The sequence below is a fragment of the Atractosteus spatula genome, chromosome 13 (assembly GCF_055471065.1).
Source record: "Atractosteus spatula isolate fAtrSpa1 chromosome 13, fAtrSpa1.hap1, whole genome shotgun sequence".
Classification (NCBI taxonomy): Eukaryota; Metazoa; Chordata; class Actinopteri; order Semionotiformes; family Lepisosteidae; genus Atractosteus; species Atractosteus spatula.
Window position 1 is genome coordinate 8,420,846 of NC_142718.1, and position 121,571 is coordinate 8,542,416.

Below are 121,571 nucleotides of genomic sequence, written 5' to 3' on the forward strand. Positions count from 1 at the left end.
ACTTATTTCCACCACAAGGTGGCAATATTTGTTTGTTGATTTGCATCCATCCATTTTCCAGCTGCTTTATACAACTCAGGGTCGCGGGGGAGCCAGAGCCTATCCCAGCAGGCAATAGGCGCATGGCAGGATACACCCTGGATGGGACACAAGTCTGTCACAGAGCACACAGACACAAACACACACATTCACACACCAAGGCCGGTTTTCCGAGAAATCAATGAAACTACCAGTATGTCTTTGGACTATGGGAGAAAACCAGAGCACTTGGTAAAAACCCATGCTAACAATACAAACTCTGTATTATCCCAATGCTTGTCATGCATTTGATCTTAAATGCACAAATGGGCAAGTCAGACACGATGAATATGAATATTCAAATACGAAAAGAAGTTTAGAGATTATTCCATTAAACATACCAACAACTTTGACTTAAATTAGACTTTTGACTTCAGCAAATTAATCAATTTGGCAGAGATCTCCTCAAGTGTTAAGCTGGACAGATGTCCTATGACATGCTAAAAGCTTTGGTTGTTAGAGGTATAAGCTTGTAGTGCTTTCACTGAGACGCTGTCCTATTCTAATATACTCTGTTTTAGACTGTGGGCTTTACAGCTTTAAAAGATTGGTTCTCATTTTTCTGGCACTTGGTGAGGCTTCGAGCATTGACCGAAGTTGATTTTCATTTCCAATGTAAAAAGATGTAGCACTGCCATTTTTTGAAGGACAATAAGCAACCAGGATCATGGAAGAAACTACCTAAGTTCATCTAAAGGAATACTGCCAATTCACTGAGTGCAGAATGCAGGTATAATAATAATAATTGCTTACACTTATATAGCGCTTTTCTGGACACTCCACTCAAAGCGCTTTACAGGTAATGGGGACTCCCCTCCACCACCACCAATGTGCAGCCCCACCTGGATGATGCGACGGCAGCCATAGTGCACCAGAACACTCACCACACATCAGCTATCAGTGGGGAGGAGAACAGAGTGATGAAGCCAATTCATAGATGGGGATTATTAGGAGGCCATGACTGGTAAGGGCCAATGGGAAATTTGGCCAGGACACCGGGGTTACACCCCTACTCTTTTCGAGAAACACCCTGGGATTTTTAATGACCAGGGAGAGTCAGGACCTCGGTTTTACGTCTCATCCGAAGGACGGCACCTGTTTACAGTATAGTGTCCCATCACTATACTGGGGCATTAGGACCCACATGGACCACAGGGTGAGCACCCCCTGCTGGTTCCCAGGAGGTCTCCCATCCAGGTACTGACCAGGCTCACACCTGCTGAGCTTTCAGTGGGCTGCCAGTGGTGAGTTGCAGGGTGATATGGCTGCTGGTATACTGTAGAGGAGCCAATGTGTTCAGACAGAAAGCCTACTTCTGTATACAGCCTTACTGTACTGTTTGGACTAATTGAGGGTGATTCACTGGATTAAAAAAAAAGATCAATATGTCTAGATCAATAAGCTTCAAGCAAACAGATAAGAAAACAGGACTCAATGTTCTCCTCTGCTCTTTCTTACATTCTGAACAGTTTTTTTGTAGTTTTGAGTTAAACCTTATGCAAAGGATTGCCACATGCACTTATACATATAAGACATAGTAACACTGCATTACGTTTCCCTCCCCTTACATCAAAACAGAAAACAGTTATGCAAAAAACAAAGCATTCAATTAACATAATGATTAAAGGGGTTAATAACAAACCTGGTTACACAACCCAGAGGCAAAGGTTAAAAGGACGCCTCAGAAGCTGGTAGCTCTTTCTCTCTTCAAGATTGCCGATCAGTGACTAGAACTTTAAAAGGCTTCGATGTCAGGGGCGTAAATGTCAGAATCCAGCAGGGCCAGAGGAAAGCAGTGGAAAGATGGCTATTTGTAGTTTCGGTCCCGTTTTCGTGACAGACAAAGAGAAGACACAGGTGGAATCGCGGACGTCTGGCTTCAGGGTAGACCAGAGACCTCCCTGGTTCCTCAACATCTGCCTGGCTGTGCAGGTAAATAAAATTACAATGCGATAAGCTTGCATACCATAAAAATCATAGCACCAATCAGCTTTCTTTTTCGGGTGTTTTCAAATGAGGTAATCAGTGTGAAAGACTGTTATGTTTGCGGTTTGGAAAGAACTTTGTTTTGGCTATGTGACTCGGTTCCCTGGAAGAAGCTTTTGATTTGTATCCTCTTAGCAGATGAGGTTATATGAAGGCAATAAAGGCTACAAATGAGAGAAAGCTATTCTGCACATCTAAGAGCCAGATTAAAAAAAAACATGTAGAGAGCAGCCCATGACTGTATAAAGAACAGTATTCCGTTTTTGTCCTCAAACGCAAGTAAACTCGATTTCTACTTGATCTGCTGGGTCCATGTGCCATTATTTGATTTTAACAACATCCCACACAAGAGATATGTTTGTTTTTGGTGTTGCACTATAATGGAGACCCATTGTACAGTAGATAGACAGGTCTAGCTACTTTTATTGCATAAGACCAGTGGAAAGGCAGAGCCTTGATCATGTCTGTTAAACAAGCCCTGCCATTAGATTAAATTGTGCTGTACTTGCATTTAGGATTAACGAATAATTCACATTTCTTATGCTGTACTATCTATCTATATCACTATGCAATGTTTGTTCTGATTGGTGGATCGCTATCTTTGCCTTAAGGCATGTGTGAATGGATTTAGCTTTAATTAGCTTTACTGTAGCTACTCTTTAGAAAATTAATGCACAAGACAACAACAAAAACATAGTCGCCACAGGAACAGTCCTGTGTACTACTTTTCAATATCTGTGGATAAATTATATGTAGTGGATTTTCGTCCTTTTGAGTATTTGTTTTGCTAGTCTTGTCATTTTTATTGATAAGGAAATGAAAGTGTCGTCCCCCACACACTCCAGCTAGCCCTAGAGACAACCAGAGACATTTTACAGACCTTTTTAGAACTTTGATTCACTCCGGGCAATACCAATGAGTCCAGACATACTAAGAACACTGCTGTGTGCAGAATGCAAACTTAACACAAAAAAATAAATAGCCGTTTTGACGTAGTCTGTTTGCGTTAGAATGTTTAAAACATAATCCTCAGGCATGGAGTATCGCTTTGTTCTGGAACTCCTGTTGACCTCCATTTCATCATAAGCTCCTCCGGTCACTTGGAAGAAAAACAGACTAAGTCACATCTTGGAAATCATTCACTAGCAATATACAGTATGTAATTCTGAACTCGTGCACGAGTGAAAATGGAAAATTAGTGATCTTTCGACAAGGTAATGAATAACGGGAAATACCCCCAATTATTTTCACACTTAAACTTTTTACAATCAAATTGAATTTATTAAGGAGGCACAGGGTCACATTTCTGCTTGGAACCTTGGATGTATTTCCTGGGGAACTACAGTGTCTGCAGCACGTGGGGTTTGCACAGTATGTTCTCTCTGCGTTTGTGTGGGTTTCCTTCCACAGTCCAAAGCATACCGGTAGGTTAACTGGCCCTGGTGTGAGTGTGTGCGTGTCTGCGTGTGTCCTGCGATGGATGTATCCTGCCTTGAGCCCCTTGCTTACTAGGATAGGCTCCGGCTCCCCAACCACCCCTCCATTTTGGATAAAACAGTTAGAAAATGAATAGATGAAAAGGAGTGTGGATTTTATTTTAGTTGAAATCTGAAATGCTGTTACGCGAGACAGCTATGGTGAAATATCGATGTGAATCCTGTTATCTTGGCTTTGCCTTTGTGGGAGTATAGGTGTGACATTGGCTCATTATTAAAAGACTTTCTTACATAAAATCTTTTCATTTTTTTTTTGGGGGGGGAAGGTGATTCTTCAGCCCTAACTTTGCGGGCGATGATATTTTAATCTCCTCGTTGTTTTTTTTTTCATTTTATTGTCATAAGGACCAACAGAAACGAGTAGGAGCCATTCTGTCTGTCTAGCCCATTTGTTTCTTAGTAGCTAATCGATCCAGTTGCTTCTTGAATGAAGCCAGATTCCAAAAGATGTCTCAGGAGTCTTGCCCTTCCATGCAATCTGCACTTGTGTCTCCTGGTTTACGAAGTGATGGGGTTCACAACAACAGCAGCCAAGTTCAAGCTCATCTCAGCTGCTCTAATATGTAATCACTCCAGATATCATTACCTAAATTAAAATAAAATACTATAATTGCCTTAGGGAAGCCTCTTCTCCTTATGACCATCTTTCTCATCCTTCCTCCAACCCGTCTCCACCTCTGCAGGCCCCCCTTAGTTCATTGCTCATTCTGCAAGGGGGGTCTCAGCCTCCTGATCCTCCTCATCCAGGTGACTGGCCTTCAGCCAGGCAGGTAGAGCAAATCAAATGTGACTAAGTGCCCGCAGAACAAGTTTCAAGACATTTCATTCTTAGATGCAATAGGTGTACGTTTTTAAGATTGTCTTCATTTGGCAACACAGCTGGCAGCCCACTGAAGCTCAGCAGTGTGAGCCTGGTCAGTACCTGGATGGGAGACCTCCTGGGAAAAACTAAGGTTGCTGTTGGAAGAGGTGTTGTTGGAACCAGTAGGCAGTCAGTCAGTGGTCTGTGTGGGTCCTAATACTCCAGTATAGTGATGGGGACTTATACTGTAAAAAGGCGCCGTCCTTTGGATGAGGAGTAAAACCCCAGGTCCTGACTCTCTGTGGTCATTAAAAATCCCAGGGCATTTCCTGAAAAGAGTAGGGGTGTTGGCCAGAATTCCCATTGGCCTTTACCAATCATGGCCTCCTAATAATCCCCATCTATTAACTGGCTTCATCACTCTGTTCTCCTCCCCACTGATAGCTGGTGTGTGGTGAGAGTACTGGTGCACTGTGGCTGCCGTCACATCATCCAGGTGGGGGCTGCACATTGGTGGTGGTGGAGGGGAGTCCCCATTACCTGTAAAGTGCTTTGAGTGGAGTTTTCCAGAAGAGCGCTACATGTTTAAGGAATTATTATGATGATTAATTTACCTAGCTTTCTTCTGCAGTGCAAGAAATGTCAGCTAATTCGCTCATTTATTTGACTGATATTTTATTTTAGATATTATTTTCTTATATTGCACCCATCTATATCAGCTGGATATGCTAATGGAACTAGTCAAGGCTTAAAGGTACTATAGAAATGTCTCACCAGGGGTATGAAAACACAACCTTCCAGTTACAAGTTACAGAAGCATAACTACTGGTTCCCTATGGCCAGATGGAAACCTCCTGACATTTCTAGCATCTTTCCTGGACTTCATGGGTCATTTTGTTCAGTTAGTTCTCTTTTGTTTGACAAGACACCTCTTTTAAGATAAGATCACTTTATTGGCCATATACAATTTCTTGCATTAGGAATCTGTCTTTTCACATACCCCAGCTTGCTCTCCATGAGACACACAGGCACACAGACAGAGAGAGAAGCTTGGGTTCAGAGCGCAGGGTCAGCCATTTACACGGTGCCCCTGGAGCAGTTGGGGTTAAGGGCCTTGCTCAGGGGCCCAACGGAGTAGGATTCCTCTGATGACCATGGGATATGAACCAGCAACCTTACTGCCACAGGCGCAGATCCTTAGCCACAGAGCCACCACACCGCCCCATGCTTTTGCTTGATCTGATAAATTGAAATTGGAAAAGGCTCTTTTCACAGGCATGTTCAGATCAGAACATCAGTGTCCTGTACAGTACAGTATGTATATGAGCTAAAGAATAATCATACCATATTAAAGTGATCTGTTAATTCCATGCCACTACTTTGCTTGGACATCATCATAGGCTATAATGTATGCAAATATGCTTTCATGCCAGTTGGAGATTTATATATCCGAATTAGTTCAACATAATTGTACGGCACATTGTTAAAGGGGGTTTGGCATTCCCCACCTTCTTCACATTATACAGTACATTTGAAAAATGTATACAGTATGTACAATGTTTCCACCTGCACTGTTCTCCGAGCATACAGTACATAGGTAGGGAGGTTAGGTCCCCTTTTCAGGCCATTAAGGCCCATGGGGGAATGGGCCACCATTTTTCTCAACCATCTAATACTGGGGGTGGAGGCGATGTGGTCAGCATCACTCTCCAGCCGGCCTATTACCCCCAGAAGAATTAACCCCCGGTACTCATTTGGAAAGCAGGCTGAGTGGACCTGGGAGCCATCTGGAAGGAATTAGAGCAAACTACATCGCTTGCCCCTACCTGGGATTGAACCCAGGACCTTCCAGTCAGGAGCTAGACACCCTTCCCGTCTGAGCTACCACGGCTCCGCATACAGTATATTGCGAAGAATTTCCATTTAATTGAGAAGAAGTATTAGATAAGATCACTTCATTAGCCATATAAGCCAGCAGCCATATCACCCTGCAACTCACAACTGGCAGCCCACTGAAGCTCAGCAGGTGTGAGCCTGGCCAGTACCTGGATGGGAGACCTCCTGGGAAAAACTAAGGTTGCTGCTGGAAGAGGTGTTAGTGAGGCCGGCAGGGGGTGCTCACCCTGTGGTCCAGGTGGGTCCTAATGCCCCAGTATAGTGACGGGGACACTATACTGTAAATAAGTGCCGCCCTTCGGATGAGACGTAAAACCGAGGTCCTGACTCTCTGTGGTCATTAAAAATCCCAGGGTGTTTCTCGAAAAGAGTAGGGGTGTAACCCCGGCGTCCTGGCCAAATTTCCCATGCCTCCTAATAATCCCCCTCTATGAATTGGCTACATTACTTTGTTCTCCCCCCCCCCCCCTTTGATGGTAGGCGGAGCGACGTGCCAGTTGGAGTATCTCTCGGTTGCAGTTAATGGCAACGTCAGCTCAAAGATTTGGTTCAAACCACCAAATGGAGACTGGTGTGCCGACAAGCGGACCCTGCTGATGCGGGATTAACGCTGGGAAAGAGAGAGAGACTTTATTAGCCATATACAATTTCTTGAATTAGGAATTTGTCTTTTTGCATACTCCAACTTGCTCTCCATGAGACACACAGACACATTATTGATTGAGTATTGATAGTTGGTTCCACAGTATATGAGCCTGGGTGATCTTTTATAAGTATAGGTAAAAGTTGTAAATATTAGCTTGCCAGCTATAATGTTAATGGACAAAATGTGTTCTTCCTAATTTGCTGTATCTTGTTGCGGATGCCCATATTCATTTTAACTGTCTGGATTGTCTTTCAAATCTCTAGCTCGATCAATTTAATTACTTTTAATAATACTCAACAATGTATAGTGCTTTATACAGAGGATATATTTAATATGTAGACATTTCTTAATCCCTACCACATTTGTAAGTATGTTTGATACTGTTGATGCTCTATGAGGCTTTACAAATAATTGGTTCAAGTCTGTATTACTGATATTAAACTCTGTAATGGAGAAAGACTTTGGAATTCACTTGGTATTGAGATTTACTAGAGTGTCTATGTACCATAGAATTCATTGGTCGTTGAACAAAATATTGATTGCTGCACTACTTGACACATACATATTTTTACTGACAAAGCACAAAATAAAAAATTACCATTCTTGGTGCTGTACTTCTATTTCTTGTAAGTATATTGAAGGCTGTGATTCTGTTATAGTTGTAATTTCGAGTTCATAACGGCCTACACCTGCCTCTTCTAAGCCAGATCTTGTTTCTCTTTCTGCAGCATGTATTGATCCAGTCTTCCTTGCTGGTCCTTGTCCACAGCCTACTCCAGCAGCACCTCTTGGAGGAGAAAAGAGCCCGGATCCAATCTATCTACCACCTAATGGCAACAAGCCTGTTCAGCTCTGGCATCTCGACTCTCCTTCAGACCACACTGGGCACCAGGTAGACTGAACAGTCTAGCATTTATAAACATGAATTACTTACAATCACTTTCCAGTGAATATGAACACTCAGCAACCCTAGCAAATTTCAATGTCATTTCGACATGTAGTGAAATCCAGCTTTTTCAGGGACAGCCAGTCAATCAATCATTGAACCAACTAATCAATAATAATAATAATTGCTTACACTTATATAGCGCTTTTCTGGACACTCCACTCAAAGCACTTTACAGGTAATGGGGACTCCCCTCCACCACCACCAATGTGCAGCCCCACCTGGATGATGCGACAGCAGCCATAGTGCACCAGTACACTCACCACACACCAGCTATCAGTGGGGAGGAGAACAGAGTAATGAAGCCAATTCATAGATGGGGATTATTAGGAGGCCATCATTGGTAAAGGCCAGGGGGAAATTTGGCCAGGATGCCAGGGCTACACCCTTACTCTTCTCAAGAAGCACCCTGGGATTTTTAATGACCACAGAGAGTCAGGACCTCGGTTTTACGTCTCATCCGAAGGACAGCGCCTGTTTACAGTATAGTGTCCCTGTCACCATACTGGGGCATTAGGACCCACATGGACTGCAGGGTGAGCGCCCCCTGCTGGCCCCACTAACACCTCTTCCAGCAGCAACCTTAGTATTTCCCAGGAGGTCTCTCATCCAGTTACTGACCAGGCTCACACCTGCTTAGCTTCAGGGGGCTGCCAGTTGTGAGTTGCAGGGTGATATGGCTGCTGGCCTATCAGTCAATCAATCGATCAATCAACTAAGCCAACAAAGAAAGAACCAGACAATCAATCAATTATGTTCTTATATAGCACCTTTCAATCCAGAGCACTCTCAAGGAATTCTACATACCTGTAATTTACACACATAAAAATTGTACAGTAGACTAAAAATAAGGGATAATAACATGAAAAAAAGATTTATAAAAATGAAATTGAAAGAAAATAAAATTAGATTAAGGCTTGAAAGCCATGGAAAATACATATGTTTTGAGACAAGATTTAAAAACATTAGCAGGGGGTGCATTTTCAATATGGTCAGGAAGTGTGTACAAAAAGACAAGGGGCTCCAGCTGAAAAGGCTCAGTTCCCCTAACATACAGTATGAAATGAAGTCCTTGGTACGTTGAAGAGTCTAAAACCAGCACAACAAACTGGGATATGTGGGGATAGTAACTCTTGAAGTTACCCAGGAAAAATCCCTGTGGCACCTGATTGATCAATAAGACTGCATTTTGTAGACTTGGTTAGCAGTATAGCAGCAAACTTTTAGATGAGAACCATTAACAACAACTTTCCCCATCTTACAGGATGATCCCTCTACTGGTACCCTTTTTTCTGACCGCCCCATCATCATATCACCGACCACCTAATCTGTATAACCTTCTTGTTCCCAGCTCCCTTGACCGCCCTCAGCAATCATCCACACCAGGCACCTTCCCCTGCATCACCTGCAAATACTGTACATATCCAACACCACACTCATTCAAAGCCCCTCAGGACAGTTCCAGATCACCCAGATGGCATCTTGTACCTCCAGCAACCTTATTTACTGTATCTCTTGTAGTAAATGCCCAGCTATCTGCATTGGGGAAACAGGAAGGAGACTGGGAGACCGCTTCAGAGAACATGTCAGGGCTGTAAGGATCAAAGATCTCTCCAAGCCCAGAGTTTCTCATTTCACCTCTGATGGCCATGATCACACTGATCTCTCTGTCTCCATTCTCAAAGAAGGGTTTCTTAACTCCTATAGCAGAAAGACCTTCACACCTCTCGACTTCGCACCACCTGCGTGCCCACTCTGCCTCCCCCCTGCTCCAGCCTCCTCTACACTCCCGGCTTTTGTCCTCCTATGCTATATAATCTCCACCGACTTCCCTGTCCTTCTCACAAGCAAAGAAGGCTCCACAGCCGAAACGTTGTGTTTCCTTTCTTCTCTTTTCAGCCTGGAATAAATCTTTACTCGCACTTTTGAATGATGCAGTTTGAAAAGCATACAGTAGGCGCAGTCTAAAATGCACTGGCTAATTTCTTGGCGTGAATAAGAGAAAGAATTGGTCTTAAATGAGAAATTTTAATTGAATGGAAGAAGGATGTGCTGCAGACTTTGCTTACGTGCCATTAGAAGGATAGGGAACGTTTAACATAACCCCCTAAGTGTTTTAACGCAATTTAAGGGACAACTTCTGTATCACCACAAGTGAGTTTTAGACAGTCTCATTTTGAGACTTGATGGAGAGAAGCAATTAAAATCATACGTCAATCCATTCCTAATCGCTAATCCTGGTAGGCTTAGACTCACCCACAACCCTGAATTGCAAGAAGCAGTGAGAAATTGAATGGATGGGTTTCGGGGATGTCAGAGCCCATCTCAGCATGCAGCAGGTGAAGGCAGGATACACACCCTGCTCGGGACACCAGTCCGTTGCAAGGCACTCACAAACAGACACCCACTCACACCCAGGGCCAATTTTCCCTGAAGCCAATTAGGAATCCCACCAGATATGGGGAGAACATACAAAATCCATGAAGATGGCACCCCAGAAATTGCATCCAGTTGCCCAGCACAATGAGCCGGTTTAAAGACATCTTGGTTTTATTCTCGTTCAGTTGGAGATACTGTACTTTTGAGCCATCCACCACTATATGTCTTCAAGGCATTTGATTAGTGTTGAATGAACAGTTTGAGAATTTGGTGATATAGGCACACAGATCTGAGTATTGTCCGCAAAACAGTGGGAGAAAAACCATATACACATACAGTACCAAAACTAGGTGGCTCATAGTTTATGCTGTAGTAAGGCTTTATATACCACTTTCATAGGTTTTTTTATTACTCTGATTTTCTTCACAACACCATTTTGTCCACTAGCAACTCACAAAAGCCAACTGGCAACCTCTAAGGCAAGATAGATATCTTTTGATATCTGTGCAATGATAGTGCGTGTATACTGCTGTCCAGGTGACCTGGGCTCCCTTTTCCACACAGGACCTACTGTAAACCAGTACCTTGACCACCAACTGGCTTGTAAATGGGGTCTGAAAAACCAAACTGAATTTCAGTAGAGAGGTAACCCGAATACAGACAGACCACGGTGTGCAGCTCAAACAGGATTGGAAGTTTTACATATGATTTTGAATGAGGAAGAACGTAATGAAAGGGCCACTTGTATTGGCGCCTTGGTTGTTCAAGTTTATTGTCATTACACTCATATACATGGTATATGGTATAACGAAATGCTATTTAGCTAGCTCTCGGACATAAGTAGTACAAAGAGAAAAAACAACAACAACAACAACAACAATACAATTGTGTAACAAAAGAAAGACAGAGACAACAGGCAGTGTGCAAAAAACAACAACAGGCGATGTGCAAAAAAGGTAACAGGTTATGTGCAAAAATATGCATCAACAGAATAAAATAAAGGGATAGAAATTATGGGGAGTGAGCTTTTGACATGTATGGTAGAGGTAGATTTTCAATGTGTGTTTGGGTTTTTGGTAAGAAAGAAGGCACTGTGAGGTTCAGATCATAGGTGAGAGTGAGAGAGGCTGGGAGTTTAACAGTTTGATAGTGCGGGGGTAAAAACTGTCTCTGAGTCTGGTAGTCCGGGCCCGAATGCTCCGGTACCATTTTCCAGATGGTAGCAGATCATAAAGTCTGTAGCTGGGGTGTGTGGGGTCTTTGATGATGCTTAGAGCTTTCCTCAAGCACCGTCTGTCATAAATGTCCACCTGGATAGATGGGAAGGCAACCCCAGTGATGGACTGGGCAGTTTTCACCACCCGCTGAAGGTGGTGTCATTGAGTCTTTAGAAAATGAAGTCCGCAAGGTGATGGTTCAGTGTGAATTTGGAAATCAAATGCATCTTATATTCCAGGAGCGCTCTGTCCAGCTAACGCGAAAATAGCTTGTTTTTCTTGTTCACTCTGCTTTCTCCATCCACCCCGAGCTAGACGTATCTACTGTACCTAAGCGTGTGTGTTTTTGTAGCGTGTGCTACACTTTTTGTTACTAAAAACAATATTTTAAGTCATTTCTCAAAATATGGTCTCCAAACACGACTGTTAAGTTTGTTTTCACTGCAGCTGCACCACGGTTGAATTAGATATATATTTACCAGCAAAAACAAAACACATCACATACAATACATCACAAAACACAAGACAACTGCGCCTTTCAGAACTATGTTATACTGCACATCAGTATAAAGCAAATGAACATTGTGTTCATAGGTTCATCTCGCATTGTATTTGAGAGAAGCAGGAAATACAGGATAATTTATCGTTTCTCCAACAAAAGCAAAAATTCGCTAAAATACATAAAGAACATTTTACCTTACCTTGAGGAAGTGCGTTCATTTTACGATTTTACTATGACAATTCAGGAGTTTGTGAAAACAAAACATTCTGCAACAAAGATTGCTGCTGAAGCTGCCTATACAGTACGTTCAAATCAACCGGCTCTAGAACAAAAGCTCATTTGATAGGTTAAAATAGCGGTCATTTAGCGAATTCTGACCATTCAGAGGCTTAAACCTTCCTCTCTATAGCATGCAGGTGTAGTTTTTTTTTATTTTACTAAACCTGTTTATGAGTACTCTGTAAACCAGGTATTTCTGTATAATAAAAGTGCAGAAAGTGCAAAATAATTTAAAAAGTGTTTTTAAACACTTTTAAAAAAATGTAAACATTATAAAAAGCCTCTCTAGGGCTAGCAGTATTGCAATACTATAGTAAAAATGTGTTCTTTTCATTTTTTTATTATTTTATTTTACATTTCTTTAATCACTTTCAAACTTTTTTTCGTGGTAGTAGACATTTTAAAGAAGAACAAGAAAAATAAATTTACATCATAAGTGTCCCGCAACCTGAGAAATTGACTTTTGAAGAAAGACATTAAAATGCGTCTGTGCTTTTTAGCTGGTTTTGTTCTAATGAAATGATGTTTCATTAGAACATGTTTCTAATGTAATGATATTTCTTTGGAATACACACTTCACGTCTTTTTAAGAGAAAGACATATAAAAATCAAAAAAGGTTCAGACAAAATGTCCAAGGGGTTATCTTTAATTCAATTTATTAAATAATAGCCTGTTCACATTTTTAATGATTAAAAATAAACTGTGGGCAGGTGCTAATGATACTAATCACAATAGCGTTATAGATAATTTGAATTTCTTCTATTATTTATCTGGTACCTTAAACAGTCTGAAATAGTGCTACATCTTACCAAATAACAATAATATGAAGCAATCAACACTTAACTGGTGGATATTATACAAATGCATCAAAAAGATTCAGATGTGTTCATGTGTCCGTAATTATTTCTGACAAGTTAATACAGCTGTACAAAAATATGTCCATTTTAATCCTGATTTCCAGATGGAGAAACAATTGCTGATGATTCATGGAAGTCTGTCTTGCAACATGAACTGTAAATGCAAAATGTGTATTCATTTTAAAATACCATGACTACAGTATGTGCACTTTCATGAAGAAAATGTTTTCGAACATCTACAGTATGTCGATGGAAAACCAGGAAAAAATGCAACAGTATTACAGTGCTTTCACAGAATGTCCAACTTACAACTTTTACAATTGTGATAGAGTTGATCGAGTTACTTATTTGTTTTGTATCCAAGCATAATGCATTATGCAATCACTCCAATACTGTATTAGCCATAATACTGATATTTCTTCACAGAGTATATACTGTATTGAGCGCCAACATGTTAAATGCCATTAAAACTACATAAGCAAAAAATATTTACATCGCATAATTTTATTTCCACTCAGGTTGCCTCTAATTCAGGCTCCGTCTATGGAATTCCTTATACCTGCTATTATTCTCACGTCCCAGGAAGAAGGACATCATCATGGAAATGGTAAGTTTCATCTCCAGTAGGAAAAACTTAGAAGAGTGTTACTGCAGTTTATGGAGGATAGAACACTCCTTTTCTAACTGGCACTATCACAAGGACATAGTTTACAGTGTGAGGAGCCTATTTGTCTTTCCTTGTTTGTTTGGTTGCTAGTAGCAATTACAGTCACACTTCTTTTAGGGTAAGTTCCTACCAACTTTGGACACACTAGTTGGCACAATTATTTATAACCTTATAACCCGTTATTCTTTAAGATTTTCTTAATCTCTCTCATGTTGCTTAGGAGTCGCTTATGTACAGCAGTTTTCAAGTTTTTCCTCAGATTCTTCGTGGGATTCAAGTCCGGACTTTGACCAGGCCAGTCAAGTACACTTTCCTATTCTTAAACCACTCTAGTGTAACTTTGGCCTTGTGCTTTAGGTCATTCTCTTGGTGATTTTTTGTCCTAGTCTAAAGTCTGAAGCAGATTTTTTCTTTGCTTCGTATACAGTATGTTCCCATCAATCTTGACAAGCCCCCTCTGATGGGAAGCAGAACTAAAACATAATCTTTCCACCACCTTGCTTGACAGTAGAAATGGTGTTAACTGTGTGATGCAGTATGTTGTCTTTGCATCAATTGCAATGGTTCTCATTTAGACCAACCACAGAACGTTTTGCCACATGTTTACAGTATCACTTACTGCATATATACTGATGTTCCCATCTGCGTGGAACAGGCTGAAGAGTGACTCATCCAGAGTGACCTGATGCCACTACTGACGAGTCCATCGCAGCCTCTGTCTGGCCCAGGCCAGTCAGATGTGACGTCTAGGAGGTGTGAGCAGAGGGCCTCTGACAGGTCACCTTGCTCTAAGGCCAGCAGCATGGAGCCTCACTGTCCTGTCACTGATGCGGGCATTGTGTCTGCAGGCAGTTTCAGCAGCAGTATGGGTGGCAGATCTGAAACGATCTCTCAGATGGACCAGTCTGATGTGTCGGTCCTGCTCTGGTGTGGTCACTCGAGGGCGACCGGATCTTGGACATCTGTCCTGCCGGTCTGCTGAAACCTTCTCTGCAGTCAGGACACAGAGGGGCGGCTTACTCCATAGTGTCTGGCAACGCTGGCACATGACATGCCTGCCTGCAGCATGCCAATGGCCCTCTCCCTTGCTTCTGGTGACATTCGAGGTGTTATGGAATCCACAGAAAACTGGCCTGGAAGTGTGGCCTTTTCCTTGCAGTGGCCTAAGCTTTGAATGAAGGCCTTTTTAAAGGTGACCTGATCAGGCATTGTTCCACCCGGACCTTGTTGGGTAAAAGTACACCTAACGAGCTCTCATGTGATTGACAGTTCCTCACTGCACAAGCTGTATTGCCGGTCAGAGGGCTTAAAACAATTCGACAACTTTTTTGAAAGTACATAAGCTATAACTTTATTATTCTCATTCCAGAAAATGTGGCGTTTTTTTTTTCCATCAGTATACCTTGTTGCAAAGTTTATATGGGATTTGGACAGGATTTCCACTCTTCCATTCAGGCCAACATTGTGGAGTGACTGGGGTATTGTGTCGTGCATGTTTTTTTGCCAGCTCAGCTGTCACAGATGTCGGAAAGAAAGAACGGTGGAATGGCAGGAGAGCGAAAATAGACCCTGTGCGTAGTGGCGAGACGGGGGTTAGCCCAGGCTCAGCTGTTCAGGAAATGCCGTATAGAAACCTATGCCCTCAGGCCGTGGACAGGAGTGACCTGGTGCTAGACTAGATTCAGGACATCTGAACCTCAATGCTGAGTGAGGAGCAGAGCAGAAGCAGGAAGTAAATAGGCTACACAACAAGACACACCAGAAAGACAAGAATAATCGCAGGGAACTAGGAACAGGAGAGAAGTAGAGCGCCCTCTAGGTGTACTGGGGGTGACATCAGCCTTTGAACTCTGTAGCTCTTTCAAAGTCACCATTGGCCTCACAGTTCCATCACTGAGAAGCCCCCCCTTTTCTATCTGTTCAGTCAGGAAGGATCTAGGAAGTGTCTGGATGTAATGATCCATATTCTGCTTCTTAATGATTGACATCACAGTACTCAAAGGGCTGTTCCATGCTTTTGAAGTTTTTGAATAGATTCCAGTGTATCTATTCTTTACTCTGCATTTCTTAATGTTTATGCTTTACAGTCATGTGTTTCAACTGGCCATATACGTGTTTATCATAATTTTATCAATTTGTGTATTCACGTTTCCATATAGTTGACAGCTTAGTCAGTACTGATTTTCCCTGTAATCTGAACAAAACCACAACAGGCAGATCTCTCAGTGAGGAGGCAGATATCTTTACATAGACTTCTAACCACTCTGAAACAGATTGTTAAAACCTACCCCGTGTTAGAGCACAATTCCTAATGCGCTTGATCAATGAGATGATCAAAAATAAAGACAGCACATCTGGGCTGTGTAGGAATGGTGAGGCAGAGCCTTTTTATTTTTCTTTCTCAAAGTGAAAAAAGAAGGCTTTTTCTCGGCTTGTTTGTCTCCCAAAAAGAAACTCACTCAGTCCTCCATTTCTACCTTTCCCTCGAGCTTCTTTCAGCAGTTTGGGCTCTCTTGCAGAGCTCAGGTATACAGCTTTACCTGGTGAGAAGTCACAGGCCACTAAATACTGAGGAGCTCAGCTGTCAGATAGCAGCAGATCAACAGCTCTTAATTAATAATAATAATTGCTTACACTTATATAGCGTTTCTCTGGACACTCCACTCAAAGCGCTTTACAGGTAATGGGGACTCCCCTCCACCACCACCAATGTACAGCATCCACCTGGATGATCTGACGACAGCCATAGTGCACCAGAACGCTCACCACACACCAGCTATCAGTGTGGAGGAGAGCAGAGTAATGAAGCCAGTTCAGAGATGGAGATTATTAGGAGGCCATGATTGGTAAGGTCCAATGGGAAATTTGGCCAGGACGCCGGGGTTACACCCCTACTCTTTACAAGAAACACCCTGGGATTTTTAATGACCACAGAGAGTCAGGACCTCGGTTTTACATCTCATCCGAAGGACGGCACCTGTTTACAGTATAGTGTCCCCATCACTATACTGGGGTTTTAGGACCCACATGGACCACAAGGTGAGCGCCCCCTGCTGGCCCCACTAACACCTCTTCCAGCAGCAGCCTTAGTTTTTCCCAGGAGGTCTCCCATCCAGGTACTGACCAGGCTCACACCTGCTGAGCTTCAGTAGGTTGCCAGTTGTGAGTTGCAGCGTGATATGGCCATATCTCTTAGGCAGTGTCACACCAGGTTTACTAAGCACATGGGAAATGCAGTAGTACTGTATATTATATATTAAAAAGAAAGCAAGCATTTAGCCTTTAGCTTTTATTAAAGAGATCCAGTGAAATTGTAATGTTGCATTATCTAACCCTTTGTAGGGTATTCAATTTTTTAAAAACTTCCAATGATGCAGATGTGGCCAGGATCAAAGGTGTCTTAGTTCCTTGAAATATACTAGAAATATAATCCTTATAAAAGAAATGTTAATTCATTGATTTACCGCGAATATTGTACATAAGCCCCTGAAAGTCTTAACTTTGTAAGCAAGAGTTCAGACAACTGTTCAGGCAATTCAAAATCAAAATGATCTATCTCAGCATTATACTGTTATAAACTAGCTGGGGTCAGCACAAAACCTGAGCATTAGGTAAAATGTGAAGCATGTGAGTTCTTTTGATTCTCCAGCAAGGTGACAAAGCAATCAATCAAAGTCAAGCTTGACAAAACTAGAAAAGCTAGAAAAGGCTAGAAGAGCTCATTTTCATTCCAAGAAAGAAACGAATGACATCTTTTCCATATTCTGGAACGCGTTTGTCATCAAGTAACCGCTTAAACAGTGCTTTCTTTAGGCACAGAAAACGGCATTGTTTTCTTGGAATGGAACTACTGACAGTATAGTCAGCTCTGGGTCATGTTGACTTTGCCTGGTAAAACATTAATTCAGAGTGCTTTATTTCAGGAAGTGAGGTCTCATGCAGTGGTCCATGGTGTGGAACTAAAGAAGACACCATTACCTGGAATAAGCCAATCAGAGAGGTAATGCCTTCACCGATAACTAATAAATGGATATGCGTTTCTTTATGGATTACATGATGCAAGATACTGTATGTCCACTGAAAAATGCAGTATATACAGTACAGTATGCACTATATATGAAACCCTCCATAAGCTTCAATTCCCTCTGGCCCAACTATAAGTAATTACCAATTGTAAATACACTTAGCTTCTATTTCAGAAAAGGGAAAGATGTTAATATAGGATGAAAGCCAGCAAAACTGTATGACGTACCACAGTTCAGGAGCATGTCAGGCATACATGTTACAGGCATAAAACAATCACAGACAAGAGGAAGATTGAGAACATGTTTCATGGATCAATGGCTAAATTAATAAAATTCATCTAAATTAAGTTAAATTAATCTAAAGTTTTGTCTAGATGTTTCTTAAAGGACCCAGCAAGTGAGCTTAAATCCCTGGCTATCCCAATTTGAACTTCCTTTTAGTTTTACTTGTCAAACTGTGTCATTGTTATGCTACTAAATCTAAAGTAGTCTGATGGGTTGAACCTATACAGTATACATTATGTACAGGACCACATATTAAACTGTTTTTTTAAACTGAGCATCAGAAGAAACCAAACATAGAATTTTAAACTGAGCATCAAACGAAACCAAACTTATCATTGATGATAAGAACATAACTGTACATATCTTTATACACATTATTAGTGAGAGAGTTAATTACAGTAGGAGTATTGGATGAGTTGAAACCTAACTGTAACTTCTACCAGTTAAAAATCAAGAAAAACACAGAAAGGAGCCATTATGCACACTTATCAATATAATCACACCTTAGTTATAGTATGTAGGAATACATGATGTAGTTTCACTTAGTAAGTGTTGTATTCTATCTCTGGTGCTTGCAGTCAGCAATTTGTAACCTGGTAAGACCTGGGCAGACATGAGGCCAAATGCAGTACACGAATGACAGTCCACAATCATGACACCTGACCAGGGAAGTCAAATGAAATGTTCTGCAAAGGAGTGTATAATCATGTGGGGCGATATGGATCCAGTCCTGGGTTAGTGCTTCCCTTACCATGGACTGATGTGACAGTACAAAACAGGGTAGCCCACACCCTCACGATGCTCACATAACAACAGCTTTCTTGCGACATGAGAATGTCACATTTTTGCAACAGACTCACATACCATTGAACATGTAATGGACGAGCTGGGTTGAAGCCTGATAGAGAACCGTGAACAGGCACAAGCTTGGCAAGCACTTGCAGACGTTTTATAGAGGTTTACTGGAGAAGGCCACGTCACAAGTGCTTCTCTAGTAAAGTCTTGATGAATCTAAATCACAGATAAGTGTTTAAACCCAAGAAAAAATCTTGATTTATTATTGGCAATCTACTGTATTTGCCGTAAACTCCTTTAATAAGCAACTCCTTTTGAAAAGTAAAGATAATAAATGCAGCTCCCCAGATTAAAATGATAACGCTCGCTATAAAATTACAGCGCAGAAAGAGGACCAATCTGTATAACACTCAATAACAACTCAATCTGTCTCTTTCCTCTGCAGCTCCAAGGAGCTGTTGTAGTGGCAGGACTAGTTCAGGTGCTCCTGGGAATCTCGGGGCTGAGTGGTCTAATCCTGTGGCACTGTGGCCCGTTGGTGATTGCACCCATGCTCTGTATCATTGGGTTTTCCATCTACAAAGAAGCTGCCCTGCTCTGCTCATCACACTGGGGTATTGCCACACTGTGAGTTATGAATGTGCTCGTCGTGGAAGTTCTCCTGAAAAGTTGTCTTTTTGCAGTTGGCTTCGGAAAAAAAACTGCTTATTATACAGTAGGTAGAACTAAAGTGTCTCTTTTTTTTCCAATGGGAGTTCCTTTCGGCGAGGAAAGGAGAAACAAAATGAACCAGTTTGTTTGGTTTATTCTACTGAAACCTGGTCATCGGACTACCAGTAAAAAAGAAGACAGAAATAGCCATTATATGATGAAGGATAAAAATGGATTAAAACCTCTAGTGCATTATGAAAGAAAATAAGATTAATCCTTATATTGTTAGCGATCTTATGGACATTTGTGAGTTGTGCTATTTCACTAGAATCCTGGCAATTCTACAGCTCAGATAAGCTCAGAGAAGTTGGTGTAATGTTTTTTTTTTAATTCTTTCTGCAGCATAGTACTCCTCATTGTCATCTTGTCTCAACACCTGCATGACTGCTTTTTCCCAGCCTGGGGAACGTGCGTACCAGAAGACTCTCCCAAGCCTTCTTACTACCCAGCCTGTAGGATGCTCTCAGTAAGACATGCTATAGATTCTATATGTCTTTTGTACGAGGTTGGCCTATGTTTCCATTGGAAAAAGTTTTGATAAACAGCAAAGCAGGGATTGAGAACATCTTAATGACCAGCTTTTCATGCTGAGAACCATCTTAAAATACATCAGATCACCTTATAGAAGAGCATAGTAAATCTGCATTAAAAAATCAAATACAGTAATGAATGACCCAGAAATCCAGTCTACTGTGCAATTGTGATTTTGTTTCTCTACAACATTGGCGGCAACAAAAAATGGTTAAGAAAGGGACATGAGACAGCATTTTGGCCTTTTCCTTGCCTGAGATACAAATTATTTTATTGTATTGCACATTGAAGCAAACTCACATTTTAATATAATGTATGAATTCTGAGAAGTCACATTCTGGTGTCAGTCCCAGCTACTGTAGTGGGCTAGAATATTATATTGTAATCAAACTTCAAACAGCAAACAAATGGCAATACAATTAAAGGAACACTGTCATTTTCATTTCAAATGTGTAGAATTTAATTGTTGTTTTTTAGTAAAAAATATGCATTTCTTAGGGAGCAAAGTTCAGAGAATGGATCTTACCCAAAATTCCTAGTAATAGTAGGACTAGGCCAAGTACATCTGTAATAGTCTCCTTTCTGTTAATTACTATCAAGGAAATAAGGATCTGGAATCCCATTTCAGTCAGATTCACGAATATATCTAGATATATTCTGTAATCACAAGAATTATTTTTAATTACATTTAAAATAACTTTCTTGCAGTTTCTTGCAGTTCACGTATGTACATCTGAAATTAAAAATACTGTAGCTGTAAAATAGAGGAGGCCATTGGCCCATCAAGCAAACTTGACAGTAGCTAAATGATCGCCTTTTTTTATCTTGTGCCAGATTATCTGTATACATACCAGAAGTTATACCTGCTATACGTGTAATACAGTATACGCTGTACATTCTGGTGGGAATTCTAAAATATGAAGTTTTAAACAAATGTTTGATGTAATCCATCATGTCTGCACAGATGCACTTGTGCAGACAGGTACAGTCTTTGCTATAGAAAGGTTTCAGATGACCAAAATAGCTGAAGCCACACGTGTCCTCCTTTCCTTTATCATGTATGCTGTTACAGATTATAGCCTTTCAACCTTTGCTTGGTGCAGAATCCCAGAAAAGACCGCATTTTAGTTTTCAATTCATTTACAAGGTGCCAAGGTTCACTAATCATAAATGATTTCCTGGCTGACCCTGCACTCTGACCCCAAGCTTCTCTCCATGTCTGTGCTTCTCATGGAGAGCAAGTTGGGGGATGCGAAAAAAGACAAATTCCTAACACAAGAAATTGTATATGGCCAATAAAGTGATCTTAAGATTTATCTCTGAGTAGTGACTGTAGGATGCAGGCCTCTGGAGAGTCATTGCACAGTGATTCACTTCCAGTGTTTCTCCTGCCTTTGTAGGTGCTACTTCCTCTTCTGTGTGTTTGGATCATCTGTGTCCCTCTGGAAATCACAGGTGTCTATCCTCTGAAACACCCAAAGGAACTCAGCCAGCTGTCAAGACCAATAAACCTCACCTACCAAGTTCCCTGGCTGAGACTGCCTATTCCAGGTATTGTAGTCCTGGTACAGTGAATATTGAACTCATTGTCTCTGAACATAATCATAGTGTTGTGAACTAAAGCTCACATTGTTGTTCTATGAATATTATGATATTTTGCTGGATGAACAGCACAGTGCACTGCTACTGCCTCTTGTAGTAAAAATACAGGAGAGCTTGCAGGTCTGCCCTTTACTTATTCAGATGAGAGTAGAGTTAAATCTCTACAGTCTAAAGGTATTTCCACGATCCGTGATTTTAATTGGCCGGGACGATGTTCAAGGGTGTCAGGAGCTGCCCACAGGGTCCACTTCCTTGGTTCTCTGGCTGTTTAGGTGGTCTTTTATATAATTTGGCTGCCTAGGCAGCCCTTATAGTTAACTTCCAGAATGATGATGATTACGAACAACTGTGTCAAATTGATTTCCATTTCATGAGACTGAAAAATGAAATTATGGTATTTTTTCATTCATTTTTTATTATAATTTTAATGCATTTTTTAAAAAGTGCTCTGTTTTTTTTTTATTTCATCAATCCAGAAAAACTTATATTTGAATCTCCAGTTCAATTTTGGAATGCATTTTAAGTTAGAATGATTGGCTGGGAAGAATGCTTCAGAAAAAACAACTGAATATAATCAATTTATATACAGTATATATTCTTTTCCCCTTGTCCAGCCCCAGAAAACACTAAACATCTGAAAGAAACATATACTCCCTCCACTTTTTAACTGCTTTATCCAATTCAGGGTTGAAAGCTCAATTGGATTTAAACATGAATAATAACTTGGTCATTTATATTTTTTTCTCCGGATGATCAACTCTCTTGCTTTTGTTTTTGGGTCTGTGTCATGCTGCATGATGAAGCACCACTGAAATTGATGATTTCTTTCCCAATACTTTTGCTCCTTCAAAATAAAAAGGTTTGACAGTATCAATTTGTTTAATTGCCCTAAGAGTTTGAACTAAGTTAGAACTGGTCTGACTATAAAAAACAAAACACTAAGTTGTACTAATCCATCATGTTGTTTGCATAATAGAGTTCCTAGTGATAATTAATTGAGACTTTACTGTCTGAATACTTTTAAAGGGCAACTGTTGTGAATAATTAGAGCTGTCAATACAGTAAGCGTTCAAGACAGAAGACTGGCTCTTCATTAGCCTGAATATTCGATTTTATTGATATGTCTTGCTCACCTATTTCAAGACATTTTGCTTCTCATTCCCAACTCGTTGCTGCAGTCATGCTCTCAGAATACTTGCTGTTCTCTTTATTGAATTTTTTTGCCTGCTTCCTGCTTCAATCAACTTTTCGAAATGTAAATATTAAAATATCGATAAATATCTAGAAATATCATTTCGGATCATGACCACGACAAGCTGCTGTACCAGGGAATTAAGCAGCTTTTGATCTTCGGATCCCCTCCGAACCCGTCAGTTGAGACCCCAGACTCTCACCTTCCCTGACCCCTCGGTCATAATCTCCCCCCCTACCCCTGTGGCTACTGGACCTCCTGCACCTGGCTGTAATCTCGCACCGCAATATTCTCACTGTTTTCACTAAAGCCAGAGTAATGCCGCCCATTCATGGAGAATGGCAAAGCAACAGGAGGTTTCCCTTTCAGAAAATATGGGGGAAAGCTAAACTACCCACCAAGTACCAGCACAGATTGATATCACCACAAACACCAGAGATATACAGTATAGGAATAATTCTGCTGTACCATTTCAGCCACTTACTTTTCAGCTATTACTCTTTAACACTCTCCACAATTATGATCTTTTTTTCCGTCTTCTATTCTGCTGTTTCCCCCGTGATGGTTTAAGCACGTTAGTGTCCTCACGTTTAATCTTGCTTCCGAGTTATCACAGAAAAAAATGCAGCCCACGAATATCGGTCTAGCCCAAATTCTCTAACACAAAAATATTTTAAAAAAAAGAGTAAGTGAAATTGTGGAAAGTCAATGGTGTTTCTCAAGCTAAATGTGCGTAATGTTCAAATATTCCACTAGCTGTGATTGTACTTGAATTAGCCTGAGAAAATGGTTGAAAAGGCCTGGTTGCCTCCACTGTTCTTGTTGCTGACGGCGGCCGGTGGATACAAGAGCTCTCTCTGTTTTACAGGAGGGGGAGACCTGCCGCTACTTACCCCCCGCTGCATCACTGCGGGCATCGCGGCTGCCCTTTCCGCGGCCATCAGCTCACAGGGCTGCTACATGGTGACCGCCCGGCTCCTCGAGGCCCCCCCTCCTCCCCCTGGGGCCTGTAACCGCGGTCTGGCTTCAGAAGGCCTGGGCAGCATCATTGCTGGCATGCTGGGCAGCGTGGGAGGTACCAGCACTAGCGTTCCTAATGCCTGTGCACTGGGGCTCAACCAGGTATTAATGCCTCGAATTTCTAGGCAATGATACGCTATTTTGCTGCTTTGCTAATATTACGTACTCTAAGATAACACCTGTGCTGCCCTGGGCTTGTATCTTTTTGGCCCAGGCCTCACCTCACTGGTGTCACGATCGTCACCCCTCCTCTTAAGGACACTCCGACCTTTTCGTATTTTAGTTCATTACGTGCACCTGCCCCCTGTTTAGTCTGCCAATATTTAAGCCTGGCGCTCCCACTAATCCTGGCTCAGCATTGAGAGGTGGATGCCCGGAAGCCCGCCTACCTGTGGGTCCAGGAGAGACCCAACGGCTTAGGCTTCATCACAGCATCCTGACAGTCTGAGTCTGGGGCTCGGAGCGCCTGGCCTCATTACCCTGGCTTTTATTCCCTGTTCCTGTTCCGGATCCCATTCCGGTTTTTAACCTTGTTTGTCTCGGATGGATCCCCCGGTTCCTGGACTCTGGACTGCGCCCCGGATTCCCCCTTTTGGATTTGTTTGCCTGCTCCACGCCCCCCGAGCATGGGATCCCTGCTGTCACGCCCCCCTGCCTGTCAACCCATCCTGATCCTCTACGTCTTTTCCCTGTTGTCCTTCTCTGGATTATACCGTCTGCATAGGGTCCTGAACTACGCTTCAACTGGGGGACCTCACCTCAGCCGAGGGCGCGTGGTCCTCCTCTTGAACCCTTTGGCTGTGTTTCTCGACTTGAGTCGAATTTGGAACTTTTACCATAGACCGTGTTTCTCTAATAAAAAGTTCACAGCTGTGAGAAAACATCCCCCTTTCACTGCCGAATCTACTATTCCTTAGGGGTTTCAAAATGCCCGCCTTAATCCTCCCAGGCTTTTCTCTGCAAAGTAATGGGTATCATACATATACAATTATGTAATCACGATGTTTTTTTATTTGTAAAATGCACTCTATGAATGAAAAAAAATTCGGAGGGCCTGCAGGTACCTAAATGGGCAACACTGTGGCTATTAGGCATTAAAGCCTAGGGCAGTGAAAATCGTGGTATTTTTCAGTATTTAAAATTTGTCATTCTAATGTTCACAATTAAGGTTGGGAACACGGACAGATATTTGAAAGTACTGGAACAGTGTCTCAGCTGCTCATGAAGGTAAAGTTCTGTGGAGCCGGTTCTGACTCCCGTGAAGTGTGTTGTAAAGACCCTACTGTATGTGGGACAGTATAATCCGGAAGAGTCTGGAGATGGGCATCAGGGGAAACACTTCAGGGTTTATTCGGGGAACACACACAGTGGGCAACAACAGTGATGCAGTGCACAGGGGAAAACTCAAAAGGCGACCAAGTCCAAGCAGGTCCAAAAAGGGGTAATCAGGGTGCAGTCCGTGATCCGAGAACCGGGAGATCCATCCAAGACATAAACACAGGTAACATCCTCGGGACAGGAACGTAGACCAGGAACACAAAAGGTCAAACCTTAACGGGACCAGGCGCTCCGAGCCCCAGGCCCAGAGGTCAGGGCGTCGGGGTGAAGGCCTACGCGCTCAGGCTCACTCCATGCCCGGTGATAGTCGGGCCTTCGGACGTCCTTCTCCCAGTGCTGAGCCCAGGACTACGGAGACGCCTGTCTTAAATAACACAACAGAGAGCAGACGCAGCTGGAGATAATGAAACTAAAATCAATACCAAAGAAGGAAGGAGCGCCCTCTAGAGGAGGGAAGATGACCGTAACAGATCAATAACCGTGGGCCCACACAAGGGTCAAAAGTGGAAAATTCGAGAGTACTGAAGGGAAATTTAAGACCTCAATTACAAAACACACTGTCACATAAGGAGTAACATGTATACTGAAAAAAACATCTCAGATATGACCTTCTGGGGATCCTTCAAGTAACAGATCACCAAGATCATCTGGCAGTTGGAATTCAGACAAGACGAGCTAAATGATCTCCTCTCTTTCTCAAGTTTTATTATATTAATTTTTTATTAGTGTTACCTAATGCATGTAATCATGGCCATCACTAAGCACAATTCGCAGAGATGGCAAAAAGAAGGGCCAGACAGCCAGACAGCCTTGCTTCCTTTCAGAAATGGTGTAGTAGTGAAATTTCAGAATATAAACCTGTGGCTTGTTACAACCTTTAAAAAAAATGATCTCCATATATCTATATATCCTGCGTGTCCGGCCAATGGATAAAGTTTTTTGGACAAAAGGTGGGAACCACCTAGAATTTTACTTAGCAATCTAAATAGAAATCTAAAAAACTAAAAATGGTGCTTTTGGTAGAAAGAATACCTTCTTACAGACTGAAACCTCAAATCTCATTTCAGATGCTGTAAAAGAATAATAGCATTTAACAGTTGTCACAGTGTCACCGAACCTCTTGTAAACAGCAAGAGAATTACATATTTGTATTATTATTTAGGAAATTAAGGTAAACAGTCCTTTTATAATTTTAACCTTTCCTGTATAGTGATGGTAACTCTCTTCCCCACATTTAATGAAAGTAGTACTCATGAAGATATGCATAATTATATAGTGCATTATTAATAGAGAAAGGACCATGCCTAGTCCAGATAGGACTAGAAATACAGTCTTTTAAATCTACCATCATGGGTGAACCAGGGAAAGCAGGCTTGTTCAGGTGTCGTTCTTGACTGGAAACAAGGCACTTATCTCAATAGACAGCAGACAAGGGGAAGGGAAATTTGGAATCATGAAGCTCTGATTCTGCAGTTGCCCAATTGATGATATTCATTTGAATCCTCAGCACTAGAAAACATGGGTGCCATATACTATACCTCCGGTATAGTGTCTGTCATTATGAAGCATCTAAACCTCTGCAATTTGTTTTACAGTGTGGCTCCAGACAAACAATCCAGCTCTCTGCGCTGCTCTGTGTATGCCTGGGAGTGTCCCCCAAACTCACACAGATGCTGACTACCATCCCTTTGGCAGTGCACGGTACTCTTCTCTGCTGAATATATCTTTTGTCTGATTGATGTCTATACTGTTTGTACTGATACATTCTGAAAGGTGTTCAACCCACACAAGTCAGGTTTAAAACTGGATTGATTCTTGTAATTATTGGTTCAAGCTCCAATACTGTTACATCCATGGATGTTTAGTAGGCTCCAAACACTCTATTGCCCACAGCCTAGTATTCACATAATATTAGTCAGCCAAGTCAGCTAAAAGAGCACATCTGACAAATATTTTAGCACATTCACTTATTAATTTTCTTTAATAAATGTTTATTAAACTAGACTTATTTAATGTAATGTTTGCAAAGTTTATTGAACACCTGAGCAGGCTTGCATACTTTATTGACCACTTACTGTATAACCTTTGTACACATAATCCTTTTATCTAAATCCACATAATCCTTTGGAATGTAAAATCTCCATTAATGGGTAAACCTTTGCAGCAGCCACTTGGATCTTCAATCCCCAGAAAGCAGTGAAAAGTGTGTTGATTGCACTGGTTCCCTCTCTCCCTATTCCTGAAGAACCCTGTAACGAACAGTTCTTTCCGGACCCTATGCGGACGACACTATCCGAAAAAGCGAGGAAGAAAACACTAGGGATAAGCCATGCAGGAAAAGGGGATGAAAACAGGGGGGCGTGTCCATGCGGTGCTGGTGATCCGGGGAGGTGTGGCCGAGGCGAACAGTCCAGTATAATTCCAAAGGGAGAATCCAAAACGAAAGCAAAAGGTCCAAGGCTGAGAAATCCGTCCAAACAGGAGATTAAAATCAGGTGCCGGGTCGGGACCGGCGGGGGGAACAGGAACAGGAACAGGAACAGGAACAGGAACAGGAACAGGAAGTTAAAAACATGACGGAGCCAGGCGCAACCAGATCCCGGGCTCGCACGATGCGGGGATCAGATGCAGAGCCTCGAGTAAAGTGAGCGCCTGGCTTATAAAGGTGAACTGAACCGGAGAGAAACAAGGAACAGGTGGCGGGAGTGATGCAAATGAGGAAGGGCTGGAGCGCCCTTAAGAGGAGGGGTTTGCGATCGTGACAAACCCACAGCACTTACAGTGTATACGTAGGGCCTGAACTACTGTATCTGTATGTCAGACCTTTAGCATCAAGAGATATATTCTCTTCCAAGGCCACTTATTAAACAATCATCACCACATGAGTCATTTAATTACTACTATTTCCATGCATAATTGTGTAGTTTTACAGCAATATACATGGCTATTAGCACTCAATCATGAGTGCTAATAGCTCATTCATTTAATAGCCTCTTAGCCAATGTGGCATTTTACAATTATCACTAAAATATTTATGTAATGCATCAAAGGAATAGTTTTGCCTTTTTAGGTAAAAATACTAAATTGGGAAAATGAGTGCAGTACTGTAACACGTGATGTGGTCAGTGGTTGGGTAGGAACTAGGTAGACGAATTATTTAGATAGACAGTGAGTGGCAGACGTAGAGGTAGCTGTGTAATAATTAGACACGCAGTTGGAAATGAGACAGTAATGGAGTATAATTAATTACTTGATTCAGCTGAAGGATGGCTCTGGATTTCAGTACTTCTATATTATCAGCTGACCCCACTGTTAATTTGATGGATATTCTTGTCTATAAAATAATGTACTGCAAAACATAACCATTGAATTAATCTTTATTACTGTTTTGAAATAAACGCCTTAATCTAAAGTTAATATAGTACCACTTTTTTTCACTAGTATGCATGTGTAGATATTATCTGTGGGAGACATGAGTGAGGTCAGGTGACACAGTGAAGACAGCAACACCCTATTTATTTGTTGAAGCAGTTAGCCACAATAAAACCATTATTATCTCCAACTTGTTGCCTATGGCACTTAGCGGAGCATATAGATCTGGTGAAGCCTGCTGAAGTGCTGATAATAGCAGGGCATATCTAAGTCCTCAGGAGAGTGATTCTTTGCCCAGCCCCAGCCCATCACCTATATCCCCTGAGTAATGAGCATGAAGAAACAGCCCTACTACTCCAAACAATGGTGGTGTTGCAGACAGACCAGACATCCAGTAACAGAGTACAATGCTAGACTGAATATGAGTGAAAGTGAGCCCAGTTTGTCTGGGAATGGGGTAACACTTCTCTGCCTGTGTCAGTTTTAGAGAGCCAGAGCATCAGGTGGTATTCTAGCTACAGGTACAGTACTGTAAGTGCAACCTTGTGGGAGGCCCTGTGGAGCTGGTAAGTGTAGCTACTGTCACTGAGGATGTGTTGTCCCATTGCTCTGCCAGGAGGTTCCGGAGCAGCAGGTGACTGATGCTGAGATGGATCTATTTACAGTACAGGCAGGTTATGTCATTGGATGATTTGGTGAAGCTAAAACCCAATGGCACCTCAGGAAGGGTTTCTAATGGGACTAATGCCACCGGCTCAAAGGACAATGCTCCACTGAAACAATTCCTTTCCCTTCCTGGAAACAGGTAGTCTTGAGAATTACAAGTCTAATTTCCAACCTAGACCGCAGCACAACCATTACTGTAGAAGATGTATTTCCGGCGGTTGTGTTCACTAGTTCAGGTTAAGATTGCATAGTCACGCTAGTTGAAATGTTGTATTGATAGTCTTTCCTGAGGCATGCAAGGGCAACCCCCTCACACCCCTATGAACAAAAGTTTAGTGAAGCACTTTAATCTCACACTCAACCACCCGAATGTGGGAGAGAGACACTTGCACTTGATCCAATGGGCCTTCTGAATAGTGGCGTAGGAGTGTACAGGGTGTATCCTGGCCATTCTAATTCCAGGAACAGAGGTGCAAAGTCCTGTTGATAAAATCTGAAAGGCGCTCTAAGACAATGAGCCTTTTGCACAATCTGTCTTAAGTATTTTACCAGCCTCTGACAGTCCATGGATTTCACATATCTACTCAGAAATAGCTGCATGGAGGACTCCAGACAAAAGACAACATAACCACCACACGAGGTGTGACATTATGATCAGTTTGTTGTGTTATGTCCAAGGGTCTATGTCGAATATTCTCACTGTCTTTATAGAGCAGCTTCATATTTTAACATTTTTTTTCCCAAGGAAAAGCCTTTACTTTAGTACTTGTACGTGTATGTCCATTTATATATCTGTGCTTTATCACTGAGGCTTGCTGGGAACCTTTAGATACTACAACTGTCTACCAACTCATTTACAAAGATTTTTAATATCTCTTTGAATTACCTGCTTTAGGGCTGGCAAAGGGGAACAAATGATTCCTTTTAAGAGCTCAATAATGATGCCCTCTTTGTTAATACTAGCTTTGACACACCTTTGTAAACTTTCTTATTTTTCAACTGAGACCTAAGTGAGAACCGAGGCCTACAAGCAGTGTATCTTTTATGAGCTTTCTCTTGACCTCTTTGTTATTCTTTCAGGTGGTGTTCTCAGTGTTACGTATGCAATAGCTGTGGCCACTGGCATCACGTATTTCCAGTACACTCATATGGACTCAGGACGCAACATCTTCAACATTGGCTTTACAGTGTTCATGGCACTCCTGGCCCCACACTGGTTTAATAGGAACCCCAGCATAATCTCTACAGGTATTACCATCTTCTAATCCATAGAAAATTTCCCCAGGGGACAGTTACAACTACATTTATTCATGGAATGCAGTTGCTAACACATTTTCTGGAGGAGGCAGGAATTTCAAGTAACAGTTTTTTTAACAAAACCATCCCTGATGATGATTTTGAAAGCCTTTCTCCTGTAAAACTTCGTCTTCCACCAACAGAACAGGTCAATGTGCACCATTTGAGAAAATGTTAAAAAGTGAAATTAAATAATGCATTGTGATGCTCCACAACTGTGAAAAACAAAAAAGTTTTTCAGTTTGCTGACTGGCGTACATAGAGAGGGAAGGTACTATGGTGTTTATGGCCTTCAAATTAATTAATTTTATTGTATTGTTCCACTCCTTAATGATGTTTCCCTTTATTGTATTCTATTTTCTTGAATTAAAAACAAACTCTTTGTACAGCTAAAGATTGTATGAAGATTTTAAACTATAAACCTTTCTTTATATATATTCAGATTTATTTTGTATTATTTGGATTATTTGTATTTGTTAAAGTATGTAAATCTCTTCAGTCTAGAAGAAACAGAGTAAGAGGAGATTTGATGCAGGCATATAAAATAGTAAGGGGTATAGATAGATTCAATCCAGGAGACTTTCAGCATCAATACTGAAACAAGGACACTGTGTCACACTTCAAACTTACTATGAAATTTTAAAAGCTTAGAATAGAATCCATATTCTTAAACAAGGCATTGTGAGTGTCTAGAACAGGCTTACCGGAGTTGAGATTGAGTTGCAAATGCCTTAAAGAAATGTCTGGATGAAATTTTAGATACATTTATCTACAAAACTAATGCATTAGAAAAATGGCAGAATGGCCTTCTCTTGTTTATCGCCTTTCTTTTGTTTATATTACGGTATGTTAACAGAATCTCATTAACGATATGTGACGATTGAGTAAAAGCTGAACTGCTGTCTCTGAACAGGTGTCTCAAGCATCAATGTCTTAATCCAGTCTCTGCTAACCATGCCTGTGTTCCTTGTGGGAGTGCTGGCCTTTCTCTTAGACAACACTGTTTCAGGTAAGGAGACAACTCCCAGTTAATGTTCATTTCACCAGCTCTTCAGTGTATTTCACAATCTGCATTTTAACATGGAAGTGTTTAAGGAAAACAATGTCCAGATTTCTTCCCCACAATGCCCCCTTGCTTTTGTGAAACTTGTCTGAAGAAAGATTTTGAATAACAACACTGCACATTACATTAGGGATATGGTTTGTTTGGACTTTTCTTAATTTTGTTTTCTAGAATCTGACTTTACTTTGTTTTCTAGAATCTGCAGAGATTTAATTAAGAACCGAAACCCGCACATTGAACATTGAATGCTGATTAGAAAACAACTTGCCTCCTGTTTCTATCACACAAATTTCTATTCGTTTTTTTCTCATATTGGTATATTGCAAAAGTCCATTAATTAAGATTTATTAAGTATTTATGCATGTCAGTTTAACTGGAGGGTGGCACGGAGCAGTGGTTAGTATTGTTGACACAGCACTGGGGCACTGGGTTCAATTCTGGGCCTTGGCTGCAATTTATGTGGCGTTTGTACATTCTACTTGTGTTCAAGTGGGTCTCATCCCAGTCCAATGACATACTGTTAAGTTAACTGGCTTCTGGGAACAGCTGGCCCTACAGTAGGTGTGAGTGTGTGCGTGTCTATGTTTGAATCTGTGTGCCCTACAAAGGACTGGTATCTTGTGCTGGTGTACCCTGCCCTGTGCTCGTTGATGGCCAGATTAGGATTCAGCTCCTCGCCGACCTTGGATTGGATGAAGTAGTTAGAGAACAGATGGAAGGAATTGCCCTAGATATGGACTATAATATTGCAAATGTTTAGGTTTTAAAACACAACAAGCTCAGTTCCGATTGAGCTCGTCCTTAAGTTCTATCGTGTCTCACTGGAGATGATGAAACATTCTGTTTTTGCTCTCTTTAACTTCAGGCACTCCAGTCGAAAGAGGTCTCCATGCAGGGGTAACTGGAAAAGGAGCAGAGGCCCTGGTAAGGAAAACACCAGGCTATTCTGACCAGCTAGCCCTAGTCTACGACCCTCCCTCTGTGGTGAGGAGACTTTTAAACCACCCCTGGCTACAGGCCTTTCCCTTCCGTGCCTGTGGTCTACTGGATGGCCAGACAGTCAAGGCAGAAGTGACATTGCCAGAAGAAGCAACTGATCTGTTGGTCCTGTCTTCTCACCAAAGCCCCAGAAGCATGAACAATATCCCCAGTGTTTCAGAATGCTAGCCATACCGGCAAGAGCTAAACCTGAATAGTCCGGAATGCAAAACAGAGTAAAATAATTGAGTCTGGACTGAGCAAATGACCTTTCTGAATGTGTTAAAAACAGCGTGAAGGTACTGTAAGTGAAAGATCAGGGAGACTGTCATTAAGTACAGTCAACACTGGGCTAACTCCTCTAACAAGTGTATCTCAAGCTGGAGTTTTATAAGACGGGTCTCTTGTACATCAATGATGGGCCTCTGTAAAGGCCTCCATAAAATTGTCTATTAAATCTTAATTGAGAAAAAGACTTTTTCCTCTTGTACCTCAGGCAGGATTTAAACCCAAGCCTTCAAAAAGTAAAGGCTAATCTGTAGGCACATTTGTCTTTTTGTGTATGGGTTTTGTATCAAACAGTAGTTAACTTTACATGTTAGACATTTATCTATGTAAAGAAAGAGGTTTCTACTTTCATATTCAGCGTAACATAGGTGTTTTAAAGTCAAACCTATTGTAAACTGAAAAATTCTGAAATCACTAAATTGAGGAGACTTCCTCTACTGCATGCTTTATGGTGCCCACTTAATCTAAAGGAAATTTAGAAATGTTATTGCTAACCCGTCTTACAGGACAAATGATTTCAATTTCTATTGTACCCGTTAATACAAAATTAAATATATATTTTTATGTGGACATAGTGGATCATTTGTTCAACGGCAAAATAGCATACTTTGTACACCACATGCGAAATGCACTTGTGATACCGGAAAGAGATCACACAATCCCAACATGAAAGATAGGGGTTAAACGCAGTGGAATGATATAAAGAAGGAATGAAGATGTGTACCAGTTTAAACTAAAGTGAAACAGTTTAAATGAAACAGGTGAAAATGTGGTGTGTGGAAGACTATTCACCGTCTAGCACAGAAGAGTGTGATACTGTACATACTCCTGCCACGTGCTGTGCTGTTTCGCTGATGTCTTCCTTAAAGATACGTTTTGTGTTACTGCACTCTTGTAGCTTAATATTGATGTCCTTTAGCATGTACTCATGTAATTAAGTTCAATTTATGATGTTAGCACTGCTTATAATTAGAATAAACACTGATTTGTTTTTCTGGAAATAATGTCATCTCATGGAAACTGGATGGAATACCTAGGCTTCATGCAGCTTTCCTCTGGATCTTCAAAACATTATATACTTTTTTTTTTTTACACTGAACATCACAGGGTAGGCCGAATCAATCTTTGAGGAAATAAATCTGTGACAATGCACAAGGCAACTTGCCCGAGCCAAAAACACCCCCCGGACCATCAACCCGATCAGGAACTCCCGCCGTAACAACCGCATTCCTCTGGTGCTTCCTTACCACCCTAACACACTTCCTATTCCCAGGACCATTAACCACAACTTTTCCATCCTACAGGATGATCCCTCCATTGGGGCCCTCTTTTCTGATCGCCCTATTATCTCATATCGCCGACCACCTAATCTGCGTAACCTCCTTGTTCACAGCTCCCTTGACCGCCCTCAACAACCATCCACACCAGGCACTTTCCCTTGCAACAGAGCTCGCTGTATCACCTGCAAATACACAGCCACCACCACACTCATTCAAGGCCCCTCAGGACAATTCCGGATCACCCAGACAGCATCTTGTACCTCCAGCAACCTTGTTTACTGTATCTCTTGCAGTAAATGCCCAGCCATCTACATTGGAGAAACAGGAAGGAGACTCGGAGACCGTTTCAGAGAACACGTCAGGGCTGTAAAGATTAAAGATCTCTCCAAGCCCATTGTTTCTCATTTCACCTCTGACGGCCACGACCACTCTAATCTCTCCGTCTGTGTTCTCAAAGACGGTTTTCCAAACTCATACATCAGAAAGACCACCGAAACTAAAATTATTCTGCAGCTAGGATCACACCTTCTCCCTTCCCTTAACGACAGACTAATGTTCTTTTAAATTTTCTCCATTCATTGGAAGTTTCATTTCACACCTCTCTGCACCCATTCTGACTTCACACCTCTTGACTGGCCTCTCTTTCTGTCCCCTGCTCCCGCCTCTCACTCCTCCTCCCTCCCAACCTTTGTTCTCCCGCTACTTTACCTTTGCCTACTGCCCTGTCTCTCTCACACCTGAAGAAGGCTCCACGGCCGAAACGTTGTGTTCTCTTTCTTCTTTTTTTCAGCATGGAATAAACCTATTACTTGTTCCTTTACAGGTCTAATAGTTGGATAGAACCCCCTACTGGTGAATTATGGAATTGCAAATACTCGAGTTTAAGAAAACCGTACTGTAAGTGATGAAAGCTGCCCTAAAGTCCTTCATTCAAGCTATTTCAGTGTAGCAATGAATGACTTTAATCTAACTGGAGTTAATCCACTCAAATTGGAAAACTCAGAAGGAGCAGTAGGAGCTCTAGTACAACACTAAGAACATTCTAGGGCTATACAAGATAAATACAACATCAACTGACGAGTACATTGTACGTGAAACTCCTAAAGCCACTCCATTGGCACAACCAGCACTTGGCTGGGGACAACACACAGGCTTATTTGTTGTTTTCTGAAAGCATGGCTGGAAAATGTGACCTTCCTGAGACCAGTGGGTCAATATAATTGCCCCGTTTTTAATGGAGGAAGCCCAGAAGCCCAATTGTGATCTGCATGCCAAGTGCCACATCCAAGTACTATGTACTGAAACGTGAGATGCTGGCTAGGGTGGGAGTCACATAACGGCCCAGTGGTTTTGAGCCTGCGGATTTACATCTGGAGCCCCTGCTCTATGTTGGATCTCATTCACTTGGCATGAAAACTGTTACTAACGGAGCTTAATTCACTAATACCGACACATCGAGGACAAGGAAACACCTGAATCAAATTAATAAGGATCCCACTCTTTCCTCAGCTACCATCAACGAAATTAAGGCTCTAGAAATGGGAGCAGGGCAGTCTGTCTGAAGGTTTCCAAAAAGAACAAACAGCTGATACTACTCTCCAACATGCATGAGAGTCTGTGGTAGTTTTCTCTTTATTTAGACTTTGAGAAGCAATGCTGGTCTGTCTGTCAGCAACTCTGAAGCCTACTGATGTTAGGAAGATAAGCCCTTTACGAGTGATAACATACCCTCCGAGTTTCTTTTTTCACTTTTTGGTGTCACCTGGAGTCATTACTATCCAAGATGATTCAGACTGCTACATAGAGAAAAACCTTCTATCTTCCTTTTTCTAACCAGTTTATCCAATTCAGGGACACAGGGGATCCAGAATCTATTCTGACAAGCAACTGGTGAAAGATGGGATACACCCTGGATGAGATACTGTCACAGAGCACACTCAAAACACAGACATGCACACTCACACAAGGAACAATTTTCACAGGAGCCAGTAAAAGTGATCTATATGTTTAGGATTATACAATTTATGTAAGACATAAGATAAGGTAAGAGATCTCTTGATTGGCCATATACAATGTCTTGTATTAGGAATTTGTCTTTTCACATACCCCAGCTTGCTCTCCATGAGACACACAGACAGGGAGAGAGAAGCTTGGGGTCAGAGCGCAGGGTCAGCCATTTATACAGCGCCCCTGGAGCAGTTGGGGTTAAGGGCCTGGCTCAGGGGCCCAACGGAGTAGGATTCCTCTGCCGGCCACGGGATTCGAACTGGCAACCTTCCAGACAACGTTCCCTCTCAGCTGTGTGCGCGTGCACACAGATTATGAAATCAGCACACATGGGAATTTGAACTGTGCACAAAAAATTTAATTCCAAAAAAAATTATAGTAATAAAACAAACACGGTTGTCAATTGAAAAATGCTAAACTGACCACATGAGACTGGCTGCGAGAGGCCCAACTTGGCTGTGGGCATTATTATTGCTACTCGATAATCAATATCTATTTTCTCGTAGTCTCGAACCTCACTGCTCATGCAGTCTCTATGACTGGGCTCGTTGAATCTCTGTCCTGGTCTTTTGGATCTCTATGCTTCTATGCTGACTATATTAACAAAAAATAATTTCAGGTTTGCAATTTTACATACACTCAATTTAGTGTGCCCAAGTTTTTGTCACTGGGGAAAAAATTTGCACAGCTCGAAATGTATGCGCACACAGGCCATTAAAAATTAGATCGAACATTGTTTCCAGCCACAGGCGCAGATCTTTAGCCACAGAGCCACCACACTGCCCAGCCTCACTGGGCACCAAGATCCTTAGATACCAAGTACTAACCACAGTTTGTTGTCTCTGGGAGAGACTGTCCCATCAGCATTAAAAATCTGAAACACTGCATTTCTCCCTGTGGGGACAATATCCTGTTACTTTTGGATTATATTGTTAAAGCACTCTCTTCCTCACAGAGGACTTTTCATATATTTTAGCATACTTTTGGGACATACTGTAACACTAACTGGTCTAAGTCTGCTCTTTTGCCTTTGAATTCTTACAAAAAGTCACACAGCCTTACAATATACCAATAATTCAGCATGTAAATATCTCCTCATTGAAATTATCATTGCGTAGACATCCTTTTTTTTTTCCAAACTCCTCTGGGTTTGCACCTAGAGAACTTGAAGAGTCCGACAAAAACACTAGCCGTTATATACATACTTAAATTCAATTTTGTCCCCGGGCTACTGCCTTACTCACGCTTTTTGTCGCTCCGTGACACAACCTGTACTGCATCTGGCAATAGTGAAAATATAGAATTGTTAATTCTGCACGCTGATGTCTCTGTGTATATTAAAAAGGTAAACATTCTTCAACAAAATAGAACTTTGTATACACAGTATGCACCACCTAACCACAGGTTAGACAGATAAAGACCAGATATCTTTTAAACATAGAAAACACAGCGTTATAATACTACAGCTACCACAAGTTATCAAGCTACTGTGACAGTGCGTGGGTTATTAGTGCGTGACTTCACCTTTGAAATCTCTGTAAGAGATACATGTAGAGCGCCAATATGAAATCGTTTCGTTATGGGTTCTAAATTATCCGAGTTTAAGGGCGAGCGATAAGGCTCTGTAAAAGCTTGATTCTCTCTTGTGCAGAGAAAGGGTTGCACCTGAGTCGGGGACTCTTGACGTGGTTCTAGGACGAACAGCTGTGCAGCCATGTGAGTATTTAAATATAGTCGTGACTAAGGCAACTGAGACATTTTCTAGTCTCTGGGGCCCTCTGGTGACGACTAGCGGACTCGAAAGTGAACTTTTCCTCCGCTTACCTGTATGTCGCACTACATGTACATGTACTATAAATTGTATTAATTCGATCCCCTTTTTCATTCTCATTGGCGCACACAGAGCCAAGTTAAATTAAGGTCCAGCAACCGATTGCTCTAACATTAACTAATAGCTAATTTCAGTCTGTGATAAAGTATATTTGTCCAAAGGCCAGATCATTTTCTCTTGATTTGCCTCAATTTTATGCTCTAATAATAAATAAATCATTGTTTTCCTTATGACCTATGTGTTCTATAAGAAAAAAGACTTTTATCCATTTTTCTTACTATAGAGCACATACATCATGATCGGGATAGGGTATTCGATATTTGGCAACAATTAAAGCTAAAAATGTTGGATGATGTCCAGGTTATATCCCGCCTTGTGCCCGTTGCTTGCTGGGATAGGCTCCAACTCCCCAGTGACCTTGAATTGGAAGAAGCAGTTAGAAAATGGAAGGATGGATGTTGTGTGAAAGTTTATAAAGATTTGCATTACATCTTCCAATTCCTTAACTACCTGTACCTTTTGACTGAAAGAGCAAACCTGAAATCTGAAAGCTAATTGCAACGTAAACCAGTAGAGGGTTACAAGTAAGTAAACCTCAAAAGTACTGTTCACGTTCAGTATTATTTTGTAATTTTTAATTGCAGGAAGAACAAGTCACACTCATGAGACGTCTAATGCATATTGAGGTTATTATGAGTGTTTAAAATCCTGACTTCCGAAAGTGCATATTAAATTAGGTGGCAGTTTTATTAACAACTCTGTTGATGTACCCCAATACAAATTGGAAACTGAAATACCATGGTACAAAGTAGTAAACAGCATCTGTATTTTCCAAGCAATGTGTGCAGTGAGTCTGCACTTCATTCATACCAATAGTTATGTTACAAGAACAATATAGACCACTTCTGCCTTAGAAGTGTAATCTGATTTCAATTCAGTGGTATTAAGGTTCTTGTCTGTTTTTTTGCATTTGTTTGTTTGATGCTTTTTTTACCTAGTCTAAGCAGTAGATTAGACCTGGAAAGTGAACTCTGCAATCTAAATGTGATCTTTTGACATTTACAGCTTGTCTAGGTGATCCCCTCCTTGGCTGGAGATGCACCCCCTGACATGCCAAAACAAGGGTGATGCTAACTCTCTAAATGAGGGAGGTGTAGATTTAATGTACAATAAATGATCACTTTATATCCCAAGCCTCACTGCTATCAGAGAATAACATGCTTGTGAAATTAAATATGCAGGTATCTAGGATCACATTCCCAATTTACAGGTGGAACTGGTTGTGTGACATCACCCCTAAGGCTTTTTCAAATTTAAATAGAGTTGTAACATTTGTCTTCAGAGATGTTCGTAAGCAGCTTCTCAGAGTGCCTTGCCCGTGTGAATTATTTTGTTTATAATGAAGACAGACCTGGTTTCTTTCTGGGGACAAAATACGGAAACAATTTGTGTTGCAGTTTTTTTCATGTCATATATTTTGTAAGCAGTTCTACAGGAGAGGTTCGATTCTCAAATTTTTGTAGCCATTATTTTAGTAAAGTGAGGGATTCAGTTGGGTTTTGTCTAGCACGTGGCAAATATCATAACTCATTAAAAAAAATGCCTCTACTTCATATCCTCTTTCAGGGTTCCGCATCACTTTCAAATTCAAATTCAAATCAAAGTTGGTTTATCAAATCCACAACAATACGGGTTGCAGCAGTAGTTGCTGGCAATGAAATGTCTTTTTCTGCGAGCTCAAAAAAATCACAAGAATCACAAAATTCACAAAAACACAAAAATCACAAAATTGAGGTTACATTTTTGAAATTGAATAAAACTCAATATGAGTAGAGCTGTTATGTGACCATGGTGTGTGCAATATATACATGTAGTGCAGTTATGCTGAATACAGTGAAAACTGTGTGTCCATGTAGCCATTACAGGTGATTTGCTAAAGGAGCTGCAGGTTGGCTATTTAGCAGTCTTATTGCCTGGAGGTAGAAGCTGTTCCGTAGTCTGTTGGACTTGGACCAAATGCTCTGGTACCGTTTACCGGACGGTAGGAGGGAAAACAGTTTGTGACTGGGATGACTGGGGTCCTTGAGAATGGACCTGGCCTTCTTCAGACATCTAGCTGAGTAGATCTCCTGGATGCTTGGTAGCTCACAGCTGGTGATAAGCTGCGCTGACTTCACCACCCTCTGCAATACTTTGCGATCCCGGGCGGAGCAGTTCCCATACCAGGCAGCGATGCAACCAGTCAGGATGCTCTCAATAGTGCACCTGTAGAAGCTGGCCTGGATATGTAACGGCATGCCGAACTTCTTTAGCCTGCGGAGCCTGACCACGATGTTGGTGTGGTGGGTCCAGGTTAAGTCCTCTGAGATGTTAACTCCCAGGAACTTAAAACTGCTGACCCTCTCCACTTCATAGAAGCCGAAAGAGAAAATGGTCCATTTCTGTACCAGAAAAAATAAATTACTAAGTTTAGGTTCTTGTAATGCACACAATATCTTATCTTGTACAGTATGTAACTTTTACCCAGCATTTTAACCACGTTCTGGACTCACCGTTCATTATGGGCTGTAGAGAGGAGGGCATGCATGGATCAGAAAAAGAACTGGCCCTTCAGTGCCATTCTTTTCCTTTTTGTACGAAAGGCAAAAGAACAACAATAATTCTTCAGTAGCTCGTTTGTCTCGGACTGATGGACAGCCATACCCTCTTTTTCTTGCACAGTGTAGTTGTGGCTCTCCCACAGAGCCCTGGCATGGTTTCAATGCCATCGCTTCAGCTACTTCGCACACTCACCGGGAGCAAGGCATTTACACAGATAGTTGGTGTGTGGTGAGAGTACTGGCACACTATGGCTGCCATCTCATCATCTAGGTGGAGGCTGCACATTGGTGGTGGTGGAGGGGAGTCCCCATCACCTGTAAAGCGCTTTGAGTGGAGTGTCCAGAAAAGCGCTATATGAGTGTAAGGGATTATTATTATTATTTTCATACAGCTGAGGTGTAAATGAAATAAAAGAATGTCTAAATGTTACTAGAGTGCCATGCTGGTGCAGTGGTTAGGATTTTAGCATTGGGGGTTACATTGCTGGGGTGCTACCTGTGTGGGATTTGTATGTTCTCTCTGTGTTCATGTGGTTTTCTTTCAGTTTCTCTGATTTCCTACCACAGTCCAAAGACATATTGGTAGCTTAAATGGCTTTCAGAAAACAGGCCCTGGTGTGAGTGTGTGTGTGTGTGTCTTCCCTGCAATGGAGTGGTGTCCTGTCCAGGGTGTATCCTGCCTTGCACCTGTTGCTTGCCAGGATAGGCTCTGACTCCCCCCTATTTTTAAAACAATATCTGGATTGGATGAAGAGGATAGATAATGAATGTATGGAGAATGTTACTACTGGGCGCCTGTGGCTGGAAGGTTGCCAGCTCGTATCCCGCGGCCGGCAGAGGAAACCTACTCCGTTGGGCCCCAGAGCAAGGCCCTTAACCCCAACTTCTCCAGGGGTGCCGTATAAATGACTGACTCTGCGCTCTGACCCCAAGCTTCTCTCCCTGTCTGTGTGTCTCGTGGAGAGCAAGCTGGGGTATGCGAAAAGACAAATTCCTAATGCAAGACATTGTATATGGCCAATAAAGTGATCTTATCTTACTATAACCCAGTAGTTCTGTGCTACAGCCCACAGGTCTTTACTGGCCCTCTCAGCACATTGCTGCTCATGTGAAATTCTACAAAAAAAAAAGATACATTCAAGCGCTTGAGTAAAGCCGAGTGTCTTGGGGCAGACATGAGCAGGTGAGGCGGACATGAGAAAATTTGTTGTTCACAGAAAAAAAAAACAAGATTTTGTCTTTGGGAACTGAGGAGAGAGATGAAGCAAACTACGAACCATTGCAGTTTGACAGCCGAGGGTAGACAGGTGAAAGATTAATGGAGAAAAAAACGTTATGTGTTGTAGGAAGAGAAGGGAAACCATTTTGTTTATTTTGTTGTACAGATCTCACTGTGCAAAGCATACAATATAGAAAGTCACGTTGAAACAAGACATCGGGATTTCAAACGCAATATCCAGAGAGCTGAAAATAGGCCATCTTGAGAAAACCTTAAACATTGACTAAATTTGGTTGTGATTCAAGCTTACTGAAGATAATCCTTTTTAGAATCTTTTTAAATGATTAGAGAAACAATTCCAAAGTCATATGGAAGGATCAAACATCTACAGTTAAGCAACAACTTGGTAGGCCTATATCAGAAAATTTGGGAACAACTGTCTGCCCAGCTTAATTCGAATTTCACCTTGATGCAGCTTTAAGGTTAACAGCTAATGAATTGACAAACATAGAAGGCATCTAGATTCAGTGCATTTATACTGTCAAGGTAGAAAAAACCAACACATGCTTTTGCTACAGTTACTAAAAGATCATTCACATGGTGAAAAATACATACATGAATGTTTACTGAGTCTGAGATGAAATTATTCTTCTTCTAAATTCAGTTGTTTCAAGAGATGGGGAACTCATTTGACTGGTAAACATCATCTATTTTCCAAAGTCTCCTGGTATTTAATTGTATTTTGAATGATAAGGCACAGTAGTGCTGTGTGGTAGGAGACAGACACCGAAGAGAGTAATGGACTCAACAATTAAGTCATAAATGACTTTAAATGACTTTACTATACCACTGTTTATTGTCTTTGCTTCAACAACTTGAATCCTTATACGGTGACATAATAACAGAGAAGTTAGGTAGCTGAATTGAAAGTAAAGTTCTTCAGACATTTCTTGTATACCAGAAGTTATGCAGCTTCCTTCTAAAACTGATAACTAGGATAAATATCGTAGATTAAAATATGACAGCTCCCATATCATTTAATCTTGCCTACTGTATTTCATTGGGCATCTACAGAGTGTCAGAAAGATAAATGATGAGTTATTGTGCACTGTTACCAGTTTAAGGATCAAGATGGAATTGTACATGCATATTGCTCAAATTGATGAAGGTCACCTACATTTTGTGCATCTTCTGATGTTAAATGGAGTGTGTGCATGTGGTCTGGAAAGTGACAAAATAGATCATGTGTGCTGCTTTGATATGGAGTTTTTAAGGAAAATTTGGGAGGAATGAAGGCAGCCGGTTTCTGACGTAAGCAACTGGTCTCCATACTGTATATACCAAACGTCACCCCCTCTTCTTCCTCGTTCGTTTTCTGCATCCCTCCTTCACCCCCCCTCCACCTTTGCAGCTGCCCAATTGGTCCCATGGGGGTCCTATCCTCCCCGTCCAACGGCCAGGAGGTTGGCCCTCAGCCAAGTGGGTTAAGCCAAGTCCTCACATCCCAATAAATGATTCTAATTTCTCCCAACCTTTCGGCTGCTGTCATTCCTCGTGAAACAGCAGTTACAAAAAAAGTTCCATCTGCTGGTGCTTTTCTATGTGATCCTTACATCTTCACTGCTTTAAAGCTTAAAGGACATTATTCCTACAACAGGAACAGGAAGAAGAATTGTACAGATTTGTAGTAACTTGGAGCAACGTAAATGGACAGTGTAGTATATACAGTATATGTTCAAGGAATTGTGAAAATATGCCTCCAGACAAGTGTTTTGCCAAATTATTTTAATACTCAACAGACTCATATTTCCAGAATAACACTATTTTTATTTTATTTAAATGTTCCTTGTTGACACTTGCCAGTGTTGAAATGAAAACAAGTTTGAATTATGTCTCTTTCAAATAACTTTATATCTGAAATGCACAGACTGCACATTACACATAGAGATACGGCATATACATACAGTGATGAATAGGTGGAGAACCACTGCTATATTATAACTAAGAATGTCAGTTATTCCTGTTTTGACGCTTGTCTGAGATTACTTTTCAGAGTATCTTGAGGTATTCATGGATTTTCTGTTGTGAAATTGATGTGATGGTTATTTGATTCATGCTTGATATGGTCTAGTTTTAATTTACTTTTTGTCTAACTGAGATTCTCCAGGTGGAGGCACATACTGTACTGTAATTGTCCAGGGTGGGTGGGTTTGTGCTGGAAAGCATGTCTTGGCTTATCATACAACAGCTGTAATACACTGGACACCTATTTCTGTTTGTCAGTTGACTGTTGATGTTCAATCTTCTCTAATGGGAGTGATTGGGCCTACAATATCAAACTGGCAGAGAGCTGGCACAATCTGCATCCCGCTATGCAGACACTGGGTCACTGCAGTGAGTCCAAGATGAATAACAATTAGTGTTTTAAAAATCAGCAGGTTAAAAAAATACTTGGCAATTCCAAAAATAATATATATATATGCACTATAATGCAATCTATACAGCAAATGTTTAACGTACAGTAAGTGGCTATTTAATGAATGGCGTGGTTGACGTCAATTTTGATTGCTCTTCTTTCCTTCAAGTAATTAATTTGTTGTAAAACACATGATGGTTAGTAACTGAAAAACGCTTTACATGTACAAATGAAATCTCATGCACGAATCATACATTCATTGGTGGTGAAAGGACAAATGGTGCAGAAGGCCTTACGATTAACACGTGACAGTGCCCCACGTTACTCTTTTGTACCAGTGCAAGGTCGCATAGATGAAAACGCTTTGACTCGGTAAAATAAATTAATTATCTTAATATATTTTCAACGACGTTAAGAAATCATGTTAGAACATCTGAGAAGAATATACAGCAATCAAAATTAAAAACCAGGATCCCTGACCACCTTTTCAAAAAATTGACACGCACCACAGTTCCTCCCGACACGTTCTTCTTGTCGAGACGACTCTGACGTGTAACATACCCAACGAGTTAAGGGGTGAGTGGCGGTACTGGAGGGATTGCTGGGGAGACTATAAGGACTCACAATTGCTGTCAAGTCCCACAAAACTGTACAGCTAAAATCTCTCTTTGTATGTTAACTCCCCCTGACACATCCACCTAGAACTGAACCAACATCCCCCCAGATTCTGAGTCCGTGAACCATCACTACTGAGGTCTCTTAATAGTCAAAGAAACTCTTGGGAGTTGTTGCGTTAATAATATTAGATGTCCCTCTTCCGTCCTTCATCTCTCTGTCTCAGACATCCCCCAGGGGTGGAAATGCTTTGAGTCCATGAGAAGAGTCCCAAGCTGGTAGAGAAGGCGTGAGTACCAGTGAAGTCCATCCCCTTGCCTGGTGGCTGGCCCGATCACATCGTAGAAAAGCCGCAGTGGGGCAAACGCCCACTGGGCTAGGGTGTGTTTGTCAAAGGCGGCGTAGCAGGAAGCAAGCACGCCATTCACCACCACGGTTCCCTGCTGCGTTAACGGGGCGTAGGCCCCCCGGTCCTCCTGCAAGCTCACCGAGGCGATGCGGACGGGCTGCAGGGGCCCGCGGCCGCCCGGCGTCAGGACGCACTGCCCCGGCCGCGCCTCACTGGCATATATCGTTCGGAACGGAGCCACTCCCGAGCAATTGCCGGCCACGAACAGGAGGTGGGCGGCGGTGAGGGGCAGGCGCCTCGGGGGCTCCTCTCCCGTCTCAACGACATAGAAGAGTTTCCGGGCGGCAGGCTCCTTGTCTAGGAAGGCGAGGAAGTCGCTGTAGAGGAGGCTCCCGTCGTCGGACGCGGCTAGGATGCGGTCCCCAGGCTGCAGGTCTCTCACGGCCTTTTGCCGCCCAGACTCCAGGCTGACCCTGGCCCCTCCAGGGAAGCAGCCGCCCGTTTTGGCTGCCACTGAGTGTTCTGGAGACAAGAAAAGAGAAGGTCAGTCCATCAAAATCACAAGGTGCACAAAACTTCCAAGAAAATGCCCAGAACAAAATATTCCGTATTCTATTTTTACCTTTTGGCTTTTTTTCCAGTTATCCCTTTTTAAATTTCCCATTCATCTTACTTGAATTGACACTGGTGTGCTGGCCTTTTACTCGCATAGATTGTATTTAGATTCTGCTAACAGTTCTGGACTCAAAACTATGGAAGTCCGTTTCCGCCAGGGAGTAAAAGAAAAAAAACGCACTATGGTATCTCGCAATTGTGACTTTGTATCTCAGAATTGCGACTTAAAAACTCAGAATTCCGACTTAAAATCTCCGAATTACGACTTTATATCTCTCATTTGCGACTTTGAAATGGCCCACATTTCATCGTCGGTCCTCTTGTTATTGTAACGGATTCGGGTTCTAGGGCTTGTGCCCTCGCCACTCCCACCCTAGTTCATGCCTCACTGGTTTGGCTCAAACCCAGGTCTTGCCAGACTTGCCACACTGCAACCAGATCGTACAACATGTATGTCGGCCGTTCCGTTACACTATATTCATAACTCGTCCAGGATTCTAGGATCTATAGGCCTGAAGACTTGTCTTGTACAGTGCCCTGATAAAAATCAAATTAATTACACTAGTATTTATGGAATCCCATTTCCGCCAGGGAGGCTTCCATAGTACCTGGATGGAATAGCGGATGGTGGGCTTTTTAAAAAAGTTTTTATTTAAACACCAGAAATACAAAAATTTCTGGAGACAGAATATTTAAAAACGGAGACAGAATATGAAAAAAGATACAGAAATAGACACTTCACATCCAGAGGAATTCACAATTATAAAAGCTGAAACTTATACTTTTTAGATATTTCCATTGTATGTCTTGCCTTTTGATTTTTTCAATTTCTAATAGAATTTAAGTAAAGAAGCAATTGTACTTTAAAAACATTAATAGAGTGAGCAGTATTAGACCTTGAACTTTTGTGGATGAAGTATTTCGCCAACATAATTAACAGATTAATAATAAGAACATATCCTTTATCCAAATCGTTAAATTTAACATTTACCTTTAAATGTTTAACAATAACATTTTGGAAATCTATCCAAAACAACTTTGGTACAATTCCTTTTTTACTTAAAAAAGGTCTTCTTCAGCTCAGCTGGCAGGACCTGGGTTCGAGCCAATGCAGTGAAGTGCAAACTAGGGTGGGAGTGGCGAGGGGCACAAGCTCTAGAACCCGAATTCGTTGCAATAACAAAAGGACAGACAGTGAAATGTGGGCCACTTCGAAGTTGCAAATGTGAGATAAAGAGTCGCAATTGCGAGATATAAAGTCGCAATTCTGAGTTTTTAAGTCACAATTCTAAGATATAAAGTCATAATTCTGAGATATAAAGTCGCAGTTCTGATTTTTTAATTCGTAATGCTGAGTTTTTAAGATGCAATTCTGAGATATGAAATCGCAATTCTGAGTTTTTAAGTCGCAGTTCTGAGATACAAAGTCGCAATTGCGAGATACCATAGGGTGTTTTTTTTTACTCCCTAGTGGAAACAGGCTTCAATTAGGTCTATGACAAAAGCTTTTAAAGATAAAACAAAAGTGGCTGGAAGGCTGGGCGGAGCGGTGGCTCTGTGGCTGGAAGGTTGCTGGTTCAAATCTCGCAGCCAGCAGAGGAACCCTACTCCGTTGGGCCCCTGAGCAAGGCCCTTAACCCCAACTGCACCAGGGGCGCCGTACAGTGGCTGACCCTGCACTCTGACCCCAAGCTTCTTTCTCTCTCTGTCTCTCATGGAGAGCAAGCTGGGGTATGTGAAAAGACAAATTCCTAATGCAAGAAAATGTATAGGGCTAATAAAGTGATCTATCTAAAAAGCAGCTCATACTGTAGACTAAACAAATGGACAGATGCATTCTACACAATATTACTAGCTCATTGTACCATCAGTTATCATTTGTGTCTCATAATAAAGAATGGCTGAAATATTGCATGTTCATGAACATAAAGATCTACAAGCTAAGGCAACAAGCCTAAGGAAATACGATGAATGAGGGGCATTCTCAGGAATAGTCATTTGTAAACATAAGACATGGGTGAATGCTAGTCTAAAGAAGACTTCAGCTTTCTTGACCCCAAGAAACACCATACAGTATGTACAGGTAGCATAAATTACATTGTAATGAGAAGAGCAGCACTGAGCTCCAATTCACAGTGATAGTGAATAAAGGATAGTATTAGAAGTACACTACAGAGCACCAAATTAAGATACTAATGCATAATTACATTTTTATATCAAAATAGTTATAATATCATGTGTAAAGGAAGAAGTGGTTTTCTTTAAACAGAAAGGGGAAAAATGTCCGCAGATAGCTTGAGATAGTTTTAGGCAGATAGCATGCAAAGTTAAAGATATGTTTATTGAAACTGTGTAAATTAATGTACATTTAGACACCAGGTTTTTGGTCTGGTTATACAGAACAGATTCAAAAGAAGAGTTCACCTGAATGAAACAGTACTACCGAATGGAAGCTGAGCTGGTGAACGACTCAAAAAATGAAATGTTTGATTCAGTAAATGACACAGCGCCACTGACTACTATGTTCAGAGAAATAATTATTGAAACAAGGGCCATGTCACCCGAGGTAACACCCCTGCTCTTTTCAAGAAAAACCCTGGGATTTTTAATGACCATGGAGAGTCAGGATCTTACTTTAATGTCTCATCCGAAGGATGGTGCCTTTTCTTACAGTATATTGTCCCCGTCACTATACAGGGGCATTAGGACCCACACAGACCTCAGGGGGAGCACTTTCTAAGGGTCCCACTAACACCTCTTCCTGTAGCAACCTTAGCTTTCCCAGGAAGTCTCCCATCCAGGTACTGACCAGATTCACACCAGTATGTAGTTTTATTTTTGTGAAAATAAAAAATATCACAGACAGTTTAGTTGAAGAAAAGATAGCCTGTTGCCTAAAATTGTACATTGCAAGGTAGAAGGCAGCAAAATATTAACGAGTAAAAAATATTTCCGAAGAACTTATTTTATTGTAATGAATTTTCACAAACCCATTATACTGTAGTAGCAGATTCTGGAAAAACACAACAGTGTGACATCAGACTTTCATTTTTTTATAAACAAGGAACAAAGACACTACCTTTTTAGTGGGAAGCTAAAAGAAAATAATTAAACAATAACAGGACATTTCATTCTTATGTCTGAACACAGCAAATCAAAGTTATTGGCTAAATCTCTAAAAAGTGGATTTTTATTATAATAGAACATTAATAAAACTGAGTATATTGTTATTAATCTAATCTAGGACATACAGTATTTGCATCAATAGCTAACAATATGATATGGTACATATTAATGAAACTTTACATTACAAATAGAAGTTCTCCCACTGTAGTACCTGTATGTGTATCCAGTATTTACTGTAGTATTAACATTATTATTATTATAGTCTAATGCAATGCATGATTTCATAAAAAGTCAAATGAATACAACCATCTGAAATAACCATCAAAATGTATTCGAAGAGGAGGAAAAGTGAGAACAGAGCAAGGAATTAACTGACGAGGAGAACAGAAAGGGAAGAAGCCAAAGAGCGATCTTGTTTTGTTTGCTTGATGTACGTAAAAGAAAACAAAAGCAGAGAACATCTGAGATCACTGTCAACAATTCCTGCCAACAAAAGGTGACTAATGCATTTCAAGGCACACTCAGATTGAACACTGAAATAAGCTGTATTTACAATATTGAAATGTGTACCTTGGTGGCGGAGATATGACTGGAACACAGCATGGTTGTGGGTCTGGTGACATGGAGCTTATAATAAAGGGAGGGATGACAACAGCCAAGTTCAATCAGCCTCAGCCATCAGTGAATCGCAAACACTCCTGACATCATTTCCTCTCCTAAAACATTATAAACACTATCCATTATCCCCTTCTCTCCCTTGCATATGTGTTTTTCAATCCCACCTCCACCCCTTCTCCACATGTGCAGCTGCCCCTGGGTCACTCCTCACTCTACAGAGGAATCCCAGCCTCCTTATCCTCTTGCGGTCCAGGAGATCAGTCCTCAGCCAAGCGGGTTAAGCCAAATTTTAACTAAAGCACCCCATAATCCTTCCAGTACACTTAATAATAATAACAATAATAACATCACTTTATTAACCCTTTACAATTTCTTGCATTAGGAATTATCTTTTTGCATACCCCAGCTTGCTCTCCATGAGACACACAGACAGGGAGAGAGCCTGGGGTCAGAGCGCAGGGTCAGCCATTGTACAGCGCCCCTGGAGCAGTTGGGGTTAAGGGCCTGGCTCAGGGGCCCAACGGAGTAGGATTCCTCTGCCGGCCACGGGATTCGAACTGGCAACCTTCCAGACAACGTTCCCTCTCAGTTGTGTGCGCGTGCACACAGATTATGAAATCAGCACACATGGGAATTTGAACTGTGCACAAAAAATTTTGATGCTCTTTTAAAGATTATAAATGCGGTTGGCACACTACTTTATACTTCCTATAATATTTGTTAAAAATGTGAAAATTAGGTATTTTTTTTAAAATCTCACTTATCAGTTATGACACTTGTTTAGACCCTTGTTTATATTTGTTTAGAAGTGTTTGTGTTGTATCCACCATCAGTTGAGGTACGTCATGCACTTGAATGGCCACAGCCATGTGACTGTGAGTCTCCCATTTCAGGTTGCCCATTTACTCTGTAGTCATGGTTCCAGGGCTTCTGGTTCATGACCTGTTTCTTCTCCTCTCAGGGTGTATGTTCTACTTGTTGCTGTGGTCAGCTCTACTGTCTAGATCTAGGTCTAGTGTGAATGGGGTGTGCCTTTACTTGAAAATTGGGGGAAAAACAACACTGACACAGTGAGACCTGTACACATGTCCTCAAAAACGGCCTTCTCCAAACTTTGGAGCAAGCTCAGCTATTGAGCCACAGTAGATCTTGCTGATCTAGTGGTTTTTATGATCTCACAAGGATATTTTTTTGACCTAGTAATAATGGCCATACAAATAAATAAAAATAGCCAAAAAATACAAATAAAGATTGCTGTGTGGTTCAAGATGAGTGGAGAAATTAATGTTTCTTTATAGATATGAATGGAAAACCCGCATACTTGATTTGTATTACTGGAAGGTACAGTGCTTTCCAAAGAGCAATAGCAGTTGTTGTAGAATTCATTGCTTTGTTATTACTTTCTGGGTTTTATATTGCTGATATCTAGTACATAGCATGCCATGTTTTCAATGATTAATTACCCCCAATGTCCTCAAAACATTACCTTCTGCTGATTCTGTTTCCTATGTTAAAACACAAAAATTGTACTAATCATGAAACAAAGTCAACTAAATGAGGAGGCAGTTGACACTCATCTCAGAGCTTGTATAACTCTGATTTCAGATCTGCAGTTAACCAGTTCATGTAAATATACCTCCCTGCTTTGGTTTAAGATCATTTGTTCCTGAAAATCTGTTTGTAATACAAAAATTTGCATTACGATAATTTGCTGAAGAGGCCATTCCAGAGGTCTATAAAATCTCCCACTATTACTTTGCTATCAATTTACTGCTCATTGAATTGTCAAAATAAAGGACACTATTGTATGTTTTTGATAATAAATCCACTTTATATTTTATACACTTAATACGGTAGTTAACAAGACAGAGCACGTACAATGGTAAACTGCTGAATACTGAGTGTGCAGTTAGGCTCAAGCAATGCAAATGTCTTTTTCAGTGTATTGCGTCACTTCAGGGTGTACAGGCAGGGGAACTGCTCGCCTTACTTTCTTTCCTTTTGTCATGCTTGAAGTACTGACCCTATTTATCTGACATAATGTTAAAAAAAAGGAAGAAGCTGAACGCCAGAAAAACACTACGCTAAACACTAAGTTTACGAGGGAAGCAGCTTTGTTTTAAGGCAAATGTCTTTGTGCTGCAGGAAAAAAACAGTTAATACCCCAACTTTTGTTGCAGCAAAAGGTTTTATGAGTTGAGTTTTATGAATAAATCGAGTGGTAGGAATACATAGCTGCTCGTTTATTTTTCGGTGCTATTGAGATGAATCATAGCTGAGATACTGTATGTGAATCTGGAGAATGAGTTTGACACCCCTGTGTTATGCCCTCTACAACTAGAGGGCGCTCCTACTCTGTCTTTCCCTTGTTTCCCGGTGCTTTGCTTGTCCTTCTGGTGTGTCTCTGTCTGTGGCTATATATTTCCGGCTCACGCTTTCCTCCTCGCTCAGCATTGAAGTTCGGATGTCCTGAGACCCGCCTAGCACCAGGTCGTCTCCTCCGCGGCCTGAGGGCAAAGGTTTCTACCCGACATTGTCTGACCTCCTGAGCCCGGGCTAACCCCCGTCTCGCCGCTACGCATAGGGTTTTTTCTCGCTCTCCTGCCATTCCACGGTTCGTCCCTTCCGACATCTGTGACACCCGAATTTAAATTAGGTCTGGCCCACCATAGCAAATGACTTTGATATCTCCATTCTAGATGTGCTTCCCTTTGATTTACTGTGCGGGAGAAATTCTAGAGGGAATTTAGACATCAATGAGGAGTTGTGGGAGGAGCCATGATATGATATGCAATTTATAACCATGTCATATTAAGAACACCCGATCCCCCTTTGGGAAAATAATGCCAAGACAATGGTCTTGGCTTGAAACACAGAGAGGAAGTTTGAAAGAGTCAAAGTAAAAGCTATGATCACTGGGAATCAGCCCAATACATCTAGCCATTAATATGGTTAAAGCCTGTTACACACAATAGCAAGGTGTATGACAGACAGCAGAAATCATACGAAGTCTGGGAACAAGAAGGTTGGGTTAATTATAAAACCTGCCAAACCTACCACATCAGATTGATCAAAGCTTGGTTATAGCGTGAGTACCAGCAGGAAATGATATTTGCTGCCTCTGTTCAGTATTAGTGACTGATTCCATCCATATAAAACCAGAACTATCTAGCAAACATCGTGCAGAAGTCTATCAAACACTGCACTTGCTTTATGATGCTTTCCAGTGTTCTGCTACAGTAAATGACATAGAATGATATAGAACAATTATCTAGAATTCTGAAAAGCACTCTGTGACTGCTTTTGCATTATAAAAAATACAGTATCTACCCAGTGACAAAATGTTCAGCTCCCCAGTGTTGGTACTATAATGTGTGTAGTCCCATAACAGGTACCAGTACCAGTTCAAACTGGTAGTTTTGCACAGCGTACATTCCTATTCAGAGAGCTCATAAGAGAGTCTGTAGATAACTTGGCAATCCCATAATAAGGCAGAATATCTTCAGTGACCTGTGTCATGTGGAGCTCATCATTGTGTTGAAAAATTAAGGTTGACATTTTTAAAATATTAATTATAATTCAAGAGTGTGTAAATAAAGCAGGGATCTATGTGCAAAAGAAGAAATATGTTGTTGTTGTTGTTGTTGTTGGAGATCTGTAGCATTGACTGGGTAAAACCAATAGGAATGTCTACTGCACAGCTGTTTATCAGAGTATCTTCAAGAATGTCCATATTGACCTGTCTTTTCACTGAGTCAAAGTAAGGAAAACAGAGGTAAAAGAACTACCATATGAGGGAACTGTGATCACAGTTTTGGTGTATATATTGGACCTGTACAGATAGAATCCAAAGTACTTCAGTAAATGAAGAGGTGACAATAGTTAAAATACGTGCACAGGACATCACGTGCTTTGAAAAAGTAATAGAGATTGTTGAGGTTATATTTATTTGTCGTAGGAGATCTGAAACTTCCTCACACTGAGAAAAAACATACAGGAATCTCTACCATCCAACTGTTTATCCGAGTATCTACAAGACGGAATGTCTGTATTGATCTTAGGTGAAAACAGAGGTGAAAGAAACATTAGGGATCTGTGATAACAACATGATATGATCTGAAATATACTTTGAAGCTATACAGGTAGAATCCAAAATACTCTAGTAAAACAAAGGCAAGATTGGTGGACCTAAAAAGAAGAGAAAACCTCTGTGGCCAGAATCAAGAGTGAAATACAAAACAAGGACATAAGTGGAAACTAGAGGAACAGAACCACTTTTATACACAAAGGGTTGTGGGAGAGTGGAACAAGCGAGCCTGGCATGTTGTGGAAGCTGACAACCTGACCTCTACAGACAATTAAATGAGAGAGACAAAATGGCCTCTTCACATCTGTAAGTTTTCTTGCAAAAACTTTCTTACGGTCTTTTGACTATTCTTTTGTTCCACTGTCATTACAATGCTTGTATGTGCTGTAAACTGCTACAGATCATAACAAGTTTGTGCCACATCGCTTCACTTTAGTAAGTGTAGTCAAGTCTTGTTAACTTCTTACTTCAAGGACAGACTCCAGTTTTGGTCTTCACATAATTCTTGGATGAAAAGATTTGATGAAAATTGTAGTAATACAATGTAGCAGTAAGGTTGCTCTGCAGTGGATGTTTGATGGATGGTTTCTCATGTCTTCATTTATTTGTATTTTTCAAAAGAAATATGTATCTGCTTATGGTCAGTGTGTTTTAACTTGAGCCCTTATAAAAATAAGCTGTATTTTAGCAGTGTATCAGTACAGAAAAATGCCATTAATTACTGGATAAAGCCATGTTAGTAAAATTAATGAATTATATTTAACCTCTTCTGAGTTAACACATCTATAAATTGATGACCAGGAGAAAAAGTGTTGCTTCTCATTTTTGAGGTGGATGCTGCACATTGGTGGTGGTGGAGGGGAGTCCCCATTACCTGTAAAGCGCTTTGAGTGGAGTGTCCAGAAAAGCGCTATATAAGTGTAAGCAATTATTATTATTTTGTAAGGCTGCTATGTTTCATGATATAACCAGCAGAGGGCAACAAAGGCTCATTTAAAATTTGTGCTGAAAGCTATCGATAAAGTCAACATTGTGTTAAGAAACACAATTTTCCCATATTTGAATGCCAAAGTACCAGAAAGATACCTATTACATTTGGAGTTAATTGGCTGAATAGTATTTGAACAACGGGAGTTTTATGCCTCATAATTGTATGCCTCATTTTGAACAATTTCACTACTGTAAGTCTCTTACTCATACCTTTAAGATAATGTGAATCCTGCTCTGCCAGGAGCGATACAAGTCTGATTCGGAGTCAATGACACTGTCTTTGAAGGGACAAAAGGTTTAAGTTACAAATAAAAAATTTTTGGTTTATGAGAGAAAAACCGTGTTAAAATACTTTGATTGTTCTATATCTGGGATAACAGCTAACACATTTGAAGTTAATTGGCGAAATTTCCATTCAACCATCCACTCATTTTCAAGTCATTTTGTGAGGGGGAGCCCTCACAAACACAAACACGCACACACCTACAAGAGGGACAGATTTTCCAGAAGCCAATTCACCGACCAGTATGTGTTTGGACTGTGGGAGGAAAAGAGGGGCACCCAGAGGAAACCCACGCAAACACGGGGAGAGCATGCAAACTCCACACAGAAAGCACCCCAGGAATTGAAGCCAGGGGATCCCTGCTCTGTGAAGCAACACTGCTAAATACCGTGCCCTCGTGCTTTCCAACTGGCTAAATGTTTTTTCTTTGGAATAATAGCAGTTCACAGTTCTGGCTGTTTAATTTAAAAAGATTTGACACTCCTGTTGACACTCCCATGAGGGAAATTCTGCAATTTCCCTCACGGGATCAATAAAGTATTTATCTATCTAAATTATTACAACAATATTTGTTGCTGACCAATGTTTTTCAAAGACTGGAATGCTGTTAATTTTGCCACAATTCAACTGAATTGAGATTTTGGATCCTAAAAATCCAGGGTCCAGTACGATGCAAGAACACTCATTTTTTTCTATTTTAAGTTGATCAAAACTGACACCCAAGCTCAGAGGAAATGGGATCCTTTCAAAGTTTCATGAATCAAACTACTTCTACTCCATCCTTTGAATGAACACACGTGATTGTTATTTTAATAAAATCCGCCTATATCTGGTGGGATGCTTTAAAATGCCGATGTGCCATGAGAAGATTAAGTGGATCCCAGTAATCCTAGTATAGTCTCCCTTTAATAGGATGTATTTCGAGTGTTTGAATGAGTTCTGCAAAGCTGACGATAAGAGAAACAGTTCCTAGATTTGATGTAAAGAACAAATATTTGGGAAAGTTAAGAAAAAAACTGGCCAGAGCAGTTTACAGAGATTACGGATCAGAAAAAGTCAATAAATAAATCACATTCCTAGAGACAAAGGGGTCAGTTAATTATCAGACTGAGGTTTTATCTCCCCATTGTATCTGTAGTCTTTCACAGTGATAGAAACCTGAGGGCTTCACTAATTTTCCCAGCACAGCAAGCAAGTCATCCACTTCAGTGCCTACTTATCATGCTTTACCTATTAGCACTGAATTAAGCATTGAAAACATTCACAATTATCTTTAGTTACAGTATTTATAAAATATTGCGCCTGATCTTTTCCAAACCCACGTTCAGCCTTGCTTATTTTGTGCTTTATGCATTTTCTAACACTTTTGAAATAAATAATCGATAAGTATTATTCACTGTACTTAACAGTCCACAAAGCCTATAAAAAGTGTTAAGATGTAAAGTCCTCTTTTCACAATCTTTCTTGGTAGGCTAGTGATGTTACTAAGTATGTATCCTTTGACTCCAATGCCAGAGAAACAAGAAATAAAGTTTGGTTAAATATGTTAATGAGAAGATTATTTCACTAAGTTCCATTGGTTCAATACCTTTACACACTTTTACTATGCTGAGAAAATGTTTGTGAACCCCAAAGATAAATATGGAAATATCATAGATTAACCTTAGTTTATGTTGAAATAATCATAATGTTTATTCCATGTCTCGTGAATCAAAATGCTGTATGAATTAATTAGACAAAGAGATAAATTAGATACAAAGAAGGTGAAAAATAAGTGAATCCAAAGTTTCATCAGGTCAATTAAGGGACTAATTAGAATTAATTAGTTTGGAAGGCTGCACCCCATATAAAGATCAGAAATGTATGATTGGTCTTCACCATTCAGAAGTCATGCAATGATCGAGGGAAATCTCTGAGGACCTCAGAAAAAGTTATTGATGATCATCAGTCTGGAAAGGGTTACAAAACCATTTCTAAGGATCTGCGGCTCCACTAATCCACTGTCAGACAAACAAATGGAGATGACTGTTCAAGACAGCAGTCTATCGAGGAGTGGCACTCCAACTAAAATCTCTCCCAGAACAAACTCATCAAGGAAGTTACAAAGAACCCCAAAGTGACATCCAAGGAACTGCAGGGCACTCTCATCTTGGGAAATGTGACTGTTCATGTGACTCAACAATCAGAAAACAACTGTACAAGAATGTTGTTCATAGAAGGATAAAAGAACATGGTTGCCCATTCGATGTTCACCAAAGACACACACTGGATGATTCACAAGGCTTCTGGAACAATACTCTCTGAACAAATGAATCAAAGGTAGAACACTTTGGCCTGAATGAGAAACATGTTTGGTGAAAACACTGATAATTGATTTTAGAATTAAGGATTCTATTCTTATGATGTAACTGTTAATTGATTGTAAATTGAATTGGACTGCCAAAACAGAGGCAAAGTATTCATAAGCGCAACAAAGGTTGTATTTCCTAAGGAACGTAAGGAGTTTCAAAGTAGAAAGCACAATGTTAACACTTTTTTAGAAGATTTTTATACAGAGCATTCTAAATTTTAGGATTCATAGCTGGGGAGGAGCCTGGTCATGCAGTACAAAAGCTGAGAAAAGTGATCAGTATAATGGTGCAACTCAATAACATGTTAAATGTACATAAAATGCAACTAAGACAGAGATCTAAAACATACTGTACCAGCACATCTACAAATGAAGAAATTTCACTTTTTACAATGGCCTAGCCAATGTCCGGGCCAAAACCCAATCAAATCGTTGTGGCAGGACCTGAAGAGAGCTGTCCGTGTAAAGCAGATCTTATCGTAGAGCTGAAGACTTTCTGGAAGGAGGAATGTGCCTAAATTCCCCAAAATCAAAAACGAGAGACTGTGAAACGGTTACAGAAAACATTTAGTTGCAGGATTCAAATTGTGAAATCTGTGGGTTCAAACTTTTTCTCCCCACTATAGACTATACCAAAATAGTGAAACATACCACAGTTGTATAAATTGTTTCTGATGAAAGGTTAGGAACTGAATTAAAAAAAAAACAAACATTTGTAACATTAGTTGCATTACCTTTTCACTAATACAGTACACTCAAGAGTTAAAAAGACAGTTGCAGGTGCTGGAGAACATCCTGATGCTGATGTTGAATTGTGGCTGCTTGGGCTCATGAAGTTCTGGGTAGCAACCACATGAGGCCAACACCTCCCTGAAGAGCAGGATACTCATACAGCTCTGGAATTTCATGTGAGATTGACATTAATTGAATAACACTACTCATGTGAAATTTGCCAAAAGTGAGTAGTGTCTCAGGAGATGTATAAAAAACTACTCGGAGAGGAAAAGGGAGATTCTGCTACAAGCCTCAGCACAGGAGGAACAGGAGGAAACAGTTGCGGTCAGTAACTGAGGTGTCCTGATACAGGTAGTGGCTACAAGAAAGAAAAGAGCAGCTGAGCTCTGAATCAAGTGATGGAGGCTGGTGCTGCCTCAGAAGAAGACATGGTTATATACTGGGACAGCTGATGGAGGAAAGCACTACCTGAAGGCAAAGACATAAGTGGACCTGGACCAGCTCTGACAGAGGAAGGTGTGAGCTATTCCCACATCCTTCGAAGGAACACTGGAGCTGTGAGGAGAGTGGTCACCACTGGAGAATTCAGCTTCCCTGCTTTACCTCGAACTTCCAGTGTCAGGAAGGAGTTAAAGAAGAGTCTTCTTTCCACTTAGAAGGGGATAAGTAATTCTTGACCACAAAAGGGGTTGGAGATGTTAGAGCTTTGTGGGCAAAAAAGCACGTACCTCTGAAGCATAAATTGACTAACACTGTTAACCAGGGGACAATCAAGACAACAGGTGCTGGTGAAACAGATCATCTGGAGCTGGAAGGTAGATTAGGGCAAAGGAAGCATTATCTCAAGACAAAACTGTAAACTTGCCCACAAGGGGGAAATTTGGAGATCACCAATCCCGGATGGGATTAAAGAAACAGTCAAACCCCTTCACTCCCAGAGAACTCGGAAAAGCACAGGGTGTCATCGGTGGTAGGCTGGATGGTGGATTCTGGATGCAGTATGGTTCATCAACAGCAGCATGGGAGACTCTGAAATGGTGGGCCAGGATCCTGGTTGAATGTCAAGCTGGCGAAAATCCAATTAGTCTAAATTGTTCTGTAAAATTAGGATAGCCTGGGATCTGCGAGTTGTGGGTGGTGGGTGAAAAGTGAAAGACACTCAGACACAGGCACATTACTAGTAACAACTTCTACTAATAAACTGCTGTTTGTTACTTTAGCACATCAGTACTGTATCTGGAACAAGCTTCCCTGTAGGTTTAAGTCCCAGCCTTACGAACAGTCTTTGTAATGTTTTCAAAGACAAGGAGGGCTTTTTCAGCTAGTGTGGTTCAGCATTTGCTCTCGGCCTTTCCTTTGAGTTCCAATGGCGCATTTTCAATGGCAGAGGTATTCCAGGGGATCCTTTTAATTTAAATTTGACTGTGGTGAATGAAACAGCCTTGTGGTTCAAAAGGAAGTAGGATCAGAAGCTATTAACAGAGTTTGTTAGAAACATTTTGCTGACATTCGTGAGGTTGAAGTGGCAGAAAATCTTGCTTGAAAAATGGATCTTTTGACTATATTTAGGTGACTGTCCACCAGGAACGTATTATTGCAGCAATGTACTGTAGGGGCAAGGCAAGAGAGGGTCCACTAACATCACATGTGGTGACGTATCTCTCTCAAATGAACATTTGAGTGATTATGGTCCATAACCTTCATGTTGTGGGGCTGTTTTGGAACAATCAGGGGTGTGGTCTTCTCTTTCCTCATTATTAATTCAGAATAGGACTAGAAAAATACAATGTCAGGTCCTATTATATGAAGAAAAGGGAGGGAGGGATAAGGGGTTCTGACCCATTGTTTACCAGATATAACCAGATCACTGGTACCTATTATATACACTGCAACTGGTATTTTTCCATTAGTGCCAAAATTTTGAATGTACTATATGGCTTTTTTGTGTACTGAGTTGTGGTGTCAAGAGTTGCACAGACCTAGGAAATGGGGCAAATGTGAAAAGGTTTGGGATAATAGGTGAGGTCACTTCAGTAAGGGATGCCCCTTGAGTCAGACTGTTTATGCCTAGATTTTAAGCAGAAAGGAAGCTGTGGTGTATGCCAGACTCACTAATGCCACCATTTCCAAACAGAAAGATGGCATTCTACTGCTTACGCAAGGCACAGTTGCCTGGGCTGGAAATTAAAATGGCACAACCTGGTTCAAGCTGCTCTGGAATTCTGCCTACTGACGAGTCCTGAGAGCAGGATTAATAATATAATGAATAAAAAAGACTCCCGAAAGAATGCTGTCTAGACAGACAAGTCAAAACTTTTGGCAGAAATTAGAAACGTTTTGTGAGGTGAAAACCAAACATTCCAACAGAAGAACCCCATCCGGACCACAGAGCATGGAGGTGGGAGTATGGTAGTTTGGGGCCTCAGGACTAGGACAGGTTACCCATATTATAATAATAATTATCTAATAATAATAATTGCTGAGACTTATATAGCGCTTTTCTGGACACTCAAAGCGCTTTACAGGTAATGGGGACTCCCCTCCACCACCGCCAATGTGCAGCCCCACCTGGATGATGCGACAGCAGCCCTGGTGCGCCAGAACGCTCACCACACACCAGCTATTAGTGGAGGAGGAGAACAGAGTGATGAAGCCAGTTCAGAGATGGGGATTATTAGGAAGCCATGATTGATAAAAGGCAAATGGGAAATATGGCCGGGATGCTGGGGTTACATCCTTACTCTTCTCAAGAAACACCCTGGGATTTTTAATGACCACAGAGAGTCAGGACCTCAGTTTTACATCTCATCCGAAGGACAACACCTGTTTACTATATAGTGTCCTGTCACTATACTGGGGCATTAGGACCCACATGGTCCACAGGGTGAGCACCCCTGCTGGCCCCACTAACACCTCTTCCAGCAGCAACCTTAGTTTTTCCCAGGAGGTCTCCCATCCAGGTACTGACCAGGCTCACACCTGCTGAGCTTCAGGGGGTTGCCAGTTGTGAGTTGCAGAGTGATATGGCTGCTGGCGTATGGACAAAACCATGAATTTGGCATCGAATCAGCCATTGCTGGAGGAGAATGTCAACTGGACATCCGTTTGTCAACTGAAGGTGAGCCAAAAATGGATCATGCAGCAGGACAATGGTCCTAAACATACAAGCAGATCTAGTAGAGGCTGGATGAAGAAGAAATTTAGCATTTTGTATTGGCCAAGTCAAAATATGAACCTAAACCCCACTGAAATGTTACTGTATGGTAGGACCTTAAGTGAGCGGTTCTAGCGAGGAAAACCTCAAAGGTCACCTTCTTGAAGCAGCTGTGCAAGGAAAAATGAGTCAACATCCCTAAAATGCAATACAACAGACCGATAAACAGCTACTGGAAACATCTAGTTGTGTGCCACCAGTTATTTGAATCTAAGGATCACATAATTATTCATGAGAATATTTACTGTTAGATGAACAAATAATCCAAATAGAACTCATGTCTTTGTGTTATATGTATTCAGTGACAATTATCATTTAATTAAATAGGGTGGCATGGTGGCACAGTGGTTAGTGCCCATCAGCACTTGGGCCCAAGGTTCGATTCTTGGGGGTGCTATCTGCATGAAGTGTTCTCTCCGTTTTCATATGGGTTTCCCTCTGGGTGCACTGGTCTCATCCCACAGTCCAAAGAATATGCTAGTACTGTAGGTTAAGTTGGCTTCTACAAGATGAGCGCTGATAGTGTGTCTGTGTGTATCTTCCTGTCCATGGTGTATCACACCTTGCACCCACTGCTTGTTGGGATAAGCTCCAGCTCCCCCACCCTGTACTGTGTAAAGCGGTTGAGAAAATGGAAGGATAGAGGGGTTAATTCAAGCGCCAGCAGCCATGTCACCCTACAACTTACAACTGGCAGCCCACTGAAGCTCAGCAGGTGTGAGCCTGGTCAGTACCTGGATGGGAGACCTCCTAGGAAAAACTAAGGTTGCTGCTGGAAGAGGTGTTAGTGGGGCCAGCAGGGGGCGCTCACCCTGTGGTCCATGTGGGTCCTAATGCCCCAGTAGAGTGACGGGGACACTATACTGTAAACAAGCGCCGTCTTTCGGATGAGATGTAAAACCGAGGTCCTGACTCTCTGTGGTCATTAAAAATCCCAAGGTGTTCCTCGAAAAGAGTAGGGGTGTAACCCCGGTGTCCTGGCCAAATTTCCCTTGGCTCCTAATAATCCCCCTCCTTGAATTGGCTACTTTACTTTGTTCTCCTCCCCCCCCTCCCCCCCTCCGGTGGCAGGCGGAGTGACGCGCCGGTTCTTGGTCGCATTTAATGGCAACGATTTCAGCTCAAAGATTTGGGGAGATGGGCGTGCTGACAAGCAGACCCTGCTGATGCAGGATTAACGCTGGGAAAGAGAGAGAGATGGGTTGATTCAAACCCAAAAGCCCTGCTGTCTCCCTAGTTTCAACTGACAGTTTTGAGGATAGTTCAAGACGCACGCCAAAGGCTAACTTTTTAACGTCTCCTTGCCTTGATGAATGAACTTCTTTTAGTATAGATTTCCTTCAGCTTCTTCTCTAGATCTGATTCTCATTTAATTCCCACAAATTAAGGTGAAAGTGTGAAGTAAAGACATCAAACGTGTTTTTTCTGACAGAGATGTACATAATTCTTTTTCATGACCACAAGTGTTTTTGGAGCGCTTGTATTACGGAAGTGGATTGATGCCATTAAGAAAAGAAATTATTTCATGTTTATCTGTTAATTGCGAGACGGTACATTATTGCATACTTTATGTGAGAATCACATCATAGCGCAATCTCCATACAAGACCTACAGTATCATTTAGGTGGGTGGCTGCGTCAGCATGTGTAGGCTGCAGAGGAACAAGTAATAGGTTTATTCCATGCTGAAAAGAGAAGAAAGAAAACGCAATGTTTCGGCTGTGGAGCCTTCTTCGGGTGCTCACACCTCACACCTGAAGAAGGCTCCACGGCCGAAACGTTGTTTTCTTTCTTCTTTTTTTCAGTTTGGAATAAACCTATTACTTGTTCCTACCGTATCATTAGCTGACTAACACTTTTATGCAGTGGAATTGACTGTACAGAACAGTCTGTCTTGTTTAAGGATAAGTCAGAAAGTCCTCATGCTTATAATGATTCTGTTCACATTAAGTAAAAATTGTAACATTTCATTATGACTAAACCAGAGTTGGAAGTAAGTACATGCATATTTTGCTACTTTGAACATTGTCACAGACACTAAACCCAAAGTTTCTGCTGAGCTATCGGTATCTCCTAGGTGCTGTCATTGAACAAGGTTGCTCATACAGCCTTGATCATTTGCATCTTGTAATTACATAAAAATGTAGTACAGTATCTTATAATAACGAGATAACTGTCTATCTTGTAATAACGAGATACTTGATTATCTCGTAATAACAAGATAATTTACTATATTGAAATTTGTACAATTTCAAACAATTTGTATGACAAATGAGACTTTAATGTGGATCAAGACCAGAGTGGAGAGACAATAGAAAGTATACCTTACAACGGTTGATGACCCATAGGGTGTACTACACACCACATGAGACTTAACAAAGTACATTCTGGTACAGTAAACTAGAAAATGGCTCTCTTTTGCACATGTTTTAGACCTGCTCTCTCTTGGAGGGTGACTACTACTGGAGGGAGTTGAAAAAGATTATAAAGTAATTACTGGAAAGGAAATTCCAGGAGATCCTACTGTAGGTTTGTCTTTTTGGGGGATGAATCAGTGCTGGTACTTGGTAAGGATACCAATATAAGATCTATTTAAGAGGTGTTATATTACTGCTTATAGATGTATAAAATTAGAATAATGTCAAGCTCCTCAATGTGATTAAGAGAAATTAACCTTCTGTATGTGTCACTAGATCTTTCTTTTATATCTATATTTAAGGAAATTTAGGGAAAATCTGTTACATTGTCAACACTTTTTATTACTCCTGGAAATAAAATGATTACTTGAATTCAATATAATGTGATATTTTTTTGTTATGCTGTTTTTTTGCTAAGCAGAATATACAGTATTGTAAATCTATTCTACCTTAACCTTTATCCTTTTCAATGTTTTTTGTCTTGATTTATATTTTATAGTTTTTTTCTTTATAGTTGTTGTGTTTATGTAATAAATGTACCTCAATATAGTAATTAAGATAATGTTAAAAAAAGAGTGTTGATAGTACTACAGAGAAGCCAAGACCGGTCGTGATTAGATGTTTAAGAAATGTTCTTCATAGATAAGCTCTGTAATAATTCATAAAGTGTGCTTTTACATCTATAATGGAATTCTGTAGTTGCTGAAAATCAAATTGTGAGGATTCTAAGTTGGTGAGACTACGGTGATACAACTTTTGAGGAGGGGTCCTTACTCTAAGGTTAGGATAAGGCTTTGGATCCCATAGCAGGAAGGAGTAAAATGAAAACAGTTCACTTTCTTTAGGGGTGTGGCCAGGTTGCTCTTTGTTCCTGCTGTTGTACTGTAGGTTTAATTTACTGTATGGAGGCCAGCAACAAGAGCCAATGCTACGATTGGAGGTCTGTGACTCCTGGGCACTGGAGATGAGTGTATAAAACCATCACAGTATGAGGATGAACCTCTTCCATCTGTAAATGGTTCTGTACTTGAGCTTCAGTCTAAATTGAAAAACCTTGGGGTGATATTCGATTCTGGCTTAACATTCGACCCACGTGTGCAGCATATTGTCAAAACATCTTTTTTTCACCTCAGAAATATCGCTAGACTACGCCTTATGTTATCACTAACTGTGGCTGAAAAGCTGATCAACGCATTTGTGTTCTCTCGAATTGACTACTGTAATGCTCTACTCGCTGGGGTATCTAAATCTACTTTGAACAAACTGCAGTATGTCCAAAATTCAGCAGCCAGAATCCTGACCAGGTCTAGTGCAAGTGTTCACATTACTCCTATCCTGGAGTCTTTGCACTGGCTTCCTGTCAAATTCTGTGTGGACTTTAAAATCCTCATGCTCACCAAACGGCTCTGCATGGCTTGGCACCTCGGTACCTGTCTGAACTATTATCGCCCTACTCCACCTTGCAACCTTTGCTCTTCTATTTCTGGTCTCCTAACTGTCCTCCAAGCCCGTCTACATTGTATGGGTGACAGGGCCTTCTCCTGTTATTCCCCCCAAGCTCTGGAACTCTCTGCCCAAGGATATCAGAGAGTCACCTTCTCTAAACTCCTTCAAATCCAGACTCAAAACCTTCGTCTTTAGAAGAGCCTTTACTGGTTCCATTCTTCACCCCTCTGCTTCTACTTTTCTTAGTACCACCATCCACGGTCTCCTCTGTATATTGTAATTGTGTTTTATCTTGTGTATTCTTTTTATTTATTGTTGTTGTCATTCTGTAAAGCGTTTTGATTATAAAATAAAGTTTATTATTATTATCTTATTTCTTATGCCGTAGTTGGAGAGGTCTCTTCAGTTGCCTAAGGTGCTTAGGTTGCTTTAGGTTAAAAATGTTGTGATGATTTTTCTGGCTTCTGGAAAAGAAGAGTGGATGTGCCTCTAGGTCTTCACTCCTAGAGAGCTCTCTTTCAGATTTGGGGGATCCCAAACTACCTGGTTCATCTGGGAGATGAACTGGTCTAACAGGGCTGCACAAATAAAGCATCAGTGAATTGTGTGCATAGTAAACATTTAATGAAAGGTATTGTGTATATATATAACTAATGAACTAAGAGGTGAATTAAACATTACATAACTGATGAATTTTTGTCAACTTTGTAACCACTCCTCAGGATAATGTTGTTTTTCAAGGGTACCTCTTACCTTATCACTTATTTTTGAATTGGTTGCAAGAAGCATTCCTTATGGTGCCTGTGTACTAGGTACTGTAAGTCTAGCAGAATAATTTACATTTGTCATCTGTATCCCATCCTGACTTTACCAGATCAAACACAGAAAATGCAATATTCCATCTTGAATGTTATTAATGTAAGGTGATTGAATGCTAATCTTCATATGGTGTTTTAGTGGCTATTTTACCAGATTCATTATTCAATGTGTCACATGACATTTGGTGAATTCCATTTGTTTCAGAGAAAACAAACTTCATATCGTTAGGGGAACCTTCTGATAAATCTAGCTGGAGTCGAGATATGAAGAAGTGGGAGATGACAGAGCCTCCACAAGGGAAGTTTCATTGCTAATACCCAAGTGGCCCTGTTTGTTACAGGCACCAACAGGAAACAACTCAACCTGCAAGGTGCAAACTACTTCCTTAACACACATTGTCCATGAGCGTCTGAAGAGTTAAATGTTAGGTAAAGACTATATCATCATGCATTTGTGCACCATGCGTTTGTGATGTGATACCACCAAAAATGTCTGTATAAGAGAGTTTCAAACATGTTAAAAAGCCCTTATGGATCTGGTCTATGAGACAGTCTAGGTCAGAAATACAATGGACCTTTTCACTCCATGTGGTGTTGCTGGCAAAGTTTCAGACAAATTGATTACCAATTATACCAACAATAAAGCATTTATCATATTCCCTTCAAGGTCAAAGCAGTGGTGAAGACAAAGATAAGATTGTTGACATGAGGCGATATGTATGTGGCAAATGCCATCGTCTTCCTTACATACGCACACAGTCTACAGTCGGTTGTTCCTGATGCCCTGGAGCTAGCTAGCCCTGGAAAACAGATGATGACAAAGCTGTCCAAAATATTATTTACTATCCCTTAATCTGATAATGCAATAAGCTAGCAGCCATGTCACCCTGCAACTCACAACTGTCAACCCACTGAAGCTAAGCAGGTGTGAGCCTGGTCAGTACCTGGATGAGAGACCTCCTGGGAAAAACTAAGGTTGCTGCTGGAAGAGGTGTTAGTGAGGCCAGCAGGGGGCGCTCACCCTGTGGTCCATGCGGGTTCTAATGCCCCAGTATAGTGACTGGGACACTATAATGTAAACAAGCGCCGTCTTTCGGATGAGATGTAAAATTGTAATGTGATGTAAAAAGATTGTAAAATATCACAAATGTCTTGATTCTCTGTGGTCACGAAAAATCCCAGGGTGTTTCTCGAAAAGAGTAGGGGTGCAACCCCGGTGTCCTGGGCAAATTTCCCATGCTTCCTAATAATCCCCCTCTATGAATTGGCTACAATACTTTGTTCTACTCCCCCCCCTCCCACTCTGACGGCAGGCGGAGCGACGCGCTGGTTGGAGTATTTCTCAGTCGCATTTAATGGCAACGTCAGCTCAAAGATTTGGTTCAAACTACAGTAGATATTCCCTGCCAGCTGTATCATTAGTCAGATGTCTACTGTATGTCATTTGATGTAACAAACCCTATAACAATAGTGGAACCCGGCACTAGTCCTCAGAAATGTACCTTGCAAAGGCCTGAAGAAATAAGTATCCATGATTATGTTACAGACTTGGAAAGTTTTTTACCCATTGCATTGTAAAAAAAATATACATCTAAATGAGGAATCATGCTGCTATTAGCGGTAACAAAAATGAAAGAGAAGACGTTTGGCGAGTTCCCCCTTTTAAAATTCACGGACCAAACATGAACCAAAGGTAGAACTAGATTTAAAAAAATGACAACATTGAATTTGACTAGAATAGACTGGAACTTAATTCCAAGTAAAGGAATAGAATTGTTGAGTGAATAAAACATTGTGAGTGGATTAAATTGGATCGCAATTAGTGGAATATCTGGTTATAAAATAAACCTGTTTCATATCCATCAGATAATAGTGCATGCTGTGAAATAAATGTCATGTTCTAAGATTCTCTAACATGCAGAATTGCCATTTGCAACAGCTGTCTTTTTCAACACGTTCCCTTGAAATAATGGTGGAAACCTAGTGTGAAATTGTGAGAAACACAATTTCATCACATCACAAATTATTTCATTTGGAGGAATATCAGGTCATTATGGGGTCTGGATGACAATGTTGCGATACTGTTATCACACTAGATTGTCTTGTAGCCAGACTGTACTGTACATTAAGTGGAAGATAAAGCTTTAGGCAGCATTGTTAAGGGCCTCTTTAGTAGTTACTACTCTTCTTAAAGAACTGAAGACTGAAGACTCTCTTTGGGGATCTATGAATAACATGAGTGTCTCAGTTTACTGGGATGGACAAAAGCACTACACTGTCTTGAATCGAGACATAATGGTGGACTGAGCTGTTATAGCTCCCATTCCAGTTGCTAGTGATCAGCCTGCATGAACCCAGTAACCACTCACACCTGAAGAAGGCTTCACAGCCGAAACGTTGTGTTTTCCTCTCTTCTCTTTTCAGCATGGAATAAACCTATTACTTGTTCCTTTGCAGATTTACAGGTTTGTCTGTCCTGGCATTCCAATTCAACGTGACCAGGGTCATTCTCTACACCATCTCATTCCTCTCAATCTTAATATACTGTAGCAGAACAGCAGCCACATTTCTGTCACTGTACCTGGTCGGATCAGGGTTCCCATTGGAAATACTACAACACTCTACTGCATTTGCTCTATACAGTGTATCCATCCTTTATCAGAATGTCACTCATTCCTGGCAAAGGCTGAGGTAACACAGAGCCTATCCCAGACGAATGGGGCTCAAGATAGGACTACACCCTGGATGAACTGCCAATCCATTGCAAGGCACATTCGGGGACACGAATTCATACAGCCTGCATACCTTTGGTAGATAGGAGGAAACCAAACCATCTAGAGAAATCAGGCAAAGCCTAAACAGGGAGATTCTCAGTACAGAATTGAACCCAGGATCTGCCTGCTACTTCATTTCATATACATTATTACATATTTGTATTGGGATTCTCATTTTACATTGTTTCAGACCTGATTGCATTCAATGCCATCAGCTTCACATCATCCAATAAAGAAAGGTTTGATTAAATAAGTAAGATTCCAGGGTTATTCATTTTTTCTCTCAAGGGCAGGGCGGTTATCCTGCCCAGTCATTCATTCTGCCTAAAATTTCCTGAAATGAAGACTTCTGTGTTCTCAGTCTTTTATCCTCTGTCCATGGGCTACTAGAATTGTTTGCACACACAGGTTTCCAAATCTGAGAAGACTTACTGGATCCATGAGTTTTTTTTTTAGATTTTACGTGATCTTATAATCTGTCCAGCAGGGCTTTGACACAGTCTGATGATACATCCGCAACATCAGGATGGTTCATCCAGCAAGACTGCCCAGATGATGAATATGTGTTGGAGCTCACTAAAGCTCATGAACTCATAAAGAGAACATTTTAAATTGGATGACACAGGTACTTATTTGAATTTAACAAAACTGGCACAGGTAGGACCGTGGCACAGTGTAGCCTCTCAGTGCTGGAGCCCTGGGTTGACTCCTGGACCTGGGGTGCCGTCTGTGTGAAGTTTGCATGTCCTCTCCATGTTCACATGGGTTTCTTCCCACAGTCCAAAGACATACTGGTAGGTTAGTAAGTTTCTGGAAAAAAAATTGGCTCGGGTGTGACTGTGTTCACGTGTGCCCTGAGATAAACTGGGTACCCAGTCCATGTAGTACCCCCATTTTGTGCCTGTTGCTTGCCCAGATAGGCTCCCCCGTGACTCTGAATTGGATGAAGCAGGTTAGAACATGGCTGGATTTGAAAATAATTTTAAAATAATGGATTTATTGAGCCGTATTCATCTGAATTCGGAGCTGTTAGTGATCATAATCGAAGGAAACTCATTTGTAGTAACAATGTCATTGTTGTGCTATTTAGTGACGAGATATATCGAAAACTATAAGACCATTATCTTACTTGAAAGAATAATATTCGAACATACAGTACCACCTCATTATCAAACAAAATCAAGATATTATTTAAACCTTATTAAAAGTAACTTAGATGAACTAACCAATCTGCGGTTATAGCTTCCGCATTTGAATACTATAAATGATGTATTATTATGTATAACTGATAAGTAGAAAACATATTCATTGTATACTAGACTTCTGTGTTCATACATGTCTTGGATATTCCTTCTGCTGAATGCAAATGTGTAAAAGTGTTAGTCAGTAGGATCTAATGAAGGACAGTAAATGTACAATCTACCACTTGTTTTCAAGACTCTGTTACAGCTGCTTTAAAGGAAGGTTTTCCAATCATCTGAGCAATTATTTTAAGTATTTTTAATTGATGGTTGCTCTTCAGTGCTTTTATCACAACTTTTTTAAAGTTGCAGTCATTAAAATTAAACCACTGAATTAGATCCTACTGTTATAAAGAACTTCAGATCTCCTTCTTATCTATTTTTACTGTATCTAAAGTAGAAAAAGGTGTTTCTAATCATTTGGTAGCTACTAAATATTCCATTTTTGGATCTCATCCACCTGCTTCATGAAGAAACCAGGATATCAGCTACAGCAATAAGGCTTGGATAGTTTATTCCAAATTCCAACAACCCTTTGTAGCAAAATGCACTTCCTGTTTTTCAAGTAGTTCAGGTGGGCAGCTGCATCAGCATGCGTAGGCTGCAAAAGAACAAGTAATAGGTCTATTCCATGCTGAAAAGAGAAGAAAGGAAACGACGTTTCAGCTGTAGGGCCTTCTTCAGGTGTGAGGTGTGAGCACCTGAAGAAGGCTCCACAGCTGAAACATTGTGTTTCTTTTCTTCTCTTTTCAGCCTGGAATAAACCTATTACTTGTTCCTGTTTTCAATTCCACTACCTGGGAAATTCCACTTGTGTCCTCTGGTTCATGTGTCACTGTTGTTTCTGAAGAAGTTCATTGTACATTGACATTATCCATTGGTTTTCATAATTTTGCTTATTTGAGTCAGAACCCCTTGTAGTCTCTTTTAAGAATAAAAAGGTTCACACAGTCCTTGTTTGGACTCAGGACTGCATATTTGTTCTTCTCTGGACAGATCCCAGATCAGCATTTTTTTTAAATGTGGGGACAAAATTGGACACAATATGCTAAATAAGGTTGTAATAGTGCATTGCATAATTTTAACACTATTTTTTATTTTAATTCTTTCTACAAGTTTAGTATTGCCTATCTTATAAATGATGTATGTTTTGCTATTTGCATACCAAATGTCTGCATTGCTTTGATTTTGGTCTAAATATATTTTCATGTTTCTAAAGTGTCTGCTAATCCTCATTTTTGTTATCATTTGCAAAGTTCCCTCGCATAATAATTATACAAGAATCTAGAAAATGTACATAAATTAGAAGAAGCAACTATCACAATACAGATTACTATAGTACTTCACTATGTATAACATCCTAATTTGAGTATTCATCACTTCTCCTTGCCATTTGTTTCTTATCTGTTACCTGACTCCTAACCCAGATATGAAGTCACTTCACATGTTCCTGCAGGACTTATTTTTGTGCTTTGCTGTTACTCTTATGGGACATTGTTAAAAATATGTAAACATTCATTAATTGTTATAATATGTTATAACAACACTCGTTTAGCTGTCAAAATGTTAAAATCTAATACGACAGAGATTATGATATTAGGACCTTGCAATTTAAACATACTACATGATTTGCTTATGTCCTGTATGATGGTATAAGCAAAGGTTTGGGTCAGGGCCTCCTAAACATTGGACAGACCTGGCTTAATTGCCTAATTAGCCTTTCAAACGTCAAGACAGATATTTAGATGTTATCATTGATTAGGATTTGTTTAATTGAGTAAGACAGGGAAAATGTTATAAAGGCATCTTTTCATTATCTAAAAACACATTACCAAAATCACACATGTGCTTTCTGTGACACACCAAGAGACTAGTGTACTGTATGCTTATGCATGATGAAGACGAGATTTTCGCAATGCAACTTGGTCTGTGACGTCAAGTATCATATTCTACATTTTCTAATGACTACAACTTGTTCAGAATTGTGCTGCCTCTCTGTATTGGCAGATCTCCACTGGGTTCCTTTCCAGTTCAAGACTGATTTCGAAATACTGCTGATGTAAAGTTCTGCACGACTGTGAACCCACGTATTTAAAAGAATTGGTGATCCCATACACTCCCAATAGGTCTCACGTGTTTCACAGGTGCATAGAGAAATGGAGGCTGCTGAGCATTTACCTATGCAGACCCTAAGCTGTGGAGCACTGTACCACCCTTTTAAAAGTGGGCTTCCCACTGTTGCGGTTTTAAAGATTATAAACATTTTTAACAACTTGGCTTTTGGAACACTGAATAATTCTTATAAATGCTAAGGAATGGTTAGAATTATGTATTGTTTTTACTTTCCGTAATTATATAATCCACCTTCAGAAATGTGTGATGCTTTAGTTTTTTGGAATTGGCTTTTGTTTTAACATGGTGCTTTTATACTCTTTTGTTTTCTTTCGTTCCATATTTTGAGGTGATTATTCTTCCTAATTCTAGAAAAATAGATTAATTGACTGGATCAATGACATTAACACTTCAAATACTGAACAGACAGGCTAGTTTACTAAGCAGCATTTTCCCCTGGGATAACAAAATACAGAGCTCAACTCATTAGATTTCATAAAAATGCCAGGTCCACGGTGTTTGGTACAAAAATCTCCAAAATAAGTGGATTGAGAATTTGTAGAATCTGAATTAATCATTTAAAAAGATATTGTGGATTCATGTAAGAAGAGCAAACAGTGTTACCGTGCTTCAGTTCAGTAATAAAGATCACCTGGTTGCTATGTTGATGACTGAAGATATCCTCGCTGTGAGAGGAATTGAGGAGAGGGGCAGGTCACAACCTGGCCTATGACCATCACATCCATGTAGAACTTTTCATCTGCGATTTTTTAAGACTACTATGGCTACAACGCAAGCCAGGAACAAAGAACAAATTATTTGCTCTTGCTTTGCTCCTTTGTTAATTCAACAAAAAGGCTTTTTTTTTTTCATTTCATTTCACTAGGAACAAAAACTTGTTTGGAATATTTGGTGAGATAAGTGTGTCTTGCCAGCAGCCATATCACCCTACAGCTCTCAGCTGGCTACCCACTGAAGGTAAGCAGGGTTGAGCCTGGACAGTACCTGGATGGGAGACCTCCTGGGAAGCTATGGTTGCTGCTGGAAGTGGTGTTAGTGGGACCAGTGGGGGGCACCCACCCTGCGGTCTGTGTGGGTCCTAATGCCCCAGTATAGTGGCGGGGACACTATACTGTAGTGGGCGCCGTCTTTCGGATGAGATGTTAAACCGAGGTCCTGACTCTCAGTGGTCATTAAAGATCCCTGGGCTTATCTCGATAAGAGTAGGGAGTTATCCCAGTGTCCGGGCCAAATTTCCCCCCTCAGCCTTTACCGTGGCCTCCAAATTGTCCCCATGTAGGACTGGCTTGCACTTGACCTGTGATGGACTGGCGTCCCATCCAGGGTGTACCCTGCCTTGCTCTCATTGCTTGCCAGGTAGGCTCCGGCTTCCCCCAACACCGTACGGTATAAAGCGGTTTGGCAAATGACATGACACGACATGACATAAGTGTGTCTTAACCCGCTTGGTTAATGGAGGAGGTTCGAGTCCCATTCAGAGAGGAATGAAGGAGGGGTAGCTGTGAGGTAGAGATGGGGTGGAGGAGGGATTAGGTGCAGAGGGGTGAAATTGGCTTGTCTTTGGTATCCCTCCCGAACTTCAGTTAATAACTTTTTTAATCAAATTTATCTTGATCAGAATTATCATGAGCATTCCTGATGAGAAATACTGTTTGTGACTTTGAATGGCCTTTTCCCAAATTCTCTTTTAAAACACTCAAGAAGTATGGGAGCGTCAGTCCAATAATATTGCTGGTAACTGTGCAGCTTGAGCGGCGATTTTGACCCAGTAATCAGACCCAACTTAGTTTTTATCTTAGAGAGGGGAATTCCTGAACATTCTTGAAGTCAGAAACTTAATTACAATAACAGGCCACTCAACCCACCAGATATGAGCCTTTTCCTATTCACTTAGTAATTTTATTGCAGCATAAAGTTTCATTCTGAAAATTCCAGCATTTTATGTCCACAACATAACTCTGTAACTTTAGCAATACATTAATATGTACTTTTTGTGCAAAAAGGTAGTATCAAAGTATTTACTTTTAACATCTACAATCTTTACATTCTACTTGTTTCATCATCTGAATTATCAACTGGGTGTTAACCTTACTATTCCATTTAAAATCCAAATGCAGAAATCATTATTTGCCACTAGTTAGCCTGATTCCTGTTCTCTGAACCTTCCAGTATTTCCAGGATTCCAGTATAGTTCTGATTCGTGTTCTGTAAACCTACCAGTATTTCCAGTATTCCATTGTATAGTTCTAACCTAAACTGATATATTCCACTGTAGTTTATGTTTTGCCCTATTTGCCCAATTTTGTGCCTATCCGCACTGTCAGTAAGGCAATATGCTAGCTCATCATCACGTTTTCCAAATGAGCACTTTTTTACTTTACTTCTTCTATTTGAATATATCCTACTAATGTAATACTGGTGCATAATGTCAAGCTAATTCTAATCTGATTCTGGTTTAACAAGTAGAGCAAATATTCCTGTTAAAAAATAAACACGTTTACCATTAAATTCCAGTAGTTTATATTGATCCAGCAATTTTTTATCTAGTTTGAAAATATGTCTGTTGCTTTTATAGCCATCACAGTTTAATTTCCTTCTTCAGTGTTTTTTTTTTTAATCGAATACAGTATTCACCATGTGCAAAGTCAAACACAACTGTATGTTTATCTTTTCCATTCTTCTTGATACAGTTCCTCAAGCCTTCTCTCAGTAGAGGCCAGAACTCTTCCGAGAGCTACTTGAAGGTGTTACCAGTAATCTAGATGGGGATATTTCTATTTTCATTCCAGTAAATTATAAATGTCCAGATGTTGCAGTTTTCTCAAGTTCGTAATCTCATTGCCTTGTGCTTTCCCCATTTAAACAACTGTCATTATTCTTCAAGGGAATGAGCTACAGTTAATTGTCACTCTCTCTTTCTTAAGGCCAGACACTGGAAGTTCCATTTCTCTGGGCCCACATAAAAAAGTTCGCCCGAAGGCAATGTTGCCACGGCGTTCAAGTCTGCGCCTGGTAGCCTGCGAACCGATCTGGGCAGAAGGAGAAAAAGAGTAGAAAAAGAAATAAAACAAAAAAGAGAGAGAGAACAAGAAACAGACCTTCAGACAATGCAGAGACAGTGGAAAAAGAAAAGGAAGTGAAAACAAACTGGCAGCAGTGGGCCTCTGAGATCAACAGCTCTGTTGCCGTTTGCTACTTTATGAGGGTGTGATGGACCAAGACTGTGACACAACAACTTAACTTTTCGATGTGCCGTTTTAAAGTGCCCTGATATCAAGCCAGGGGGAAAAAAAAAGCAAGCGAGAGAAAAATCAAGGCTGTCTCATTTTCAACTAGGAAAATCATTGCCAGTTTTTAATTTTTTTTAGCATAAGAAAATTTCTACAGGACACTGACCGTCCTTATGATGCTACGTGTTAAAAGAGCTCATGTGTCTAGTGAGGTGAAACTGTGTAGTGGTTTACATCCAGATTCCAGATAGGGTATAGATTGTACAGATAAGTATAAAACCCCTCAAAATATAGTATTTTCATAGTTAATAAATGGGACAGATTTTATTTGCAATTAATATTACTTTCATAATCTCCTAAAGACATCTATCCACACACGTGATTTGGAATTAATGAGCATTACTAAGCAAGCAGTGCCCTGAACAAGATATGTTTTTCTACAGTATTTAAGGGTATACTGGTATATTAAAATATATTTCTATCTATAATGTGTGATACAAAAAAATATCCAAAACTTTTTAGTACCATGTACATGTTTTTTTTTTATTTTTATAGCAACAAATCAAACTTTTGTCTCTATCAAACATTCTATATTACTCTACAGCACTTCTAAGAAGTGAAGTAGTAATAATCTATGAATGGCTGCTTTATTGGTATTTTATGTCATGCTACTTATAGTAATACTATATTATATTATAAAGGTATTATACTATGTTATAATATTTATAATGCTATGGTACAATAACATTGATATAATCCATGGTATGCCAACTAATATGCTGTACTTATACTACAGTATATTGCTCTGAATAAGGTGAAAGACAGTGTTGTTGAAGATCTGAAGAGGATTCAGTATACAGTTCAGGACACAAAATCTGAAAATAAAAAAATGGCAACTGCAGAAATAATGACATAATGATTTGAACGAAAAACTTACATACCCAGAAATATAAACCTATCCATTCTTCATTGTAGCTGGAGAAGAGCATCCATGCAAGTAACTCAAACCTTTCATACTGTACTATTTAGCAAATGCATAATGAAAATGTCTTTCAAACAAGAGCGCAACGTTTAAAAAGACCAACATTGTTGCTGAAAAAATCCAGATTTGTTAGCCAAAAGTTACAAATATTAATATTGGATACTAGTGTAGGCACGTTCCATTGGCCACCAACGTAGCAACACTCATAGTAAATCATACATAGATCTAAAGTGAAACATTACAGGCTGTAGAAGTTTCAGTGGCAAAGGCTGCATCATTCACCTTTGTTATCCCCTCATACTGTAGCAGAACATGTCTTGCAAGCTAGCATGGATGCTACTGTCAATGCGAAAAAATGCTTAGAACATGAAGATGGCGATTTCCATTAGTAAACCAGCATGAGTACGAATGTCTGCTATTGGATGCAACAGAAAAGCGCATCTGGAAAAAATACAGTACCTGGCATCTTCAACTGAAAGTACAAGTACACAGCCAAATTATTCAGGCCCGAGCAGAATAATTTCCTGAAGAGCACAAGGATGTCAGGTACGGTTATTTCAAAGAGCAGATATGCTATTGTTAGCTGCCAAACAATGTGTTATAAAAATATGTTCTGTCCCTACAGCAGCAGCTCATCAGGGTAAGCGATTTCCCATGCTGATTCCCATAGTATGATGCTGACAAACAATATGGATGGGATTTTTGGATGGGAGATCTCAACTGGACATAGGTACCTTACATGAAGATGCAAAGAGCTGCCGCCACAAAAAGGAATTTTGTTATATTTTTGTTAATAATCCTCTAGTTTTGTGTCCAGAGTCCTATTCACTCCCCTGTGCTGCTTCTTCATGCTAAATAAAATACAGAATATATAAAGAACCCATCACAGTAGCTACAACCCCTTGTAAATATGTGTATCCCGATAATTAGCATTTTTAGTTTCAACATGTTAAATTTAATTCAGTGTAGAATTAGTAACCCCAGTACAGTTACCCTTACTATCCAGTCTTTTACTCTATAAGTTATTCTATTCACCATGTAACCTCTGTCACAGTCATCCTTTGATGCACTTAGGTACTGAAATAATTAAATGTAATGCAGACATGACGTATGATCTTTGCCTAGGTTTGTCTCAAAACATTTACATCATCCGACTTCATGACTACATCAGCAGTATGTGGAGAAAAACTCAATCTTACAGTCACGGAGAAGCTGGAGATTAGAAAGCCAAAGGAGAAGGGTGAAAATTAGAATACCTTCATGAAGGAACATTCACCATTAGCTTAGTGATGATCTATGACATCAAGGCTCAAATGGCTTGGCTACCAGAATTCAAGGTTTCGTTAGAAACAAGCAAAGATATTGATGCCCTTGGTACTATTCAAGAATCTAAACTAGCCCACTTAAATAAGGTTTTCTATGGCTAGTTCTCTTAAGGATGTGTGGAATGCACACCCATTTCTGAACCCCTGCAGACTGTGAAGGCTTTTATGAGAAGATGGAGATCGCAGAAGCACACAAGTTTTCAGATGGTGGCTGTCGTGCCTCAGCCCCCATCCTGGCTTGATCAGAAAGCTTGATGTTTTGGGGGAGAAAAGTGTGTGGTTACACTGTCTTTGAACAACAAAGACAAGGCACATGGCAGGTGCAAGCAAAAAAGCAAACATGAAACATCTGGCTTCAAGCACAATAAGAATCGTCTTATTGTCCTTGTATGTGTCCATGCTGCAAGATAAGTTATTTACAGTATCTTTAGAAAATACAAGAAGCCAAGAGCTTTCAAGGGTGTTGTGTATCAGCACAAAGAAATGGATGGACAAAGAATCTTTCTTTTGGTTCATATTATGTCGGGGAATATTTTCACAGTTTTGACTGACAATCTGACTTCTCTTATACAGCCCAAGAATCGAGGAATTCTCCAAAATCTCTCTTCTAGAGCAAGCTGGATCTCACATACAAGTTGGTAAACTATGAGGATGTCGGCCCCGGTTTTCTGTCAAACATGCAGTACATAATTCTGCATGTGCTGTGAAGAATAAAACTGGAGAGCCCAGTAATTTCTATGGTTCAAGAGCAACTCCTTTTACGATGAAGAGTTTGCAGGCTTCACAAAAGAAAGCCCATTTGCGAAACCCTGGAGGACGTCAAGAACACCGAATGCACAGTGTTGTTAGAGGATTAAACTAGAATGCAGACATCAAAATTAACCCATCAGATTAGCCAAGATATCTTGGGCAGATGCTAGAAAAGGCCTGGATTCATTTATCAAAGTCTATGAGAATTCCATTTATTCTTCTTAGTAAGTGATGCAACTGTATATCATTAAAAGCAATTTTCTGTGCTGTACTTCACTGTAATATGTAACTCTGTGCTGTAATAGATGGATTACAACTCAATGGTGAGTAATGTGTTTAATTTCCTTCCTTTATTTGCAGCTTCTGTCTGGCGAGTGAATTTATCTTGTGTGTGCATTGCCTGGAATAATTGGTGCCGTGTGTTTGCAGTGTCATCATTTTAGTCACGGCTGAAAAACGTTCTAGCAATGTGACAAGCAAGCCGAAACCTAATTCCAAATTCCTTAAATTCCAAAAGGAAATTAAGGTATGTGATGTCCTTGTTTGAATTACAGTTTTATTATAAAAAGTACTACATAGTAATAATATTGTAATAGTGGAATTTTGTTTGTTACAGTCCAGTGATAATACTGACAATGATAACCATGGTTAAGTCTGAACATGCATTTACACATAAGAGTGTACTACTGCTTAAAAGTTTTAATTCACTACATATATATTAATACAATATTTTGTCAAACATATATAACAACCTAAGTGGACCTTCCTCATCAGGAATAAATGATCTAAAATGTCACCACGATTTTTTTAAACACTTTCTACGTAATGTTAGTTGGACAGATTTAGGAAACAAAAGCTAACCAATTGCATTTCAAATCCATCCGATTATGATAAGCGAGCATTCCTTACAGACTTATTTCAAAGCCTAATATTCATAGCCTTATATATTCATAGGAAGTCTATTCATTGTCTATTCACTGATAACACAACTCTTGCCATGGTTACAGAGTATGTTATTCCCTTGACAATACAATGTATGGCTTTTTAGACGCTTTAATCCTTTAAGTAGCTGTATGTCGCTGAAAATGGTCAAAGAGGAGTTGGATCCCATCTCTTTTCTTTGTATTGTGTTCAGCTGTGTCAGAGTGTCCAATAGAGAAAGTCCGGAGCTAGGTCTCATTTACACCCTTGTTGAGTGTATGTAGCTCAGGTGCTCTTTAAGGTCTGCTGACCAGTAATTACCTCAATGTATGGAGCTCTCGACATCATTATCAGCCTGTGAGAGTCTGACACTTACCTCACCGGCACTAATGACAGTTTCTACCCACAACACTCCCTTAAGACCTGTGAGCACTTCCACAGACACTGACATCGTTTGGGTCCGGTGTAAATTAAAATGTTGCCATAGCCGTTGAAAACATTAAACTAAGACGTTAGCGTGTTTTACTTATTGTTCTAATTATATGATTCATTGTACAAAACTAATATCTATTGTTTTATATATTGCCTTATCTGTTTTATAATAAAAATAGGTATACCCACATGAATGCAATAACTATAATAGAACTCTAGACAAAAAAACATTTAAACTAATTTATAAAACCTGATTTGCAACTGATGATTGACTTGCAAGATCTAATAAGGGTACTCATCCTACAGCCTTGCAGCCTTTCTGTAACAAAGTCCCCAAGCATTAAGAGCCTCACATTGAGAACTGAAAGAAAGCCAGAGTTCAACAAGCTGAAATGATTTGTAGGCGTACAGGGAGTTAACAGGTCAGGGCTGTGGTCAGAAGCCAAACTTGAATACAGTTTTGGTTTCCACAATGTGCTCATGAAGAATTGAAATTTGATTTGATTCTTCTGTTACTTCTGTGTTGATTTATTTGCTGCTCAATCGGGTTTATTTTAACCTAATAAAGGAGACTTTGAGCAGAATTATCCTTTTTCATTAAGTGGGGCTAACTAACCAATTGAGAAATACTGGGTTATTCCAAAATTAATGCATCATGTTGGGAAAAAGTGTTTGTAAAACATTTTTAATCTGAATATGAAATAAATCAGATGAATAATTGGTCTCCTCATTACAACTAATGTAGATTTCTCAAATAATACCTCAAATATTTCCATACTGTATATCTCCATTTTATACAGTGGATTTTGAATTATTAAATACGTCTTTGAAATCACACATCTACAGTTTATGAATTGCTCCAAAAGTGTAATTTTATCTTTACCTCAAAAACATACAGTAATATATTTTTTTCCCACAGGGGATACAAGTAATAAACAGTACATTCAGCCTCATTATGACTTATTAAAAGTCTTCATTAAACACAGATGAAATACATTATAAGCAATAAAGGATACCAGTCCACAAACATAAGTGTCTACGATTATTGTATATTACTGTATATTTATTAATATCATATCCAAAGACTAAAATTTGTCAATCTAGACAGTTTGTAAGTAATTATGTACAGAAAAGTAACATTTAATTGAAACAATAAATTTACACAGTTACTCCCCCTATGAATCCTGGATTGAAAGAAAGGTTCGAAATAAAAATCTTCAACTAGGTGATAATATTTCTATGACTTTAAATCATGGCTAGTCTTCAGGAACATAAAGTAAACTATACGTCATATGGAAAATTTCTGTGTCCCCAGGAAGAAAATTGTTAGGAAACAATGAAAAAGTAATGTCTGGGTAAATATGGAATCTAATTCATGAAAGTTATGTTTAAGATTTACAGTGCACTGGTAAGACCTCTGTCAATGTACTGTGCTTAGTTTTAGACACCATTCCCCCTAAAAGGATATTTTAGATTTCAGAACAGTTCAAAGACGAGCATCGAGAGCAATTTGTAGTCTCAGAGGAATGTTATTCATGATGGAGAATAGGAAACACTTCTTTACACAAATTGCTGTGGCTATCAGAAATAGGCTTCCCGGCCAAGGCAGAGAATACTCTGGGTACTTTTAAGAAATGGCTGGACAAAAATCTAGTTTAATTTAGGTTTAAAAATATGAAACCAAATGGCCTCCCCTCCTTCATATCCATTCATATGTACTTATCCATTACATAATGGATAAAGGTTTCTTTTCCCATACAAATCATTCCATTACTGGTCTGCACAAAACATAGGAACACAGTAGCTCGTATTCATTCTAAGTTATAAGATCTAAGTTATAGATCGAGCACTCACACAGATTGTTATCAGGTTGAACCTAACATCACAGGCAGACATCTAATCCTTTCAGATTCATTTCATTTTGTCAATGACTGTTACGTTTTACATTAATACATTAAAAAAAAAAAGTGAATCTTTGGAAAACAACCAACCAGTGTTAAGCAGTTTGGAGATCCAGGCGTGTAAGTAAACGTTTTGAACACTGTACTAATAAGCAATGTGTATATACAATATCAACCCTATAACACAAAGATCCATATAGGACAAATTCTAATAAAAATAAAATAAAGAGCAAATAACTACTCAAATCATGACATCACAGTATCCACTGTTCTCATGAACTTTTTACATGTTGTGGAAGGGAGCTCCAGGGAAACATAGCAGCAGTGTCAGAAAACCACCCACAGCAGGCAGAAGTGAGCCTCATCATGATTATCGTCTGTCAATGTGCTAACGTGTTAGCAGGTGATGCTTTCCAGTTCCTCTCCTGTGACAGCGAGCATAATTTAACATACTTCCCAATAGGTCGAGAAGTGACATGTGATGTGACTGCACTGTCTCCACTGTGCTCTTGTCAGGAAACCAACTGGTAGAATAGGAGGATCCTTATGCGTTACCGTGAATCCCACAGAACGCGGAGTAGCACAGGGACAATCCAAAAGATGAAATCCAGGGGCTTGGTCAATTAGGGAGGCAATGAGTCTGGTAACAAGAGGAATCCAAAAACAAAATCCAAAAGGCGTGGTCAAAAGGCAGGAGCAAAATTAGGTACCAGGAGATCAGTCAAAAAGGCTTAGAAACACACACAAGAGAGTTCTACTGGAGGCTTCTCGATAGTGAGCAAGGGTTGGTATGTGAGGGAACTTTAAGTACTGAAAGGAAAGGGATGTGGTTGGATAAGTGGTTCGGGAGTGAGAATTTGTGGAATCTGGTGCATGTGGGAATGTGATGGGTTCAATTAGGAATGGGATTGTGAAACAGTGGGTTTGGGAATACAACAGCGTTTGCAAGGGAGAGTGTGGGGTGAGACAGGAATGGAACGGCGTTTGCGAGGGAGAGTGTGGGGCGTGACAGTTCTAAGGAAGATTACTTCATTTGAAGATGTCTTCTTTTATTAGAACATCACATGAACAAATGCATTTCTTATACAAAAGCAAACGCAACATTCATGTAATAGTGGGGTTTCATAACATATTCAGTCTCTTTCAATACACACGCACATGAAGTAACTACATAATGACAAGCATTATGAATTGTTTGATTATACCTGTTTTACACTGAAGTCGACAGAAAGCATTCATGTGTCTTATTGAAATCTGTTCATTTTAATAATGATTTTACCTTCCTGAACTCAGTTAAATACTGTATAATAATGCAAATACAAACCAAATTCTGAATATTTAAACACACAAAAGTAATGCCTTTACTAATTTTTCTAATTATTTTTTACAAAGAACGAAACTAGTGTCTCACTGATAACCCATAAGAAACAGGTTCAGCACTATCAGTAATCAGCAATCGGTAAGTTTCAATAAAAGTTATTAAATAAACTGAAGATATAATACTGACATTAAACATTGAGGTGATTCCCAAAAATACTAATAGAGTCTTAATTTAGTATATAAATATATACATACTGGCCATCCTATTACTAATGTAACAGATTCCCATTAAGGTTTTGCTCCAATAACTAATGAGATCTGAAGATATTCACCTTCTGCATATTTCAAATAACCAACCGTCCATAATCGACTTAATAAGGACTAAATTAGGAGTTTTTCAAAGACGATTCTTTTTAAATTGCCATTTTCATTAAAATAAAAGTTTTTAATGATCAAAAATAAATGATATCATGTCATAATACTCACTTATTAGTATTTACTTGAGTAGTTAACTGCCTAACCTACACAGGTATGTACGACCTCTTTCACCAAATAATTTCCCTTTTTACAGTGGGAGGAAATTAACCATGCACTGGAAACAGCACAGGGTTTACAAACAGCAAAGGCCACAGGAAGCTGATGTACAAGTGGTAGCAATCGCAATGAGTACTATACCATGAATACTAATGAATACTAATACCAGCAGCCATATCACCCTGCAACTCCCAACTGACAACCCACTGAAGCTAAGGTTTGCAAAGATGAAACATTTTCTATTCAGCAGCCATATCACTCTGCAACTCACAACTGGCAACCCACTGAAGCTAAGCAGGTGTGAGCCTGGTCAGTACCTGGATGGGAGACCTCCTGGGAAAAACTAAGGTTGCTGCTGGAAGAGGTGTTAGTGGGGCCAGCAGGGGGCGCTCACCCTGCGGTCCATGTGGGTCCTAATGCCCCAGTATAGTAAACTGTAAACAGGTGCCGTCCTTCGGAAGAGACGTAAAACCGAGGTCCTGACTCTCTGTGGTCATTAAAAATCCCAGGGTGTCTCTCAAAAAGAGTAGGGGTGTAACCCTGGTGTCCTGGCCAAATTTCCCATTGGCCCTTACCAATCATGGCCTCCTAATAATCTCCCTCTATGAATTGGCTTCATTACTCTGCTCTCCTCCCCACTAATAGCTGATGTGTGGTGAGCGTTCTGGCGCACTATGGCTGCCGTCGCATCATCCAGGTGGATGCTGCACATTGGTGGTGGTGGAGGGGAGTCCCCATTATCTGTAAAGTGCTTTGAGTGGAGTGTCCAGAAAAGCACTATATAAGTGTAAGCAATTACTATGATTACAACCAGCCTGCAGTGAGGATGTTTTCCTGTTTTCTTGATGTTTACAGGCTTATCACTGATAAAACACCAAGAAAATACTCCTGGTGCAAAACAAACAAAAAAACACCAGGAAGGATGATGTGGTTTACAATGACATCGCTACTTCCCCAGTGTAATTTTAATGACATCATTTCACCACCTTCCTGCTTTATTTATATGAATGCATTGTGAATGCTTCATCCTTCCCATAATGGCATTGGATGAGCCAATTGTTTGAAAGGAATATATTTACATAGGAAGCGCCTAACTTGTAATATGAATTTTGAAACACGAGCCATGGCAGAAACATACAGTACTGTCATAAAACAGGGGAGTGTGTCCCTGATCACAATCAATTGTTGAAAATATCAAAGTATACTGTACTTGTCATCATCAGCTCATCATCACCTGGCCATCAGCTACGGTACGGTTACCACACTTGTTGAAAACTGTTGCATGTACTGTAAAGCTTAAATATCATGGTGCTCACAAGAGACATGAGGAATGACCAAGCACTATAATTCAGGATCTGTGCTTTTTATTAGTAGGAATTCTATGGTATTTTAGCTCCTCCAGCAATTCAAACAAATCAGTGACTCCCACCAAGAACAGAACAGTGCATCTCAAGTCTCTCCCCAGACACGTCCACAATACACAATGCAGACAGGCACAATGTTCAACATAGTCTCGCATACTATAGTTTGCAGACATGAGAACAGCATCAAACACTGAATGGAACAGCAGAAATAATTATTCACAGTCAGGGCTCTCTTCATGACACCATGGTAATGAAGTCCACAGATTGAAGTCTCACACCTGCCACCAGGTGACCAAGGTCATTATAACACTGGATTTTAAATAGTACTTCACTCATTAACACACTTTTTGATTATGTTGTATAAGGATAGTAAAGCAAAGTTATCATGTAATAGTCTATTATTCAGTTTGGCCTTACTGTCTCCTTAAATATAATCTGCTTACGATAAATTGATAAAAAATGCTCATGAAAAAGACTTCCTAAAACCAGTGCTAACCTAGAAACCAAGCTTTAACAACGATTCCTAGACATGTAGTAAAATATAATTAAGAGTGAAGACACTTAGGATGTGACCACATAACACATTTAAAAACACATTTAAAAACACATTTAAAAATAATGTATATTAAAAGTAAAAACACAGCAAATCACCAACTTAAGGGTATCTACAAAATTACCCACCCACCCCCCAAAAAACAGTACAACTATGTAATCTTGTTGTTGTACCCTTGAGCAAGGTAGTCAGTAAAATGCTGTATTGTTTTGGATAAATGTGCAAGTCAAATATATTAATAATAAGCATCTCTCACATCAATGAAACGTTTATGGACCCTCTACCATCTGCACACGCATAAATTACATAATATAAGAAATATTTAACTCAACATTTAACGGTATTTAACTCAATGCATGTTTTATTGGTTTTGCATATTCCCTGTTTTAATTGGTTATCCTCATTGCCAATGGATCAAATGTCTTCCTTTAGCAAACTATTTTCTCCCTTACCCTTCTCTCTGCTCTTTTTTTGCTGAACGTCTTGCTTTTTTATTTGTGGAACAAATAAAATAACATACTAGAGAACAGCAATACACACAAAGCAGAAAACGGACAGATGTCAGGAGTAATGGTTAGCTGTGCTCAACTAGTAACATGCAATGCACTTGACAATGTTTAGTTGCTGTATTCCACGGTTAGCGGCAATGAAGGAGCTGTTTCATCTCCTCAGCCTCATCGTTTGAAGACTAGGTTGTACAAAGACAAGGGAATGTACGTGTGGGAGTCCATCGAGGAAGTGTCCGTCATCTCTTCTCACTCTATTCCACTAACCCTATCCCACTTCTTACTCACCATGCCTTCCCTCTCCACTACCTGAACTACCTGACAGGTCTCCAGTCATTCCATGTCGTAATACTTCTAGTATTGTCCAGCTATAGACCTCTCTGCTCTCATCTTTTCTGTAGGTCTTCAGAACTGCCAGTCAGGCGGTCTTCATATCAGCCTACCCCTCATACTGTATCTCTGCCAACATTTCATGGCTCTCACTGAAACTAAGATCTCTCCAGATCACACTACAACACCAGCTGCACTCCCCTCCAATTTCTACTGCAACCAGCCTCAGGCCTATGGATGAGGTGATGAGGCCGATTTATGCATTTCCCTCATCTGGAAATACAACACTCCTGATGAGGCACACAATCCTGTTTTCCCCCTTATCCTATTTTGACTTTTATACTTTTCCCCTCATTGTCCCTGCTATACTTTTACATCACTGACCTCTATGTCTCTCCAGACCAATTTGTGCGATTTTTTCGATGAGCTAGACATCCCACAGAGCACGTTTCCTGAAGATGGCACACCACTGATTCTATTTGGGGATTTCAAAAGAAATCTTAATTGTTCATAAGCTTTCACAATCTTCCGCTGCACACAAAGCTAGCAAACAGCTACACCTGAATTTCTCACGGAACTACAGCACTGCCAACCTCATACCCACTTCCCTTCAGCTCTGAGATCACAGCTTTGTGACCTCCTCCCTGTCTCTCCCCCCTTCTCCAATCTTCTATGGCACCATTCATTTGTAGTCTTCGCTCAAGGACAAACCTCTTTTCTGTCTTCCATCTTCACTGTCTTCTGTCAAGCACTTCTCAAGTCTGCCTATAGACAAAGCCACTGCAACCTCAATCGGTCTTTCCTGGATTTTTCCAGATCTCATGCAGCACATAGACTTTTCCTCTTGAAGGATAGACCACCTTCAACTTATTTTCTCCAAGACCACGTCTTGGGCAGTCCCTCACTTAACTTTGGGCTTTCCTTATTATAAAGCAGCACTTCTGACTTTCTAATGCACTGTTCCACTAATAGTGAGCTTCCGTGAATCTATGAACACTGTCTGGTTTCACCTTACAGTACCAGTGTCCTACCACATCCTAACTTATATTGAATTTTGTTTCCTTAAATGAATATCATCTTCATTTGCCTGGTACACCTTAAGAGATACAGTAATTGGTGATGTAATTTATAGTGCAGGTCATTAACATTATTCATTATAGATGTTTACTTATAATTAAGTTGAACATGGGACTATGTGGTCATTGTTCCACATGTCATGTTCTAACGCATACGTTAGGTTAGCAGGGCTGCAGTAAGCGAATACTGGAGGTGTAGTCAAAACGTGGTGAGGTGACTTCCACACATCACTTCAGTGAATGAGGCACTTTGTTTCAAATCAATATTAATTTAGACTGCTCACTTACATCTAAAGCGACTTTCTGTTGTATATCACGTTGATGGGGCTGGTCAAAAAAATCAAAATGGCCGCGTTGGTCTCCACATACCTGATTTAACACTGCAGTGCACATGAGCCTTGGATTCATAGTAGACCCAGTCGAAACCCGCCTCTACGGCCAGCCGCGCTAGCATGGCGTACTTGGTGCGGTCCCGGTCGGAGGTGGTGATGTCGACTGCCCGGCCTTCGTAGTGCAGTGACTCCTCTGAGTGGTGGCCATCTTCATCCCAGCCCTCCGTCACCCGAAGCTTCACTCCTGGCCACAGGTTCATAACCGATATTGCCAGGGAGTTCAGTTTGTCCTTGCAGCGCTGTATGCAGTCATGGAAACACACACAGACAGACACCGGGTCAGAGACACACACAGAGGGTTAGAGACACACAGAGACTCGATGTAAATGCACATACAGTCAAACGGTTGATGCAGGTGTAAGGCCAAAGACACAAAAGCAGATACCGTATGTTCAGAACAATTTACTTTAGAAACTAAAAGACAGCTGAAGTTCACTTGCACATACAAGTTGGTAGACACAGAGCACTGCAAAATAAAAGGCAGGTACAAACTAGCTCAGCAACAGAAGGTTAAAAACAAAGACAGATTTTGGCAAAAAGCATTAGTGAAAAGCATTCACAGCTTAAGCAATAACTGCACAAAGACTACAGACACGCAATACACTGCAGTTAAGAGATGGTAGGGGTAGAGGCACATGGAACAAACAAAAACAGAATAATATAAAAACAGAAAGAAGCAGCAGTTAACACAACAGAGCTTAATTAGAAATCAAGATCTCAGTGATAATCTGAAATACTGACAGAATCACTGCTATTATTTGTCTACACAAACACAAATATTAAACCGTACGAATCAGTGCCTAGCAGTGCAAATATTTCTCTGCAAGATAATTTACACCTGTGGCATACACAATACTGGATGCTTTGTACAAGCCCACAGATTATTTGCAGTTTCACAACTGCATCTGCTCCTTCAGAAAATAACTCTTCAGGAACCAGTTAAAAACATCATACCCAGCACTGTACCAGAAGTGAAGAGAACCAATTGGAATAAACACTGTCCATAATGAACACATTCACTTTAAATTAATTTGGTAGTCCACTGGGCATGAACTATCTTTAGTACTTACAGTTACATGTACTATATAATACAAGGATATGTCAATCAAGTAAAGTGTCTTTGTGAGTTATCTAGATATGAATGAGCACTATACAAGCAATTTAACGCTTAAGATGGTGGAATCAAAGATTTTTATTTACCTTGTTCAATGCATTTTTGGGGCTGTGAGTCTGTTTCCTAATAAAACATTCTAGAATTTATTTTACTAATATACATACGCAGGTGTACATGTTTATATGTACAGTATGCATACAGACAAACAGAATTCACTTTAACTTTAAGAGTAACTTGTATTGTTGTAAGTCATACTTTGAAAGTGTGACACCACTGAAACATAAACTTACAGATCGATAAGTCTGACGTTTATTGTATGTAAGGGTGTGGAAACAATAATTAATTGATTTAAACTAGATTATCACTAACAATAACAACAAAGGGCATACTAAACATGAATTAAGTTCAAAAAGTCATTTTAACAAACAACAACAGCAATAGGCACACAGACAGATATTACTATTGTATATTTAGATTTTCAGGAGGCTTTTGATAACATTTCTCATTTTTCCATCTTAAATTACAGCATTTGGGCAACCACAGAAATAAATCTGGATTGAGAACTGGATAACAGAGTATACTGTACATATTATACTATATAGGTGTGAACTGATATAAACAGTGAATACTATGATTGGACTGATGTATTTACTGGAATATCACAAGGACCTGTCAAAATTCAAGACTAGGCAAACACGTGGCAGATGATGTGTAATGTAAACAAATGCACAGTATTATATTCAGGTAACAAAACCAAAAAGGGAGACACTGAGCTTAAAGATGATACTTATGATTACCTTGGTATTTAAACTGAAAATATTTACATTTCTAGACAAAGTGAGGAAGCAATAGAGAAGGAAAAGCAAAGCAATATATTGTTAAAAGTGCAGAATTTAAATTAAATGATGTGATGTGAAAATTGTACAATGCACTAGCAATTGCCAAATTTAGAATATTTTGTACAATTTTTGGAAAAGATTATATTGATATTGCTTCTCTGGATTAAAGAGGAACTGCAGTCCCAATCTGTCAGACCAGTTATTAAATCTCAGAAACACAATTAATTGTCGGTACCGCAAAACTTTACGAATTCCAAATTCAGCACAAAATCGTGAACTTTGTGAAAGTACGGTATAGTCACTATGTTGAGAGTTTGAGAAAATTGTGACACGAGGCGGCCCTTCCTGCGCACTAGTCACTGTAATGACTAACGTAACGTGATGTACAGTACAAGCGCATAAATGCCGCACGATACTTGTCGGCAAAACCATCTCGCAGTCGAGAGCAGTATTTTTATTGGATTAAAAGAGATGTATTCACAAGCCTGCTCATTTACAATGCAAAAGGCTTCACCTCACCAGATGTTTGGTTGCCTCGTTCTGAATCGCAGAATATGGCATTACTCTTTCCTGGAGGTTTTTTTTTTGTACTTTTTACTTTACTTTCATTTCATTGAGGTTTGAAATGTAGTCACCAGTGCCGATTCTCTCTATCCACAAAATATCAAAATAACATTGCTGGTCCCCTTTAAACCGCCGGACCTTTAGGTCTTGGACAAACTACAACGGGACCTGATAAAAGCATTCGAAATCATCAAAAGTACTGAAAAGGGTAAGCCAGTGGACTTATTCAGAATCAAAAGGAAGAAACTCACCAGTGGATGCATGGGGAATGCCTTTTCACAAATGATTATGGGAGTATGGAACAAGCTACTCAGCTATGTTGCTGAAGCTTATACCTTAACTTCTTTCAAAAAATGACAGGATGAGGTCAGCTATCACAATAAGCAATAAGTAATAAGTGGTTATCACACAAGATAGATAGAAGCATGCTCCTCTTGTTTGTAATCATTATTATGGTATTCTTACCTTCTTATCTGTGCACCCTAGCGACTTTATACAATGTAGATAATCATTGGAACAAACAGAATTAAGGAACAAATTATTGTTCTCTTTAAAATCAAAGACAGGTTTTTTTTGGGTGGGGTTAACTATTATTGGAGTAAATTGGAGAGGATTAACTACAAATTGTCAGGATTATATTACTCAACATTACCCAAGGGAGAAGAGAGACTGAGAAAATTAATCGGCCTAAATTGCTTTAGGAACTGAGAAATCCACCTTTAAAAAGCACAGCCTGGTGATCTGAGCTGCCCCAATCCTGAACCTGCAGGACTCAGAGACATTAAGTGTTGGTGTGAAGTAGTGAGAGGCAGCATTGAGAGAAAGCAAACCTATAAAGGAGAAAAGATAGTGAAAATGAGACACACCTGGGCTGACTGAGTAACTGGCATTCAGAAGAAGTGAAATTCCACACGAGGAAGAGGAGCAGGTAGGATAAGCTCTCTGTGGAATTGCCCACAACAGTGCAGTGATGGGAAGGTGTATATGAACAGCCAGGAGGAAAAAAGTTTCTGTCTGTGTCTAGGCTTGTCTAAGCTCCAGGGTGAGAGGAAGGAGAGTGAGAGATCCACAGGGAGTGCTCAATAGTAATGAGTGAAGCTGGATTTCAGGCCTGTGGGACTCAGTGAGAAAGAATAAAGCAAGGGAAGAAAATATAGCTTAGGTTGTACTGAGGCAAGCTGCAGGAGCTGGAGAAGTGGACTGCACGGTACCTAGGAAGGGCTAATTGTTTACCCAACAGACTAACGTGGGTGAAGGAAGCAATGAAGGCTAACCCAACAAGTCTGCAAGTGAGGGTAAGTATCTGCAGCCCAACAGACCTGAAGGTAAGGGGGGAACAACATCCTACATTCCTAGGTTACCAGGCTCAACAGGGTAAAAGTGCATTACTAAGCAATAGGTGTGGGCATCTGAACCAGGGATGATGGGTACTAGCACCTGGAGGACTGGTGTAGCACCCGGCAAGGTTCCAGCATATTTTCCCCCCACAGTTGAGAGCGAAGCTGGGGCTCTACGGACTCCCACTGTTACCATTAGAAGATGCACAGGTGTGCAGTCCGAGAAAGTGCGTTTGTGATGGGGAGTGCTAGCATAGGAGTTTTTTGCAGCAGCCTGGCTAAACAGGATCAGCCAGTAAAACGTTTCAGGACGAATGACAACACCCCAAAATCGAAGCGTAATGAACTATTGTCGAGTGAATATTTGGCTTAGTGGCCATAGGACGAGGAGGCCAGGACCCCCCCGCAAGGTAACCAAGGGGCAGCTGCAGGTGGAGGTGGGATGCAAAAGTCGCACGCGAGGGAGAGAGATATCGCATTCGGTATTTATAGTGTTCGGTGGAGGAAGGACGAAGGGAGTGATTGCTTATCACTGACGGCTGGGAATAATTGAGCATGGTTGTTGTCATCCCTCCCAAATTTTAGTTAAATTAACTCCATTGAAAGAATGAACGGTTGTTTCTGAAGAGCATGCGCTTGTGGAAGACTGAATGAAGAGCTGGAAGAGCAGAGTTGATTGTGTTAAAAGTGCCTGACTGTATTAGTGAAGAGTGAATCATGAAGAGTGAGGTTCGTGAGGTATGTGACTGGGTGACATGGACTGAAAACTCCAGTGCTTGGTTGTTTTGACCAAGTGACTGACATCAAAGGCTGAAGAATTAGTGAAGAACATAAGTAAAGAAACGAAGATTAGCACAATCTGAGCCTGAGAAGTCTGTACAGGCTTCCCTGAGAGAGGAAAAAAAGATAAGAACTGGGAGTCTGCAGGGGTTTTGGCCATGAGAATAAATAACAGACTACTTGAAATGCAGAAACTTATAGGGATGTGGTAGATAGGTGGCAATTACAGAGGCGAACATAACCGTGTAGTTAGTATATTAATATATTAAACACTAAAGCAGTTTTCTTCTGCTGACAAAGGATAGTGATAAGATTCAGAGTACATAGTCAATGTCTTAAAATTAATATATCAAAATCCAAAACCAGATTAGAAAAGAACTCTTACAAAGTGAATTGTTTTGCTTAGGTGGATGATGTAAGTACAAATGCAAGTTTGAAGAAATGTCTAGCAAGTGACTGACAGAAGGATATCTTAAACATTCAATATAATGTGAAGTGAGTAAAAAGAAACAGTTTCAAGGTTGGGATTCTCCATTGTAGCCATCTACACTTAATGCAACTGTAAATAAGCACCCAGCAGAAGTTTCAATCGAAACATAAAAAACTCACAATGCTTCAGTCTGCAATTGTTCCAAATAATTAGGGGGAGATTTTTACCATAGTTAGGCAGCAGAAAAACATCCCTTAAGCACCGTTAATAGATCTCATTCCTAGTGTTTACAAAATGAGATTCCACAGTTCTAGAACATTATCCTAGCATAACCACAAAAATGTAAATTGAACCTTTAATCTATCTATTCTGCATCTTTCTGAAACTTTAAATCTGGAAATGTTAATGGGCTCTCATACTCAAAAACGTCCTCCCTCTGAGACCCAGCTACACAAAATTGAAACACTGCCCCTGAAAAGTATTTAGTTTTTTATATTTATATGTTTAAAGTATCTATGGTTTTTTTTGTGTTCTGAAAACCTTACATTCGGCAAAGCTCTCGTATTAAGCTGCAAAAAAGCGGCACATTTTCAAAAGGTCTTCAGTGTTTTTCCCACTTAAAACAAATGTTTACATCAAATGTAAATTCCCCAGCCATCAATATAAAAATTGAAGAATTCCAGTAGAGAGGGAATGTACTATTCATAAATAAGTTGATCCCAAATGTCCAAAGTATGTTTTTATGCATATGCCAGTTTCATTTCTACACATACCATAAAAAATGCAAAAGGTTTGCTCAACTGAATACAGTACATACAGTAGCTCATTGTAGAATAGGTGATATTGTAAGATTTGAAAAACTGCCACAGTGATCTGAAGATTGATAATGTGGTGATGTTTTCTGACCCATGTGTATACAGTATATCTAACAAAGGAACTTTTTACACATTGCACATTACTATGTCATCATTGGTTGGATGATTTTCAGTCTGTTTGTATTCTAGGAAATCAGAATGATCAAGATTACTAGTGATTTAGCATTGTGATATCATCTGAGGTGGTACACTGGTGTTGTAAAAATTGTGATTGTGGCAAATGTCAGGCCAGACATAAGATAAAATAATATCACTTGATTAGCTATATACAGTTTCTTGCATTAGGAATTTGTCTTTTCACATACTCCAGCTTACTCTCCATGAGACACACAGACGGGGAGAGAGGCTTGGGGTCAGCCATTTATACAGTGCCCCTGGAGCAGTTGGGGTTAAGGGCCTTGCTCAGGGGCCAAACAGATTAGGATTCCTCTGCCAGGCACGGGATTTGAACCGGCAACCTCCCAGCCACAGGCGCAGATCCTTAGCCACAGTGCCATTGTACACACACAAGGAACTTCTAAGCCAATCTTAGTTTGCATTTCCAGTTATCATCTAAGTTCTTTACCTCCTTGTGAATAGGGTAAGCAACAGCTGACTGCCAAACCACCATGATAAACTTCAAGGGAAAAGCCTTAATATTTAATGTAATTTTAAAGACATCTAAAGTGCCACTTCTACACAATCAACAAACCGACCCTCCCGTTTGCTTTAATAAATTTTAACTACGTTCCAAGTCTTGACAGCAGCTGAATGTCATAAGGCATGAGAGATACTTACAGTTGGGAGAGGAGCGGGGGGGGAGGGGGGGGTCATTATCTAGCAGTGTACAATATAGGGAAATGTTCAGGTGCACATCAGAGGGAAATCACTTGCCAAGAACTGCATTACAGCTCTCTCAGCCACAACAATAAACACACACTCATGCTAAATAATTCATTTAATGTCTGGAGGACCTTGGATGAAGAACACAAACAGCAGCAGACACTGGTAGCGATTGCCACTTCTCAGCTGATAGACAAAATACAAAGGATGCATATTTAATAGATATAGATGAACATGTAGGGTCAATCTCTGAAGCCAAGTTTTGTCTGATTGACTTTTTTATTGCATCGTAACAGACAAATATGGAGCATGTCTTAGCTCTGATGATAGCACTGAAATGTACATCATTGTCTAAAGCTGTCAAAAATAAGATGGTGACCATTCAGGGTGACCTCATAGACAATTCCAGGAACCACTGGAAACTAGCCATAGCAATACAGTAATATATCACAAGAACTGGTCCTATAGGCCATCTCTGGCAGCATGAAGAAATGTCCAGCAAGCTCACAAACGTGACTATAAGATTACAATGGTAAATTGAAATGTTGCCTTATATATACATTCAATGCTACAGCAGTGTATCTCTTGCCAAAGAGTGGACTGTCTAAAACTCATAACAGCACTGTACACACAGATGTACACTGAGAGTTTAAAGACTGAATTAAACCTGACAGGTTAGATCAGTGACAATTAATTATAATCATTCCCTGTTTCAGTTTTGTCCCCCTTAGGAATATGAATTGTTACTACATTGGGCATTTTTTCAAATCTTTGAAGCTTTGATCTCACTCTCGATCTAAGTGAGAGCTGAAATATCCTAGGCAGGGCTTTATGAATAATATCCATCTTTTCTTTATGCATGACTGGGAAAACATCATCAATCTCCAGTGATTTCTTCATTTTTGAAGAACCTCAGTGCCAGTTATGCTATAATGATCCAGTACAGTACAGCTGAGCTCCTTCTATAAAATGAGCCACGTTATTGATATCTCTTCTTGTAAAAACCTGTATGAAATATTAATTTAGCATGTTACAATAAATCTTTATCATCGTCTATTATTGATCCCCTATTATCTCATCAACTATTTACTTTTAAGGCTGCAAAACGGAAAATGTGCTCTGTGTCATCTTTTGCCTGTGTTTTTTTAACTTTCTTTTCTTTTTTTCCCCTTGGTAATTTCCCAGTAGTGCCTTTGAATCATGGGCCCTGTTGTGCAGTCTGTGAAGAGTTATCTTCCTTATAGCTGACCTTTTCCTTAATTTCTCCATTAACATGTTTTCCTAGATTTGGATGTACTTTTAGAGAAGTGTTTTTTTTTGTTGTTGTTGTTTTGAGCATTTACTGTAGCATTGGCTTTGAAGAATGACCGTGCTTATCCTGTTGACTCACAGCTCACCACTTGCATATTCTGCCTCATTCTTCATAGACTATTTTCTTAATAATAACCCCCTCCTTTATTATGGAGATGTATTTAAAGTTTACTTCAAAAGATATCATAATAAGATAACAGCTTTCCAATGGTCCATCACATCCCAAATAATATCAATGCTGTTTGAAATGGTTAGGTGAATAAGAACATATTTTACTTAATCATTTACCATTGAATTAAGAAGTAAACTGTAATCAGATGTCATCCTTGTTTGCATTAGGTGATCAATAGCATACCCCTAGTGTTAAGACTTTAGAATTTCTATTTTCTAGTTCTTAACTCCTATACAATATAAAACACTCTGTACCTCCTTGCTTCAGTTTTCTAGCTTGCAAGATATATTTAGAGTATACAGTAGCCCCATCAACCCTCCTATCCTGCATGTTTTACCAAATAAAGGTGTATTAATCTTGTATACATGCCTGTCATTTTCCTCTAGAGATGTTTTCAATCACCCCTATAATAAGCACAATACAAGAAAAGATACAAACAAGGAAGCCATTTAGTCCATATAGTCTGTTAAGGTGCTAGTAGCTTATTGAATCAAGGATCAAATTCGATTTATGACTCAATGGTCAGCTACTACTTCATAGTAGGCAATCTTGTTCCACAAGCCTTTCTGTAATGATTTTTTAAAAAAGTTTTAAATGGAATAGTTTAAATAGTTAACATTAAATAGTTTCTATTTAATGTCCATGTTTTACCATTAATTCTGATTTTGTCAATCTCTCAGACTTTGAATATTTAAACCAGATCTTCTCATAGTTTTCACTAAAAAAAAAAAGTGTAGGACTTTCCTTTGAGCTCATGGATGATTTTAGAACAATATTTTCTTGTAGTAAGATATATTGGTCTATAATGAGTTGGCTTTGTTTTGTCACTTTCTTTTACAGATGGGTGCTATATTAGCATTGTTCTGTAGTTATTACCCCTGCCAGGAGATACTACTGGAAGAGTTTCGTTAATGGTCTTTGAATAAAATCTTTTGTTTCCATTATTACATTCGATAGAATACCACCAGGTCCTGAAGAACTGATTCTCAAGTCCTTCTAGTACCTGTAACACTTTTGATTCTTCTACATTTCTGGTGTTTAATATGGAAAACCTTTCCTCAGCCTGAGATATGGTGCCTGTATTTATGAATACCTGTGTCACGATCGCTGCTCCTCCTCTTAAGGGCGCTCCAGCCCTTCCTCGTTCTGTCCCATTACCCACACCTGTTCCTTATTCCAGCCCCTCTTCAGTTCCACCTTAAAAGCCAGACGCAGACGTCATTTGAGGCTCTTCATTGAATCCCGTTTCGTGAGAGCCCAGGTCCTGCTGCGTCTGGCTCCGTTATGGTTTTAGCTTTCTGTTCCTGATCCCCCCCGCCGGTCCCGACCCAGTTCCTGGTTTTTAACCCTCTGGATGGATCGCCTGGCCATGGACTTTGCTTCTGTTTTGGATTCCCCGTTTGTACGTCGTCTTGGATTGTTCGCCCCGTATTCACTGCCCCTGGACACCTGCACCCCTTGGACACGCCCCCTGTCTCCATACCCTCTCCTGCATGACTTTTTCCCCAGTGTTTCCTCACTAATCCGGATTGTGTCGTCTGCATAGGGCCCGAAAAGAACTGTTCGTGACAAGAATGAAGAGCCTTGAATGACGTCTGCGTCTGGCTTTTAAGGAGGAACTGAAATAAGGAACAGGTGCAGGTAATGGGACAGAACAAGGAAGGGCTGGAGCGCCCTTAAGAGGAGGAGTAGCGATCGTGACACCTGCGCAACACGTTACTTCATACTTTTTATAGAAAGTATTTACACTCCCTTCTTTATTTATGTGGTGCTTTATTTCTGCTTGTAGTCTTCAGAAAAACCCTTTGAGTTCTTTTTTATAGCTTTGGGAGATTTATTTTAATATAAAATAAATCATCAACCTACCCATCCCTGTGTTCCTGTGTTCCTGTGTTCTTTATTCCTGCACAAATCACGACAACTGGACCCACCCCCGACTCCGGTTGGGACCCTGTACATTTCCTTTCGAAGGTCTTCAAACTGGCCACCAGGCAAGCAGCACACCATAGGAAATCCATATTGCTTGTGCACCCTACGCTGTCCAGAGTCCCCTCAATCACTACCTCCCACTTACTGTGGGGCTGGCTCCTGGGTGCATATCCGTCCTTCATTTTCCTTCAGCGTGTCAGTACCCACACCTGTCTCAAGTTAAACCCTGGAAGCAGTTGGACAAGGCAAGCTCTGTGTTGCTCTTGTGCGAAGTCTACACCTTTTCCTGCAGCTGTGGCCTATATTCATCCATACTGTACAAGCGATCATCGCTGTACGAGCAAAAAACTACAGGTTGTGCAGCAGACATTTCACTGCAGAAATGTTCCAACACAATCTGCAGGCAGAGTTAACAAGTAGTATTTGTCTCAAAATCAAGAGCACTATTTTTATTGGCTTAAAATAGATGTGTTCACAAGCCTGCTTCTTTACAATGTCGTAGGGCCACTTCACCTCACTGGAAGATTTTTTGCCTCGTTCTGAATTGCAGATAATGGCGGCAATATGGCGCTGGGTATAGCTGGAAATTCTGTCTATTTTGTGATGTAAAGTGGAGGTTTTGCACGTTGTAGTTTCAGTGTGGTTAAAAATGCACTCATTAATGCCGATTCTTTCTAACCCCAGAATATAAATACAGCATTGCAGTTGCCCTTTAACTCTCCTCATAGCCCTAATACCGTCTAAGCCTGCAGTAAAACAAATGCTGAGCACAACCATGTAGCTCAGTATTCCAAGCATGCCTTTCACTCTCCCATGCTTCAGCCCGATACAATAAGTCAATGTGAACTGCTAGTTGTGAAATGCAACTTGTCGGGTTTCAAAGTCCATCAATTTTGTCGCATTCTTGACAATAACCGCACCCCCCTGTTTGTCTGTGAGTCATGGAGATGATATAGGAGATCAGTCAGAATCCTAGTCTGTGGTTTCAGTGTGTGTCCTTCTGAGACAGCAATTAAAAAATAATTCACAGAGACAAAAGCTTTCACTTGTCTTTCGTACGTCCCAATAATCTTTTTATGCTGTGATGAATGCAATCCCCTGATTTAGGGTGATTGAGTTTTCCCGGTGGAACTGTATATTTACTCTAACAACAGCCTCCACATATCTTCTTGAAAACATCCCCTCTCACTTACAAAGGATGAGCCAGAGAGCAAATGTTGCTTCAAGCGGGGGGAGGGTGCTAAAAAAGATGTGTTCAGCGCTGTGTGCAACCAGGGGAGTATTTTTCGTGTAGGGCAGGGGAAGCGTGAGATTAGAATTGGACCTCCTGAACGTCTGTTAAAAAAAACATCATCTCAGTGGTTTGGTCAAATTCTAATAACGACAGAAAAAAGCCGACAAATACAAAGAAGTATAAGGAAATAGCAAACTTACAACTCTGGCATTGGCTCACCTGGCTGAGTAAATGACAGCGCTAGTCAGAGATCAGCTTTGTCATACCTCCCCCAACGGATCCCCAAACCTCCGACAAATTTTGAACGCAGAGCCAAGAGCGAGTTGGTTCGGCAGCAGTGCAGGAGGAACCGAGGACAACGTGCGTGGCACCCGGAATGAACGAGGAGCGTGTTTGATACGGGCTTGAGCTTGTTTGACCGAGTCGATTCGGAAAGGAGGTGTCTGCACATCGGAGAAACGCTGAGGGGTACATGAGGAGAATGAGAAGCAGGGATGACGCGGGTGATGGGATGCGAGGTGGCAGCACTCCGAGGAGTGGAAGACGCTGAAGCAACCCAGGAGAGTCGCATGACATGAAAGGAGGAGGAGAGCCGCCATTTCCAGACGGAATGGATGAGGACGTATTCCAAGCGGAACACCCAAAAGAAGAAGAACTATCAGCAGGCAACACATTGAAATAAGCAGCTGTGAGCCTGGTCAGTACCTGGATGGGAGACCTCCTGGGAAAAACTAAGGTTGCTGCAGGAAGAGGTGTTAGTGGGGCCAGTAGGAGGTGCTCACCCTGCAGCCTGCGTGGGTCCTAATGCCCCAGTATAGTGATGGGGACACTGTACTGTAAATAAAGTGGCTGCCTTTCGGATAAAAAGTAAAATCGAGGTCTTGACTCCCAGGGTGTTTCTCAAAAAGAGTAGGGGTTTTACTTCAGCGTTCTGGCCAAATTTCCCATTTACCAATCATGGCCTCCTAATAATCCCCATCTATGAACATCTTCATTACTCTGCTCTCCTCCCCACTGATAGCTGGTGTGTGGTGAGCGTACTGGCACACTATGGCTGCCGTCGCATTATCCAGATGGGTGCTGCACATTGGTGGTGGTGGAGGGGAGTCCCTATTACCTGTAAAGCGCTTTGAGTGGAGTGTCCAGAAAAACGCTAGGGGGGTTAGAAAAAGATGAAGAGAAGGGCAAAGGAGAGATGAAAAAGCCACAGCTGTTCAGAGCTTGGAGTTCCTGGAAGGGATGGAAGGGTCTCTGCAGAGCAGCAAGAAAACCACAGACGGCGTGGCAAGAGTTTGAGAGGAGAGAATGTGACTGGACTGGACTGGTCTAGGCTTGTAGGGGAGGAAAGTGATCAAGCTAAGGTTGCGGTAATGAAACGCCTCCATCTGCAACAAAATGTAGAGTGCAAGAAAGGATGTGTGCCGTGTATAGCCAGGAAGCTTTATAAGGAGAGGATCAGCAGTGAGATTTAGAACTTGAGCTCCTCCTGAGCCTCTGTTAAATCAACACCATTAATTGCATGTCACGGGAGGCGGTCCCGACTGTGTATTTACTGTAGGACTCTATGCAGACGGTATAATCCGGAAGAGACTGGAGAAGGACAACAGGGAAAACACGGAGAGGAATGGATGGGAGGACTGACAGGGTGTGGCGCCAACAGTGATCCAGGTGGCAGGGGGAGGGCAGGCAAACAAGTCCAGTGGGAGTCCAAGAGGGTAAAACAGTCCAAAGTCCAGGTAACTGGGAGATCAATCCAAGACAAACAGTTAAAAACAGGAACCTGGTCAGAACCGGAACAGGAACAGAGAAGTTAAAAACACAATGACGAGGCCAGGCGCTCCGAGTCCCGGACCCAGATGGTCAGGACGACGGGGAATAAGACCTGCCCTCGGACTACCCACGAGCCCGGGGAATGGGCCAAGCCTTGTGGCGTCCATCTTCCAATACTGAACCCAGAGTTTAGGATATATATACTTATATAGTGATGGGTTAAACAGGAGACGGGTGCGTGTAATAATGAAACTAATAATAAAACGTCGGATCTCCCTCTAGAGGAGGGATGACGACCGTGACATTGCATAAATATTCACATCCTTTTCTATGACAAGGCTAAATTAGATCAGGTACACAAAACGACTTTGACAAGTCACACACAACTGTCAATTGAAAGCTTTTTGTGTGCAACAATAGTGGTTCAAAGAATAAATATACCCGTCTCTGTAAGGTCCCTCAATGAAGTAATGACTCTCAAGTAAAGATTCAAACATAAACAACCAAGGAGTTTTTTCAAAAAGACTCACACAGTTGGAATAAGGCAAAGATCAGAAGAAAGGTATAAAAAAATCAAATACTGCATATACGGTACCTTTGAGCAATATTAAGTCAATCATTAAGAAGCAAAAGACGTATATGCTACCCAGACACTGCCTATACCAGACTTTCCCTCTGCGAGTAAACAAGTCTGCAATGTTCCAGTCAGTCACAAAGATGGTCTGTACAGCAGTGTGAAAAAAAAACACATCAAATCCTGTAACAAAGTATGAAACCTTTCAAATATAGCAAAAGGTAACATGGTCAAATAAGATAAGTGATGAACATTTTAGTGCACAGAGGTACAGTACATCTGATCCAAACAGCACAGCACATCACTGTTACCTATTGTCACACATGGGGGTGGAGGAATTGTGTTACTGGACTGATCCTTATCACCATCTGGGACTGGGAAGCCTCTCAAGATTGAAGGGGAAATGATTGTGTGTCGAGTACAAAAACGTGTTAGTGTAGATGAAAACCTGCTTCTGACTGCAAAAGATCTAAAACTGGGATAAAATTCGCCTTTCAGCTGGACAAAAACACAAAGCACAAGCACTGAGGTGGCTTAGGAAGGAGAAAGTGAATGCCCTCAAGCCCAGTCAAAGTCCTACCTTGAAATCAATAAAAAATCTAGAATTTTGCTGCTCACCATTGATATCCAACCCAACCTGACAGAGCTTGAGCAAGTTTGCAAGGTCAAATGGCCAAAAACTTCACCATCCTCTAAAGTGACTGTAATTTTGTCTGAAAGGTTTGCAAAGATGAAACATTTTCTATTCAGCAGCCATATCACTCTGCAACTCACAACTGGCAACCGACTGAAGCTAAGCAGGTGTGAGCCTGGTCAGTACCTGGATGAGAGACCTCCTGGGAAAAACTAAGGTTCCTGCTGGAAGAGGTGTTAGTGGGGCCAGCAGGGGGTGCTTACCCTGCAGTCCATGTGGGTTCTAATGCCCCAGTATAGTGATGGGGACACTATACTGTAAACAGGCACCATCCTTCGGCTGAGAAGTAAAACTGAGGTCCTGACTCTCTGTGGTCATTAAAAATCCCAGGGTGCTTCTCGAAAAGAGTAGGGGTGTAACCCCGGCATCCTGGCCAAATTTCCCATTGGCCCTTATCAATCATGGCCTCCTAATAATCCCCATCTATGAATTGGCTTCATCACTCTGCTCTCCTCCCCACTGATAGCTGATGTGTGGTGAGTGTTCTGGCGCACTATGGCTGCCGTCGCATCATCCAGGTGGGGCTACACATTGGTGGTGGTGGAGGGGAGTCCCCATTACCTGTAAAGCGCTTTGAGTGGAGTGTCCAGAAAAGCGCTATATAAGTGTAAGCAATTATTATTATTATTATTGTGAAAGTCTGGAACAAGCTACCCAGTCATACTGTTTAAGCTGACTCCCTGACTTCTTTCAAGAAAAGGCTGGGTGAGATGTTCAGGTCAATTAGCACTAGAAACCAAGCAAGTCAGATGGGACTTAAATGGTCTCCTCTTCTTTTTATGTACTTAAATTAACCGATTTTTAACGTATCTAAATCATGCAAACATTCATTTATTTTTCAAAACTTGACCTGATCTCTTTGCAATAGATCCAGACACAGTGAAATGTACAAAAAAATCTAAAAAAAAAGAATAACACTCCTGCCCTCTTTCTATGCGACAGGGAATTGTGATGTCATGTTTATCAGTTCTTGCTGTTCTCATATTAGAAACTGACTATCCATAATATTCCCATCTTCTGCTTTACAGGGCGCCCAGTCTTTGATACTTTATTAGCTATTAAAAGACAAGGACTCAGCCTTCACTCTATAATAAGGAATTTACCCTGAGATCAACAGCTATTTATCTGAGGTATAAATTTTACCCAGCTATGTGAGTGCTTACTTTCAAAACTATAAACTCTTTGTTTAGTTTGAGGTCAAAGGACTAAATAAGGTTTAGAAATCTCACAAACATGAAAATTATATATCATCCTCATGTCAACAGCACACCCCAGCTCTCTAAATTAGAGTGTTTGATAAGGGAAAGTAAACATATCCTGGAAGGGGCTAAAGTAAATAGTCTCAATGGGGCCGATGCAGTTACAATATATCAAGGAGGTGATTTTCTTGCTTGTGGGTGTGTTTTTATTCATCTATTTTCTCTCCATTTTCGAACTGCTTCTTCCAATTCGGGGTCATGGGGGAGCCAGAGTCTATCTCAGCAAGCAACGGGCGCTAGGCAGAGTACACCCTGGATGGGTCCCCCCTCCATTTTAGGGGACACACAGATAGATACGCACACACTCACACTAGGGTAACTTTTTCCAAGAGGCCTCCCAGAAAATCTTCCTACCATATCAAATATTTCAGGGCACACACAGACACAAACACACACGCACACACACTCACACCAGGGCAAACTTTCCGTTATCTATCCATTCAGGATATTTCCTGTAGCTGAGAAGCACTAGTGAACAAACGTTGCCAACCCTAAACAATCTTTTTAGTTGTTCTAATTATTAATTCTACTGAACCAACACCCTTGTTTGAGTGATCAGCCTATGCAAACACGATCATATTCCACCTTTTCTTTTCAAATAACTAAGAAAGGGGCTACATGTGGATACAACTGCTATTTTTTTGGCAACATGTTAAATTATGATTACAACAGTATTAAATTTTATCTAACATATTTTTTTTTTAATAGTTTCACTACCGTGAAAACAAATGCCATGGCTAGATTTCGAGGATATCAGAGATATCTTGCATGTGCAAATCCTTGTAAAACAATTTAATAATATCTGTCGGCTACGTTGATGCAAGTTTAACTCAAGTGTGTTGTAACTGCACTCCATACAGAGCTCCGCTAAGAGGTTAAATTGTTTTCTAGTCTGCTTGTTGTATGCTGATACCAAGAAAAACTCTGGCGTGATGAGCTGTTTTGGCTCCGTTATGTACTATAGCTTTGCCTATATATATTTATTATGTTTAGTCCTTGAAATTTTAGCTCATAATAACAGGTAGGAAAACAAGGAAGAAAGTGTCTTTCACAGAAATTGTGCCACATGGACCACAACTTTGTCTCAAGTACTTGACAACTGGTTTTGAAAAGGATGTGAAACACATTACACATGAATGATATTGGTCAAAAACTAACTGAATCTTCACATGACAACACAGCCATAAGCGTGCTATTCTATGATGATAAGTAAAAAAGAAGGATTACCATCACGGCTGACCTTGAATTTGAACAAGTAAGCAAGTTTGCTTTCTTTGGCAACAGATCTTGGAAACATTTTGAACAAGCTTCCCATGTTTTGGGCTGATGTGATGTTTGTGGCTTCCAAACCAAAAGTGTCCCTTACAATGTCTGTTGAACACTGACGACCATTCAGAAATTTTGCAGAAAGAAGTCAAATGCCGTAGGCAACTTAAAAATGATTTGCAAGAAACTGGAATTTCTTCACTTGTCAAATGAAATGTGTGATGAAAAATATCATCCCTCAAAAACTGGAAACTGAAGGGAACAGCTTTAATCAGATCTACAGCGTTCATGAATTTAAACCACTCTGGTCCAGAAACCCAAAAAAGACTTTTACAACTATGCAAAAGAAAAACACCTACTTTGCTAAACAGTAAACCAATGCGCACATATTAAAAGTGTGTTTCTTTCTGTTCTATGTTTAGTATGCAGTTCAAAATGCAGGTGAGGTCTTTGCAGTTCCATACTGTAAATGATATGAAACTAGATGGTACTGTACAGTATGTGAAAATAGATGGTTTTAATTTTGTGTATTTTATTGATCCACTGTGTAAGAAACAACCTGTTCAAAAAAGTGCTCGGCATATTTTTCCATTTGGATTTGCCAATTATTTTTTGAGCAAACCCACCTGGCTTTGGAATCATAAGTTGTTTTTTTTACATCTGGGTTCACAGCTAAGAACCCTGTGAATGCACACGGGAGAGAAAGGCAGACTGTGTAGTGCAGTGTAGGCAGACTGTCCTGACCCACCCACCTTAAAGCTATTCATCTTTTAACACATTACAGAGAAAACAGCCTGGCGTGCAAGAGGCTGCAAGACCGTCACAGTCTCTGTATTTTGAGAGCTGAGGGAGCCCTGGTTTTCTATTCACACCCTGTACTTGGTGGCCCTCAGCCACTTGTGTGCAGCCCACTGGAAGAATCTCAGTCAGACTCTGCTGGTGACAAGGCCCAGGCTTGATCCCATCATTCCTGGATCATAAGAGTTCCACCTGCTTCTGGCCCAAGTCCTTCACAGGAGTCCTTTGAGTAGGCAAATTTCAGCATGCTTAGGTCCATTTACTCTCATAAGCTGGTCCTTGGGCTCGAGATACAATGTGTCCTCCCCACCCATCCTACACAAGGTCAGGGGATCTCAAGTCTGGCAAGTACTGTAGGTCATCCATGTCACAATTCTCATCTCACCGGAAAACCACTGTTGCAACCTGAGGATCTGTATCGTCTTGCTGGAATGTTGTCACATCAGGATGGACCCACAGGAACCCAGAGAAATGCCAGGATGTGATCAGCATAGTTCGTTATAGTCAGACGGGCATTGCCAATTACTACAAGTGGAGCTGTGCTGCAACTCGACATTTGTGGCCACACCATCGCACATCAAGGCACACACAGACACAGACACACACACACAGTCAGACCAAGGCCGATTTTTCAAACAGTATGTCTTTGGGCTGTGGAAGGAAACTGGAGCACCCAGAGGAAACCCAGGCAAACCAGAGGAGAACATGCAAACTCCATAGAGATAGCACCCAGGAACTGAACCCAGGACCCGCTGGGTTAGCAATGCTAACCACTGTGCCACCTTGCTGCTCTACCTTCCATACACTTTACACCTCACATTTTTGGCAAATACCCACTAGTACCCAGAGGAAACCCACACAGGGAGAACATACAATCTCTGTACAGACAGCACCCCAGGTCCAGAATTGAAACCTGGGCCCCAGTGTGAGGCAGCAAAGCTAACCACTTAAAATAAAATACCTGATAGTATTGTACCAATTGTACTGAAGGAACCAAAATACACTATTTATAGACAGCTAACAAAACCAAAAGTCAATCAATTTAGGGGTATCACTCCAACTGCTGTCATCTGTCCAGAGAAAGGACACAACTGGACCAATTATGCCCCAGTATGTATGATTTAAAATTCAAAATTCAGACAATGATAATATAGAAATTGTAGGTTTAGGTGTTGGTTTACCATAGAAAGTGCATAATATTGATACAGGAACCAGAATCATAAAGTAATAAAGGATCACTGCTTGAAAATGTACTTATCAAAATGACTAACATTTTAAATTAATGGCTGCAGATGCCATACACTCTATACAGACCTTTTATAAATGGGATAAGTTACCAAAGCATTAATAGAGTGACATAAATCTGATAATAACTAGCCTCTAATGTGAACTCATTATCGTACATGTTAACATCTCACCTAATCCCTAATCTTGAAATATAAAGTGATCTTATATATCTCTAACCCTAAAACTAACCCACAAGTTAGGGGTACTGTATATAATAACATTTTATAGCTATTCATGGCATGATAAATCTTTTTTATAGATATCTAAAGCTTCACCAATAAATAATGTTTATGTTGACATCTACATTTTCTACACAACTTTGTGAAGTAATAAAACAATCTAACAGACGGTTATATAATATACATCCATCCATTTACTAACTACTTTATCCAATTCAGGGCAGGAGAAGAGTTCCTTAGAAAAGTATGTACTCCCAGAAATGCTTTCATGTTTTGTTATGTTCTGAAATTTGTAATCATGACATTTTCAAAGATAAAAACATGATAGTATGTAAATAGCTTAAAATTTTAAAGATGATTAGACAGTTCTCAATTGCACAGCAACAGTATTCAAGATCTTTGTAATGGCAACCCTTAAATCACTTCAGGTACAAAAGAACAGTTTGTGCGACAGACCCCAGCACCAATAGCTAGAGTGACATCAGGGTATGGCGCACATGCAAAATCCACAATTACACATGCTACAGGAGTCTTAATTACAATATTTGGGCTGGTTTTTTTTCAGCAAAAAGGCTGTCTAAATAAAGCCCTCTTCCTGCTTTTAGCATTTTTTCAGCTTGCATCCAACCCAACGCCTGACTAACCCTGGGAATCCATATTTATACAGTAAGCCACCACTAATTAAACCCATGTACGAATATTGACACGAACCCTTCAAATCCACTAATTGCCACCCAGTAAGGACAATAATAATTGTTAGAGGCGCTTTGCCCCCTAGTGGCAGATTGTCTGCTACTGCAGTCCCTTCACAGGCTAGCATGCCTGTTTGAAAGGTCACAAAATTAGTGTAACGTCTCTGTGTAATTTATGTGCTTTAACGTTACTTCAGAGTAAATGCATCTATCTCTGTAAGCATCCCCACATATTGAATTTCAAGCCATAACACATAGCAATAGAGCAAAACCGACCACGAGGACCACGGATCTTGAAGAAGGAGTCAATAAAGAAGTGGTAGAGAGGTACAGATCAGGAGAGGGCTGCTTACCCCTCTTAAGTACAGACCTCATCATTAAGAAGTGGAATGTGCAACACAGCACCCAAACACTGCCTAAATCGGGCTGCCTTACTAAACTGAGCTGTTGAACAAGAACAGAACTGGTTATGGACACCTCTATGAAGGCATCAGTGACTTTGAAAGACTTACAAAGTCATACTTATGAAACAGTCAATGTTCATGCATTGACAATAATTCAGTACCTATAGAAAGCCGACCTGTATGCAAGAAGCTCAAGAAAGAAACCTTGATTGAAAAGGCTCATCCTGAATATTGTATATACTTTACAGACATATGGCAGAAGGCTTTACGGTCACAGAAGACAGACTTTAAACTTCCTGGTCTAAATGCAAAGTGTTGCATCTGCCGAAAACCCCACAGAACAGGTCAGTCCGTCAGCTCCACATCAAGCACAGCGGTGGCTGGATCATGAGGGTGGGCCCTTATAAGCAGGGACTTAGAAGCTTATCAGGACTAAGGGGAAAATGGACAGTGGAAAGCAAAGGCAAATGCTATAGAAAAACCTTGTTTCAGTCACCCAAGAACTCACATTTCAGCAGGACAATGACTCGGAGCACAAAGATTTGACAGGAACTGCTTGATTGTCCTTGACTGGGCCAATGAATTAACTTGAATCCAATACTAAATACATGGTCAGACGTGGCAACTTCAGTCTGTCAACAATCCCCAATGGAATAGTCAGAACTGGAGCAATTTTGCCAGGATAAATAGACAAAACTATAGCACCCCACTGTGCAAAGCTAGTAGGGACCTATCCAAAATTATTGACAGTAGTAATGTCTGCCAAAGGTGCTTCCACCAAGTATTGACTGAGTACTTTGTAATCAATAAATTCCACTTTGTAGAATGTCTCTTCAGGTTATGCTGCATTCAACCTCTTCCACATACAACTGTGGTCAGTTTGATCATCACAGTTCTTATCCAAAAAGTCTGAAAAATGTGATTAACACAAATCCAGTGTTACTGGCAGTGATGAAAGTTTTTGCAAGGCACTGCACCTAACGAGGTACAATTTGTCACATCAAAATTGCACAATGCCCTAGAGACATTTGTACAACACAAAACAAAACGATATTCTTGCTCTATAACCTGGCCAGAGGACAGCGACCAAATCTATTCTTCGGCTTAAAAGAAATAGCTGATCAAATTCTCGACAGGCGAAAAGGAATGAATGACGAACACAGTTCTAAGGCACTGTCACGATCGTAATCCCTCCTCTTAAGGGCACTCCAGATCTTTCACATTTTAGTTGATTATGTGCACCTGCCTCCTATCCTGCCCCTCCTTATTTAAGCCAGACGCTCTCGCTACTCCTGGCTCAGCATTGGAAGATGGACGCCCGGACACCCACCTACCAGCGGGTCCAGGAGTGACCCAACGGCATAGTCTTCACCACGGCGTCCTGACCATCCGGGTCCGGGGCTCGGAGCGCCAGGCCTCGTTAACCCGTTTTTATTCCCCGTCCCTGCACCAGATCCCGTTCCGGTTTTTAAACCTTGTCTTGTTTTTGTCTTGGATGGATCACCCGGTTCTGGACTTTTGGACTTCGCCCTGCATTACCCCCTGGACTCTTCTGGAATTGTTCACCCCCCCCTCAAGCACCAGCGCACAGTCGTCACGCCCCCCTGTTCATCAACCCGCCCAGCTCCTCATTGTCTCCTCCCCCTGTCCATTTCCACTTACTTCTGGATTATACCATCTGCATAGGGTCCTGACCCATGCTTCGTTACAGGCACCCGATTCAATCGTTCAAACCTGAATTTGAACCAGAAGACACAAATGGAAAGTATGAGGAAGTGCAAAGGCAGCAACTTTATCACACAAAGGTTGTAGGAGTTTAATAATAATATTTGCTTACACTTCCTATAGCATTCTTCTGGGCACTCCACTCAAGATTCAAGATTCAAGATTGTTTTATCTTTATCTTAGTGTATTGGAATGCTTACTCATTCAGCTGTACCCAGTAACATTAGAGAAAAAGAACACAGGCACAAATGACAAACAGACATGGACAATAAATTTAGACGTTATTATACAGCCAAGACAGGACATAGTGCAAACAGTGCAGGTGCTAATATGTGCAGGTGCTAATTTGAGCCGTTTATGATGCGGACTGCTTGGGGGAAGAAATTGTTTTTGAATCTATTCGTCAGTGTTCCGATACTGCGATACCTCCTACTAGAACCCAGGGGTGAAAACAGATTGTGGCCAGGGTGAACTGGGTCCCGAAGTATAGCTCAAGCCCGGTTGTGGCAGCGGTTGAGATATATCCAGTTGATGGAGGGTAGCTTGGGCCCAGATATTTTCTGCGCGGACCTCACAACCCACAGTACAGACTTTTCTGTCCTGTACTGTGGCTCCACCATACCACACCATAATACCACCGGTTAGGACACTCTCAATCCTATTACGGTACAAATTAGTGAGTTCTGTCTTGTTCATCCCCCACTTCCTTAACTGTCTCAGGAAGTGAAGGCGCTGGTGGGCTTCAGTGAGGATGGCAGCAGTGTTCTCTGCCAAACTCAGCCTCTCAGTGATCTGGAGGCCGAGGAACCTGAAGGTGCTGACAGTTTCGACTGGAGCCCCGTGAATGATGATGGGTTTGTGATGTCCTCTGTGCCTCCTGAAGTCCACTATGATCTCTGTTGTTTTGCCGATGTTGTGAGGTTGTTGTAGCGCCACTCCACCAGCTCTGCTACCTCGCTCATTGTTGCTGATAAGACCGATTTACAGGTAATAGGGACTCCACTCCACCACCACCAATGTGTAGCCCCCACCTGGATGATGTGACAGCACCCAAAGTGCACCAGTACGCTCACCACACATCAGCTATCAGTGGGGAGGAGAACAGAGTGATGAAGCCACTTCATAGATGGGGATTATTAGGAGGCCATGATTGATAAAAGACAAATGGGAAATATGGCCGGGATGCTGGGGTAACACCCCTACTCTTTTCAAAAAACTGCCTATGATTTTTAATGACCAGAGAGTCAGGACCTCAGATTTACGTCTCATCTGCAGGACAGCACCTTTTTTACAATATAGTGTCCCCATCACTATAATGAGGCATTACGACCCACACAGACCACAGGGTGAGCGCCCCCTACTGGCCCCACTAACACCTCTTCCAGCAGCAACCTTAGTCTGGGTAATGTGACTTCCAGAGGCTTCTATAAGCTTTTTGAGGCTTCAAGAAACTGCCAGATGAGTAAAAAAATAACATGATTTTCTGCCTCTTTTTCTTCAAATCGTTTCGTTTTCCTTTTTTATTTTCTTTATGCTACAAAGGTTTCATAGTTCTACCAGAATACATCTTTATAGGAAGGTTTTAAAGTGAAAATACATTTCTTTAGTCTTGATCTGACGATTTAAAGTGATTTAAGGTCTTTCTTCAAGTGACTTAAACATTCAGTAATGGAACATGGGCTAGCAGGCACAAAAGAAAATGATGCACTGATGCATTTAGAACTTAAAACATTAAGACATTTCTTTGCACAAATGGTCACTTGAACAACCTGCAAAGCCACATTGTTAAAGCTGTTTCCCAAAGATTCCAAAACAGTTAAAGAAGATTCTTGATCTCTTGTGAGGTTACTATTTTCACAGGGCTGCAACATAAATTTAATACATTTCCTGTATTCCAGACCAAGTGACTCTATGACGAAAGCTCTTTTTAATAACAAACTAATCTCAGACAAGGTGCTGTCCCAGGAGGATGAACCTTAGATAATAAGGCTACAAGCTTAAACATTCCAGAACGTCATCGCTCCGACAGCAATTATAATTATGAAGAAAATTAAATGCATGTCATTTAAAATGCTGTAACCATAAAGACATAAATACCCTAAAAATAATATTTTCTGTCCTTAAGATGTGAGGAAAAAAAATGCAATTTTACACAAACTAGAAACTGATATATGGGCTTGTACCAAGAATGGTAGTTAAATTGAAGAGTAATCACAGTCTCACTTAGCACTATTTCTGTAATGGCTGATGTGTCATAGTCCTGACCATTATTGTAATTACTGCAAATACTGTATGTCTGTATGAATGCAGAATGCCTGTCACTCTATAACGTGCCTATGAGCCAGGTGGAAGCATCCTACTAATATCTGTGCTATAGACATGAAGCAATAAACTATGGAGGGCACGCTTTCAGCCAATGAAAGATTAGCAAAATACTGTATGTTTAGTGTACAGCACAGCCATGGCTATTGGTAATTCCGGTCTCACTTCTATGTGTGTATAGTGTTCTGCTGTGATCTCGCCTATTTTGCTTAAAAAATAGCCACTGCCTGGACCATCCTGCCACATGTAGCTCCACCCATCACTCTCCCATCGCCACCAAGCTGGAGGAGCGAAGGCAGATGGTGGCCAATCTACACAAGCTCCCACTGAATGTGGTGATGCCTTGACAAACTACTCTTCTGTAACAGCACAGTTATTTAAAAATAGAACTCCTTTCTGTATGCAGTGTTTTTTTTTTTAATTGTCTTCTGTGGTTAGAAATATGGGTAGTACCACTATGGATACCCCAGTGAAGCCCTCATACATCGATTATATGTATGGAATAGTGCTGGAGGTGATGCATCACTACTGAACACATGCTGTAAATGCCTCTATTAGAGTTGAATCCCAAAGGGCTCCTTTCTCTGGAATGCACCCTCAGAACTGAGCCAGGTATTGCTGTATTACGCAAAGGAACAAGTAATAGGTTTATTCCCTGCTGAAAAGAGAAGAGAGAAAGGCTGCGAAGCCTTCTTCAGCCTTCTTCACAGCCGAAACGTTGTGTTTTCTCTCTTCTCTTCTCAGGTAGAGCTTTGGACCAGCCGCCAACATAACCACAGGGCCAGCGGCCAGAGCCGGCTAGAGGCCAGCAGCCAGACCAGCTTGTAGGCCAGGAGCCAGAGAAGCATGGGAACCTACAGCCAGAGAGGTCTGGGAGGCAGCAGCCGACATAGCCAAAGGGCCAGCAGCCAGAACAACCCTGAGACCAACAACCAAGGGCAGGCCTGCACACAGAGAGGAGCAAGGGGTGGAGGGTGGTAGCCAGGGCGGCAGGAGAGCCAGCACCCTGAGGACTAGTGTCAACCAGATACTACCAGGAGCAGTGTGTGGGGGGGGGGGGGGCAGGTTAGCAGCCCATAAAACTGGATAAACAGCATGGAGAGGACACCTGACACCTCCCTGCAGAACTTGTCCAGGCTCTACATTGAGCTGAGCAGCAGAGCCATTGGGAGGAAGTCAAACGCAACTCCCAAAATAACAGCAGTGATCACCAGGGTTAGAGTCCAGAGGAGTGGCGAGCGAGACCAACTGACACATATGGGCAACAAAAGCCAAACAAGTAATTACAGGCCAATATGTCAAACTCCTACTACACACAAGGTTATGGAAACAACAATTAGAAATGGGCTGGAGGTTCAACTGAAAGGCAATGTGATGGAAGGGGGTAAGTCAGTTTAAATGTAGAAAAGGCCGGTCTTGCTTGTCTGACTTAAAGTCCTTTAAATATGCAACAGCACTAATGGATCCAAACGGAGCAGACTGTATTACATGGTGTATTTAGAACTTTAGAAAACTTTTAATAACGTTACTCAAGAAAAGGATTAATTTGCAAGTCATTCAACATAATGCTTCTATTTGGAATAATGTACAGAAAACAGAGTACACCTAAATAAATGCTTAAATTCAGATGATGTCATTTTAATTAAACACAGTGCCAAAGTTAAGACTTTTCCTAATTAATATAATACGGTAGGTTTTCCTAATACCATTGATCTAGTTTCTCATACAGTTTGCAGACTAATAGCACATCAGTGAGCATATCAAAATAAAAGAATTTGCAAAACACCACAGATGTGGAAATATTATCAGTGAAAAGGAGAGTTCCTTATCTTGACACCTACTTTTGTTAACGATGTGTTGAGAGGAAATACAAAAAGGCAAGCAGTTAAACAGTTAAAGGTGTATACTTTTAAATCAACGAATGGTATATTAAAATGACACCATATCAGTGGAATTTCATTTGAAATACTACGTACAATTTTCGGTATAAACGGATATTGCAGATATTATAGAATCGCTCAGGAAAAGAGCTCTGACAGGCTTATGCAGTAGGTGTGAACCAATTTATTTGGAAAGCATTTTACATGCCGCTTAATAAGCCAAAGACAAAATAAATGAACAGTTAAATAGGAAATTATATATTCTAAATGCTAGAACGGACTGAACACTTAATGTCATTATAAACTATCAGAAATAAAACAGGGTTTCCCGCAAGGAAAACTGCAGCCACCTTGAACAAGTGGTTAATTGACCACAACACCTGGCTTTGTGCTTGAAGCGCGTTACTATTGGCTACTTCCTGTATGCATTAAGCCATCATTGTGTGTATTTTGCTGCTGAAGGACTATTCTTTTGTGCTCTTTGAGGCACCTTGAAAATTAAATGGTAAGCGAGGAAGGGACACGTTATTTTTGTCTGCGACACGATGGTTCAGCAAGAAAAACCTGCGTTTTTTTAGTCTTATGTAAAGTCTCTCTCATGGGTCCAAAGCCGTAACGCGTCCGTCGAAAACTGCGATTGCATACTATTTGTACTGATGGCTTCTTTTACAAACGCAACGGTAAAAAAACGGAATCGCGAGTCTCTAATACAACTTTAAAATTTTACGTTCATTACTTAATTTTTGAATCAACCTAGACTTGATGCAAATACAAGAGATTTCCAGACCAGGGTTCGAGACCGTGAGATTTGGTTCCAATGCGTGAGCTACTTTATGCTATCGCAGATGGTATTGTAAACTACTGCGCGAAAACGGGAGACAAGTTCTAAAAGTACTGTAGCTGTTAACCCTAGTTTAAAACACAGTACTGTATATTAACATACAATATAAATACGATTTGGCAGAGAATTTCGCAACTTTTAGGCCCATAATCAGTCTGCCTTAAAGCAGGAGCTGATAGCCAGAGAATTCTGACATCCCGATAGTATTCTGTTTAGTGCTTAACAAGACAATTTATAATCAATTCTATATCTCACTGGCAGCTAATGCAGAAATATATCCTTTCTTCCATTGCTAATTCTTGCTCTAGTAATGGGCTTTACGCCTGAATACAGCTGAAACCAGAATAAGAACTGGCTCATAAATCTTAAACAAAGAGTTTACAGCAGACCGATCTCGCTGAAATGAAGACTACTGTGTGAGCACCAAGCAAAGAGAAACAAGTATTTGCAGTGTAACAACAATTATTGTTCAGGTGTGATTCAAAGCTGAAAGTAAAAAAAAAAAATAACACCCAGACAAATTTCAAATTAATCACTGCCACCAAAGTCTATGGTTGACAAGCTAACCACACTGACCTGCTGGTGAGAACCCACTATCAAGGTTTTTCCTTCATTAGAGTTTTAAGGATCAAATTCACAACTTTGTTCTGGTAGTGTCATCAGGAATGACAGTAACGTACTGCAGTATACGTATTTTAACAAGGTTATAAATCATATGGCTTAAGGGGTAATGTATAAAGATAATAAAACTGTACCAGGAATCAAAGCCTGAAGGATATCACAAATAACTTTTGCCAAATCTGAACTTGACTCCCCAAAGAATTAAAAAATATACTGTTTAATATATGTACTACCGTTCTAGCCCACCCATCTGATAATGCTGAACAAAGACTATGAGGAAACCTGATTAAAACTAAGAAAATTCAATCAATTGGACTTCATCAGCATCAAGAGTGAAATGCCAACTTGAAGACACAAGTGAAAACTAGACTGTAGGTAAGCCAATTTAAAACTGAGAACAGGAGACGTTGTTATATAAGGGCTTGTTGGAGTCTGGAATAAGCTACCCTGTTATGCTGTCAAAAACTGATATACTGGCTTATTTCAAGAAATACAGAGATGACATCCATGTATCACTTACTGTAGGTCCTAGGACACTACTGAGACAGACGGGTTAAAAAGCCTCCTCTTGTAGTAGCCTTTCTTATGCTTTTAAGAAATTAGGTTCACTTGAACCGGAGAGAAACTGAAAATGCTACACAAGGGCCTATATTCAATATATGAAAATGTATCAGTTTGATGTTACCCTGTTTTCTGAAGGCTCTGAACATCCACATAAGTTGTCCAATGAATGCACTATATCTTGCTTAACCAAAATGGTTAGCATTGCTAACCCAGCAGGTCCTGAGTTCAATTCCTGGGGTGCTGTCTGTTTGGAGTTTGCATGTTCTCCTCTAATTAACCTGGGTTTCCTTGCTTCAGTTTCTTCCCACATACTACTAAGTTAATTGGCTTGTGGACAAAATGCCCCTGGTGTGAATGTGTGCATCTGTGTCTGTGTGTGTCCTGCAATGGACTGGCGTCCCATCCAGGGTGTACCCTGCCTTGCGCCCAGTGTTTCCCAGGATAGGCTCTGTCTCCCCTGCAACCCTGTATTGGATAAGCAGTTACTGAAAGTCATGTGATGGTGATATGTGTGAGACGGACTCAACTTTATTGCCATAAATATGTTTAATGAAGTGTGGGTTTTAGATTACATTTGTGTAAAACAAACTCAATTGTCATTGCACTTTCATAAAGGACTCTTAATACATTAAATTTGACTCAGAAATTATTTCAGCAACCGAAGTAAAATGAAGGGAAGGCTTTTAGGTTTGCATTTATATTAAGAGCATAAAATATGGAGGCATTAATGTACTGTAGCTCCAGCAGTGCAACTTTAGTTAATTAGCTATGATACATAAATGTTTGCTGTGATATATGTATTTATAATTTTAAGGTTGCTTCACTGGACGTATTTTACGTGCTTAAAATCTCCGACTACCGCTCTCTACAGAAGATATATACGAAGGAAGGAAAAATGATTCTAGGTTTAATTAAAACACTAAATACTGCCACTACTAATGTTGCTTATAATAACTGGAGAGAATAATCAGGATTATTAAATTATATACAGTAGTAACATAGTCAAAGGGTTACAATACATCAGTACGAGACCTAGCTGTTACTTAAGAGGTAAATTACAACTGTTTCAGTTATATTTTTAAAACCCATAATAGTAAGCAATTAAAAGTACTGCTGCTTCTGTAATTGATTACTTTTTTAAATACTGTAGAAAAACAGTTTTAAAACCCGACAGTAACCAAGAATCACTTAGTCATTTTAACAAAATGCATAGGATGGAATGTGATCCACTATTGTCACATTCAATAGATCGAATTGAGGATATTTTAACTTTAAATTCTAGAATCCCAGAATTTCCTTTTAAGGATCTAATTAAGAAATAATTACCTGAGGTTTCTTTGGGGTCGTGTTCCAAACCTCCTGCATCGAAATGAATGTATCCCTATGTAAGATTTGAATAACCCTAGAATACTTCAGAATTATTTTTAAAAAGAAAACAACACTACCATAATTCAAATAAAAAAGTGAAATGATAAAGAGTTTTCAAAACATATTCAGCTGGGGGGGAAATATAGTTGATCTCACAAAACATTCAGTATAAAAACAATCATGTGTAGCGTGCTTTGGGGAAGGCACTCTTTATTTTTGCTTTGTGCTTTTTGCTTTAGTGTTGGGGAAAAACAAAAGGTTACTTACAAAAAATAAACGTGTCATGAAACTTCAAACGTGAGAAGCATAGTAAAGTCCACAGATAGCACAACAGTCAGATAAGCCATTATAAGATAGGGTAAAGTACATAAAAACTTTGCATGTGCGCTTGTATGAAGAGTTTACGTAACCCCGTCAGAGTATGGATATACAAACTCTGAATAATTCTTTCCTATTCAAAAAACTGGACTAGACAATGTGGATTTGGTCACTTAATAGGAGAGGAAAACAAAATTAGTTGTTGACATTTTTCTCGTAATTATATAACATTCCCTCATTACTTTGGACGGACTATGAATTTGATCGAGATTATGTATCTGTCACCACAGAAACGTCGATAAATGAATGTAAAATACATTTAAAACGTAATGCCCGACACAGCGGGATTGTGAATTGTTACGTGAAAGAGAAACTGTTTTTAAGAACTGAAAGATACTATCTACATCTTGCAATCCTTTACGAGGAAAATGTTTTTCTTTGTAAAAAAAAATGCGTGAACTGTGAAACCTGGGACGTGGCATAAAAATCCACTTAAATGTAGAATATCATTCTCCAAAAATGGCAAGTCGGTCATTTTCACCTTAAAAACCATGCACAGGCTTATTTTTATTTTATGTTTAAAAGGGATATGCCCGTTTTACATTAATAATTCAGAAACGCCGTGAATATCAAAAATATTACCAAAAAAACCCCAATACTATACATACAGTAGTTCATTTAAAAACTTTTAAAGGTTTTTTCAATGACTCCGTCCCTCATTCCCGTCCGTTAAGATGTACACAGCAGAAAGATGTCCAGCTGTATTGATTGATTGAAGGAGTACCATTATCGCGGTCGCCCGTTAATTTCCTATTGTCATATAGGGAACCGAACGTGTTGAAAACCGGGCGAGCCTGCGCTGAACCAGTCCAGTTTGACCATTCACTTTAGGTGCCCGTGGGACGGCCCCCAGCTTTCAATTAAGGAATCCCATCAGTGGCTTGCAGACTGTAGTGATGGGCTTTGCTTGACATCCCAGGGGCCAAAGCCTTAGGACTAAATAAACACTAAGTCGCAGGGTGTTCTCACAACATAACGCCATACTGTTGTTTTTTTTTGGTTCGTCTATTAAGTTATTTTTTCAATAATACAAATGAAAATTTCACAGTTTGTATGCTATAGTGTACTCTATATACTGGATATGAGTAACATTTCTATTCATTTCCCACGAGTCCTCTGAAGACGAGTGCTTGGCACCCGTATTAAATGTAGTACACTATGCCATTGGGGAGTCATTCTGAAATCCTTTTTTACTCTTACCACAAACCTGAGCTGAGCCTACTTAAGACCTACTGGACAAGTACTAATCCCTTCTTGAGAGTGTATTTACAGAGTAGACTATATTGTTTGCAGTGTAACATAAGAATCGAGTAAATTAAACAATCTAGATTCAGAAGAGAATACGAAAAAGGTTTTAAAATCCCTCAAAACATCGTTTCAATTAAAGTGTATTTTGCCTAGGTAGTAATAATAATAATAATAATAATAATAATAATAATAATAATAATAGATCACGATCAATAATAAATACCCTTTCAGAAGGCAGTGTGGATTTTGAATTCTATTTTTCTTTCGCGGTTTCAAATCTAAACTTGAGTTCATAAATCATCTTTTAAACTTTGTTAGCTTTTCAAACACGGCCGTTTTTTTTCAGCAGGTGCGGTTTCGTCTTAACCACTAGCTCGGCAAACACACAGTGCTCAGAACCTTTTATACACACCTTCACAACAGGTTAATACTCACGTTTCATAAATGCAATGAGATGGAAGACGACGTTATTCAATTTGGGTTATAGGATCTAATCTAATTTAACGTCATTTTAAGACATGTACACTCGGAAAATAAAACTAAATCGTGAAAATGCCACTAACAGTTATAGGAATTGAAACATTTTCGTCGGGTAAAGTCAAATGCAGCCTACATTTATGACGATACCCGAGACTTAAAGATACATTCGGTTTTAAAACAATCCGCGGTGCCTTATAAACACTTTAATATTAAATTATATGTTGAGAATAATAATTGTCAATAGATGAATAATTCAAATTAAAACAATTCCACGGGGATCCGCATCAATAGTAGGAACGGGAATTCTCCGCCGCATAAATACGCGCCAGCCTGAACTGTTACAACTGTAAAAATATTCTTAAAAACTAAAAATTATAACATTGGAAAGGACTTGATACAGAGCATTTTCCTGTCAGGAAACCTACAGGAGACTTCAATTAAAATTCCCTAGTCTCGAGCTACAAAACAAAAGCAAAGATCAAAATGATTTCGTTCCAATAAACGCCACCACCCGATCGGTGATCAATAAAGTAAAAGAAGGGAAGGATGGACAGGTTATGTAAAGATGTGTTTAATGTATCCCCTAAGAAATCGGATTCAGCACACCAAGGTTTCAGGATGGATGTTGGCTTTGAAATATACAGTATTTGCTATTCATTGCCCCCAGAAAACATCGAGATAAACAGCCCTGCTGACACGTCCCCTAGTTAAGAAGAACTGTGTTTGACTTTGGCTGGTTAAGTTTGTGACTGGTTCGGAATTTACACAATGCTAAGGCTAGCTTACGTGACTATATAAAAAGCACTGTGTAAATACCATTCTCTGTAATCAGTGCTCTCGACTCAGGGAAAAAAAAACGGGTCAATAAAAGCAAATCAATAGGCTGGCCCTGGTTTAAACAAAGTGTGCAAAGGGCAGCCCTTAACAGAACAAATACGTATCCAATAGGCTCCCTGGAAAAGTGTTAATGCCAGCAGGAGAAAAAAAAAATCAAAAGAATATTTCAGCGCTCTGTTCTTACCTGGGTCATGAGGCGGTCTGCACCTGTATTCTCCTCGTCTTTGAAGATGATGTCGGGGTTGTAGTTTGGCGTGAGCTCTTTAAATCGCTCGGAATTCCTCGTTATTTTCCCCTCGTACCTGCCGCTCGCTCCCAGCGTTTTTTCGGCTACGTTCGGGCTGAACTGTTTGTAGGCTAGAGGAGTCAGTTTCCTAGGCGGCCGTCTCTTACCGTATCCTCTGCCTGGCCCGCAGCCTTCGGTGGCCGGGAAGAGTATCAGAGCGCAGCCGCTTAAGAACGTCAGCAGCACAGGCAGCCTCATTCCACCCACATCGGTGGGTACTCTGACCCGAGAGGCACGATGAAACAAATGCCCTTGTATGTGAAGCCCCCCCCTTATTCTCCTTATTTCCCCCACGGGGTACAGGAGGGGGAGGAGGGCAGAACCTTACGATCTAATTGCGGGGTCCTCGACGCTTGCCATTCCCAATGCGCAAGGGAGATCCCTGTCCCATAGAAGCGGTAAGTACCGGTGACGGAAGACCAGGTGCTGTAGTGTATGTTCTCCTGAACGCCGCCGCGCTCCTTCTGCAATCAGTGAACAGGCTTAGGAATAAATAGGAAAGTTCGTTTATCTTGGCAGACAGGTTCAAAGCCGGTTTAAAAATGAGAATGGCCACAGACGAGCCAGGTTGCACTCTGGGCAGCGGTCAAAGAGTGTCCCAACAGTGGTTTGCGCTTCTGGTTGCCTCTGAATGCGTCCCTGTGAAGCACGTCCCCGGGTTGAAATGGAAATTGAAGAGATCCGAGATCAGTAGCCGCTTGAGACCGCACCCTGTCAGCCCTGCCTTTCTGTCCCAGCCTACCTCTCCTCCCATCGGGTCACACTGTGCCGCACTTTTTAGAAGTCACCCGCTCCGTTCTGCCCTTCGCCGAGGCTCAACACCTGCATATCCACAACACACCATCGCACTACTGATCTACGATACTTCCGCTACTGTCACATGTGTAGCCAACATGAACATTTATATATACTATCACGTACATCAATGGACTGTCACATAAGACGGTTCCCCTTCTTTAAATTCATTTCAGCCAGTTAAATTTCGGTACATAAGCAAA

General features: G+C 40.5%; 2 protein-coding genes across 2 annotated transcripts; one reads left to right on the top strand and one right to left on the bottom strand.

Annotated features, from left to right (window-relative positions):
• The first annotated feature begins 1,772 nt into the window (after positions 1-1,772).
• slc23a3 (solute carrier family 23 member 3) lies at positions 1,773-33,478 on the top strand. Its single transcript, XM_088931102.1, has 12 exons — positions 1,773-2,010; positions 7,633-7,796; positions 13,604-13,692; positions 17,676-17,752; positions 19,303-19,484; positions 19,911-20,034; positions 21,500-21,650; positions 23,762-24,015; positions 26,847-26,952; positions 30,370-30,537; positions 31,499-31,594; positions 32,514-33,478. Exons 1-12 carry the CDS (start codon positions 1,882-1,884, stop codon positions 32,813-32,815), a joined length of 1,842 nt encoding a protein of 613 aa, XP_088787228.1. The 5' UTR covers positions 1,773-1,881; the 3' UTR covers positions 32,816-33,478.
• Positions 33,479-43,747: 10,269 nt separating this feature from the next.
• On the bottom strand, positions 43,748-121,365 carry ihha (Indian hedgehog signaling molecule a). Its single transcript, XM_088930148.1, has 3 exons — positions 120,472-121,365; positions 87,671-87,932; positions 43,748-45,753 (listed from the first exon to the last, which is right to left on the bottom strand). The coding sequence occupies exons 1-3, from the start codon at positions 120,769-120,771 to the stop codon at positions 45,092-45,094; spliced, it is 1,224 nt and encodes a 407-aa protein (XP_088786274.1). The 5' UTR covers positions 120,772-121,365; the 3' UTR covers positions 43,748-45,091.
• Between the last annotated feature and the right edge of the window lie 206 nt (positions 121,366-121,571).

Bases quoted from the DNA above. Each gene is read 5' to 3' on its own strand.
- slc23a3 (XM_088931102.1), top strand. From the start codon at position 1,882: ATGGCTATTTGTAGTTTCGGTCCCGTTTTCGTGACAGACAAAGAGAAG. The intron at 2,011-7,632 runs GTAAATAAAATT...CTCTTTCTGCAG, and splicing joins ACATCTGCCTGGCTGTGCAG to CATGTATTGATCCAGTCTTC. The intron at 31,595-32,513 runs GTAAGGAGACAA...CTTTAACTTCAG, and splicing joins CTTAGACAACACTGTTTCAG to GCACTCCAGTCGAAAGAGGT.
- ihha (XM_088930148.1), bottom strand. From the start codon at position 120,771: ATGAGGCTGCCTGTGCTGCTGACGTTCTTAAGCGGCTGCGCTCTGATA. The intron at 87,933-120,471 runs GTAAGAACAGAG...GACTGCATACAG, and splicing joins CAGACCGCCTCATGACCCAG to CGCTGCAAGGACAAACTGAA. The intron at 45,754-87,670 runs GTATGTGGAGAC...TCTTGTCTCCAG, and splicing joins GCACTGCAGTGTTAAATCAG to AACACTCAGTGGCAGCCAAA.